General features: G+C 40.6%; 1 protein-coding gene and 1 non-coding gene across 3 annotated transcripts; one reads left to right on the forward strand and one right to left on the reverse strand.

Moving 5' to 3' along the window:
• Positions 1-5,532: 5,532 nt before the first annotated feature.
• ALG14 (ALG14 UDP-N-acetylglucosaminyltransferase subunit) lies at positions 5,533-108,349 on the reverse strand. Of its 2 annotated transcripts, XM_042952956.1 has the most exons (5): positions 108,143-108,349; positions 102,212-102,363; positions 70,626-70,757; positions 28,561-28,698; positions 6,385-6,462 (listed from the first exon to the last, which is right to left on the reverse strand). In XM_042952956.1, exons 1-4 carry the CDS (start codon positions 108,279-108,281, stop codon positions 28,573-28,575), a joined length of 549 nt encoding a protein of 182 aa, XP_042808890.1. In that variant the 5' UTR covers positions 108,282-108,349; the 3' UTR covers positions 6,385-6,462; positions 28,561-28,572. The 2 variants fall into 2 exon arrangements, with proteins under 2 accessions (XP_042808889.1, XP_042808890.1); XM_042952955.1 differs by lacking the exon at positions 28,561-28,698 and having other exon boundaries at positions 5,533-6,462; positions 108,143-108,341.
• Positions 38,344-38,447, forward strand: LOC122228964. The gene has a single exon (XR_006206846.1). It is a non-coding gene; the product is annotated as a U6 spliceosomal RNA (small nuclear RNA).
• Positions 108,350-114,817: the final 6,468 nt, after the last annotated feature.

Raw genomic sequence — 114,817 nt, forward strand, 5'->3', positions numbered from 1 at the left:
TCAGGCTCTGCGCCAGAGCCTGGAGCCTGCTTTAGATTCTGTCTCCCTCTCTCTCTGTCCCTCCCTCCCCCACTTGCATTCTGTCTCTCTCTCAAAATAATAAACATTAAAAAAAATACTTAAAAAAAAAAAACTAGTAACAGAGATGGATCATTGACTAAAGGCTGGTAGAGGAGATAGAAGTTATTGATGTGCCATTGTGTAGAGCAACCGTTCTTAAAATGTAGCCCAGAGACCCCCAGGGGGTCCTCAAGACCTTTTCAGGGGCCTGTGAGGTCAAAACTATTTTCATAATAATACAAAGATGTCATTTTCCTTTTTCCTGCTCATTCTCTCCTGATTTTAGTTTTCTAGATGCTACATGATGTGTGAGGATATCATTGCTCTGGTGGCTAACAGAATGTGTCCTTGTGTATTCTTGTGTTTAAAAAGTTTCCCTGTCTTAATTTCTAATGCAGTAAATGGTGACAAATATATCCCCCATAAACAAAAGTTTGTTGGGGTCTTTAATAGTTTTCAAGGGTGTAATGATGTCCTGAGACCAAAAAGTTTGAGAATACTGGTCTAGAAGAGCTGTACTAAGTAGGTCTAGACCAAGTCTGTAGGTATGAGAATTTATGTTTGGTCAGTGCCTACATTTTGTCCAAAACTGTGGCAGGTGTGACCAAGAGTGGAGCACGTTTCTAAGTGCAAGGTATTGCAATATGATGGTATGTAGCTCAGGGCTAATCTTCGGCATGGGTGGCTATGTCACAGAGGTGTTTAGAGAACAAGTTGCTAAAACAAGGCTGTGGGAGGTGGGGAAAAATTTGTGGGGAGTAAATTGGGAGGGGAAGTGGAAGGAGGACAAGTATTCAAGGCTTATCCTTCAGATCTCAGCTAAAATGTGCTTCTTAGAGAGGCCTTCCCCGATATCCCTTGCTAGAGCACCCAATACCTTCTCCTCCATCACAGCACCCTATTCCTTTCCTTTCTAGCCTTTTTATTATTATTTTTAAGTTTATTTATTTTGAGAGGGCATGTGGGTGTGAGTGGGGGAGGGGCAGAGAGAGAGAGAGAGAGAGAGAGAGAGAGAGAGAGAAACCCAGGTGGGCTCCACACTCTCAGTGCAGAGCGTGATGCAGGACTCAAACTCACAAACCTTCTGTGAAATCATGACCTGAGGTGAAATCAAGAGTCAGATGGCTTAACTGACTGAGCCACCCAGGCACTCCTAGCAATTTTTTTTTTTTTTTAAACCTAACCTAGCTGTTAAGGTAAGTTTGGCTGGAGCTAGAGTGCCTTGGTTCAAATCCCAGCTCTGCAACTTTCTAGTTATAAAATCTTGGATAAGGTATTTAATCTCTCTATGCCTCAGTTCCTCAACAAATGTGCTAATAAAATGAGGAATTTATGTTGAAGAGTTAGCTTAGGTTGTGACCATGGGACTGAAGAGGAAAGGGTGGATGTGAACTAGTCCAAAGGCAGATTAAATAGGTGAATTCAGATGACAAGGAGCCAAGAGGACAGAAAGACAAGGGAAAATTCTGGGGACATTAATAGAAAGCGGCGGGAGGTGGGGAGGGCAACCAGTTACATATAGATTAAGGAAAGAGAGTAGAAAACAAAAATGATTCCAAAGTTTGTTGCTTGAGAGATAGGGTGGAGGCTAGGATCTGTTAACCACTCTGGAGGGAAAAGGGAGAGCTATATCTAATCCACGTTGAAAGTGAGCTGGCAGCAAGGGGCACCTGGGTGGCTCAGCTGGTTCTGGCTCAGATCATCTCATGAGATTGAGCCCCACCTCGGGCTCTGCACACAGTGCAGAATCTGCTTGGGATTCTCTCTCTCCCTCTCTCTGCCCCTCCCCCGCTCATACTCCCACATGCACACACACACGCTCTCTCTCAAAATAAATAAACGTTAAAAAAAATAAAGTGAGTTGGGAGCAAGAATGTAAGTGTAGATAATTTGTCTTTAGAGTGCTAGAGTGACAGGCTGAACAGAAGAAAGTTCAGGGCAGACAAGAAAATCTGGGTGTCTGCTCACTGCTGGACAGAGCTGAAAATCACGGGGAAGAAACTCCACGTGGCCCCAAATAAGGAACTGTATGGACGAGGACAATATTCTTTAACACTCACAAAGATGTTCTTATTGTGGATAAAAGAGGCTTAATACATTGCTGTCAAACTCCTTTTGGTGAGATGGGGCTTTTCAGAAGAAATAAAGCACTGATTCAATCTAAGGAACTGCACAGTAAGGGGGTAGTACATTTCTCAGTTTGAATCTATCTTTGGAAGGCCAAATAAACACCATGTTTTAAGTTGCTTTTATGAGGGAAAGCGAGGGTCATCTCCTTCTTAGCAGTCTTGCTCTTCAGTCTAAAATGGCACAACATTCCTCTTGTTGACACGGTTTCACAGCACTCTAAGTTCCTGGCTAAAGCTTCCTGTGATGACTTTTGGATGTCCTATTTGAAACAGTCAGACTTTCTGCCCTGGCAAACTGCTGAGACCCTTTAGGACAACTGAACTGTAGATAAAAATCTTCCAGGGAAGTAGGTGTGGGCAGGATGTGTGGTTTCCTTGTCTCTCATTTAAAGACTGATGCAATTAATTTTTCATGAACAGTCTCTTCCAGTAAGAGGTACATTCCAGAGTGTTTCAAGAGAAATCAGAAAAGACAAGCTAGTTCCTGATCCTCAGTTTGAGTCGAGACTACAGCACTGTTTTTTAATGTCACAGAAAGACACAGCAAGGAAGCTGTGCCCCCACTATCATCTCAAACCAGCCCCCTTTGCAAATGTGACCTTGAGGACCTGAGTTAGCCATAACACCAACACAACACACACCAGACCATGTATTCGTTTACCAAATAATCTGGAGCTGAGCCAACCTCACTCTGAATGTGTGCACAGTAGTCAGAACCCAGGAAGATTTTCCTAAATTTTTAGTGATAACACACACACACGAGATTCTTTCTCTGACATTCCAGGCTAACCACGGTCTAGGTTAAGGCTCTGCAAAACATCTGGGACATACATTGCTGGAAAAACTTATGGCATCTTTTCTACAACTCTCCATGGCCTGACGGGATTCTCTGTGGCAGGATTACCTGTGGGGACCCGGGGGAAGCTGCACTGGCACACTGACAGGCATTAACTGACCTGAACACGGTCCAATTTCACTTATTTACCTAGTGCCACTTAAACAAAGTGCAGAAAAAAAATTGAAAGGTGAAGAAATATACATGCTATTATCCCTAAAAAGATCACTTTCTGTCTAGAAAAGTAGAGGCTTATTTCATCTGACATTCTAGGCCTTTCCATCAATGGAAGCAGGGACAGCACCTGAGATTTGATGATTAAAGTCAAGGCACACAATGAACTATCACTAGGCTGACCTGTGGCAAAATACCATCCTTATTCTGAGAGTTTTCTCAGCCAAACACCTAGGAAAATGTCCTGACGACAGACGCTCCTACTTTAGCCAGAGATGTTCCGAGAGAACAATAAAGGCTGAATCAGCCTCAGCATTTTAATTTCACGGCATCTCAGGTACTCTGACAGTCAGTCTCTAGTTATTTTCACTGACAGTGATCTCTTCATTAAGCAGATTTAGAAGGGAAAAATAAAAACTCAAACACTACAAGAGCTCTTCTCACTGTCTGTTGCCTTGTTAAAGGCGAGAGCTTGGAGAAGGGGGAATGGAATGTCTGTTCGCTGAGGAGCCACCAGGCCAGGCTCTGCACTGCGTGTTGTCACAGATTCTCAAGCAGGACCAACTAAATAATTGGTGGTGTCCAGTGCAAAATAAAACGTGGGTCCTTTGTCCCATATGTATTAAGAAATTTGAGAGTGACAGCAGAGTACTAACCCAAGTGCAGGGCCCTCCTGAGTGTGGGTCCCTATGTGGCTGCACAGGCCACATGCCCATGAAACTGGCTTTGCTCTCAAGCTAGGCTGCCCTAGGCTTGAATCTGGTCATGTGATTTTACTTTATTTTATTTTATTTTTTTTAATGTTGATTCATTTTTGAGACAGAGAGAGACAGAGCATGAACGGGGGAGGGTCAGAGAGAGGGAGACACAGAATCCGAAGCAGGCTCCAGGCTCTGAGCTGTCAGCACAGAGCCCGACGCGGGGCTCGAACTCACGGACCGCGAGATCATGACCTGAGCCGAAGTCGGACACCCAACCGACAGAGCCACCCAGGCGCCCCTCTGGTCATGTGATTTAAAATTTTTTTTTTTTTCAACGTTTTTTATTTATTTTTGGGACAGAGAGAGACAGAGCATGAACGGGGGAGGGGCAGAGAGAGAGGGAGACACAGAATCGGAAACAGGCTCCAGGCTCCGAGCCATCAGCCCAGAGCCTGACGCGGGGCTCGAACTCACAGACCGCGAGATCGTGACCTGGCTGAAGTCAGACGCTTAACCGACTGCGCCACCCAGGCGCCCCAAGGTCATGTGATTTTAGACAAGTCACCTGTAAAAGGGGGATAGTAATAGTCCCTACCTCATTGAGTTGTTATTAGGATTAAATGAGTTAATATTTGACAAGTCCTTAGAAGAATACCTGGCCAGCGAGAACTTACCTAAATGCTTAGTAAAACTACACTCTGCCAAGGGGTGCCTGGGTGGCTTAGTCGGTTAAGCGTCCGACTTCAGCTCAGGTCATGGATTTGCGGTTTGTGAGTTTGAGCCCCATGTCGGGCTCTGCAACAGCTCAGAGCCTGGAGCCTGCTTCAGATTCTGTGTCTCTCCATCTCTCGACCCCTCCCCTGCTCATGTTCTGTGTCTCTCAATAATAAATAAACGTTAAATAAAAAAAATTTTTTTTAAATATACTCTGCCAAGCCTAAACATCCCAAAATGCTAGGGACAGTTACAGCCATGACAATGTGAATTTACTAAAGCATTTTTTTTTTTTTAAAGTAGGCTCTATGCCCAGCATGTAGCCCAATGTGGGGCTTGAACTCACAACCCTGAAATTAAGACCTGAGCTGAGATCAAGAGTCAGACACTTAACTAAGTGAGCCACCCAGGGGTCCCAATTGAACATTTAAAAAAAAATTTTTTTTTTTTTACATTTATTTATTTTTGATAGAGACAGAGCACAAGTGGGGGAGGGGCCGAGAGAGAGGGAGACACAGAATCCAAAGCAGGCTCCAAGCTCTGAGCTGTCAGCAAAGAGCCCAACATGGGGCTCGAACTCACAGACCATGAGATCATGACCTGAGCCTAAGTCAGACGCTTAACCAACTGAGCCACCCAGGCACCCCTCCACTTGAACATCTGTAAAAATGGTTTTGAGTTTCAGGGGTTGGGTGGTTCAGTTTAGTGTCCGACTCTTGATTTTGGCTACGGTCATGATCTCACAGTTCGTGAGTTCAAAACCCTTACTGGGCTCTGGGATGACGGCATAGAGCTTGCTTTGGATTCTCTCATTCTCTACCCCCACCCCGCCCCTACCCTAGTCATGTGCTTGCACACACATTCTAAATAGATAAATAAACTTAACATAAACAAATACAAAATGTAAAGGAAAAAAATGTTTTGAGTTTGGATTCCGGAAACACAGAATCATGTTTTTATTACTATGACAGTAGTCACCTTTTAATTTATTTTAACAATTAAACAAGACATTTCAAAAGATATTCTGGATTCAGGGCAACTACTCACAAAGCAAAACCAAAGAATAAAAAAAGATACTGGTGTATGCTCACGGTTCTGGAAGCCTGTGGAATGCAAATTGTCATGAAGCCCATTTAATATAACTGCTTCCTTTATACTGAAAGGATTCACTAGGGACTTTACTGCTTCCATACAGGAAATAAAGCCTGTTGTAGCTGAACAAAAACTAAGAAATATCTTTCTCTGCTACAATGCAGAATATTGTAAACAAAACAAAACAAAACAAAGAGCTGCAGAACAGGAAATGTTACTAATCATACTAATTCTATATTTAGTTGTAGGAAAAATATTACTAAGTCAAGTCAACAGATAACTTGCAGGTAGTGACAGAAAAGAAAAGAAATTTGGTGCACAGAAGCATAAATACTTAATGATTTATAAACGTTTGTTTTATAAGAGCACCCTCAGTTTCTTTACTGAGTTACACATTTTTTACTCCTCACCACCAATAATTCTCAGGACCTTCAGAAACCTTTATAATAAACATGTAGTTTTTCTCTCCCCCAATTGTGATAAATATGTTTGACTGCAAAATTCTAGAGAAGAAAGTTGTCATTTGTCAGACAATTCGCCCGAGGTACACAGACTTGGGATACTTCTCCTTAAGAGCCGGCCACTGAACAATGAAGTAATCGGAGAGGTGAAACAGAATCTTTCCGGACAGGGATAAATGTTCTACTCGGCAGATGCTTTCAACATAGACAATGATCACTTTCTTTATTCCTAGTATCCCAAGGAGAAGGGCAGATACGCAGACAGGAACACACGTTCCTGGTCCATTACACAACACCTTAAAAAAAAAAAAAAGTTGAAGGTCAAATTAACATACAGAATACTAATCTAAATGAGGCATTTAAAGTTAAAAACAGTCACATCTTAGAGGAGACTTTTTATTATCCTAAGCCTTGAATTATTCCTTATCAAGATCTAGTGTGCAGCAAACCCCATGCACATAGGAGTAGACAGGGCTCCGTGCTGGCTCTCCTGCTTACCAGCTGTGTGGCTCGAGGCAAACAACTTAACTTCTCTGGGCCAGTGGCTCCAGGCAAACAACTTAACTTCTCTGCTACCAGAGGGTGTCTAGCACAGTGCCTGATGCTCAGCCAGGATCCACTGTGTTGTGTTGCTCTTCTCCAATTGCTTGCGGGTCACACAAATACACAGAAGACAGATAAAGTCAGCTATGAGTCACTATTTTCTCACGTACCAACTTGTTCTTGTTGATTTTCTAAAATAATCTTTATAACGGTTGGAGCATTGACATGTAAGATGTAGAAGAAAATGTCTTTAAATGACTATGTAGGGTATTTTTGTGGGGTATGTATAATCATTTTAGGAGTCCAGGCCAACAAATGGGATATTTGAGAGAAGGCTACTAAATGAATGAGGTTTTTTTTCCCCTCACGAGAATTTAATCTGTGTTTGTGGTCCAGGGATTTTGATGCTTTTGAATTTTGCTAATTTTTATAAAAAGCCACCGGTTAAAAACAATTTAGAAATAACAATTGTTATTTGGCAAAAGTAACAAGAGAAACAGAAATCCAACTCCTAGAGCAACTGCAAAGACTTTTTAGAAGACTTTTAAGAAAATGAGAGGAAGCCTATTTCATGGAATTGTCGGTAAGATAATTTATTATTATTTTCTGAGAAAAATTGTTTTGCACAACATTGTAATCATGTGCCCGTATTTACTTAGCAAAGCCTAATAAAGCATTTTTTTTTTTTACTCCACAAATCAAAAAACAGGAGATTTGTGGCTGTCTACACGTGCCTGCTGGGCATTATCTACAATGTCACATGATCTTTCCAGCACATAGTCCACAAAACTTATCAGACATCAGAGAATCTTAGAGTTGAAAGGGGCTCCAGATATACTGTCTGACCATCTCGGCATTTCAGAGACTGTCCTGATAGACGATGGACTGGACGGACATTCTGCCAGGGCTGTAAGACTCGGTCAGGGCTCTCAGGGTTTGATAAGTTATCTGATCTAGGCTCCGCCCTTCCTGGAGACAAGCCCACCTGACACACCATCCACAGGACTTTGGGAAGAGAGAAGGTAGCCTGTTTCAGGTGGGAACCAATCTTTTTTATGCCTTCCTTAAAGTGGCTACCTACCTACCCCCTGTCTTTATGAAGAGTTTTTGTTTAGTTTTTCTTAAATTACCAGCTACTAAGCTGCTCTCCAGACCAATCTTCTTTGATCCCTATTGAGTTGCCCTTATAACTTTTTCTTCACAGACCCTGAAGACACTGTAATGGAAAGAACATGGGACTGAGAGTCGGGAACAGGGTACAATCCTGTTCAACAGTGTTGAACTGAACAGGGTTCAATTACTGTCTCTTTACTGTTGGGACAGTAACGAGAATCACCACCTAGGCTCTCACTGCCACTCTTTATCAACAACTCACTGTGGCCAGGTACTGTACTAAACAGTCCACACACATTATTTTAATTACTCCTCACAGCAATCATTTGAGGCAAGTTTTATTGTCCCTTTTTGCAGAATAGGAAACTGAGGCACAGAGAGATTTGGTAAGTTGCCTGATCGCATGTTTAGGAGTGGAGGACGTCTATTGCTTCAGTCACTTTTTACCTGGGACTCGGTTACCATATGTACAGGGAGAGTGGACTCAATGACTTTCCCTGTCAGCTCCAGGATTCTTCTAATTCTATGACTCTAATTCGCCTCTAGTTTTGTCTTATGCCTAAATTACAAGATTGTTCTGAATCCTTTCAGAGTTCAGAATTCTAAAAATCCTATTGATGCAAGGTTTCTCAACAGTGGCATTACTGACATTTTGGACAGGATAATTTTTCATTGTGGTGGCCTGTCCTGCACATTGTAGGATGTTTAACAGCACCCCTGGCCTCTACCCACAAGATTCCAGTAGGCAAGACAATTAAGAATGTCTCCAGGCATTGCCAAATGTCTCTAGTTGAGAACCACTGCATTAATGTATTCCCTGATCCTTGGCTTATTTGTGTTGCATTTCTCAATCTTTTTTACATGGAACTGAACAAAATAAAACCTACAGCTAAAAAATAATGTAAAGATTGCTTGTTGGGTCTTCAATGTCACAAAAATATTTTCATGTTCGTTGCCTTTGAAACAAATGTACATATCCATGTGTGTTCATTTCACTACCTGAACATACAAACTGTGAATGTTCTGATGGAAATGTCTGTATACAGGCAGGGAAATGACTGGCCATTGGTGGGAGATGCATTAACAACCTGCTACAGATCAGAAATAGAGATTGTTAAGCTAAAAGTGGAAATTAAAGGTATTCATTTGTTTATCTCTGTCCTCTATTTCTATTTTGAGGCACCTTACTATCAAAGTCCTCGATACGATAAAACCACAAAACCATAAATCAAGTATTTAAAAAAAAATGGCATGGGGCACCTGGGTGGCTCAGTTGGTTAAGCGTCCGACTTCAGCTCAGGTCATGAACTTGCAGTCTGTGAGTTCGAGCCCCGCATCAGGCTCTGTGCTGACAGCTCGGAGCCTGGAACCTACTTTGGATTCTGTGTCTCCCTCTCTCTCTGCCCCTCCCCCACTCATGCTCTGTCTCTCTGTCTCAGAAATAAATAAACATTAAAAAAAATTTTTAAAAATGGCAAATTCATCTTGAGGAAAACTTTGGCGAAGGAAAGCTACTTTTAATTAAGCACAGGTTTTGATCCTGCATTTTACAGAAGCCTAGGCAAGACAATTAAAAAATTGTGGACTGTGGAGTTTCCACTGTTTAATGAAGCATATCAGAAAGACTTATTCCAAGCATTGAACAAAACAGAATTTTAAGTAAAAAAGATGTTAAACGATACAATGGTTGATCTTGTCTTTTTAAAAAAACACAGAAATACTCTTCATATTTCTATTTCTTAAAATGGACATTCTCAAGAAATATGGGGGCATTGCTTTTATTGTCTTTCCTCCTTTCTACTTTGTAAGCTCCTTATGGGCAACTTCTAGGACCATCTATGTTCTACACCTGGAACAACAAAAGGCACTCACTAAATTTTGCTCAAAGGAGTGAAGGGGTAAAGGAGGGGTGGGGAATCTTTTGCCCATTGTATATAGAGTGGAATGCTCCATTTGCTACACTCAACTCCATTTGTAACTCTATCATACACACTTAGCATAAACATAAAAGCTGTAACTGACAGCTTTTTTTATATTAAATATAATTTATTGTCAAGTTGGTTTCCATACAACACTCAGTGCTCATCCCAACAGGTGCCCTCCTCAATGCCCATCACCCACTTTCCCCTCTCCCCCATCTCCCATCAACCCTCAGTTTGTTCTCAGTATTTAAGAGTCTCTTAAGGTTTGCCTCCTTCTCTCTCTGTAACTTTTTTTCCTCTCTTCCCCTCCCCCATTGTCTTCTGTTAAGTTTCTCAGGATGTACATATGAGTGAAAACATATGGTATCTGTCTTTCTCTGCTTGACTTATTTCACTTAGCATAATACCCTCCAGTTCCATCACGGTGCTGCAAATGGCCAGATTTCATTCTTTCTCATTGCCAAGTAGTATTCCATTGTATATATAAACCACACCTTCTTTATCCATTCATCTGTAACTGACAGGTTTTTAGAAAATCATCCCACATCCACTTGCCTTTTCTTCAGGGAACCATTGTACTGTATTTCTCTCTCTCTCTCTCAACTTAAGTGCTTGGGTAGACTCCATAACCAACTATAAGGAGAGGACATATGACTCCAGTCTGACCAGTCCTGGCATCAAATTCCCCTGACAGAAGTCACTTGTTCAGGGAAGAGCACCTAATCCAGTGAGAAAACCACAAGATGGAGCGGGACATTTGTTGGGGCTGCTGAGAGAGCAGTGACTTTTCTGCTATACGAAAACCTTGGAGGATGTAGGCCTGGCACTGTTAACACTTCTCTTGCTACCCTGAGAATGAAGCCATCACAAAGCAGAAGAGAACAGAACTGAGAGATGAAGACAGGCCAGGTCCCAAAGGTAGCATTTATGATCCATGAATCCAGCTGTGCCTGAAGGAAACCAGATCTATCTCTAGACTTGCCAGGTATGTGAGGGAATACATTCCATTTTTACTTAAGACAGCATGAATCGGGACTTCTGTCACTAGTAATAAAAAGTGTACTAATTGACGTAGCCCTTGATTTTGTCTAACTCCCTGACTAGCCTCTGACTAGTTGTAGTGCCAACTGTTAAGTGTTCAATATGTGCCTGCTAGATGAATTAACGAGCCAATAAATAAACTTTCTCTGAGAGCAGAAAATCCAAGAGATGTACTAAGGATAATACAAGTTATAGGTCAAGAAAACAGAAAGAGGTCAGGGCTAATATAAAGTCATGAGGGTAGATGAGCTGGATCAAGGATCAATGGTTACAAAAGGATTGTTGCTCTGTAGATGTGGGTCACCACAGGCCCAAGTCCTGTTGGCTGAAACATAACACTGGCATGTATGAAGAAATATAGTTAATTTGGGGAGTCTGAACTCAACTTCTGGCCTAGTGGGAACTCCATACACACAATGTGGGCCAAGACCTTTGGGGTCTGGATTGTTTTGAAGGTAAGAAACCATGAAGCTGAGAGCGATCCAACAGGGGGCACGTGAAGGAGAGATTAAAAGCCAGATGGGGAGCCCAACTAGGGCTGCAAGTGCAGGGAATGGGCAGAAAAGCAGAGTCTGACTCTGAGGTACCTGCCTGAAAGCTAGGCTTTCAAACAGCTTCTTGCTGGTGGAGGTGGAGGCTGGAGACAGCTCGTGAACGGCAGGGACAGAGCTGCAGGGAAGGTTCTGCAGAGCTTCCAGGGTCATGGATAAAGCTGGAGAACTAGAGGCCACTGTCAAAGCTGAGCTGGCTTAAGCAGGTAGTCTCTGTGGAGGTCACAGGTTTCAAAATCAACAGTCCTGTTTATTAGGATACTGGTTTCACTTTGTAGACAGGTAAATGGGGAAGATGCGGGAGGGAGCAAACACTGAGGTGGAGGAATAGTCCGGAGACACAGGGAGAAAAACGTCATAGATATAAGGCTTAACAGGAAGCAAAGTCAGATAAAGTGCTTAAGAGCGCATCTTCTTATTTTAGAAAAATAAGAAACCCACAAGGTCACCTGACTTAGCCTATGACCCAAAGTGTGTCAAAGATAACGAATCAATATTTCTTATAGCCAAGAAAGCTACAAAGATAGAGATCATCAGATTTGGCCAAGAGAAGAGTAATGGACACCTCAGGGATAGCTATTCCAGTGAATCTTTGGGCTAAAATACAGGGCAGGAGAAGAGTGAGCCCAAAGGGGAAGAGAGCTCCAGGAGGAGCTGGGTGAGTGAAGCAGGCTGGGGAAAAGGTTTATAGGATGGAATGAATGATCTATATGTGAACATAAAGATCAGTGGAACTGGTGGTGAGGGAGGAACTTACTCTACAGAAAAGAGTGAATTCTTTCAACACCAGGAGAAAAGAGTTAGAATTCTGAGTATTTTTGAGGTTGGTTTGGGAAAAATTGTATTTTTTGAGAACACGACAAAGGATAAGAATGATGCCACTGGAAGTTTGCTCCCAGTGGATTTTCTTTTAAATGCTAATAATTTTCAGCTCATTGTGTAAACCACAAAAAGCATAAAGAAAAAAAGTAACCTTTCCAATCTCATCAATCTGTTAAATTTTGGTGTATTCTCTTTCAGTGAATGTCTTTATATAAACATTTATATTTTACTAGAAAACAGGATCACATATGCACATACATAATTGTGAGAGCTTATATATAAATATTGTAGAATTCTGGTTAGCTATAGTTTTGTGTGTTATAAAAAGTTTTTAAAATTCCATGATTTTTAATGACTGCCTATATTTAATTCTATGGCTAGCTCATAATTCAATTAACTCTTCTCTGTTAGAAATTTAGATTGACTCCTTTTCTTTCTGTTCTAAATCATGCTGTTTGATGTCTTTGTATAGATATCTGTGACCCCTAATGTTTTAATTTTGGATTGAACTACGTTCCAGAGTTCTTGCTGAGGGAGAGGTTAGAAGAAACAGCTTCAAGGACTTAAGGAAGTTGCAGAAAGTTTATTAAAACAACTGTCATGAATTGGGAATGGGCCATGTGGTGTTTTGGGTTTTGTTCCTGCCTAGAATCTGTTTGAGCAATTTCTTACCGTATGAACTGTGGCAGCAAGCAGAGCCCAGCTCTCATGGCCTAAGTGAGACTCCTTTCTAGGTCCCCTCAGCAGCTCGTGGACAGGCCAGTGACTTGGCCAGATGTTTCTGCCTAGATCTGACCAAGAGCCAGGGGTGTAGAAAAGCAACTCTGGAGAAGAAACGGTTTCTGTGACAAAGGTGCCATTGAAGAGACTCCTGTCCAGTACTCGCAGTGGCAGGTACAGTGTTCGCTCTCCAGTAGCAGTGGCAGAAGTGTCTTCCCAAACCAGGTCTGTGGCCATGGAATTTTGGCCATGGCCCTAACTGTTCTGCTCCCATCTTGTCCCTCCATGTTTTCTAGTCCAACCTCACTGGCTTTCTCAGTAATTCTGAGAGCTCTTCTTTTAAGGTTCCCAGACCCAATTCCAAAGTGTGTGTGTGTGTGTGTGTGTGTGTGTGTGTGTGTGTGTGTGGAGGGGGGAGGAGTGTGGATGGTGTCCCTACACACAGTACCAAGCAATTCTCAGATATCAGCAGCATGACTGAGAATTTAACTCAATTTTGACGTTATCTGGGGATAGTACCAGCATCCACAAGTTTAAGGACCAGTCCTATGAGAATGCTCCTCACTCCCTACTTCAGACATCAGTCACAAGCCTCAGGCTATTAAACCTGTATTTCTGATTGACAGGCTATAGCCTGGAAGTTAGAATGACTTCCTCGGTAGGTTCTTTTAATTTCCTAGAGCAGCTCACAGAACTCAGGGAAACATTTATGTTTACCAATTTATTAAAGGACGTGAATAGTCAGAGGAAGGGGGAGGTATAGCACACCACTGTCCCTAATCTCCAAGTGTCCACCAACCCAGAAGTTCTCTGAACCCAGTCCTTTTGGGTGTTTATGGGGACTTTACTATATAGTAATGACTAAGTCACTGGCCATTGGCTGATTCAACCTCCAGACCTTCTTCCCTCCCCCGAGATGGGGTTTGGGGGGAACTTGAAAGTTCCAACCTTCTAATCACAGGGTTGGTCCTCCTGGCAACTAGGACCCGAAAGTCACCTTCGTTACTGTAACACAAGACTCATTCATTGCCCTATCACAGGAAATTCCAAGGGTTTTAGGAGCCTTGAGCTGGAAATCTTGGACCAAGACTAAATACATATGAGAAATGTATTCATTTCATTCATTCATTCAAATGACCAAATAATATATTTCTTATAAATCACATAATTTTAGCTTTCAATAGCCTTTCACTAAATTCTTTTCCTATTTCAAGTAACCAGAGTGGATTCAAAAAAAAATTTTTTTTAAGTTTATTTATTTTGACAGAGAGAGAGGCAGAAAGAGAGGAGACAGAAAATCCCAAGCAGGCTCTGCACCATCAGTGCAGAGCCTGATGTGCGGCTCGAACCCCTGAACTGTGAAATCATGACCTGAGCCGAAACCAAGTTTCAGATGCTTAACCGACTTAGCCACCCAGGTGCCCCAGCCAGAGTGTATTTACCAAGAATCTGTACTGGTATGGGAAGAACAAAGACACAGAATAGCAAATGCAGAGTCAGACGAGGAATGGATCACGTCAGGGCAGAAACAACATTTGCGCTGGCAGGGCTAAGAGCACCGAAGCACAGGGAGCAGACACAGTGAGACATGGATGAGGGCAATGCCACAGGAAGGGCCAGGTGAGCAATTACTCCAGAATGGGAAGGGGAGGTGAAAGACCTCAGCCACAGAGGAGGAGGGCAAGAGCAGTGAGGAAACAGCTCTGAAAACTGGAGGGAGAAGCATCTGTGAATAATCAAGGGAGGGAGGAAGAAAATGCAGTTGGAGAGCAGGTGGTCTGTAACATGTAGAGGTTAGTCAGGGGACCAGAAAGCTCGGGTGAAGCCGGAGGAAAGGCAGTGCTGAGTGTCCACGACCAGTGGAAGTGGACGGCAGAAAGGAAAAGGATGAGTAGCAGATGGGATGACGTATTCCTTGGCTCACAATGTGGTACATTGCATTTCTTCTTTTTTATGGATATTTGATCATCTGAGTATTAACAGTTAAACAGAAACATCTAAATATCAAAAATAATGTGAAATAACCAAATGAATCCTAAACACTAGAATCAACAGCTATTTATGAACTTAAGGTCTCTTACAATTCCACTGCTAACACACAGAATTTTCAGAGTTGTCATCATTGTGTATGTAGCATTCTGAGGTCTACTTTTCCAATTCCATCACTGCTTCCATTCCATGTGCTACATAGGCATTCGCTGCTTTGCAGCATGAACGTGCAATAGTCTACCTGGATACTTTCTAGCTTCTCTTGACACAGGTATAGCTTTCATTTTCTTCTTTTTTTTTTGTGAGTGAAGAATGAAACTGAACTTATTAATGTAATGACATCATTTGTAATGATGCTTTAAGCAGTGTTCATAGAAAAACAGACCGCCAATTTACACATGCTGAACAAGAGGTAATTGTGTTTACCACCAAAATACTTAGGTTAGATAAAGAATTGACACCTTTGAGAGAGAGATACCGGCTTCCAGCTACGGAATGAGTAAGTCCTAGGGATACAAGGTACAGCCAATGGACTAGAGTCAATCCTTTAGTAATACTGTTGTGTGCTTTCACATGATAGCTACACTTGTGGTTAAGTACAACTTAATTTATAGACATATGGAATGACTACGATGTATGCCTAAAACTGATACAACAAATGTATGAACAGTATTTCAATTAAAAATTGACATCCTTTACACTATCTTTAATTTCTCCTTCTTTGCCATTAAAAAATCATTCCTGGGGCACCTGGGTGGCTTAGTCGGCTAAGCGTCTGACTTCGACTCAGGTCATGATCTTGCTTTCATCTTCTTTTAAAAAGGTAAATTTAGGGGCGCCTGGGTGGCTCAGTCGGTTGAGCGGCCGACTTCGGCTCAGGTCATGATCTTGCGGTCTGTGAGTTCGAGCCCCGCGTCGGGCTCTGTGCTGACAGCTCAGAGCCTGGAGCCTGTTTCGGATTCTGTGTCTCCCTCTCTCTGACCCTCCCCCATTCATGCTCTATCTCTCTCTGTCTCAAAAGTAAATAAACATTAAAAAAAAATTTTAAAAAAAGGTAAATTTAATAAATTGCTTTTTATCTAGTCTAATGTGCTCATGTTGTAAGGATACTGATTTTATTGCTGGCTCCTCAAATTATCAATTACTTGTACTTTGCTTGGTGACAACTCAAAAAAACTGTTCCTAATGTAAATGAGGTTCCTGGACCAAATTCCAACGTGTGTGTGTGTGTGTGTGTGTGTGTGTGTGTGTGTGTAGGCTTCCCCACACCAACAGTGATCTAGATACCAGCCGGGTGTCTTACAATTTGACTCAATTCTGACACTACCTACACAGAGACAGAATCAGATTCCAAAGGTAAAGGGCTCAGTCCTATAAGTCCACCCTTCACTTCAGATACCAGTCACACACCCAGGATGGTACCTGTGCTTCTGGCTGACAGGCTACAAACTGGAGGCTCCAGCTACCTGCTCGAACTCAGGATACCGCAAGCCCATGCTGTTACTGGTACTTCTGCCTAAATGGCTCTAAATCAGAGGTTCCCACAATCCCTTGCTTGAGTTCAATTAATTTGCTAGAATAGCTCACAGAACCCAGAAAAAGACATTTACTCGCTAGATTACTGATTTATTACAAAGGATGTTAAGGGATATGAATCAACAGCCAGATGAGGAGATACACAGGGCAAGTTATGGGCACGTGGAGCTTCCATGCCCTCTTGGAACTTGCCATTCTCCCCAAATCACCTTGTGTTCACTAACCTAGAAGCTCTCCGAACCCTGTCTTCTCGGGTTTTTGTGGAGGCTTCCTTACACAGTCATGATTGACTAAATCATTGGCCACTGGTGACTGAATGTACCTCCAGCCTCTCTCCCCTCCCTGAAGGTTGGGAGGGGGGTTGGCACTTAAAGTGCTAACCCTCTAATCACACGGTTGGCTACGCTGGCAACCAGCCCCCATCTTAAGGGCTCTCCAAATAAAACCTTTACTGCTCTCATTACTTAGGAAATTCTAACAGTTTTAGAGGAGCTTTGAGTCAGGAACTGTGGATTAAGACCAGATATATACGAGAAATATATTTTGGGTCACCTGAATGGCCATAAACATGCTTTTCTTCTAAATCACAATATCGCACATTGCAATAAAAAAACAACAGTAAGTTTTCATCCTGTAGGATCTTCTCCAGTTAAGTTCCCTATATTGACACTGATTACTCCAGTTCAGTCAGAATATTCTTGTTTATGTTGCATTCACACAATCCATCAAGAGGCTGGACAACATGGTGCTTATGGGCCAGGGATTTACGATCACACAGACATGGGTTGGCTGTTTCACAGCAGTGTGACCAGGGACAAACTGCTTATCCATTCCATGGCTCAGTTTCCTCACTTATGGATTACTTCATTCAAGAAGTATTTATTGAGCAAAGATAACATGCCAGGTACTATTCTGGGTATTAGGAATGTACTGATGAACAAAAGTCCCTGACTTCACAAAGTGTACGTTGCAGTGGGTAGACAGAAAATAACAGATGCATGTGTGAACATACAACACAGAGCAGGCTAAGGAAAGAGGAGATACGGAGGTCAAGTAAGAGCTGGGAGGAGGTGACTTGTAAGCAAATATGTGATGAAGTGGTGTGGTCTTCTCAGGAAAAGAGACACCAGAGCAAGAGGCAGGAAAGAAGAGGCAGATTTTGTGGACTGACTGTAAGTTACTGAGGGCTAATGAAAGGGTTTGGGGGGTTAGGGAGGGGCAGGAGCTTGAGACAGATCATAATCTCACAGAGCTGTTATGTCCAGGTGAAACTCTATCTTCGGGGTTTGGCTTCTCGTGGTAAATACTGGAAACAAAGACACACAGGGCCAGATGACACTGGCCTGATGGTGCCGTGGGGAGGCAGATAATAAGCTTTAATGCATTCTTCTTCTTGGGAGCTTGTAGTAGGTAGGGAGAGAATGTGAGGGGTGGGGAAGAGTCATTAACCAGAAACAAACCAGAACATGAGGAAAACGGCATCTACTTAATAGTGTTACTGTGGAGATTAAATAAGCTAATACGTGTAAAAGCATCTGATGTAGTGCTTGGCCCATTTTAAAAATTCAATAAGTGGCAGTTATTATGATCCACCCAAAAGTCAAGGAGTGTAATTATGGCATTTTTCAAACTCTTGAGAGTGTTCACAAGGCTCTTCCTTCACTCTGTCACAGGCATAGTGCTGACCTGGCGCGATTCATCTTATCCATCAGAGGACACCTCAGAAGAGTAACCCAACCATCCATTTTGTCTTTACCTTCCAGTCATGTTTTTTTTGCCCTGCCTGCTCCCCTACAAGTGACGCCGGTGCAAGAAAATGATGGAAGGAGCCTGATTACCAGCAGTGGTATTTTCCGGATTTCCACAGACAGTAGACAACTGAAGGATTCTTGAGCATCCCTGTTTTGGGCCTGCGGAGCCCCAGTAGTGTATCTCTCAGCCTGTGGCCAAATGGCCGTGAAAGTTGGCGGCTGCAACACGGTCAGCAAGCCTGATAACGTGATGAATAAGCCTCATCTTGTTCATTTCAAAACAGGAGATGGCTATTTTATCCTTGCATGGGAAACTAGACTCCCAACCTTCTGGCGACCTTCCTGATTTGTCAGGTTTGGGTTCAGCAACAGGGGTGGCAGGTAAACAGGGAGCAGAGACATGCAGACATTGGGCTCCAGTGTCCCCTCCATAACTCAGGGATGGTCAACTGTAGTTTCAGTACGTGTTAGCAGGATAGTACAGACCAAGGCTCCACAAAGCTGGGCACTCTATACATGTTGACGGCCAATCCTCCCACTCTGAGTGCAGAGTAGGCGAAGGAACTCAGAGCTTGTTGGGGACACACTGGGTTGGCGTTTCATTTCCTTGCCCTGATCTTCCATCATGAAAAAGTAAATACGTATGTAAAATTAACACTTAAATTTTTTTTTTGGTCTGGTTAAGCCATGCTTGCTCTGCATCAATATTAAAGATCATTGTCAGGCTAATCAAACGTTGTTCTCCTAACCCTTCCTGGAAGCAGCTGAGGAAACTGAATTTTTTAGTTTTCCGGTTCTCAGGACCAAACAGTCAAGGTGACGTTCATTTCCTGCCTTCTTGGTGTTTGTTTGTTTTCACTGTATTTTCCATGGTCTGAAATGATTTCACAGAGATCTTTGAATCGTAGTAGGTCAGTATTTTTTCCTTTGTTTTCCCTGCACCCTATACTCACTTGCTCTCCCAGAAGCAGATGGCTAGCGCTAGATGCGGCCTCTGGGAGTCATTTAGCTCAATCCTCTCCCTATTGCCTGAGAAAGAAGGGCAAGACCTCGACCTTTACAGGCACCTACTATTGCCAGGCACGGGACCTGTGTGACATTTTGCATAATTACCTCACTTAAACCTCACAATTGTTCTCTGGAGTGGATGCTGTTGCTCTCATGTTCTGGACAAGAAAACTAAAGCACAGAGAAATGAAATGACCTATGTAAGATCATACAGCTGAAGACTCCAACCCAACTTCTAGAAGACGAGTCTCTCCTGTCCACCATCCCAGTCTGGCTCTGCCCTGCACCTGTTAACCAGATCTGACATTAGCTGGAAGTAGGCTTAAAGGCAAGGAGGGCTCCAGGGCAGACAGGACTCAGGGAGTTTAACTGAAGGTGAAATTCTGACAACTGTTACTAATATTTTATAGCTTTAATAGAGACATAAGTGGCAGACCAGAACATGGCACTGGACTCGGATGGATTAGGAAAGGCTTTCAGCAGATTAAATAGAAAAAAATGGTTAACATTTTTATAAGAAAAGGGAGTACCCTTTCTAAACAGGAAGAACTGGCTTGATCAGAGCAGTTATATAATTCCTGACTTCTGTCAAGGCCCTCTCTTAACTAGATAAGTGATAGTCTTCATGATCTAGTCAGCAGTTCTCCTTAGATAATTTATGCACAGATTATTTTTGCACTACAGGCATATCTTGTTTTACTGCACTTTGCTTTATTATGTTCCGCAGATACAGTGGTTTTTGTTTTTGCTTTTGTTTTTAACAAACTGAAGGTCTGTGGCAGCCCTGCGTCGAGCCAAGTCCAACAGTGCTGTTTTTGCAACAGCATTTGCTCACTTCAGGTCTCCGGGTCACATCGTGGTAATTCTTGCACTATTTCAAATGTTTTCATTATTATTAGATTTATTATGGCAATCTGTGACAAATGATATTTGATGTTACTATTGTAATTGTTGTAAGGTGCCGCAAACTGTACCCATATAAAACAGCAAACGTGACTGATAAATGTGTTATGTTCTGACTGCTCCACCAACCAGCGGTTCCCCTCATCTCTCTCCCTCTCCTCAGGCCTCTCTGGTTCCCTGAGACACAATGTGTTGAAATTAGGCCAATTAATAACCCTACCAGAGCCTCCAAGTGTTCAAGTGACAGGAAGAGGCACATGTCTCTCACTTTAAATCAAAAGCTAGAAATGACCTAAACTTAGTGAGGAAGGCATGATGAAAGCCGAGATAGGCCAAAAGTTGCCGAACAGTTAGCCAAGTTGTGAATGCAACGGAAAAGTTCTTGAAGGAAATTAAAGGTGCTACTCCAGGGAACACACCAATGATAAGAAAGCAAAACAATCCTATTGCTGATATGAATAAAGTTTTAGTGGTCTGGATAGAAGATCAAACCAGCCACAACATTCTCTTAATGCAAGGCCGGATCCAGAGCCAGACCCCAACTCTCTTCGATTCTAAGAAGGCTGAAGGCGACACTAATGACTCTTTCCTAAAATAGGAACACTGGTAGGAAATGAGAGAAGCAATTAATTCTAGCAGGAGTTGTTTCAAGGGATTTAAGGGAAGAAGCCATTTCAGTAAATAAAAGTGCAAGGTAATGCAGCAAGTGCTGATGTAGAAGCTGCAGCAGGGTATCTAGAAGACCTACCTAAGTCAAGTCATGAAGGGGGCTCCACTATATGAGATTTTCAATGTAGACAAAGCATCCTTCTATTGGATGAAGATGCCATCTAAGACTTTCACTGCTAGAGATACCTGGCTTCAAATACCGGGCTTCAAAGCTTCAAAGGACAGGAGGACTCTCTAGGAGCTGATCCAGCTGGTGACTTTAAGCTGAAGCCAATGCGCACTTACTATTTTTTTTTTAAATATGTTTTTTAGTGTTTACTTATTTATTTTGAGAGAGAGAAAGAAAGAGAGAGAGTGCACAAGTGGAGAAGAGGCAGAGAGAGAGGGAGAGAGACAGAATCCCAAGTAGGCTCAGCACTGTCAACACAGAGCCAAACGTGGGGCTTGAGCTCATGAACCATGAGATCATGACCTGAGCTGAAATCAAGAGTCAGATACTTCACTGATGAGCCGCCCAGGCACCCTGCTCACTTATCATTCTGAAAGCCCTAGGCCTCTTAAGAATTTTGCTAAACCCACTCTGCTTGTGCTCTAGAAATGGAACCACAAAGCGTGGATTACAGCACATCTGTTCATAACATAATTTACTGAATATTTTAAGCCCACTGTTGAGAATTCCTGCTCAGAAAAAAGATTCTTTTCAAAATATTACTACTCACTGACATTGAGTTACTACTCACTCCACCCAAGAGCCTGGAAGATGTAGAACAAGATTAATGTTGTTTCATGCCTAACACAACACATAAAGATATAGATATATGGTTCCTCTGGTGGACCTGGGCAAAGTCCATTAAAAACCTTCTGGAAAGGATTCACCATTCTAGATGACATTAAGAACATTCATGATTCGTGGTCAAATTGTCAACATGATTTGGAGTTTGGAAGAAGTTGATTCCCACCCTCGTGGATGGCTTGGAGGGGCTCAGGACTTCAGTGAGAGAAGTAACAGCAGGTGTGGTAGAAATAGCAAGAGAACTAGAATGGGAAGTGGAGCCTGAACATGTGAGTGAATGGCTGTAATCATGATAAAACTTTCACGGATGAGGAATTGTTTATGAATGAGCATAGACGGTGGTTTCTTGAGATGAAATCTACTCCTGGTGAAGATGCTGTGAAGACTGTTGAAATGACAGCAAAGGATTGAGAATATGGCATCAACTTACATGATAAAGCAGTGTCAGGATTTGAGACGATTGATTCCAACATTAAAAGAAGTTCTACTGTGGGTAAAATGCTTGCAAACAGCCTCATATGCTGCAGAAAAATCATTCATGAAAAGAAGATTCAATCAATGTGTCAAACTTCATTGTTGTCTTGTTTTAAGAAATTGCCTCCACAGCTATCACCCTGATCAGTGAGCAGCAGGCAACATCAAAGCAAAACCCCCCACCAGCAAAAAAATTACAACTCACTAAGAGCTCTGATGACGTAGCATCTTTTAGCAATAAAGTGTATTTATTTTTTTAAATGCTTGTTTTTCAGAGAGAGAGAGAGAGAGAGAGAGAGAGAGAGAAAGAGAGAAAGCGTGGAGGAGGGGCAGAGAGAGAGAGGAACAGAGGATACCAAGAAGGCTCCACGCTACCAGCAGAGGGCCGATGTTGGGTTTGAACTCATAAACCGCAAGATCATGACCTGAGCCGAAGTTGGACGCTCAACCAACTGAACCACCCAGGCGCCCTGACAATAAAGTATATTTAAATAAAGGCATTTGTACTGTTTGTTTTTTAGATATAATGCTATCACACACTTAGCAGAATATTAGTAGAGTGTAAACAGAACTTTTATATGCACTGGGAAACCAACAAAATTCATTTGACTTGCTTTATTGTGGTATTTGCTTTACTGCTGTGGCCTGGAACTAAACCCGCAATATCTTTAACCTATGTATAAAGAAATGTTTATGAATTTTTATAGGGGATTATCTGGTTCTTTAATTCTGAGTCAAAAGGATACATAAAAGCACTTGTTTCCGATATTCTCCTTGTGTGTTCGTGCATGTGTGTGTGTGTGTGTGTGTGTGTGTGTGTGTGTAAAAGAGAGAGAGACACTAAGACAATGAAACAGAGGCAAAATGATAATATTCAACAAACTTAGATGCATTAAGTAGTTGTACTTTGTTGTGGATAAACACGGTACTCTGTAGCCAAGCCTGGACTCTACATCTTGAATAAGCTGTAAAGGTTTTCCAAAGAACATGTGCTTCACTCTGTTTTCAGGTATTCAAAAGTTATTTTCCTTTCATTGTCCATCACACATTTATCAAGATCAGGGTGTTTTTTGAGGTTTTCATTGACTTGAATCTTTAGCTGAGTTTTGTTAATAAGTATGTTTCACTGCACTAATGACTCTCTCGTATTATAGACTCAGAAGACAAGTACCTTAGCAGGGGCTGAGAGAAGCAATGAGTTTATCCCAGTTCCATTCAGAGAGGGCCCCTTTAAACCAGAAAGTAGAGGAAAAAAGACAGTCTCTTTAGCAAATGGTGCTGGGAGAACTGGACAGCAACATATAGAAGAATGAAACTAGATCACTTACACCATACACAAAAATAAATGTCAAAATGGATGAAAGACCTAAACGTGAGACAGGAAACCATCAAAAACCTAGAGGAAAGAGCAGGCAACAACCTCTTTGACCTCAGCCACAGCAATTCCTTGCTCGACACATCTCCAAAGGCAAGGGAACTAAAAGCAAAACTGAACTACTGGGACCTCATCAAGATTAAAAACTTCTGCACTGCAAAGGAAACAATCAACAAAACTAAAAGGCAACCGACAGAATGAGAAAAGATATTTGCAAATGACCTATCGGATAAAGGGTTAGTATCCAAAATCTATAAAGAACTTACCAAACTCAACACCAGAAAAACAAATAATCCAGTGAAGAAATGGGCAGAAGACATGAATACATACTTTTCCAAAGAAGACATCCAGATGGCCAACAGACACATGAAAAGATATTCAATGTCACTTATCATCAAGGAAATACAAATCAAAGCCACACTGAGATACCACCTCATGCTGGTCAGAGTGGCTAAAATGAACAACTCAGGAAACTACAGATGCTGGTGAGGATGTGGAGAAATGGGAACCCTCTTGCACTGCTGGTGGGAATGCAAACTGGTGCAGCCACTCTGGAAAACAGTGTGGAGGTTCCTCAAAAAGTTAAAAATAGAACTACCCCTATGACCCGGCAATAGCACTATGAGGAATTTATCCAAGGGATACAGGAGTGCTGATGCATAGGGGCACGTGTACCCCAATGTTTATAGCAGCACTTTCAACAATAGCTAAACTATGGAAAGAGCCTAAATGTCCATCATCAACTGATGAATGGATAAAGAAGATGTGATTTATATATACGATGGAATACTACTTGGCAATGAGAAAGAATGAAATCATGCCATTTGCAGCAATATGGATGGAACTGGAAGGTATTATGCTGAGTGAAATAAGTCAGTCAGAGAAGGACAGATATATGTTTTCACTCATATGTGGATCTTGAGAAACTTAACAGAAGACCATGGGGGAAGGGAAGGGGAAAAAATAGTTACAAACAGAGAGGGAGGGAGGCAAACCACAAGGGACTCTTAAATACAGAGAAGAAACTGAGGGTGGATGGGGGTAGGGGAGAGGGGAAAACGGGTGATGGCCATTGAGGAGGGCACTTGTTGGTATGAGCACTGGTGTTGCATGTAAGCCAATGTGACAATAAATTATATTTAAAAAAATAAACCAGCAAGTAGAGAGATGACTCTATGCTAGTATTTCTCAGGCCTCCATATCACATTCACCCAGGGGCACTTGCCCAAAATGTATTCTTTCTAAAGCAGAATCTCTGGGTCCAGAATCCTGGAATATGCATTTTAAACAAGCTCCCATGTGATTCTGGTGCAAGCTATAGCTTATAAACCTCTGTTCTATACTATAAGAAGGGGTTGGCACCCCATCTACATTTATTCCTGCAAAAGGGGTCTGTGTGTGCTAAGGGAAAAGGAGATGTGGCTACCTGTGATCCATCAAAGGCCATCCTCTCTCTCATCCTGCAAGACCACTTTGGGGGCAGGAGTGCAGCTGAACTCATCTGGAGGAGTTTTTTAGTGAGTCCAAGCTTCCTACTAGCAGAGAGAACTGCCAGAACTCTGTTGGCTAGACTCTTCAAAATCAAGTAGCCTAAGATAGGGAGGAGACCTATCTCAAAGGACTTGAAGTTAGCTCCTTAATTATCAGTTAATGCTTTACAAAGGATTAGTTAACAGCATTCTGAGAGTAAGGACAGGAGACAGAGAAGGCACCTGAGGACAGAAAGGGACATTAAATAGGGAGGTAGCAGGTGGCCAGGCAGCATCTCTTCTGTCACTCAAAGTCATCTTAGCTGCCAAGGGGCCCCATTTCACCTGGGCTAAAAGAGCATCTGTGCAGACGTGGGGAATGGTTTGCTGCTTGCTTTTTGGCATAACAACCTGGGTTGTTGGGAAGGAGGACCCGCTGGACAAGCGGGACCTCAGTAGCGGGGCTGTGCCAGAGTCATCTCAAGGGCAGGGGTGACAGGTTTTAATCTAGCAGGTAATCTGAGAAATATCCTGCCTGACCCAAAGCCAAATCTTGTTAAAGAAGAGATTCTCAACCACTCTGGAGAGAATACCAAACCTCTGGGTTTGCTAATTCAAATATGGAGCCCCTGTTTTTTGAAACAATAGTTTCTGTCTAATTGCGAACAAGATGGTGTCTCCGAGCAGTTGACAGTCCAAGGAAAGGGCATGACTCGAGGTGAGAGCATGGATTCTGGAGCCACACTGCCTGGGAGTGAATCCTGGCTCTGCCACTTCCTACCTGTGTGAACTGGTGGGAACTATTTCACCTCTCTGTGCCTCAGTTTCATCATCTATAAAAGGGGGATTCAAGCAGTGCTTTCGACATAAGGACTAAGTGGGGTAAGGCCTACAAAGCACTTAGAACTCAGCAAGTCCCTTATGCATATTTGCTATTTTTTTTTCCTTAGTCTCTCTGCCTAGGGTTGCCTCACAACAAATACCAAAAGATGGGTCTCAGAGCTGACGGGGGAAAAGAATCCTTGTGTCATCGGTACGGCTGATGTTCTTTCAAGATCAACAGTGGCTCTTTTGATTTCATTACAGTCTTCCCTCCTCCCCCAAACCCTGCGGAGGGCACTGCTGGGCCACGGTCCAGGCATCTTCTGTCGGGGCAGCAGGTTCTCAGGTCCCCTCTGAAGAGCCTTTTAAGGGAACAGGACGTAGGCTGGCAGAAGAACAAACCCCTATTTTGTGTAGTTCAGCTACCAGGGCAAATATAATGCCCTCCAAATTATTTACTGGTAAAGCTTCCCAGGGCGAGACTGAAAATAAAATTCTGTTAGAAATCCACTCTAGGGTATGAAATAGAATTATCTCCACCAGGATTAAATCACACTTCCTGAGTCTGACAGAGCGTTTCCAGGGAGAGTGAGTGCCATGCAGCCTTTCAAGCCACATTGTCATTCCTGACTCCTGCCCCCACTGACTGTCAGCCCATTCAGCCTCGCCTGCCAGCTCCTTGCGGCTTGAGTCTTTGAAACAAGGAGCTGGGTCCAAAGACAAAACCGGGGTACTTTTGGTTGGGGGAAATGTTGGCAAGGGGAATTCTGGAGAAGAGCTGGAGCAAGGCACTCATTCACACACCTGACAGACGCGAAGTTTAAATTTGATGTGAATTATAATCAAGTGTGTTAAAACCCACGTTGCAGTTCTAATAGCTTACCACCAGCCAATCACTCTGGGCTTCTCAACCTGTTATGACTTTATTAAGAAATTTCTTCACGAATTCAACAGTTATGGCCTGAGCAGAATGGGAAGCACAGTGTAATGATTACAGTATGGATGCTGCAGTTTCAGACTATTTCGGTTTGAATACTATCTCAGCCATTTAGTAGTCATCAAACTTTGGGCAAGTCAATTTTTTTCCTTATGCCCCTATTTTCTTAGCCACAGAATGGGGCTAAAAAACAAAAAACAAACAAACAAAAAAAACGGCAGGTAACTAACTCATAGGGTCGTTCTAAGGATTAAGTGAATTAACATGTATATGGAATTAGAATGATGCCTGGCATTTTTCTTGGCACAGGGGCCTGGGAAGATGAGTGAACCACCAGGGAGTCTATAATCCATAAACACGGTACTGTATTCAGCTCCTATCATGTACTTTGCACAAAATGGGTGCACAGAAAAAGTCTTTGAGGGGTGGGGCACCTGGGTGGCTCAGTTGGTAAAGTCCTACTCTTGGTTTCGGCTCAGGTCATGATTTCATGGTTTGTGGGATCAAGCCCTGCATCGGGCTCTGTGCCGACAACACGGAGCCTGCTTGGGATTCTGTCTCTATCCCCCCCTCACTTGCTCATGTATGCGCATGTGACATATTTCTCTCTGTGTCAAAATAAATAAACATTAAAAAAAGTCTCAGGGGGAGCTGGCAGAAATTGCTGATTCACTATTGGATCTCTAGTGGTGCTGGGCAGTTTAGCATCACAAAATACCTCAAACAACAACAACAACAACAACAATGCTTTGTACACTGCTTCTACAAATAAGAACAAAAGCTTTGTAACATGTCATTAGTTAAAAACTATCCACTCCAATACTGAGTGTCTTTAAAAACTATGAAATGAACAGAAAAGTTTTAGTCTTTCAACAGAGGAAATAGTTTTTCACTGCCTTATATAATCACTTCTAAAATTTAAAGCATATGTTCACCACTGATATGCCAATAATGCTCTGCTACGAGGGACCAGAGTACTATGTTCAATCAAGAAAATCCTTTAGACACTATATAGATATAAAAGGGTGAGAAGAACATCATGGACTGTTCTAAAGCTATAAAATCATTCCCCTCTCCTTCCCCTTCCACTTTGCAAGAATATTCACTGATCTTTTCTTATTCACAGTTTTTAGATCTTTGTTTTTAAAATCTAAGAGTTCTTGTAGCATCCTATAAAAACAGACTACAAGGAGAGAGCCTGTCGAGGGACTGAATTCTTTCTAACCCAGGCAATTTAAGGCAAAAGAAGAATCCAATTAAAAAACCCCAGAGATAAAGATACAGTCCACAATACAAATAACATCTAGCAACGTATCTAATGAAGTACTTTTGCTAGATCTGTGTTTGAAAAAAAACAAAACAAAACTGGGTAGACATAATTATGCAAGAGTGAGGAGAGTTTATAACATCCTCACATTCTCGAAAGCATGTGGCCCCCAAATGTCCCTAACAGAGTGACTTCTTTTTCTGCCTTCCTTTCTCCTCTTCTCTCTTTGCAGTCAGTGCAGGCAATCACTGTGTTATGCCAGACCCTGCAGCTCTGGCTGGGCAGGGGGTTCCTTCTCCAGCTCCCTCCTGGGGGAGTGGTCCACCCCTTTTATTGGCCAACTCCATCTTTCTTTTGGCTCCAACTGTCTTCCTAGGCTGGATTCCCCATTTTAACCTTCTAATCCTGCTGGGAAAGGGCCTCTGGCAGGACTACCATTTGAAATCCTGTAATTTTAAAAAACAGTCTTTTTATCTGATACAACTCTCTTTCCCCCTCTCACCCAAACCCTGCCAATTCTGTTCCTAAACCCTCTTCAATGTGGCCCTGCCCTTGATCTCCACTACCTGAGGTGAGCCTGTCACCTGACTCACTCAGAGCCTCCCACCTGTTTTCCCGGGCTCGCTTCCTCCTGCTCCTCCACTCCACTCTCCAAGTGCTGCTGCATGACTTCTTCCTAAAATACAAACCTGATCGTGTTGTCAGTTATCGTCAACAGACTCCTGCTTTATGTTCCTGCTGAACATAAAGTCCAAATGCCCTGAAAGATCTTTCCCAAAACTCCTTAGCTTCATCATTGTGGTTTCAAGGCTCACCTCAATTATTTTCTATGGTAAAAGAGAAACACACGAGTATCATTGAAGTTAATATAATAACAATAAATGTGAGGAATCAAGACATATATTTCACAAATAATAATACCTGTTTGTGACTACATATTGTACTTTAGTGACCCTTCAGGTACAACCGGTTTTGTAGTTCTAAAGTAGACTTAATTGTTCTAAATGCTTTCTTTGTCCAAATTAATGAGTTTTTCTAAAACACATAAGCCAGGATTAGAAAAGATTTGGCCAGTGTGTGTATTGGAAATCAAAACTTTAGGACCGGTATTCCCACTTCCTATTTTTTTTTTTTAACGGGGATGAGGAGGGGAGAAATGACCAAATTAGGGCTCAGAAAGAGAAGAGAGAGAGGGCAACAAAGACGTATCAGATTCCTGAATGACCATTTGTACTTCAGGCTGGTCCTGACCAAAGCAGGACAGTTTACAGGGACTCATATTCTTTGTAAATAGTATCTCATGTCATTCTAGTCCCCACAGCCACAGTAAGAGATAGGTATGATTGTCTGTATTCTACAGGTGAAGAAACACAGCAGCAATATTAATTTTGCTTACTATGGCAATCACTGATTAAGTGTAATGCTTACAATTAAGAGGGAAAACTCACCCCTCCTGTTTCCCTGGATGGGAGAGTAAAGTGCCTTTTTCTCAGCCTTCTCACTCAACCCTTCCCTGGGGAGGAGGACTGCCAGGCTTGCCTGAGCAGTGAGTTTAGGAGAACAGACTAAGAATGCTCAGCCCTGCCAAGCCCATGGGCCTTTCCACTCTCTTCCCGCTAGCCCTTCTTCCACACCCACCCTCTACACTGGCTTGTGTGCTGGGTAGAGAAGAGAGGCAGGCCTGCAGTCTAATTCAGGGGAGAAGATTAGTAAACCTAGGGTGGCTGCACATCAAAGCCACACCCTCCAATCTGGCTTTCATCACTCGATAAAGCTAATATTTTCCTCTCTAGGTCTTATTTCTCAATTGGTTATGAACATAAAAGGGGAAGACAGAGGGCTATTAACTGGCTCCCTAAAAACTAAACAAGGCACATCATAGGTGCTCAATAAGTATCTGTTGAATGAATGAATGAATTTGCCCAAAGCCACAAAGCTAATAAGCAAAAGAACAGAAACTTCAATCTATGTCTGACAGAAAAGCCCATGGTTCCTTAAAATTCCACTTTAGTGCTTCTCATCGAATGTTCTATTTCCACGTTCCAATTCATGCTTCTGCATGGCGGCCAGGAAACTGGAAGCCCTGGCATCCGCTGCCGTAAAAACACATGTATGCCTAACAATTTGGCGGGTAATCCATTCGTCTACAAGAGTGGTTACGGGTGGGTTCAGCATGTCTGCTTGTTCTCAGCTGTATCGTGGGCCACTGCTGAGGGAGCCCTGTAGGTACATGAGATGGACCCAGAAGACACGGAGAAGTAGAGCAGTGTGTGGAACAGACAGGGACGGGAGAGACAGGCAGCCGGGCAAGAAGCAGCAAGTGCAAAAAAGGGGCAGGGCAAGGAACTGGGGACCAAGAGAGAACGAAGGCCCAACAGGGCTCTGGGGGTTTGCGGGAACGGGGAGGAGGCAGGCGAAGGAAGAAGGATCATGAAAATCCCAGCAGAACAAAAGGCCACAGACACAGGAGATAAAACTATGTCCAAACAAAGAACACGAAGGGGAGATGGATACAAGAACAGGAGTAAATCACAGGCTATGAAAATAGCCACAAACTGATTTTCCATTTCATGTCAAGATGATGAAAAGTGAGAGCTAATCTGTGTGCCAGTAGCCTTCAGGAACTAAGAAATAAAACACCCAGGTTGAAAATAGTTTGGGGAGCCAGAAGATGACAAGATTCCTCCTGCAGGCAAAAGTGAAATTAATGACAGCATCCCCTACCCCTTTCCCCTACCTTCCCGTCCCCCTCCAGTCACAAAAGAGTGGGGAGCTGTCTGGCCGGCAACCATGTATGATCTCAGCGGGGACCCTGTTCAGGCTGAGCTAATATAGTTGCTTTTTAAGAGTATCTGGTAGAATTCAGGATTGTGTGTTCACAAACACCATATAAAAACAGGGTCGTCTTTGCCTTCCAAGCAGTTTTTTTTGCTCCATTTAAAGGCCGGGCTGAGTCTTTTTTTCCCCTGGCTGGAGTGGCACACAAAGAATTCTCTGACACGCTGCACCCACTACAGATGAAAGCGCTTAAGTGTGAGTGAAAGCAACAATGTTTAGAGTGACATTTACTAGCTGCAAACAGTGAAATCAGAGAGCTTCAGTTCTCGGAGATTAAATGTCAGGCTTTAAACATTTAGCAGAGTATTAGCTAAGGAAGTTTTTAAAATTTAGGATTTAGCTTTAGACTGCAAGCAGGACTTGAGACAGAGAAAAGAAAGTCTTCTTAAAGCAAGGAAACAATTGAGCCATAAGCTGAATACGACTATGTATTTTTAACTGAAGGTGAGACAGCCGCAGGGCAGTTACTGAGTTCAGCTCACCAAACCAGTGGTGCTGGCTGTTCTTTACTGTTCCAGATTAGTATGAGGAAGTGGACGTTCCCTGAACTTCACATTTCGGAAGACATAAGCCAAAGGTCTAAAACACGGGAGTTTGTAGGCATATAGTTTTTCCACAGCAGATATGGACTTTACAAGCCCAGGAGTTTTCACATTACTGTTTCAGAATGAATGCTTTTTAATGCATCTAAAGAGGTTAGGAAAATAGATCACTTAAAAATATTTTTTTCCAAGGTTAACTTTATTGATGACAAAATTGGCTATAACTGCCAAATAGAACATCTGCTTTTGTGACTAATAAAATCTCAAATTCAACAATAGTAGCAATTCTTTCTTTCTTTCATTCAAAATGGCTGATAAGCAATTTCTCTACGATGCTTATTTTGGGGTGCTGGCCAGACACAAAGCCCATGATAATGGTTAACATTTCAAGCTTTATTTTAAACACTTTATAAGCGTTACATTATCCCCATTTTACAGATAAGAAAACTGGGGCTTCAAGAGATTAACGACTTTGCCCAAGACCACAGGACTGCTAAATCAGGTGGCATTCAAACTCTAGCCACTGTCTCCCAAGCCTGAGCACTTAGCTTCTGCCCCAGGAACTCTCAGTCTGGCAGAGACCACAGGCATGTGGACAAATAAAGTTTAATGCAAGAAAGCCACAACAAGATACGAACAGAGACACAGATTCTGTCTCAGGTCTGAGAGCTGAGGAGACATTGAAGGCAGGTCTTGACAGAGGACGTAGAGTTTTTCTAGGTGAAAAAGGTAACATTGTTTCAGGCATAGGAAGCTACGCTCCCAAAGCATGGAGGGCTTGGCATGTGTGTGGAGGCTCCAGAGTTCACCGTGTATTTGACGGGGCAAGTATGGGAATGGGAAACAAGGAGATTACAAGAGGCCGAGTGGAGACATAGAGGGAGGCTGGAGTGGGGGAAATAGAGGCCACCAGAGTTAGGAAGGGCAGAAGCAAAATGATCTGGCAACTGGCTGGATGTGCACAGGGAGGGAGAGGAATCTATAGTGGCTAGCGTTTTAGACTGCTGCAAAGACTGACAACGATGGAGGTAAGACAGGTTGGGAGTGGGGGTAGAGAAGAGGAAGAGGACACTTCAGTTCAGTTTTAGAAAAGCTGAGTTACAGACACTTGAGGGATACCTGGGTATCTGCTCTACTGCAACTTTACAAACACTGAGCGCCTTTTGTACCAAGTACTAAGGAGGCCACAAGAGAACAAAACTGGGTCTTGCCTTCCCGGAGTTTACGTACCATGTGGTCTTATTCTTAATGGTGGCAATGTGTCGGGCAACTAATGGGATAATTTCTGGTTGTGATGGTGACCTGGGGGTGGTGGTGATACTATTTGTGCTTAGCAGACAAGTGCCACAGATACAGACATTCTGTGATATTTGGGACAAATATCTGGGATATTTGTTTAATAAAACAAAGCACTATCTTATATCCCACTGGATGTCCATATAGGTGATAAGTATTTGAGCTCATACCCTAATCGTCTTTCACATAGAAGGACAAAAAAAAATTTTTTTGCAAGTTTCATATACACATTGAATTTTCCCAACTAGAAGTACCATGAGAATTGAGCAAAGACTATACATTGCTTTGTTTCCCAAGAGCTAGCTGTTCACTATTTAAGAAAATTACATCAAGAATTGGAGGAGTTGAAAAAGTTCTGGAGATGGAGAGCGGTGATAGTTGCACAATAACATGCATGTACTTAATTCCACAGAATTGTCTACTTGAAAATGGTTAAAATGGCCAATTTTATGTTATATATATTTTAAAAGAAAAAAGTTACAAGTTAAGAAAGAGAAAAAAGATAATTACACACAGGCAGCAAACCCACTGTTTTCGAGCTACCGTATGATACATTGCATCGGTCTGCACTGCAGCTGCCCTAATCATGCAGACTCCACATTCTCATCTACCTCCTTGACTGCATCTCCTGGTGTGGTCATGCCTGGAGATACTATAAAACATGTAATGTGATGACAAATCGCTTGCTTTTTATTTCTCCTTTTTATTACAGCTAGGGCATTACATTGCATTTTCGGAATTCTGTGATACAGGAGAGGGTTATATTAACTATGAATTTCAGTTCAGCATAGGAAGGGGCATGTTACGGAATATGTGTTAGGTAAAGGATACATTATGTCGAAAGGTTGAGAACCCTATTGAGAGACAGACATAGGTAAGTGCAACTAAAACACAAGGCAACCACGGAAATACCTCAGAGAGGAAAAAGTATAAAGGGAGAACAAGGGAAAGAGATGTTATTGGCCATGGGGGATCTGGAAAGATCTGTGGAGTAAGGAAAATGTGAGCAGGCACCGACTGATGTCCTCTGTTAGAAGAACTACACAGATGTGGGGCTTGGGACCTGATGCCTCCAATGATGACCATTCCTTTTGGCATGACTTTGATTTTTATCAAGTTCTTTTTGATGTTCTTCCTGTTTCTCCCCTGCAGTGGCCCTTGTTCTGGGAAGTTCTAGTAGGTAGAGAATGATAAATCTCTAGCCCACGTAGTATCTTTTCCAGAATCTAAAAACTGTGGTCTCTTTAATAGTCTCTGGTTAATCTCTTCTTCAAGCTAATCTCCTTACTTCCTCCAACTGTTTCTCTTATAACTTGGTTTCATATTCCCTCGCCATCTGGGTCATTTTCCTCTGAACATGTTCCCATTTGTCAGCGGCCCTTTAAAAGTGTGGTACCTAGCATTAAATGTGATTTCCAGAGCTGAAATATGGAACTGTATTTCCTAATATCCCAAAAAGGGGGAAATGTTATCGCTCCACACAGTGAGATCAGGATGGAGAAGGGAGCAGGGGAGGACCTATCTTAATCATCACTGTACTGCCAATATTGAAAACTTTTTCTTTTTTGTTTAAGCAAGTTAAATCTGAATTTAAAAAAAAAAAAATTTATTTAGTTTTGAGAGGCAGAGAGAGACAGAGCATAAGTGGGGAAGGGGCAGAAAGAGAGGGAGACAAGGAATCTGAAGCAGGCTCCAGGCTCTGAGCTGTCAACACAGAGCCCGACGCGGGGCTCGAACTCACAAACTGTGAGATCATGACCCGAGCTGAAGTTGGACGCTTAACTGACTGAGCCACCCAGGTGCCCCTAAACCTGCAACTATAGTTCTGATTTCTGTGTCTTTTATTCATAGTTTTTGTTTTGAGGATTAAATGAAAACGTGGGTCTTATTAAAAGACACTAACAATTATTTTTTTTTAATGCTTATTTATTTTGAGAGGGAGGGAGGGAGAGTCCGAGTGTGCATGCGCAGGGGAGCGGCAGAGAGAGAGGGAGAGAGAAAATCCCAAGCAGGTTCTGTGATGTCAGTGCTGAGCCTCACACAGGGCTCGATCCCACAAACCATGAGATCATGACCTGAGCCAACATCAAGTCACGTGCCTAACCAACTGAGCCACCCAGGTGCCCCAACACTAACAATTATTTTTATTTGCTGATAGCATGTGCATACTGCCATTGTATAGTAATTTCTTATCTGAAGCCTTAACAGATTGGGCCCTGCCCACGTCCCAAGTCAATCTAACCAAGACTGGCAGGTACACCACCTTTTCTAGGGGGTTGGTCCATAAAGTGGAGTTATTATTTCTGCCTTAAGGATGGATCTAATGTGTGTGTGGAACGCCCCTGAATTCCTGTGTGTCCAGTGAACCTCTGCTTGAGCCCCACCATATGGATAATTTCACCTAGGCTCCTGATTTTTTCATCTCATTTTGGTCTGAGACTGAAACCCTGCAGTAACCTCACTGGCTCCTGACAACAGGCTGTCCCCTGGGGCTGAAACAGTCCCAGTTCATCTCCCCATTCTGATGCTACAGACACTTGAACCACAGTGACACCATCCAGTGGTCTGAAACTTTGGAAGCCACAGAGAACCTCTACAAAGACATCACTGAGGCATAAATACTAGCTTGCTATGCACCATGAATTCAATGCCCTCGAATGACTGACCAAGGAATAGGGGACAGATTAGCCTCAGAAGTCTAAGCACTCTATGTCACTTCTACTGGCCACCCAAGTTCCAACATGCTTTTGCAGCTGAACAAGACCAGCTTGAAGGTAAACCAGGAGAGCAGGGATATCTGTCTGTTAGCTGATGTATCCCACCCCCTTAGAACAGTGCTTAGCACGTAACAGATGCTTAGATATGGCAGACATCTATCTTTGTTTTGCCCAGCATTCCTTTTTTTGAGGACTGCTTTTTCCCTACTCCACATTATTCTGATGGGGCTCCCAATCACAAGACTGAACAAGCTAGGAAATCATGTCATAAATCTGGAGCTCACTAATCTCCATGTCCCTAGTCCCTAGATTCCCTGCAGTTAAGCAGATATCTGCACTCCTTACTTCTGGAGAATCTGAGTCATGATGTCAAGAGGGCTGATGAATGTAGGTGGGTACATTCTGCAAGTACATCATTCAGAGACTAAACTTTATATGAATGTTCATCATGAAACCCAAGCCAACAAGGTAATACCAATACCAGAATTTATCTTATTCACATTCAAATAAATTGGAGATAAAACGTTTTCAAAGTTCTGATAGATGGAATACAGTTTTTATAATGTCAGCTTTACTGTTTCCTCAGAAAAAATTTTAATCTGTGAAATATGAAAAAGATAGATATTGGATTAAAATAATCCAACAAATTGGGGGGGGGGACAGGAAAAGTTATGGTTTGCTTAAGGCTTGTTAAAAACTGTGGTAAAAATATATAACCTAAAATTTACCCTCTTACCCATTTTTAAGTGCACAGTTCATTGGTGTTAAGTATATTTACAATGCTGTGCAACTATCACCACTAACTACCTCCAGAACTTTTTTATCATACCAAACGAAAACTCTGTCAAAAATTCACCTTTCCGCCGCTCTTCCCAGCTCCAGGTAACTGCTATTCTTTCTGTCTCTATGAATTTGCCTATTCTAGGCAAATTAACTAGAATTATGACTGCATTACATTAGAATTATAAGTTATACAATATTTTCTCCTTTTGTCTGGCTTATGTCATTTAGCACACATTTTCAAGGTTTATCGACATTGTGGCATGTATTAGAATTTCATTCCTCTTTAGGGCTAAATAATACTCCATTATTTGTATATACCACATTTTATTATCCACTTATCTGTTGACAGACACTTGGGTTGTTTTCATCTTTTGGCTATTGTGCTATGAACACTGGGGTACAAGTATCTGGTTGAGTCCCTGCTTTCAATGATCTTGGGTATACCTAGAAGTGAAATTGGGTGGATCATGCAGTAATTCTATGCTTAACATTTTGAGGAACCTGTATAAAGCTTTTCAAAATGACTTATGAAGTAAAAATTTATTAACTTAGGAACTATATAAGCAATAAGTTATTCTTCACCTAATAATTCACGTATCATTACTGGAGACAGAAAGAGTGCTGTATTAAATAGAACAGAAGATGCATCATTTCCTTGTAGTAAAGGAAGGAACAGGAATTTCCAAGTAGCTACAAGTCCCCACAAAAGTAAGAAGTCACAATAACTGCAACTTGCTAAAATGTAAACACCAGGATCTTTACACACATGAAATAGTCTTAATAAAACTTAAAACTTTTTTCCTAAATTGTGTAAGAATAAATCCCAGGATGTGATCACACAACTGGTCTCTTTTGTATGCAAAATAATCGATCAGTACCTATCTAAAGTGCAAAGGTTATGAAAGATAATGAAAGACTGAAGAAAGCAGGGAACTAAGGAGCTCTGATATTGGATCTGGAACAGAAAAAGGACAATGGTGAAAAAACTAGTAAAATCCAAATAAAGACTGTTAGCTAACAGTACTGTATACCAGTGTTAATATCGTCATTGTGATAACTATACTATGGTTACATAAGGTGCTAACCCTAGTGGAAGCTGGATGAATGATATATAGGAATTCTCTACCATTTCTGCAACTTTTGTGTGCATTTTAAGTGATTCCAAAATAAACGCTAAAAATAATTATAATCTCTGGACTTCAGTGGGCACCTGCAATTGTTAAGCCAAATAATCAGAAATAGCAATAATAAATTTGAAGTTGTAAGTCTCTTCCTTGAAAAGAGGCTTCAACTGCTTCTGATTCTGTGCCTCCCTCTCTCTCTGCTCCTCCCCTGTTCATGGTCTGTCTCTCTCTCTGTCTCAAAAATAAATAAACGTTAAAAAAAAAAAAAATTAAAAAATAAAAAATAAAAAATAAAAAAAAAAAAGAAAAGAGGCTTCAACATTCACGAAGAGGAGAAAAGACAGTAATTTTATAGTTAGTGCCTCCCATAACCAATTTTCTCTTGCACCCTATTGCCATCTTGGCCTTACATTTCTTCCTTCTAGATCCATCCTCCCAACACTTTTAACTCAGACTTTATAGAAGAAGGCTCTCCCAACATTTATATCTTCTTTAAAAAAATTTTTTTAACGTTTATTTATTATTGAGAGACAGAGACAGGGCATAAGCATGGGGGGGGGGGGGCGCAGAGAGAGAGGAGGAGACACAGAATCCGAAACAGGCTCCAGGCTCTGAGCTGTCGGCACAGAGCCTGATGCGGGGCTCAAACCCACAAACCGCAAGATCATGACCTGAGCCGAAGTCAGATGCTTAACTGACTGAGCCACCCAGGCACCCCGAACATTTATATCTTCTTAACCATCCCTTTCAACTGTTGCCAAATCAATGTTTACAGTCCAGATTGTTCTCTGAGCTTTTACAGTACACCCACTGGCCTACTGGACATCCCCACTTCCAAAGGCCGCTGAAATTCAGCATGTATCTAAAGCTAATCCTTCATTTCACTCACTTACCCAAGTCAGAAATGTAGGACTCAGCTTAGACTTGTCCCCAATCCTCCCCATCCCTACTCCTATGAGCAGACAGACCATCCTACCATGGTCTATACTGTAGTATGACATTCAATATCTTCCATTCGCTAAAGTATAAAGTTGAAATCCAGCCATCTTTATCATTGATAGACACAGTGAATTTGTACCCAAAAAAGCCAAAAGAGATTGTAGAAAGCAGTACTTATAAACTCAGAACATTTTCAATGTTGAAAACACATTTTTTTTTCCTTGAAGGAGAAAGTACTTGCTTTGAAAGCACATATGACAGAATTGGAATGATACAGAGATTAGCATGGCCCTTGTGTAAGGGTGACATGCAAATTTATGAAGTACACTTTTTTTTTTAATAAAAGAGAGAGCGAGCGCAAGTGATAGAGAGAGAGAGAGAGAGAGAGAGAGAGAGAGAGACTCTTAAGCAGGTTCCACGCTCAGAGCAGAGCCCAATGTGGGGCTCGATCCCATGACCCTGAGCCGAAATCAAGAGTTGGACACTTAACTGAGACACCCAGATGTCCCTGAAGTATACCATATTTTAAAGAAATTATACTAATTTTCCACAATCTCTGTCAGAGGACAGAAATAGAAGGAATACTTCCTAACTTATTCTAGGATACCATAATTACCCTAATACTAAAACCAGACTACAACATTACAGGAAAAGAAAACTACAGACCAGTATCTCTCATGAAGATAGATGCAAAAATCCTCAATAAAAATATTAGCAAATCAAATCCAACAATGTCTAAAAATAATCATATACCATAATCGAGTGGGATTTATCCCATGTATGTAAGGTGGTTTCAACATTTGAAAATCAACTGATGTAATGTATCACATCAACAGGCTAAAGAAGAAATATCACATGATAATATCAATAGATGGAGAAAAAGCATTTGACAAAATCCAATACCCATTTGTGATAAAAGCTCTTAGTAAAGTAGGAAGAGATGAAAACTTCCTCAATTTGATAAAGAATATTTCTAGAAAACCTACAGCTAACATACTTAATGGTGAGAAGCTTTCCCACTAAGATTAGGAACAAAGCAGGGATGTCCCCTTTCATCACTCTATTTCAACATTGTACTAGAAGTCCTAGCCAACGTAATAAGATAAAGAAATAAAAGATGTACTGATTAAGAAGGAAGGAATAAAATTGTCTTTGTTTGTAGATGGCATGATCATCTATGTAGAATATCTGAAAGAACTGACCAAAAAATTCCCAGAGTAAGTGATTATAGCAAGGTTATAGAATGTAAGGTTAATACATAAAAAGTTAATCACTTTCCTACTAAACACTGACTTTAGAAGTTAAAAACATATTACCATTTACATTAGCACCCTAAACAATGAAATACTTAGGTAAAAATCTAACAAAATATGTTCAGATCTGTCTATATGAAGAAAACTATGAAACTCAGATGAAAAAAATCAAAGAACTAAATAAATAGAGAGATACTCTACGTTTGTGTATAGGAAAACTCAATATTGTCAAGATGTCAGTTCTTCTCAATTTGATCTACAGATTCAAAGTAATCCCACTCAAAATCTCAGCAAGTTATCTTATGGATTTCAACAAACTGATTTTAAAGTTTGAATAGAGAGGCAAAAGACAGAGACTAGCCAACACAACACTGAAGAAGAACAAAGTTGGAGGACTAACACTATTCAACTGCAAGACTAACTATAAAGCTACACAATCAAGACAGTGTGGTATTGGTGAAAGAAGAGCTACATAGATTAAAAGAATAGAACAGAGAGGGGTGCCTGGGTGGCTCAGTCAGTTGGGCAGCCAACTTCAGTTCAGGTCATGATCTCATGGTTCGTGGGTTCGAGCTCCACGTTGGGCTCTGTGCTGACAGCTCAGAGCCTGGAGCCTGCTTCGGATTCTGTGTCTCCCTCTCTCTGACCCTCCCCCGCTAACGCTCTGTGTGTGTGTCTCTCTCTCTAAAAAATAAATAAACATAAAAAAAAAAAAAGAATAGAACAGAGAGCCAGAATACGATTAATTGACATTTGACAAAAGAGCAAAGGCAACACAATGGAGCAAAGACAGCCTTTTCAACAACTGGATATCCACGTGCAAAAAAGAACTTCGACACAGACCCTACACCTTTCACAAAAACTAACTCAAAATGTATTACAGACCTAAATGTAAAATGCAAAACTATGAAATTCCTAGAAGATAACATAGGAGAAAATCTAGATGACCTTGTTTTCAGAGATAACACCAAAGGCATGATCCATGAGAAAAATAATTGATATGCTGGCCTTCAATAAAATAAAAAATTTCTCTCCTTCAAAAGACATTGTCAAGAGAATGAAAGAACAAGCCACAGACTGGGAGAAAATATTTATAAAGATGCGTCTAGTAAAGGACTGGTACCCAAAATATACCAAAAAAAAAAAAAGTTTTAAAACTTAACAGTAAGAAAATGAGCAACCCAATTAAGAAATGGACCAAAGAGGGGCGCCTGGGTGGCGCAGTCGGTTAAGCGTCCGACTTCAGCCAGGTCACGATCTCGCGCTCCGTGAGTTCGAGCCCCGCGTCAGGCTCTGGGCTGATGGCTCAGAGCCTGGAGCCTGTTTCCGGTTCTGTGTCTCCCTCTCTCTCTGACCCTCCCCCGTTCATGCTCTGTCTCTCTCTGTCCCAAAAATAAATAAAAAACGTTGAAAAAAATTAAAAAAAAAAAAAAAAAAAAAAAAAAAAAAAGAAATGGACCAAAGATCTTAACAGGTACTTCATCAAAGAAGATAGACAGATGGCAAACCAGCATATGACAAGATGCTCCACATCATATGTCATTATGGAAATGCAAACTAAAACAACAAAATACCCATAAGAATGGGTACACACCCATAAGAAGTATAAATAAGCAGAGCACAAAAGATGTTTAAGGCAGTAAAACGATCTTGTATGAAATTGCAATGCTAAATACATGCCATTATACATTTGTCAACACCTACAGAATATACAACACCAAGAGTGAAAGATAGTGTTAACTATGGACTGTGGGTGATAATGATGTGCCAGTGTAGGTTCATCGGTTGTAATAAATGTACCACTCTGGTGCGGGATGCTGACAATGGAAGAGGCTATGCGTATACAGTGGCAGAGGGCATATGGGAAATTTCTGTGCCTCCTGCTGAATTTTGCTGTAAACTTAAAATTGCTCTAAAAAATAAATTTAAAAAGTGAGAGAAACAAACGAGTATACGAACACTTCTATTAGCCATGTGATTATCTATTTGTGTATTATGGATTAGAAAATACCACAAGGATGAGTTAGTTCTTTTTGCTATTCCTAAGTTCTACAAAGAAAAGAAATTTATTGTTGACTGGAAGGCAAAAAAAAATATCAGAATATCATTCCACATTTAGTGAAAGGTTGTACAAATTTGGAAGATAGAATTCCAATTCCAACCAGGCCTAGCAGAAATAAAAACAAGCAAAGTTCTTCATTGTATAAACAATGAAATTGAATAAAGTCAGAGGAATTGTTCTGACCATATATTTAGAATACTTTGTGTTGATCTGGCCAGGGATGGTGGGGGCATCTGAATTAGCCTAGAAACCTAAATACCCTAATTACTTCCATATAAAACAGGATTAAGATTCTTTACCATTCCTTATTATTGAAATTCACAAACTAAATTTGACTATTGCTTCAGTCATCACTTTTAATGAATCAAAGTGATAGAAAGTAAAAATAATGAAAACATTTAACCAAACTTCATTTAATTATTGTTTTATCATATGAACTTTCATGTAAACATGATTTAGATCTTTTGGTGAATGTCACTGTAATCCCAAATCTCTAGTTTAGGGAATTAATAACATCCAACTCAATCAGAAGTGGAGTTGGAACTAAACTTTTATGAACTATCTTACAGTCATTTTCTCTTATTAGAGTAAGCTACCATGTTGTTGTAGTAGAGCTCAGTAAGGTTTTGCTGCTCATTAAGTTAATAATTAGTTCTCCATATTGGTTACTAAGACATACAAATGCCAGATATGGTGGTCCCCAAGGGTGTGTTAGTAGAGTTAGGGAAAGTTCTGAGGTACCTCTAATCAGACAATATTCTACAAGTTAGTCACATACCACATCTTCACATACTGGCTTCCCCTCTTGAGAACATCTATGCATCAGAGCCAACTGGGCCTGTTCCAAATAGCCCTGCTTTGGTGGACTTTCCTAGTACATCATTTTAGAATCAAGAATCAAAGACTCTTAAAGCTGGGAGGAAACTTATTTATTTATTTTTTTTAACGTTTATTTATTTTTGAGACAGAGAGACAGAGCATGAACGGGGTAGGGTCAGAGAGAGAGGGAGACACAGAATCTGAAACAGGCTCCAGGCTCTGAGCAGTCAGCACAGAGCCCTACGCGGGGCTCGAACTCACAGACCGCGAGATCATGACCTGAGCTGAAGCCGCTTAACCGACTGAGCCACCCAGGCGCCCCATGCTGGGAGGAAACTTAAAGATCAAAAATGATATCACAGGAAAAAGCATAATCTGGTAAGATGCTGTTCAACCCTTTCTTGTGTCTACCCTGTTGATTAAACAAGAAAACAAAACAAAACAAAACAAAACAAAACAATCCAGAAGAATCTTCCCCTTTTATTACAGATATCAGGATTGCTTTATGTGTAAATATAGAATTGTCTCATTTTTCCAGTGCAGGATCAAAAGCAGCCTGTATCGGAACTTGACCAAAACCTATTGTTTATTCACAATTTATCCTAACCCTTCATTTCTTCTGATGGAAGTAATTTTCCTGTGCTTTATAATAAAAACACAGCAACCAGAACCTGGATGTTTACAGTGTTTTGCCAACAACTAAAGCAAACAATACCCCAAATCTGAACTGGCTATGTAGACAAAAGAAATCAAATAATTACTTCAGAGTTCCAAAACCAATTTATTGGTCTAATGAGGGCTAGACTCCAACTTGGACACTCAACTGTTTTCAGGTCCCTAGTGAGATAAATGTTTTAGCATGTATTTTTAGCCAGGAGTTATTTTTATTTTAATAGCACTGCTTTTAAATAACTTTTCCTTAAAAAAACCCCCAAAACCCAAAAACCAAATAAAAGACCCTCCAGCATTTCTAACTTTATGATTCTCTAATTGAATTATGCGATTCAATTATGAAGCAATGGTTAGTTTACTTTACCCAACTTTTATCTTTTTGTGTTTAAAATCATTCTCAGAAATCCAAATTGGCTGATTACTGAACAAGTTCTAATTACTCCCCAAAGTCCAGGGAGCCTGGACTTTTAGGATTGTTCACTGTTTGGCTGGGAAACAGGCTTCTTCTTGTAGTGCCCGATCTGCTATGGATTTAAAAACTGTCTTAAATGGCTATTTGTTCTAGTTCTTTGAAGTACATTTGCTGCTCCTGCCTTCTGGAACTATTCTGACAGACATGCTGAAGCCTCATGCCATATTCTTCACTATGTAGTTTGCGCAGTCGGGAAAAATGGGATAATGGCTCATAAACCCGCTCTCACCTCCAAAAGAGGGCTTGGGATTTAAAACACCTCCGAATAATCGCAATGATGTTTCTGTCTAGAACCCTGACGAAGTCAGCCAGTTCAGTCCCTAGTCCGCATGATCCCTCCTTCCTAGCCTTGCTCTTGGGGCCATGCCTGCCTCCTACATTCTATACCCCTCTGAGTATAAATGCCCTCCATGTCTCGTTGTCATCTCGGTCATCCACAGTGCCCAGCTCACAGCAGTTATTTGATGAAAAATAGTAACACATTTGTGAATAATTTATTTGCAAATAATTATAACCTGCTGTAAATAATAGCAAGCTTATAAAATAGTAATTCAGAAATAAAGAACTTCAAAGGATAGACGTTCAGATTATAATCAGTAAAATCTTGCTCTGATACCTAGGTCTTAACAATGGCATCAGAAAGCAATTCTACATCAGGGTGCCTGGGCTCAGTTGTTTAAGTGTCCAAGTCTTAATGTTGGCTCAGGTCGTGATCTCATAGTTTGTGAGACTGAGCCCTCACAGAGCAGAACCTGCTTGGAATTTTCTCTCTCACACTCTCTCAAAATAAATAAATAAGCATTAAAAAAAAAAAAGAAAAAAGAAAAAGAAAACAAGTCTACATTGATAGTTGCAGGTCCTTTTCAAAAATAAAAAATAATTCAATGAATAACATTTTCCTTAAGAATCAAGCAGCATTTTGGCAGAATGGCAATAAAGGAAGACCTGAGTTCCTCAGGCTTGGTTATGTTTCCTAACCCTTTTCAATATGAAGAGAGCTCAGCCATTTTAAACTTGCCGTGGCACTCTGAGGAGAGGTGAGGTCCAAGATCCCACGCTTTTTGGTAAGTAGGAGGACACGGCACACCTGGCTAGTGGGGACGGAGAGAGTCCCAGTAATAAAGATGTCCCAGGAAGCAGTGGATCACAATTCACTTCTCAGTGGAATCAAGAGGGACAAAAGGGGGGTAGTAGAAGCGGAGATATTTAGCTGACCGACCAAGAAGGAAGACAGTGCTTTGGTGGGAGCTGAGATCAGGAGTGGCTAATTTCTATCACAGTGTGTTCCAGTTCCCTCCATGTGAGTTATTAATGAAAGACCTCTCTAAGCACCTGACACATCACTAAACTCCGTAGGGGATAACGACAAACCCAGAAGACTTAGTTTTTGAACCTTGAAGTGCTCACAATCTAATCTAGGGAAGGAGAAAATTAACGGAGGTTAAGATGACTAGAAAACAATTACATGCTAACTTATAAGTTCAAGAGGAGTTCACAGAAGGGACAGATCTGGATAGAATGACAGCATAAGGCAAAGCTCAGAAGAAGCTTCCAGAAATGAGGGAATGAATTATGTAACTGAGAATCGGTCATGTTGATGAGCTCCTCCTTGATTCAGAAAGATGTCCTTGAATGGTGGCCCAGCAGAAGAAAGCTGAGATTCACTGGTAAATCCTGACAGACTGCTTTTGGAAGGGCTGGAGACTGTGATGAAAATACAACAAGAGAGCCAAAAAAGAAAGAACAGAGAAGCAAATAATCCTTGGTTGTTTTCATGCCTGAAGGGGCTCACTGTGGCATGAAAATCAACATGAAAACAGTTAGGCATACCACATCATCCAAGCTGGGCACTGTGCAGACATTCCTTGGCTTAAGTTAAAAAAAAAAAAAATTAACTCCTTGTTAGCCTCTCGGTTTTTGGAAGAAAACATTTAACCTAGTGACCAAGGGGGCGGAGGAGGACCTAGGAATTATCACGGAGGACCCTTATGTACATACTAGTTTTGTTCACATAAGACTGTGAAGTAGGTGTTATGGTCCCTGTTGTAAAGATGAAGAAAAGGAAGTTTATGGACATTAAACAGGTCACTTAAGCTTGCCTAAATATCAGAATGGCAGACCTAGATTCTGAACCCCAGTATGTGTGTTGCCCAAGCCCATTTCCTCTTTTCCATGTAAAGAATATATATATTTGGTTACCCTTAGAGAGGAGAGAAATCTATGTTTCATTTGTAGTGTAGCCTAGAGCTGAACCTGGAGCTGGGAGTGAGAAGAACTGGTTTTTCTTATTCATGCTTTGCTATTAGTCCTAAGACTCTGGACAAGGCATCCCCCCCTCTTAACTCTATTATCTAAGCTTTAAAAAGAGAGTGTGAGATTAAATCATTGCTAAGGTATTATCTGTATAAGTTTATGATTCTATGTGTACAAGTATCCCCACCAGGGAATAACTTACTGTGACTATTCTAACAAAAAGAAGAAGGGAAATATGAAGAAACACATTGATCTTTGTATCTAGAAATCCACCAAGATAATAATAATAAGCAATCTTACAAGTATTAACTCTTCTGTCACAGGCTCTAGGACTCTAAAGAGGAAGGGTTCAGGGACAGCAGATTTGTCTTGATACTATGCATAATAAGCCTACTGCCCTCACTAACATGACCTGCATCTAGTCCTTCATGATGTGTATGAGACCTACCAGTCACCCCTTTATACTGCTACCACCCTTTATGGTCCTCAAGACAGAGTGTGAAGGCTAGAAAGCAACACGGTCCACTCAGGGAGCCCACACGTAAGTGAAATAGAGGTAAGAGACCACACAGACCACATATCCTGCATGGGGAAGTCACTAGTGAGCTCTGGCTAATTTTTGCACTGCGGTCACGTGCCCTTCCAATTTTTCAAAAAGAGCCAGAAATGTGGGTTTTGTGCAATGTGAAATACGCTGATCAACTACATGGTCCAACTACTGACCAACTATATGAATAAGACAAAACATGTCTGTATCTGTATGTGGCCCAAAGAGCATCAGTCTGCTTTAGAATTAGCTGATAAAAAAGAAGAGTCAGGAGGCCTGAGGAGTGCTTATCTTAGAAATGAAAAAAAAAGAGCTTACTGAAGTAGACGAAGAATAGGCACTGGGAAAAACCTTATCCAATTCACATCTGGATGAAGTCCATCAGTGACCCATAAGCTGTTACACATCTATCTCATAATGCTTCGAGTTTTTGTCAACACCTATCTGCTTCCTACAGCCAACAGCAACAAAACCTTTCAAACAAAGGTGAGTGCGCTGGGTTCAGGGACAGAAAAAAGGGACAGAACTGTTAAAAATTAAAACTAAGTTCTAATTCTCAATAGACCTGAGGTAACAGTATAATTTCTGTAGCAGAAACTGATCAAGGCAGCTGACCAAGATTGGAGGTTAACAGGCTAAACCCCAGGGTCTTTGTAAAGAAAGTAAGGTAGGAGAGGATGTCAAGGGGAAGATGAAAACTGGGGCTTCAACGTGGATCCCTCTGGGAGGTCAGAGGTGTGAATGAGAGAGAGGCAGAAAGAAAGAATGGTCAAAGCATGAAAAGAGACACGAGAGAAGGCTATTGGATAGGCAAGACGGCAGGCGCATAACCAAGCTTTTGAATGCATGTATGTGAGTGACAGGTGTTCTTTGAATAAACCGTGAGGAACCCCAGAAAGAATCTAAGAGCTAAGTCACCATCACAATTTCAAGAACACATTTTGGGCTTCCACTCTATCTATGACACTATGAGGTCCAGTACGTTCAAGGAGCATGAAGTCATTCCAGCAGGAGGTGAGGAGTTAGCAGTTTTGAGTGGTAGGCAGTCACCTTCTCAGCAGAGAGAGTGGCCTGTTTAAAAGCAAGTGGATCTGACATTTGTGCTTCTTCGACTGTGGCCTTTTATCATTCCCATTTGATAGGGACGAGAAACTAAGCTCAGAGAGGCCAGATGATTAGTTTCAAGTCACACACCTAATTATCGACAAAGCTGATAGTAAAACCCAAACCTCCTGATTCCCAGTATGGCACTTTTTCTCCTGTACCACAACTAAGATATAGCACATGGATGCAAACCAGAGCAAACAATACTATGGAAATTTAAAGAAAAAATGTGAAGCAAATACTCAGGGGAATTTTTCATGAAGACTGTAAAATAAAAAGGGGGAATTCTCCTATGACCCGAAGATTGGAAGTGTGCCACACAGAAGCCTCACCCAGTTCCCAGAGAGAGAAGGGAAATCCACACCTCCACAGACTCCCAGCCCCCACCCTGCCCCACTTCTGGCCTCCTTTGGCAGTGAACAGTGAGGAACTTTTTTCTCCCCATGTGACTGCACACAGGTGAATCACAGCTCCTTGAAAAGCTGAAACAGGACAGTTGGCTTAGGAATAATAAAAACAGCAACAGATCAAGTCCCTTGAGCTTCGGGTGCTGCCTCCACTAACAAGACTTATCTGCAAAATCCGGTATCGTGTAAGCAAATCTTTAGAAAAACAGCATCTGGAGCTTTGAAGATGTGGACACAATTGATCTGAGCATGTGACACCTGTCTTTAGAGAAAAGCAATTATTTAGCCCATAAGAGCAAATGTGTTTTCACAAACTGTCAGCTATAAACACTTGTAAAAAATTGCTTTGTGAAAGATCTGTATAAATGGCTTAAAGGTGAGATCAGGAAGACCAAGAATGCAAAACGGTATTCTGGTAACAAATGGAATTTGCTGCCCTTTGCAACTCTACAGCTGATCCTGCCACAGATTTCATTCTTTATGATAGAATATGGAATTTGTGACATCATGACATATGAAACTTATAAACCTAGTATTCACACTTCTCAAAAGGAATGATCCACATGTTCTTCCTATAATTCAAAGGTCTTCTCAGCAAGGAACTTCTTGCTGTTTGTTAAGTTTATTAATTTGTTTTGAGAGAGAGAGAAAGAAAGTGCAAGCAGGGAAGGGACAGAGAGAAGGAGAGACAGAATCCCAAGTAGGCCCTGCACTGACAGTGCCCAATGTGGGGCTCAAACTCACGAACTGTGAGATCATGACCTGATCAAGGTCGGATGCTTAACCAATTGAGCCACCCAGGCACCCGACTTCCTACTGTTTTTAAGAGTGTGCAATACCAGCTCAAGTTCTCTGGCCTATTTCTAATCCAACCCTTCCACTCCTTTAAACAAGAATGCTAAAGTATCTTTTTGTGTAAGCCACAATAGTGTTTGAAATTTGCAAGGTGTTTACTCGTTCCCCTTAGTAAACCAAGGATAATCATAGTTATCAACACTGACTGGAAAGTCTTTTTGAAGAATATTTTTATAATTATTTGCCAATGTGCCTTAGAGAAAATCAGAGTTTGTCCTTTTGACCCTGTGGAAATGGCTCCATGGAAGGTGAGAAGCATGTGGCTGACATCTAATAAAATGCTGCCCTGGTGTAAGAGAATCTTAACACCCATACTCCATGTAGAGAAGTAGTAACTTTTCCACAGCTGATTTAACTTCATACATGTCTAACACTAGAAAAAGAAATTCATGACCAGGAAGCTTCACTGTATTCATGCTACAAAAAATAAGGATTATACCAGGAGACCAGGAGAAAAATCACCAAAAAGCAGCTACCAAAGAGGAAATGCTAGCCTAAAAAGGTATGGTTTCACCCAATGACTTGTGGGGAGGGAAATAAGAAATCCAAAAGACAGACTATGAAGAAGATGGCATTTAGTCCTCAGAGACTGTTACAAAACACTGACTAGTGTTTGCATGTATACACTGTATGCATGTATACTTAGGGTGTGTGTGTGTGTGTGTGTGTGTGTGTGTGTGTGTGTATCTCTATCTCTATAGATATATATCTAGATAAATCTCTATCGATATACACACATATCTATACATGGACATCTATATATCTGTATCTATGTATTTTTTAAAATAAGGTAAAGCCCTAAGTTGTTCCAGGACACTTGGAGCCTAATACAGGCGGTGGCTGTACAACACTGTGCATGCACTCACTGCCACTGAATCGTACACTTTAAAATGGTTAATTTTATGCTGTGTGAATTTCACCTCAATGAAGAAAATAAAGTAAAACAACAGTATTCTGCTTAAGATGAATGTGAAACTTGCCACTTCCTTTTGCTTTCTTTGACAAAGGCAATATTTAAATGTTATCAAAAAATCCTTAGATGAATTCCAGGGATTAATTTAGTGGGGGCAAAAGTTAACCAAGGAGCAGTTATGCAGTGCTTTGACTCTTTCCTTCCTATATCCTTCCCTCCCCAACTTCTCTTTAACAGGTGCTGGGATTGCCAAGATGAGTAACACATCCCACCTTTCCTCAAGTTCAGAGACTGCATTTAATTTCTCAACTCTCCAGGCTGCTTCCATAGGAGCTCTGGTTCTAGACATCTCCAAATCTTTTTTTTTTTTAATTTTTTTTTTTTCAACGTTTTTTATTTATTTTTGGGACAGAGAGAGACAGAGCATGAACGGGGGAGGGGCAGAGAGAGAGGGAGACACAGAATCGGAAACAGGCTCCAGGCTCCGAGCCATCAGCCCAGAGCCTGACGCGGGGCTCGAACTCACGGACCGCGAGATCGTGACCTGGCCGAAGTCGGACGCTTAACCGACTGCGCCACCCAGGCGCCCCTCCAAATCTTTAATGAGGGCACTTGACTAGGACCGCTCCCATCCCATACTCAATTATTTGTGTTTTCTGCGTTCCCTTCTTATCCTTTTTCCCTCACACCAGATGGAGGTTTTTAAAATGCTAAGCTAAAACGGGCGTTTATTGATTTTCAGATGCTATAAAAATAGAGGTATCCCCATTCATTTGAAACTTTAAAGAAGGCCCTTCAGAGGCTGTGAAACTAAGACTGATTCTAGGAATCACATATTTAACTGAAGATTGTTTCAAAGATTTTCTTTCTCTTCATCCCACCACCCTCTGTTCTCGCTTAGCCAACCAGTGCCTCCCACCATTCTCTCCTGCAAGGCCAGAGCTCTCCCAGTTCCCTGCCTCTGACCACACGTGAGCCCTTTCTTTGGAAACAGCTTTGTTTTCATCGCGCTTCCCTTTCTCATCCTCTCGCCACTGAATTCCTTTTCCTTCGGCGTTCATTTTTGTTTTCACTGTAGCCACATTGTTATCCTTAGGAAAACATGCTAGCTTTCACCCTGAAAGGAAGAGGCCCCACCAGGCCCCGGAGCTCACAAGTGCCTGTGATGGACTGGCACAGTGACAAGTCAGAGAGTGACGCAGGCAGAGTGAAACGGGAGAGAAAACCGGTAGGCAAAGCCACGCTGGCTTCTGCAGAGAGGAAAAACGTCACGTTTGCCAAGTGGAAAAAGGATCAATTTAGAAAGGAAAGAAAAATCATTTTCAAGCTTTGGAGAGTCCCCCAAAATGAAGAAAAAGAAAAACAACTCAAAGCAATCTCTGATGATATACAGCCTAATTTTGACCCAGATTTTGTTCTGAGGTCACTCAAAATGTGAAACAGAAGTCATAACGTTTAAATTAAATACCTCATTTGTGGATGGAAGCAGCTACGGGTTGTCACCCAGCCAATGTGTCAGTGGCACAGCTGGTAATTTCACCATGCAGCTGGGAAAGGCAGTCTGTCAGTCATAAGAAACCAGATACGTGGGAGGATTTTCACATAAAATCACTTCTCACAGTGGACTCTGACCATTGTCAGACTTGCTAAATGCACGTATCACGATACTCAGTTTGTTCTTCCATACCTTTATGAAAGTTGTGAAGTTTACAATGCGTGTACTGAGGAGAAACACAAGCTGGGAAAAAGGAACACTGGCATCACTTTAAGGTGGTACAGAGGACTGGTTAACAGAGGTACAGGAACTGAATGAATTTAAACAAATGTCTCCCAAGTATGATTTCATTAATCGTAGACAATTGTGGTCTAATCGTTTCTTATTTGACTTGGCTGGAAAAGTCTTATTCTCACTTTACTCCATTTATAGATAGGCATCTTGGGTCAGCTGACCCTTTCTTTGTCTAGCTAAGTTTCCTTTGAACACGTTATAAAGGTTTTTGATCACCAAAAAATATAATACCAGATGAAGGTCATTATACAAAGAGAATGAAACTAACAGCAATCCAGCGGGAAAAGAAATTTACTGTAAGGATTCTGGCTTATCAACAAGAAGTTAATTGACTTCTTAATGTTTCAAACACATGTCAATCAACAGGCCAATAAAATTTTTATATACTATGCAAACAGTGGTAATTACAGTTTGTGGCTCACCACAGAAACTATCTAATGAAAAAAAAATCATGATATGGACAATAACCCACTCTCCATGTCATCAACTTGCTACTGAACTTAGAAATTTTAGGGGCGCCTGGGTGGCTCAGTCGGTTAAGCGGCCGACTTCGGCTCAGGCCATGATCTCACAGTCCATGAGTTCGAGCCCCACGTCAGGCTCTGTGCTGACAGCTCAGAGCCTGGAGCCTGTTTCAGATTCTGTGTCTCCCTCTCTCTCTCTGCCCCTCCCCTGTTCATGCTCTGTCTCTCTCTGTCTCAAAAATAAATAAACGTTAAAAAAAAAAAAAAAAAAAATTTAAAAAAAAAGAAATTTCACTCCTCCAACTGGGTATGGAACATGGGAAAAACTAACTAAGTAAAATAATGGCCTTCTTTCATACAAAGCATGATCGTACATGTAATAAATACATCTAAATTTGTCATGGTGAATTAAACCAGCTTCAGCTTCAGGCAAAGAGGCAGAGTATTAGGCTGAAATGGACCAATTCTTTCCAATTTGTTATACATGTAGAATCTGAAATTTATTGTTTACTTGATTTAAAAATTAAATCAGGTTTCATTTTTGTATGCAGAGTGCTTTCTTTGCATATTTCATTTAACAATAGCCAGGCTGGAATGAAGCCAGTAATCAAATACTGCAGACTTGGGAAACCCTCTGGTTTTCCAAACTCTCAATAAAGCCTGAGAAGAGTACCAGTTTAGGGAGTGGGCGTCTTTGTTTTTGTGATGACTCACATCATCCAGTATTCATTCATTTATTTTGAAGTCATTCCACAAATATGTGGAAGGCACTTTTCTAGGAAGGGACCATGGGAAACACAAAAACACACAGCCCTTGCCCTAAAGAACTGTACAGATTTTCCCCCCAACATAAGCAGTCCTTTTACTGTAGTTTAATGATTAGCAACCTCACAAATTCAACTTTCTCTTCTTCTCCTTGAAACAAACTAATTTTTCCTCAGGAGTATGTTTTCAAGAGAGTAGGAGATCAGTCTACTCACTCAAAGACTGACTCAAAGAGGCCTACCTTCAGGAGAAACTAAAGAAGACACAATAGTGAAGAAATATTTGGGTTTTAAGATGGAAACAATGAACTACAAGGAATACTGAAAATTCATATTACTGTGATATCAACATGTCTATTACACTAGGGGGGAAAGGGCTTAGAACAGATTATGAAGGGCCAAGATCAAAGGGACTATTTTAGCCATGGTTTTAGAAGGGCTAACAAAAACGTGTTCCATGTCTCTTGTGGCTATCAGTAGACCTGTTAAATAAAACATCAGCAAAGACACAGAAGAACTCAACAACACTGTCCAACGCCATTTAACAGGAAATTCCAGAACACTCCACACAACAGCAGAATACACATTCTTTTCAAGCACCTGTGGAATATTCACCAAGATAGATTGTATCCTGGCTCATAAAACAGACCTCCACATATTTAAAAACAAAGCATGAGGGGCGCCTGGGTGGCTCAGTCGGTTGAGTGTCTGACTTCGGCTCAGGTCATGATCTCGCAGTTTGTGAGTTCGAGCCCTGCGTCGGGCTCTAGCTCGGAGCCTGGAGCCTGCTTCAGATTCTATGTCTCCCTCTCTCTCTCTGCCCCTCCTCCGCTTGTGCTCTGTCTCTCTCTGTCTCTCAAAAATGAATAAATGTAAAAAATTAAAAAAAAAAAACAAAAAAAACCCAAAGCATGTTTCCTGATCACAATGGGATCAAACGTGAAATCAGTAACAGAAGTGTAATAGGAAAAAAAAACCCTAAATAGTCAAAAATTAAGCAAAGCACTCTAAATAATCCATCGGTCAAAGAGGAAGTCTCAAAAGACATAAAAAAATACTCAGAACCAAATAAAAATGCAACATATATACATTAGCAGGATGAAGCTAAAGCAGTGCTGAAAGAGAAATCTGTGGCACTAAATGCTTACATTAGAAAAGAGGAAAGGTCCTAAATCAATAACCTAAGCTTCTACCTTAAGAAACCAAAAAAAGTGATACCTGGGTGGTTCAGGCGGGTAAGTGTCTGACTCTTAATCTCATTTCAGGTCTTGATCTCAGGGTTCTGGGCTTAAGCCCCATGTTGGGCTCCGTGCTGTGCATGGAGCCTACTTAAAAAACAGAAAACAATCCCCCCAAAATGAAGAGCAAAATTATCCTAAAGCAAACAGGAGAAAAAAAATAATAAAGAACAGAGAAAAGAAATGAAACAAAAAGCTGATTCTTTACAAAGATCACTATTGTCAAGACTGACAAACATAAAAAGAGAAAAAAGGGAAGACAGACTTTGCCAATATCAAGAAACAGAGGGTATAATTACAGATCCTAAAGCTGTAAAAACAACAACAACAAGACAACAAAAGGACAATAAGGAAATAACACAAACAACTCTATGCATGTGAATGTGATAATACAGATGAAATGGAACAATTCCTTGAAAATCACAAACTACCAAAATTCACCCAAAATGAGACATAATCTGAATATTCTTATGACTGCTAAAAAGCTTCTGAAAAAGAAATCTTCAGGGCCCGATGGCTTAACTGGGGTATTTTACCAAACATTTAAAGGAAAATTAACATCAATTCTAAACAATCTCTTCCAGGAAACAAAGAGGGTGAAACACTTCCTAATCATTTTATAAGGCCAATATAATTTCATGACCAAAAGCAGACAAAGGCAGTTCAAAACACAAAGCTAAAGACCAACATCCCTCACAACTATCATCATAAAAATTCTCAACAAGTTACTGGCAAATCAAATCCATGTATATATAAAAAGAATTATATACCATGATCAGGTGAGATTTATTCCAGGAATGAAAGTATGTTTCAATATCTGAAAATCAATCAATGTAATGCACCATATTAATAGGCTAAAGAAAGATCACATGATCCCATGTATTAACTGATGCAACAAAAATAAATGACAAGGGGCACCTGGCTGGTTCAGTAGGTTAAGCGTCCAACTCTTGGTTTTGGCTCAGGTCATTATCTCAGGGTCGGGGGACTGAGCCCTGCATCAGGCTCCACAGTGATTAAAACTCTCTCTCTCTTTCCTTCTGCCTCTCTGTCCTGCTCTCTCAAAAAAAAAAAAAAAAAAAAAAAAAAAGTGACAAAACTCATTGTGTCATTAATGATATTATTTTTTTTTCATTTGCAGCAAATCATGAACAGAAGTTGTGATGATTAATATTATGTGTGAAGTTTGGCAATGGGGTGCCCAGACATTTGGTCAAACTTCATGCTGGGTATGTCTGTGAGGGTATTTTGGGGTGAAATTAGTAACTGAATTGGTAGAATGAGTAAAGCAGATTATTCTCCCTACTAATGTGGATGGTCCTCATCCAATCAATTGAAGACCTGACTAGAACAAAAAGCCTGAGTAATATCCTATCTTATTGGCTCTGGTTCAGTTTTTCTGGAGAACGCTAACTAATACATAATGGAAACTTTCCCAACTTGACAAAGAGCATCTATAAAAAACCCACAGCTGACATCATCCTTAGTGGTGAAAGACTGAATGCACTGCCCTAAAATTTGGAACAAGAGAAAGATACATGTTTATTCAATATAGTACTAGAAGTACTAGTCAGTGTAATAAGGCAAGAAAAGGAAATAAATGATATACTGGTCAGAAGGGAAAAAATAAAACTTTCCCTTTTTGCAGAATACATGATTATCTAGAAAGTCCCAGGAAATCTATTTTAAAACTCCTAGGATTTGTGCTGATTCATAGGGGCACATGTACCCCAATGTTTACAGCAGAGCTATCAATAATAGCCAAATTATGGAAAGAGCCCAAATGTCTATCAACTGATGAATGGATAAAGAAAATGTGGCTTATATATACAATGGAATACTACTTGGCAATGAAAAAATGAAATCTTGCCATTTGTAACAACGTGGATGGAACTGGAGGGTATTATGCTAAGTGAAATAAGTTAGTCAGAGAAAGACAGACATCACCTGTTTCATGCATATGTGGAAGTTGAGAAACTTAACAGAAGACCATGGGGGAAGGAAAGGGAAAAAAATAGTTTCAAACAGAGAGGGAGGCAAGTCATAAGAGACTCTTAAATACAGAGAACAAATTGAGGGTTGATGGGGGCGCAGAGGGGAGGAGAAAAAGGGTGATGGGCACTGAGGAGGGCACTTGTTGGGATGAACATTGGGTGTTGTATGTAAGCAATGAATCACGGGAATCTACTCCTGAAACCAAGAGCATACTGTATACACCATATGTTAGCTAACCTCACAAATTATGTTTAAAAAAATAGGAATAAATAGGGGCGCCTGGGTGGCTCAGTTGGTTAAGTGTCCAACTTTGGCCCAGGTCATGATCTCACAGCTCGTGAGTTTGAGCCCCACAATGGGCTCTGTGCTGAGAGCTCAGAGCCTGGAGCCTGCTTTGGATTCTGTGTCTCCCTCTCTCTGCCCCTCCCCCCACCTCAAAAATAAATGGGCATTAAAAAAATGGTTTTTTTTTTTAAATAAAAAATAAATACTCCTAGAATTTAATAAGTGAGTTCAGCAAGATCACAGGATATGAGATTTAAAAAAAAAAGGTCCATGGTATTTCTCTATGTTAGCAACAAACATACCAAAACCAAAATTAAAAATGCAATACCATTTAAAATTTACAATCATTCCAAAAAAAGTAAAATACCAACATATCAATTAAAAAAAAAAGCATGTATGTTGTGTGTGTGTATGCTGAAAATTACAAAATGATAATGAAAGAAATAAAAGAAGACCTAAATAAGTGCAGACACATCCATGGCCATGGATTGGAAGACTCAATATAGTAGAAATGCTGATTTCCCAAAAAATGATTTATACATATAATGTAATTCCTAACAAAATCCTGACAAAATTTTATTGTATATGTACACAAGCTTATTCTAAAATCTGATAGAAAGGCAAAGGAACTGGAATAGCTAAAACGATTTTGAAAAAGAATAAAGTGGGAGAAATCACACTGTTAACACTTCCTATACAGCTATAGCATTCATAATAGCGAACTGGCAGAGGGACAGACACAGAGATCAATGAAACAAAGAATCCAGGAATAGACAACACAAACACACCAACCAAACTGATTTTTTTAAAAAATTTCCATCAGATTTTTGACAAAGAGGCAAAAACAATTCCATGGAGAAATGACAGTTTAAAAAAAAATGTTTATTGGGGCGCCTGGGTGGCTCAGTCGGTTGAGCGACCGACTTTGGCTCAGGTCATGATCTCACGGTTTGTGAGTTCGAGCCCCACGTTGGGCTCTGTGCTGATGGCTTGGAGCCTGGAGCCTGCTTCGGATTCTGTGTCTCCCTCTCTCTCTGTCCCTCCCCTGCTCATGCTCTGTCTCAGAAATAAATAAATATAAAAAAAAATTTTTTTTAAACGTTCATTTAATTTGAGAGAGGGAGAGAGACAGTGTGCATGTGTGCACAAGTGGTGAAGGGGCAGAGAGAGAAAGAGGAAGAGAGAGATTCCCAAGCAGGTTCTGCGCTGTCAGTGTTATGTCAGTGTTGTGTCTCATGAACCATGAGATCATGACCTGAGCTGAGATCAAGAGTCAGACGCTTAACTGATTAAGCCACCCAGGCGCCCCAGGAAGGTTTAAAACAAATTGTACTCGACATCTATAGGAAAAATGAGGCTTAATCTAAACACTATATTTTACACAAAAAATTGATTCAAAATGATCTATGGATTCATGGGCACCCGGGTGACTCCATCAGTTAAGCATCTGACTTTGGCTCAGGTCATGATCTCACGGTTCATGGGTTTGAGCCCCGCATCTGGCTCTGTGCTGACAGCTCAGAGCCTGGAGCCTGCTTCGGATTCTGTGCCTCCCTGACTCTCCGCCCCTCCCCCACTCACACTCTGTCTCTCTCTCAAAAATAAATAAACACTAAAAAAATTTTTCAAAATGATCTATGGATTCAAAAGTAAAACAAAACTATAAAACTTTTAGAAGAAAACATGAGGAAGTCTTTGGAATCTAGGACTACCTGGAATCTAGAACTCTTCATCTGAGTTCTTAGATGCGACAACCAAAATAAACAATTGATAAATTAGATTTCATCAAAATAAAAAATTTTGCCTGTGAAAAAACCTGTTAGAGAGATGAAAAGAGAAGTTATGACCTGGAAGAAAATATTTGTAAACCATAATACTGGACAAAAGCCTCATATCTAGAATATATATAAGAACTCTCAAAACCCAAAAGTAAAACAAACAATTCAGTTAGAAAATGGGCAAAAAGACATCAAGAAACCCCTCAATGAAGAAGGGATACTATGACAAGCACACAAAAAGATACTTACCATCATTAGCAACTAAGGAAATACAAAATAAAATCATGATGGCATATCACTACACACCTAAGAAAGAGAGATAACATCAAATGCTGGAGAGAATGGAGAGAAACTGGATCTCGCATACATTGCTAGTAAGATGTAAAGTGATTTGGCCACTATGGAAAATAGTTGGCAGTTTCTTACCAAACTTAACTGGAATCTTCTATCAGACCCAGCAATCTCATTTGTAGGCATTTACCTACAGAAATGAAAACTTAACACCCATAGAAAAACCTGTACATAAATGTTCACAGTAGCTTTATTTATAGCAGCAAAAATCTGAAAACAATTCAAATGTCCTTCAATGCATGAATGGCTAAGCAAACTGTGGTACATCTATACAACAGAATTCTATTCATCAATAAAAAGGAATTACTGATACATGCAAAAAACTGAAGAGATCTCAAGGGCATTATACTCAGTAAAAAAAGGTCAATCTCAGAAGGTTTCCAACTCTTTGATTCTATTTACAGAACATTAAAAATTTTTTATTTAAATTCTAGTTAGGTAACATACTGTGCCATACTGGTTTCAGGAGTAGAATTCAGTGATTCATCATTTACATACAACACCCAGTGCTCATCACAAAAAGTGCCCTCCTTAATACCCATCTCCCATCTAGCCCATCTCCCACCCATCTCCCTCCATCAACCCTGTTTGTTCTCTATCATTAAGAATCTTATGGCTTATTTCCCTCTCTTTTTTCCATTCTTCCTGTATGTTCGTCTGTTTTGTTTCTTAAATTCCACATATGAGTGAAATCATATGATATTTGTCTTTCTCTGACTTATTTGGTTTAGCATAATACACTCTAGCTCCATCCACACCATTACAAATGGCAAGATCTCATTGTGTTTGATGGCTGAATAATATTCCATTGTATACATATGCCACCTCTTCTTTATTCATTGGTCAATGGACATTTGGGCTCCTCTCTACAGTTTGGCTATTGTTGATAATGCTGCTATAAACATACAGGTGCATGTGCTCCTTCGAGTCTGTATTTTTGTATCCTTTGGGTTAATACCTAGTAGTGCAACTGCTGGATTGTAAGGTAGTTCTATTTTTAACTTTTTGAGGAACCTCCATACTGTTCTCAAGAGAGACTGCACCAGTTTGCATTTCTACCAATAATGCAGCAATAATGCAAGAGGGTTCCCATTTCTCCACATCCTCCTCAACACCTCCTATTTCTTGTGTTGTTGATTTTAGCCATTCTGACAGGTGTGAGGTGATATCTCATTATAGTTTTTATTTGTATTTCCATGATGATGACTGATGTTGAGCATTTTTTCATGAGTGTTGGCCATCTGGATGTCTTCTTTGGAGAAATGTCTATTCATGTCTTCTGCCCATTTTTTAAACTGGATTATTTTTTTGGGTGTTGAGTTTTACAAGTTCTTTATATATTTTGGATAGTAACCCTTTATCACATATGTCATTTGCAAATATCTTCTCCCATTCCAAAGGCTGACTTTTAGTTTTGTTGACTGTTTCCTTTACTGTGCAGGTTTTTTATCTTGATCAAGTCCCAATAGTTCATTTTTTCTTTTGTTTCCTTTGTCTCTGGTGACATGTCTAGTAAAAAATTGCTATGGCCAAGGTCAAAGAGGTTGTTGCCTGTGTTCTCCTCTAGGATTTGGATGGTTTCCTGTCACACATTTATGTCTTTAATCTATTTTGATTTTATTTTTGTGTATGGTGTAAGAAAGTGGTCCACTTTCATTGTTCTGTGTGTTGCTATCCAGTTTTCCCACCGTTTGTTGAAGAGACTGTTTTTTATGCCAGTACATAAAACTGTCTTGATGACTACAGTTTTGTAATATAGCCTGAAATCCAGCATTGTGATGCCTCCAGCTTTGTTTTTCTTTTTCAGGATTGCTTTGGCTATTTGGGATCTTTTGAGGTTACACACAAATTTTAGGGTTGTTTCTTCTAGCTCTATGAAAGATGCTCGTGTTATTTTGGATGGGATTGCATTAAATGTATAGATTGCTTTGGGTAGTATAGACATTTTAACAATGCTTGTTTTTTTAATCCATGAGCATGGGATGCTTTTCCATTTCTTTGTGTTCTCTTCAATTTCTTTCATAAGTGTTATAAAGTTTCAGAGTACAGATCTTTTACATCTTTGGTTAGGTTTATTCCTAGGTATCATGGTTTTCAGTGCAATTATACATGGGACTGATTCTTTGATTTTTCTGCTGCTTCAATGCTGGTGTATAGAAATACAACAGACTTCTGTACATTGATTTTATATCTTATAGGTTGCTGAATTCATGAGTTAGTGCTAGCAGTTTTTTGTAGAGTGTTTTGGGTTTTCTACATAGTGTATCATGTTGTCTGCAAATAGTCCAACTTTGACTTCTTCCTTGCTGATCTGGATGCTTTTTACTTCTTTTTGTTGTCTGATTGTGGAGGCTAAGACTTCCAGTACTATGTTAAATAGTAATAGTGAGAGTGGACATCCTTGTCTTGTTGCTGACTATAGGGGAAAGGCTCTCAGTTTTTTTTCCAATAAGGATGATAGTAGTTGTGGGTTCTTTGTATACGGCCTTTATGATATTGAAGTATGTTCCATCTACCCCTACTTTGTTGAGGTTTTTTTTTTTTTTTTTTTTTTTTTAATCAACAATAGATGCTGTACTTTGTCAAATGCTTTTTCTGTATCTATTGGCAGGATCATATGGTTCTTATTCTTTCTTTTATTAATGTGGTATGTCATATTGATTGGTTTCTGAATACTGAACCAGCCCTGCAGTCCAGCAATTAATCCTGCTTGATCATGGTGAATAATTCTTTTAATGTACTGTTGAATTCGATTTGCTGGTATCTTGTTGAGAAGTTGTGCATCCCTGTTCATCAAGAATACTGACCTTTAATTCTCCTTTTTAGTGAGGTCTTTGTCTGCTTTTGGAATCAAGGTAATGTTGGCCTCATAGAATGAGTTTGGAAGTTTTCCTTCCATTTCTATTTTTTGGAATGGTTTGAAAAAATTGGTATTAATTCTTCTTTAAATGTCTGGTAAATTCCCCTGGGAAGCCTTCTGACCCTGAACTTTTGTTTGTTGGGAGATTTTCTATTACTGATTCAATTTCTTTGTTGGTCATGGTTCTGTTCAAATTTTCTATTTCTTCCTGTTTCAGTTTTGGTACTTTGTATGTTCCTAGGAATTTGCTAATTTCTTCCAGATTGTTCAGTGTGTCGGCATATAATTTTTCATAATATTTTCTTATAATTGTTTGCCTTTCTGTGGTGTTCATTGTGATCTCTCCTCTTTTGTTCATGATTTTATTTGGGTCCTTTCTCTTTGATTAGTCTAGATAGGAATTTATCACTTTTATTAGTTCTTTCAAAGTACCAGCTCTTACTTTGTTGATCTGTTCTACTGTTTTGTTGGTTTGTTTCTATATCATTTATATCTGCTCCAATCTCTATTATGTCCATTCTTATACTGGCTTTTGGCTTTATTTGATGTTCCTTTTCTAGCTCCTTTACGTGTAAGGTTAGGTTGTGTATTTGAGAGTTTTCTTGCTTCTTGAGGTAGGCCTGTATTGCAATATACTTCCCTCTTAGGACTGCCTTTGCTGCATCCCAAAGGTTTGGGACTGCTGTGTTTCATTTTCATTTGCTTCTATGTACTTTTTAATTTCCTCTTTAATTTCTTGGTTAACCCATTCATTTTTTAGTAGGATGTTCTGTTACCTCCATGTATTTTGGATCTTTCCAAATATTTTCTTGTGCTTGATTTCAAGTTTCATAGCATTATGGTATGAAAATACACATGGTATGATCTGAGTCTTTTGGTACCTGTTGAGGGCTGATTTGTGACCCAGTATGTGATCTATTCTGGAAAATGTTCCGTGTGCACTTGAAAGAATGTATATTCTGCTGCTTTCGGATGAAATGTTCTGAATATATGTTAAGTTCATCCAGACTGTGTTATAGCTACTGTTTCCTTATTGATTTTCTCTTATATGATCTCCCCAATGCTTAAGCAGGGGATTAAAGTTCCCTACTATTACTGTATTATTATCAATGAGATAGTTTGTATTTGTTATTGATTTATATATATGGGTACTTCCAAGTTGGGGGTATAAATATTTACAACTCTTAGATCTTCTTGGTGGACAGACCCCTTAATTTTGATATAATGCCCTTCTTCATCTCTTGATACAGTCTTTGTTTTAAAATCTAGTTTGTCTGATATAAGTATGGCTGCTCTGGCTTTCTTTTGATGTCCATCAGTATGATAGATGGTTCTCCATCCCTTCACTTTCAATCTGCAGGTGTCTTTAGGTTTAAAAAGAATCTCTTGTAGGCAGCATATAGATGGATCTTGTTTTTATTATCCATTCTAAAACCCTATATATGTCTTTGATTGGAGCAATTAGTCCATTTACATTCAGAGTGATTATTGAAAGATATGAATTTAGTGCCATTGTGTTACCTGTAGAGTTGGTATTTCTGGTGATGTTCTCTGGTCCTTTGTATTCTTTGTTGCTTTGGTCTTTTTTTTTTTTTCCCCTCCACTCAAAAGAGTCCCCCTTAAAATTTCTTGTGGGGCTAGTTTAGTGGTCACAAACTCCTTTAGTTTTTGTTTGTCTGGGAAACACTTTATCTCTCCTTCTATTCTGGTTGACAGCCTTGATGGATAAAGTATTGTTGGCTGCATATTCTTCCCATTCAGCATGTTGAATATATCCTGTCATTCCCTTATGGCCTGCCAAGTTTCTGTGGACAAATATGCTGTGAACCTGCTTTGTCTTCCCTTGTAGGTTAAGGACTTTTTTCCCTTGCTGCTTTCAGGATTCTTTCCTTGTCTGTGTATTTTGTGAATTTGAGTATGATATGCCTTGGTAATGGCTGGCTTTTGTTGAATTTAATGAGAGCTCTCTGTTCACCTTGGATTTTGATGTCTGTGTTCTCCCCTAAATTAGGTAACTTTTAGCTATAATTTGCTCAAATACACCTTCTGCTCCTTTCTCTCTCTTCATCTTCTAAGTCTCCTATGATATAAATGTTATTACATTTTAATAAGTCATTGAGTTCCATAAATCTACTTTTGTGATTCATTAGTTTTGCTTCTCTCTTCCTTTCAGCTTCATTATTTTCCATAATTTTATCTTCTTTATCAGTGATTTGTTCCTCTGCTTCATCTATCTTTGTTTTTATGGCATACATTTGGATTCGCATCTTGGTTATAGCATTTTTAATTTCGGCCTGACTAGATTTTAGTTCTTTTATCTCTGCTGTAAGGATTCTCTAATGTCTTTTATACTTTTGTCAAGCCCAGCTAGTATCTTTATAACTGTTGTTTTAAATTCTAGTTCAGATGTCTTATTATATCTGTATTGATTAAATCCCTGGCCAACATTTCTTCCTCTTTTTTTTGGGTTGGATTCTTCCATCTTGTCATTTTGGAGGTGAAAAATGAAGGAAGGAAGGAAGGAAGGAAGGAAGGAAGGTCCTAGATGTGTTTTGGGCTGATTGTTAAGAGAAGCTTGATAGAAAAAAATATATATAAAAACTTAAAAATAATTCAAAAAGTAAAGAAATTGCTCTTTCTGTATAAAAAAAACCCAAAAAAACAAAACCGAAACAAACAAACCCAAAGGAAGCTAGATCCTGTTTCCCCCAGAGCTGAAGCTTTGCAGCACTCTATGATCAGTAGACTTGGTGTGTGCAAGGGGGTTATGCTGGTCTGAGAGAGGGGTCTACTGCTCTGATTCTCAGGTGGACTTACTCTAGTGGAAATACACCTGTAGGGTACAGTGGGGGCAGGGCTAGGTGTAAGTTGCTCAGGTCTTCATTTGGTGGCACTCTTTTTCTCTCAATGAGGTCGGTCACTGCTGGTGGGCAAGGGGTAAAAATGGTTCCACCCTGCTCTCTCCTCTCTGGAACAGGGAGCTCATGCCCACCACTCCTCAGGAAGCCCTCACAGACAAACAATTGCCTCTCCAGGGGGTCCCTGTCTTTGAGCTGTCTGCCTGCCAGACAGCACAGAACACCTGTGTTTTATCTTAGGCACAGCTAGGTTTCAAACCCCACACATCAGAGACCCTTGTGGCAGAGACCCATGCTGATCCTCTGGGAGAGGGTCTCACTGCGCTGTGTTGGACACTGGCTTGTCCCAGAAAATAGTTACATGACTGCACAGAGGTTCAGAGTTTATGGTAAATTGTAATACATAGCCAGCACCAGGGTTGCTGTCCTCAGCTAGCATCTTTGTTCCTATGCTGGTGAATGGGGTACCTCAATGGTGCCCGCAGGATCCCTTGCCTATGGAGCTGCTGTATCACCTCTACCAAATGCTCTTCAAGCAGGGGAACCACTTCTCCCCGTGAACCACAGGGAATCCTCAGACTGCACTGCCCACTCCTGGGGCTCCTGCCTCGTCCCCCACTAAGCACAGCCATGCGCAATCCTGGTAATGCTCTTGACCTCCAAAACTTCAGACACTGCACTCTGCTGTTTATAAAAAACTAGCGGTATTGAAATCCTCTCCTTGAGACAAAGCATAAGAGACTCTTAAAAACTGAGAACAAACTGAGGGTTGATGGGGGGTGGGAGGGAGAGGAGGATAGGTGATGGGTATTGAAGAGGGCATCTTTTGGGATGAGCACTGGGTGTTGGATGGAAACCAATTTGACAATAAATTTCATATATTATAAAAAAAAAAAAGAAAAAAAAAAAGAAATCCTCTCCTTTTTCCAGTCAATGGTTTTGGGGAAAAATTTTTTTGTGCAGTCCCCCGTGAATGTTTTCACCCTTTTTTTCCCACTCTTACTCTCTTGTTCTCTCTCGCTCCTCTCTCTGTGATCAGGGCTCCTTCCCCACTGCTGCAATCGTGGCTCTTTTCTCCCCAAATCAACTCTCAGCATTTCCTCCCTTCCACGGGTCATTTTTTCTGCTTGTAGATGTGCAGCTTTGTTCTCCAAGACATCTGATCGATTTCTTGAGTGTTCAGAATGATTTGATATTTCTCTAGCTGTGCTTGAGGCAGGAGGCAAGCTTAGGGTTGCCCTACACTTCTGACATCTTAACCTTCTCCAGAACATTTTGAAATGACAAACTGTATAGAGGTAAAACTAAGTAGTGGCTGCCAGGAGACAGGGATGGGGGGAGCACAGGGAAGCTCCTTTGCAGTGATGGAACAGTTTTGTATCTTGATTTTCATGGTGGTTACACAAATACACGATTAAAATAGCATAGAACTATACATATGCACACATACAACTGCACACGAATACATATAGAAAAACAGTGAAAACTGAGTAAGGTCTGTAGTCTGGTTAACAGCACAGTATCATACTAATACAAATCTTCTGGCTTTGACACTGTACTACAGTTATATATGATGTCACCTTTAAGGAAAGCTGGGTGAAGAATATAGGAACATCTATGTATTATTTCTGCAACTTCTTGTGATAATTGTTTCAAATTTTTTAAAAAGCTAAAAAAATGATGTGTTCAAATGCTTTTTAAAAAGAATCTTGAGTAGCAGAACAAGCTGTTGCTGCAGAAATGGAAGAATAATTTCTGATTTCGTTTTTTTCCAACAGAATTACTCTCTATTGCATGTCTACCTATCATTTCTTTACTCTATTTTTCTTGAAGCTAACTAAATAAAAGCTTCTCAAGGACATAGGCTCTATTCTAGTAACCCCTTTCAGTGCCTACTGCAATACAGATGTTAAAAATAAAATACTAGTTTTGAATTGAGCAAGTTAGCTAATTCTGGCAGAATCTGATACATTTATAAAGAGAACTAGAGTTAAGGTACACTGACTAGTTTTGCGACCTTGGTTACTTACACCTCTCTGGACTTTGGGCTCCTCATCTATGGAATGAATATAATGAGTATTATGTGAGAAGACTGTCAGGAAAATTAAGTGAGTTAATGTATGTAAAGTACTTAGAAGAGTGCCAGACAAATCAGAATAGCTCAATGTTATTTTTCTAAAAGATTTTAAAAATATGACTTTTAGGTGGATCCATTCTGATGAATCAAAATGATAATAAAATGGTTAAGTGGTTATTTCCTTTAACTATTAGGTTTCAATGAAAAAAGTCTGTGGGGATTTTAAATTTTTTTAAGTTTATTTATTTTGAGAGAGAGAGTGAGCAATTGAGCACAAAGAGGAAAGAAGCAGAGAGAGGGGGCAGAGAATCCCAAGCAGGCTTTGCACTGTCAGCATGGAGCCCAACATGGGGCTCAAACTCACAAACCATGAGATCATGACCTGAGCCAAAACCAAGAGTTGGATGCTTAGCTGACTAAGCCACCCAGGCGTCCCTGTTTGTGGGGATTTTAAAGAAAAAAGCCCAATATACCATCTTAAAAGTACCTATGATATTTAGCCTTTTAAAAATGACTACTTATTACTTGTACTGAGTTAAGTTCCAGGTCCTAATAGTTTCTAATAACAATAAAATATTATATGTAAAATTTCAATTAATAAAGGTTTAGTCTAAAGATTTCGATTTTATGTACATTATGTGACTCTCTTACCTAGCTGACTTATTAATCTTCACTCTTTTTTTTTTTAATTTATTTTTGAGACAGAGAGAGAGAGAGCAGGGGAGATACAGAGAGGAAGGGGACAGAGGATCCAAAGTGGGCTCTGTGCTGACAGCAGTGAGCCTGATGCAGGGCTTGAACTCACAAACCGTGAAATCATGACCTGAGCCAAAGTTGGACTGCTTAACTGACTGAGCCACCCAAGTGCCCCTAATCTTGACTCTTCTTAAATGACAGTTTTGTATTCTCTCTTACCCACCTTTGCTTAAATGTCATCTCTACTCAGAAGCCTTACCCCACTTCCCAGAGAGGATGTATCACACTACAACCATCTAGCTATAGGCAAGACTGCTCTACTGTGCTAACTTTTATAATCTCTTGCACACAGTATAAATCCTGGCACAGAGTAGGTCCTCAACAAATATTTGTGAATGAACCAACCACTGACATATTCCCATGGCAATTTTTACTTGCTACCATTAAGGAACTTGGTATATTGAATTATAATTATTTTCCCATTTGTCTCCTCCATTAGAGTGTAACCTTTTTGAGGCCAGGGCCCATGTCTCACTCATGTTTGCACCCTCAGTAACTAGCACAGTGAGTGGAACATTTATCAAAGATATGTACTGAGAGGCTACCATGGGCCAGGTATTGTTTTCCAACAGTGGACAAGGCAGTCACAGTTTCTTATGGAATGACAACAAAGGATAATAAAAAGGATAATTTTTATTGGGACTAATACTATGAAGACAATAAAGCATAACAATGCGACAGAGGAATAAGGAGAAGTACTAGTAGTCAGGCCTTTGTAAGGAGATGATACTTGAGCTCAGAACAAAATGGAGCCGGTCATGTTTAGGTCAGGAGTAAAGAGTCCCAAGTACAGGGAACAGCAAGTACAAAGGCTCTGAGATAGGAATCAGTTGGGTTTGTTTAAAAAAAAAAAAGGCAGGTGTGGCTGGCACATAGTAAACTAAGGGAAGAGAGGAGAAAAGGTCAAAGAAGCAGGTCAGGGCTGGAGCATGCAGGCTATCCTAAGTTTAAACTCTATTCTAAGAGCACCACTGGAGGATTTTAAGCATGAAGTAACAGAATCTAGTTTACATTAAAAAAATTACATTGGTTGTTAAATGGTAAAGAAAAATTGCGGGGGATCATGAACTTCCTTCCACAGGCAGACAAGTTAGGAGACTATGCAGTGGGGTGGGGGGGCGGACAGCATGGAGGCAGTCAAGATGGACTGAAATAGACAGATGGGTGATAAATTTCAAAGACATGGCTGGCAGGACTTGCTACTGAACACGGGAAGTAGGGTGTGGGAAAGAAGAATCAAAGATGTCTCCTGGGGATCTGACTCGAGCAAATTTACTAAAACGGGGAAAGAAGAGGAAATATCTACTATGCTGGACTAAGAAAGTTTCAGATGTCTATTAGATAACCAACTGGAAAAGTAGCACACAGCAGGCACTTGCTGCATACTTTTAAAAATTACCACTTTCGGGATAGACTCATCTACAAATCAAACATATAATACAGCATTCCAAATTTGGCTAACTCTATTTGCTGCTTCCAAGATAACAAAGATAAACAGAAAAGAATAAGTGACTGAAAGGACCAGAGATCTCAGTTCATTTGATGAAATCTCATTTTTGCTATTATTGATGCTCCTTGACCCAGATTTTTAATATAAAGGTGCCATATAACCTCCTGCGGCTTAGTGCCTCAGTTTCCTCAGCCATTAAACAAGAATAACAGTACCACCTATCTTGTATGGCAATCACTTAGTACCACATCTGGCATATATAAGTGCTCAATAAACATTACCTATTATGTTCCAGACGGAATTTCCATTTAAAAAACATTAAAATGTTCTATTATTCCACACTCATTCTGGAACAACAAGGGAAGTGTCTGTGTTTATATTTTATAGATGGCAAAGTGAGGTACAGAGACAGTTGAATGGAGCAGTACACTCAGGTGCACACAGTTAAAGTAGAGCAGACAGGCACCTGGCCGTTCAGGCAACTCCAGTGATTTAAGGTATGATGCTGCTGTCCCTTCTAAGAGTGGGTTTTTCTTTCACTTTTTTTTTAAAGAAGTAAAAAAGGAATAGTGCTTTGTGACAAAAGTCATAAGAAAGTCAAGGATGAATGCAGAGAGATCTGCATGTTGTAAAAAAGGCCTCTTGACCCTTAACTTTTCTCTGTAAAGTGAAGGGAAATACATTAAGTGCAAATTCATCTCGTGAAGCCAACTGTATGGGAACAGCTGATCGGGTAACGCTCAGGTTTGAAATGATTTTCACTAACTCAGCTAAGAATGGAAATAAGTACTTCACATCCCCCGACCCCTTTTCACTCTTATTCCTTTAGAAACGTCATAATAGTTTTTTCCTTCCATTCTTTTACAAGCAAATTTATAGCATTCATAAAATTTTAGACTAAGTCAGAAGGAAACTGAGAGGATATCTAATATATTCTTTCATTTTAAGGTAAAGAATGAGGCCCAGAAGGGAACTGACGAAAATGAAATGAAAGCCAAAGTGGCCTGGGACCAAGTGTCCTAATGCCCCATGGATTACTCTTCTCACTACAAGGGTATCAAATGCCGGGCCAGGCAGTCACCAGAGCTCCTCTGTGTCTATGACAGCCATCATCCATCATGTCACTACTTCCTTCTGAGCCTTAACCCTTTGGAGTCCTAAACCACACTCAAGCTAGCTGCTGCCAGTGATGGTGGCCACGCCTCTAGTGATCTAGTAAATATAAACACCAGATTTCCTGCTTAAAATATCAAGACCTTTTTCTCCCTTCCACTCTGCCTTTTGAATTTTAGAAATAAATAAACTTTTCTGGGCAGTAATAATTTTTGTAGGGAAATATCTAAATTCTACACACTGAAAATGTGGCTGGAGACTGTGAAATAAACTCACTCTGTCTAAAATTTAAAAATAAATATAAGCAAAAGTAATCTATGGTGATAAAAATCAGAAAGTGGTTGCTCAGGGCCAGGGAATGACTGGGAAGAAGCAGGAGAAAACTTTCTGGGGTGATAGAGATGTCCTCTATCTTGAGAAGGACACAGTCAGACTATACACAAGATCTGTGCATCTCACTGTTTGTAAGCTGTATCTTTTAAAAACAATCTAAACTACTCATGCAGAAAATTCAGATTTTAAAATTCTCATCCAAAGAAGGGACTTGAACCGCAGTTCAGCTGATGAAAGGCAATGACCAAACTCAGAGATCGTTCAAAGTCAAGCTACACATTTCTGTTCCAACTACTCATGAGAATAATACCCACTAGACCAGAACTTGTGTATGTGGAGGGCAAGTGAAGAGCTTCCTTTCAGGATATGCTGATGAATGGATTCTGTCTTAAAATAGGAAAGAAAGTGTTATTTAAGAACTGTGTACACTCCTATGATAACATATCCACCACTCCCCATGGTCTACTAAAATGCATTTAGAATTTAATAACAGAACTTCATCCTAAAGACCACAGAGAACTTAAGATGATAAGGAAAGTAAGCTTGAACACAGCGCAGTAATTACGTTTTTAGATTTCTATTTTCTGTATTATTCTCCTATAAAAACTTGGGTGTGTGTAACATTCTGCCCACTGCATTCCATATCTGGTAACACAGTCTTGACAAAAAACAAGAAGAGTACTGAAAAGGAATAAAAAATTGGCTCTCCTCTGGCTGATAAGCACATGATGTTGGCTCAGGAACCATAGGTGAGTAGGAAGACAAATTGGTTAAAGACACTGCTCTGTTAGGGCTTATCACAAGAGGAGGGGGGAGAAGAGGGCAAATTTAGAGTTTAAGTTACAGCTAGAAAGGGAAGACAAATTTCTCACCTCTTTCAGCAAAGCGCATTGCATGATAAATTTTAGCATATGATCATAAAAAGGTCCAGTATAGAATCTGGCATACTGATAAAGGGTAGCTGTGTAAGAAAACACTATGTTCCATTACTAATGAAGGACCCACAGGAGACTGACTGTCCCTCTCCTTAGTGATGGTCATACATACCAAATCTGGCTTCACTCGGTGAGTCAGGGGAAAGGAGAGCCACATAGAGTACAAAGTGGTGAGCATTGTGGACAGCCAGGACTGCTGAACCTCACGGCTTCTGGGAATGCGGTGAATAAAGTATTCGGGAAACTAGAAGGAAAATAGTAACAATCCAAGTCAACCGGGCCATTGATAACCAAGGTAAACACAGCAACAGTTAATGCTTGTAGACACAGGTCATGCTTTGTTTAAAATTTTCATTCTAACTACTTGTAAATTAAGTTACAAAGCCCTTTCCATGCTTTATATGACACACATCATCAGGTTATGACAGAAAAGTTCCTAAATATGATTAAAAATGTTGGAAGTTGGTGTTGACAATAAGTTGGGATAAATTTTCTACAAAATATGTTTTAGGCAAAGAGGTTAACATGCTGATACACAAATTGTTCTTACAAACCAACATGTAAGGCAAATAATCTAATACCAAGATGGCCAAAGGAGATGGACAGAGAATCCCAAACAGAGGAAACTCAAACAGCCAATAAACACAAAACGATGGTTAATAATTAAACATAAAAGAAAGCAATAAGTCATTTTTTACTTACCCAATTGTCAAAGACCATGGTTACCCAGTGTTTTTTGAGGGTTCTGGGAAATAGACACTTACATTCCCTGGTACAACTTTTGCTTACAGCTTTTTGTGAGGGCAATCCAAAAATATCTCTCAGAATTTTAAGTGTATCTACTTTTGATCCACATTTCTGTTTCCAGAAATATATCCCACAGATTCACCTACATGCTTATTCACTGTATCATGCATTGTATTTGTGGAAATCAGGGACAGCCCAAATATCCTCCAATAGGAAATGGAGATGTTCACACAACAAAATATACGAAGATAAATTAACAAATGACAGATTTATATGAGCTTACATGGAAGATGTGCCAAGCTAAATTGTTAAAAAGAATATGCAAGTGGCAGGACAGTATGTTTAATACGGTCCAGGGTGTACTAACAAATCACAACACATGTGTGTTGGTATACACAGATATACACATATTAGTATCTGCTCAGAGACAATCTGGAACTATTCACCATAAACTGCAAAGAGGGGATATTTTTATTTTCCAGGTCATGTATGTCCACACTTAAAATTTGCAACAAGCATGTACTGTTACTTTCATAATAAAAGAAATGAACATTTCGCCTTGAATCAAAGTTCTTGGTATACTTGTTATCTTTTGCTATGTAACAGATTACTTCCAAACCCAGTAGCTTGAAACAACAAATATTTTTGTTTCTAACTTTCTGGGGGGTCAGGAATCCAGAAGCAGTTTAGCAGGGTTATTATGGTTTGGAATCTCTCATGAAATTGAAGTCAAGTTGTTGGCTGGGGCTGCAGTCATCTGACGGCTTGACTGGGGCTGGAGGATCCACTTCTAAGGGGCTCACTCACATGGCTGGCAATTTAGTGCTGGTTTTTAGCAGAAGATCTTACTTCTTTGCTACATGGACTTTTCCATAGGGCTACTTGGGTATTCTCATTACACAGCAACTAGCTTTCCAAAAGCAAGTGATTCGAGAGAGGGAAAGGCAGACACCACAATGTCTTTTATGACCTAACCTCAGAAGTCACACTTTGTCATTTGCACAAAGTCCTACTCGTTACAAAGGTCAACCCTATTTAATATGAAAGAGACTACACAGGGGGCTTGAAACCCTGGGGGTTTCTTGGAGCTTGGCTACCACACAGGTTAAGTCAGACAGTAAAGGACTAAGTATTTAATACACTCTTCTCCCCATCCCCCTATTGGCTTAGAGGTACAATATACTCCTTGAGAAAATAGAAAAGTCTTTTCCTAAACTAGTGGAAGACATACAATTATTGGTCCTGAGATTGTGTGTTTAGAAAAAGATATGAAATTGTGTCTGGAGGCTTTTGTTGAGCCTCCAGTATGAGCCTCCAGTATGAGCCTTCCTCATACTCCAGGAAGGCATGAGTATAGTTCTTATATATACTGCACAAGATGCAAATGTACTGCACATGTGACTACTTTGTTTCACATGTGACTGTAAAGACTATTTCCTCCTCCTTTCATGTTACACCAGTGGAGAAGGAGAGATCTGGATTCAATATATTATTCACTATTTCTATTTATTCATCATTTATTAAACCAACATTGTTTTTCTTTCCAAAGGATTAAAGTACTAAATGTTGAACTAGAAAATAATACCGAATAGTTCCCAAACTACAGAGCAAACAGGGAGCAGTAAATAACCAAGTGGGGACAAACCTGTGAGGTATTTTCTTTGAGGTCTGTGCTTGCCTAATTTATGATTATTAATTGGAAAACACATAACTGGCAAAACAGTACTATGAGCCAAAATCCCTTATCAGAAAACTTTTGGGTCAGAAGTATTTTTAACAGGTAATATGGGGCATCCTTGGAAGTTTGGGGGAAGTAACCAAACATATTAATATCTCTGCAGCAAAACATGAATATTCACACTAACAAGGATAAATAAAGACTATAAGCCTTAGGCCAATTCAAATCAGGTTTTGCTGCCAAAGGTGTGACAAACTTCAGATCCCCTCCATCCCCCAGTTTTCAGAACTTTTTGGTAATTTAGATATGGGATTGTGGAACTTGTACTGCAAAACACATTTGAATCCAATAAGATGTCATTGCTATTATTACAGCAAAAATAACCCAGTAGGGTCTCATTCTAAAGGTTTTTTGGATGTTACTTCCCAGTTTTGAGGCCTGATCTCCGTATCTATAAAAATTTCTTCGGGGCGCCTGCGTGGCGCAGTCGGTTAAGCGTCCGACTTCAGCCAGGTCACGATCTCGCGGTCCGTGAGTTCGAGCCCCGCGTCGGGCTCTGGGCTGATGGCTCGGAGCCTGGAGCCTGTTTCCGATTCTGTGTCTCCCTCTCTCTCTGCCCCTCCCCCGTTCATGCCCTGTCTCTCTCTGTCCCAAAAATAAATAAAAAACGTTGAAAAAAAAAATTTCTTCAAAAATGCATGGGTGTTTATAATGTCCCTTGAATCTCTTAAAGCTGCAAGCATATAACTTTATAAAGAAGCAATGCGCAATATTTCTGGATATTTTTAGTGTCTTGAGGGGCTGGAAGCAGTTTGACTAAGGCTCTAGTAGCCCAACTCCTCAGATTCCATCTGCGCTCCAGAGGGGCAAACACACAGGCCTGGTAGGGAGGGGTTTTTCAAGGGCGTCTGTCTGGGTCTGAAGACGGCAGTCTCAGACTAGGACATGGAAGAAGAGACTACATCTCATCCCAGGAAGCAGCTTGAAGAAGCAGAGAAGATGGGTTTAGGAAGTCTTGTCCATTCTCAGAGGAGGAACAGAAACTAGTAGTGGGATGTTCTGGGGTGGAGACTGAGGGACTTCCAAGACGGAAACTAGAAAACAGGCCTGAGGGTGAAAAACAAGGCTAGTCAGCGTGATGGCCTCTGCTTCTGGACGTGCATGCAAGAAGCCTGACCTCAGCCTCCAGATAAGATGCCAGGCTGAGGAGCGGAGTCCCAGTTCCACTTGTGGCTGGAGCTAACTGGGCCAATGATCACACACCTACAGTGGCCAATCACCCAGTTTGCAGAGGAGAATCCCAGTATAATTATTAACAGTGCCCCTTCTGCTCTCAGAAATGTCCCAGTTGAAATGATAAACTATATAGTGACCCACAGGGCAGGACAATGAGTAGGTTCTTCCAAGTCACAGGGAAAGAAATTTATTCAGAACAGCAGGAGGCAACATGATGGGAGAATCTGCATTACCATTAAGGATAAGAGTGTAAGTGGTAGCTGGGAAGAAAGCCAAGCTGAAAGTTCTGTCAATGAGATAAACAGGAAAACAGTCAGGTGATGATGAACTCGGGGAAGGGCAGTGATGAGGAGCTAGACAAGGGATCAGAACCATGACCCTGCCTGGCAGGGACAGGACAGTCCACAGAGTCCACAGCTCTATACTGGAGAGGCCCTCCAGCTCCAGATCCCATCCAAATCTTGCCTACATTATCATTTTTTTGATAAGAAGTTCAGATAATTGGAAATCCTACCCAAAAGATTTCTCTCTAAATCCAAGTCTCTCACCACCCATTCCCCCAATACAGCAGGTCAGTTCTCCTTAGACACACCTTCCCGACTAACCTTTCTAAGATACCCCCACCCCACGTGTACCCGTACTCTTCCTTCCCCCATCGACAGGCTTGCTCTACGTTTTTGTTTTTGTATTTTGGGCTTTTTTTGAGGGGGGGGGGGGAGGGGCAGGGAGGAGGAGAGAGAATCTTAAGCAGGCTCCACTATCAGCATGGAGCCTGACACAGGGCTCCATCTCATGAACCATGAGATCATGACCTGAGCCAAAATCAAGAGTCGGGTGCTTAACCAAATGAGTCACCCATGCCACTCTACTGGCATACTATATACTTATTTATTTACTACCTGTCTGCCCCATTAGAATATAACTTACCTGAGGATGCCAGGAAATTTAATCACTGCAATCTCAGTGCTTGTGAAGAGTACCTGGTTTACAGTTGATGCTCAGTATTTATTGAATGAGTGATTCAATGTTATTTATTGCATGTTAATAGATATTAATCCAATCTTCTTGTCACCTAGCTGAGGTGTATTTAGACGGACGATATAAAAGGGCACAAAGATAGTGATTTCAGAGTGCACCTTTAGGGCCTTATTTGTAGGGGCCACTCAGTAAACAGATTAAAATGAATGGAATTCTTGGGGCTAGAGAAAAAACCTGAGCAAAGCGGGGGACTGGAATAAAGAGCCAGAGCCAGGAGGCACCAAGTTCTAAGGGCTTGGGGAAATAGGAGGGAGAATGAGAATGAACCAAAGACCTATGCCCTCTTCCCTAACAATGTGTCCCAGGTAGAGAGCCTAGACTGCTCTCTATGAAACTGACCACTCACAAGGGCCTCAAGAAATGTCTCAACCTTTGTGGGTCCTCTCCCTAGAAAACAGATCCATGAGAGAAGAGTGTCCCCAAAGCTTTGAGGTCTGAGCATATAAGGGAAGGGAGCCTGTTAGGCTAGACAAGAACAGCAACCCATTCTGCACCTGACACTAGAAAAATTCTATGCCTTCAGTTTCGGTATTATGCCTTCTACACGGGTGTGTATTGAAGTGGATGGGAACCTGGGCCATTTTGGTAAGAACAGGGCTCTCAGATTAACTATGCTTGACACACAGAAACTGGTGCTAGGGTATCTGATGTCCCATATTGCCTAAAGGAAATACTAAGGGTCAGGCCATGGAAAAATCTTGAGAGGTTTGTTTTTTTTTTTTTTTTTTTTTTTACATATAAAATAATCAAATACATGAAGAAGTCAACAAGGAAAAATTATTAATAGAAAGATTGTATTTTGGTTTTAACAAAAGTTCCTTTGAAGACAAAAGAATGGGATGGAGTTTCAGAGAGCTACAGTTCAGGCCTGGCTATGACCTTTGGCCAGACATTCTCAGGGATTGGGGCATCTGGAGAAATCCAAATGAAGGCATCTTCACAGACATAACTATTTTTGTTAGTCTGTACCTTTGCCTTGAGGGAAATGTCCCTAACCCTCTTTTATGTCCTACTAATGGGATGCAGGACACAAAGGAAGCCTCATCCATCATTTTACCACCCCTACCCCTCACCCCTAGACCCAATATTTAGTTTAGGAGAGGCCACACAACCCAAGCAGGGTCAGTCTTCCCTGGATCCTGGACCCAAGAAAAGTAATTCCTTTGAAAGACACTGTTGGATGTTAAACTGGCTCTGAATCCATTCCACTGGGGCCATGAAATGCATACTTTAGTGTTCCTCTATTCACTAGGCTTTTCTATAATGACTCAAAAGTACTATCATATTTGCCACCAAAACATGCTATTCCGCATTCCCAAGCCAGGAATCGACAAACGAATGGCAGAATATATCATAAATAAATTTCCTGGTTATATATGAAGATCATGAAAATATACATTGGCATTGGCAGGGATGGAGGGTGGGGCACCTGCTCCTGTGGCTCCTTCTTCTAAAACCTCTACACACATTCCATATTTAGCTACTTATTCCCAACATCCCTGCTATTCTTGGTCCAAACTATGACCATCTCTCACCATGACTACAATAACCTCTCAACTCATCTCTAACTCTCCTCTGGCTCCCCTACACTTTATTCTCTACAGAATCACCAGAGATTATAATGTATAGCAGATCTTTCCTTTCATTCTCCTGCTTAAAACCCTCCAAAGGCTTACCAATGCACTTGGGATAAAATCCAAATTTCTGACAACTGTCTCTGAGGTCCTGTGTAACCTGGGCTGCCTTATCTCTCTAATGATTCCTTGTTCACTCACCAACCACATCAGCCTTCTTTCTGTTGTGTGAATACGTCAAATACATTCCTTCCTGAGGGCCTTTTCGATTCATTCTGAGTGGTCTACCGTGCTCCCTAGATTGGATCAATCCAGGTCTTGCTTGAACATTACCTCCTCAGAGAGGAGGCAGGCTCCCCACATGCCCCTCCCCCGATACATGGTCACCCTCCACCACACTGTCTTATTTTGCCATCTTCACAGCAATTACTCATACTTCCAATTAACTTGTTTGTTTGTGTGTTTGACTGGTGTCTGCCTCTCTCTTCAGAACACAAGCTCCATGAGAGGAAAGGATTTCATCTTGCTCACTGTGTAACCCCACTGTGCAGAACGGTGTTTCATACATCATGGGTGCTCAGTCAATACCTGCTGAACAGATAAATGACTGTCACTATAGTTTCTAGAAGTCCAGTCTGTGGTCTATGCTGGATAGGATGCTGACTCTTTACCTTGTAACATCTCAGGATTGTAAGAGACCAACTAATCCAACCTCTCCACTTCATGGATGAGAAATCTGAATTCTCCCAAGGTGATACCGCCAGCAAGTGGTAGAACAGGTCTTCCATGTGTCCTGAAATATGCTCCTGACTCACCCTTCTAAAGGCCCTTCTTTGATCTCTGCACCTCAGTTCTGAGGAATACATAAATGAGCTGAACCAATTTCCCATGGAGCCGTGTTCTCTGCCTTCTGTTGCTTCTATATATAGCCAGCTACCCATTCTGACCCATTTTCTTTTCCTTCTCTGTTCTTCAACTCACCTACCCTCTATATCTACAGCCTCCAACCCACAGAGCTTGCCTGCTTCCCTGGCTCTGTGGGGACTGAGCTCCCTGCGGCCTCCGGTCACCTTCTCCTTCATACCCTGTTCTGTGCTGTAGGTTTGGCATACCAGCCCCAACTACCACTGTTACCAAGGTGTCCTTCCCAGCCTCCAAGCCTTTTTGGTAAAAACAAACAAAAAAACCCCAAGGAAACAAACAAACAAACAAAAAAACAGAGTAAAAATACAGGGACTCAGAAATCCTCAGAGTTTTTGTTGAACCTTAGCAAGTCCTGTTGTTTTGCTATTGCTCCTGCCTGGTAGCCAACTGGGTTACATAGAAAGTATATTCTACTTGAGTCCTTTTTTTTTTTTTTTTTAATGTTTATTTATTTTGAGAGAGAGAGAGACAGAGAGAGAACGTGAGCAGGGGAGGGGCAGACAGAGACGGAGAGAGAGAATCCCAAACAGTCTTCAAGCACTGTCAAGCTCAGAGCCCAGTGTGGGGCGTGATCTCACAAACTGCTAGATCATGACCTGAGCCAAAATCCAGAATCGGATGCTTAACTGACCCAGGCACCCCCTGAGTCCTTTCTTTCTGTGCAGTTCTATGTGTATATCCTGCAGTGTGTGCATTTCTTGCATCATGATTCGGTCTCTTTCACGCAACTGGCAGTAATATAAAAGACAAAGAAGTGAGATTCTCTCTCTCCCTTATTCTCTCTGCACCATATCTTAGAAAAAGACACATACTAGTTAGTGAAACCTCCTTTTCATCCATCTATCTAAACGTCCTAATTAAGAAGGGGCAGAGGCCATGTGCTATAGTATTGTATGTATACCCACAGAGCATCCCAGTGTTTCCTACACAAGCTTGACTGATGCCTAACTAGACATAGAGTGGCAAGACAGCCAAGAAAGGGAGAATGTTTACTAAAAAAAAAATAATAATAATAAAGTAGAGATATGGATTTTTTTCCCTCAGTCTCTAGTTTGTCTGAAATTATGTGAAACACTGAGTTAAATGCTAATAGTATATGACAACTTGTAACTTTCAAAGTATCTTCCAGAATTACATCACTGCTAAAACCCACAAACATATCTGGCTTTAGATCTGTGACAACCTAAATAGAAGTTTATAGTGATTTAGATGGAAATAATTCCACCAAGGAATCCAGATGGCATCATAAACCACAACAGAGCAGATTAAGTGGTCTATGAAGTCATTCTCTGCTGTTACCACACATTGAAATGTACAATATGTTTATTATTTAATGAATGCCACACTGTTGCAGAATCTTGGAAACAAGACAAAACTAAAACGGTAAAATTTCATTCAACCAAAAAGGGTTTCAGCTTTCTTTTATAACTGTTTTCTTAATAATGCAAAATATAATGTACATACTAGAAGAAAACTATGTTGGATGGTTCTATCATTCTGAAATCAAGATGACCATAATTCACTGTACACACAAAAATGTCCTTATGTGCATGTCCTTTAAGTACTTGGTAGGTGCTCACTTCATGGTAGCTGATGAAGGAGTGAAGGGGCCAAGGGTCCCAGACTGGGTCTTGCTTATAACCAGTTCTGTCACCTTGGGTAAGTCAACTTCTCTAGACCTCAGTCTTTCATAAGGAGGCCTTGCAAGATCAGGATCCTCAACTAGCCACCATGATTCTACAACTGGCCCTCAAGTCTAACCCGTCAAAGACAAGCAAGGCTGATGCTCCCTGCTTGTCCCATGGCTTTCAAGCCACTCCTCACTTTACCTTTAGAAGCATTCCACTCCTGGAGGTCAGGGCAGCAGGGAAATAAAAAAGTCATTGGTTCTTAAAACAATTATGGGACTCTGGCCATGCAAATTTTTAATGTCCTTTGTAATGAATATTTAGTTGTCCTCTTCTCAGCCTCTTACTGCCCCCTTCTTTTGCCAACAATAACCAATTTTCTTTTGGGTAACTCACTCCTCTCACACTCTCAGGCACAGTTTTGGTGGGATGTTAGCCCCTGTCTCCTTCACTTCCAAACCTCTAGTACCATGAGGAGGCCTGGAATGGCTTAAGCAACATGGGAATAACCCTCATGCCTGGCCACAATGACTGGCTGAAAGACAGGGCTATAACTCAGCTGAAGACCATGAGACTGGAGACATTAGGAATTTGCTGGAGTTTCTGGGAAAAAGAAGTTTCTCTCTCTCTATCTTCTACACGTTGTAAGAGACCTTTTTCCCTGCACAGGCTAGTGCAAAGATAGAAAGCCAGGAGGTACTACTGGGTTTTGCCACCCTGAGGGGACAGCATAGCTGCTGGAGCCAGCACTGTGGGGAGCCTGATGGAGGTGACGCTGCAGAAGATAGAGCAGACAGCCATTGACCATCGCTAGTGAAACTGCTGGGCACCTGGACCAAGTCTCACCCAGAAATAAGACTGAATTTTTCCCCTTTGCAAGTAAACAAATTCCCCTTAGTGTTCAAGCCAATTTTGAGTTTAGTTTTATGTCACTTGCAACTTAAACACCCTTCCTTTTAGCTTTAAAATGATATGAATGTTTAAAAAATTTAAAAAAAGGGGGGGGGGCGCCTGGGTGGCTCAGTCAGTTAAGCATCCAACTTTGGCTCATGATTCATGATTCATCATCGGCTCATGATTCATCCGATCTCACAGTTCGTGAGTTCAAGCCCCGCATTGGGCTCTGTGCTAACAGCTCAGAGCCTGGAACCTGCTTCAGATTCTGTGTCTCTCTTGCTCTCTGCCCCTCCCCTGTTCACACTCTGTTTCTCTCTAAAAAATAAATAAACATTTAAAATAAATAAATAAATAAATAAATGTAAGACTATTTCCCTTTTTTACAAAAGAAAATATATCAATATCATAGATGAACACTGAATTGCAGTGCTGTGTTTTTCATTTCATTCATTAAATACCTACCAGGTGACAGGAACGGGGCTAGAAACACAACGGTGAGGAAGGCATTCATAAGGAATTCAGTAGAGAGTAGCAGAGCAACACAGAAAAACTAGCAATTGCAATCAAAGAGCGTAATACAAAAGGAGATATAAGTATTAAATATAATGTTAGCACCAAGTAAGAAATGATGCACTATACTTTGAGAAGCTAAATCGGGCTTTATGGAAGAGATACTTGATCTCACTTCTTGGCAGGATGTGAAATTTACCAGGCATAGCAGAGGGGGAAAAAGGGTCTTCCAGACATGTTCAGAGCAGTGACACATGAAATTGCAAGAAATTTGGGGGGAACTGTTTGGTATACAAGGAGCACAGGAGAGAACAGCAGAAAATGGAGCTAGGGAGGCAGGGCCTTCAAAGCCATGCTGAGGAGAATGTACATGAAGCTAAAGGCAATGAGGAATCCTTGGAGGATGATGAGAGCAATGTGACCACATCTGCATTCAGGAACCACTACTCTGGCAGAAGGGGTGGGGCTCCCCCAGAAGCAGATCCCTGAAATGTATCAGGAGAACGATGTCCAAGGCCTAAAGGATACTTGCAGCACTGAGATGAAGGAATGGAGAGGGCCAATGGTGGGAAGGAGGGACTTAGGGAGGCTGGAGAGTTTGGGGTGACTCAGGTTTTTAGGTGGGGTGAATGGTGAAAGGGGAAACAGGCTGAGAGCATATCATTATTCATTATGGTCTGGTTTTCAGCATAATTTTATGAGTCAGTAAAACAGTAAGTATAAAATATATCAATGTTAGAAGATATTACAGATAATTTTTAGGTTGAAATGGGGCAGATGGTTTGTACCTAAAATGGGGCAATGGGTTGACCTGGCAGGTACACAGAATAAGATAACCTAGGAATCCAGGAAAAGGGAGCGCTCAGAAATGCAGGTTCTAGGCAGGCACCAGAGGGCCCTACTGGAGCAGCAGCCTCATTTGTCTTTCGTAAGTCAGGCTTGAGAGCCAGTTGTGGGGATCACGGTGGCTTTCTGAGGACCCCCTGATCTCGTCCAGGCCTCTACTTCACAGTAAGAGAATGAGGTCTGGAGAAGCTACCTCCCCTGGTTATCAGCAGGACCCAGTCTGGAACCCATGGCTCCTCCACCCACAGGTCACTCGGTGGCACTTCCTCATCAGCTGCCATGAACTGAGCATCTATCAGGTCCTTGACAGACAAGTAGACATGCCTCTGCACTCACCACTTTCACTTCCCGACCATGATCTGCCCTTTGGTCAATCCTGAAACTGAAAGTACAATAGTCAACCTCATTAGTTGCGTGGCTTGGAATTATGTTATGCCTGGCATGATTCTAACTACCAGCTCCATAATTACTTCCTGGTGCCTAATGGCTAAAAGGCACGAAAGAACCTTCGTTTATGCAAAAGGAAGGACAAAGGGAAAGAGGCCACATCCTGATTTTATGACAACTACGATGACAAGTTACTGTATGCTCGGGACCATAATATAAGTATACATTAAAAAAATATGCTTTATGTAAATGTTTACATGTAAACATCGGTTATTAGAATGTCTCTAATTCACTTCAAAATGGAGAAGTAGCAGCACTGTATTCTACACTGCTACTGGCTCTGCATGTTGTAAGAACCCCACATATATTAAACTGGCACAGGCATTCTGGACACGTGATCAGAAAGTCCAACAACTGCAATGTTATTCATAGTTTCTTCAATTCCATCAATTCAGAATCTGATGCAGAGAAAGTTTAACCTGACTTGCCTTTGTTGTAGAGATGGAGAATGGGATAATTAAGATTTAGGAAAGAATTTAAGAGACTCAGCTATTTAAAATACTTCAGAACCATGTATACATCTACCTGATAACAGCGTTTTGAAAATACTCATCTATTCACTGAAACAGCCACACCAGGATCTCTGTTTGCAATAAACTACCAACATTTTAGTTTGGTATTTCACTCATTTATAATGGCCTTCACCAAATTAGACGTATTCTTTATACCTATAATTGAATGCAGTCAAGATCCACTATAAAGAGGAAAAGTGTTTATATAGACTAATCACACTAAAAATGAATGCCACGAGTTTAACAGAATTCACAAACTGAAACGAAACCCACGATTGCAACTATATAATTTACAAAAGTATTTCTTTCAGGATTGCTTGGGAATTGTGAAAGAGAATGAGCAGATGCATTAGATTTAGAAGTTTCAGTAAGTTATAGCCAACTTCAGCCCACTCTGTGAAGTTAGCACCCCACCTTGTGGAAAATAGTAGGTGTTGTTGAATGGAAGCACGCCATGTTAATTTCAGAGGCCATGCTTGATAAATCCTGCAACCACCAAATTGCCACTGAGTTATACACATACGTAGAATAAAAGATACAAACCAAAATATTTCTATTTGTTAAAGTAGCAGAAAAGTAATGTGTTTCCAAGATACAAGTATACCCGTCCCAAAAGACTGGTCCTTATGATATGTGTTTGGGTTATTTAGAAAATAAATATTTCCTATGCATAGATTACTATTTCCACAGGTGCTTTTACCACTTCTTAGTTTGTTTCAAAACAGAACTTTAATTGTTTTCTAATTGTAACTTAGAAAATACAGAAAAATGTTCAAAGACAAAAGCAAACATCAACCATTATTCACAACCAAGAGATGATCCCTCTACCCTCTGCACAAACTTAAAAAAATATTGGGTCACTTAAATCCTTTCTGTAACTGAAAGCATTCTAAGATGACCTCAGGTTTCTAAAACTGAAATAATTTTTTATCTTTTAATTTCACCAACTTCTTTCCCAATCTCCTGTCATGGTTCAAAAACACCCACCATTTGTCCAAATGTGTCCTGTGTTTTCCAATTTCCTAGCCCTGAGATCTCTCCTTCCCCTGTATTCAAAGCACTTACTTTTTTTTTTTTTTTAATCAAAGCTATATAAATAAATATATGTACACACACACACACACACACACACATACACACACACATATATTTGTATGTATGCATGCGTGCACACACACACGGTTTTGAAGTTTCCTATGAGACTCTCAGTTTGGTTAGACACCTGAGGTAATTCATCATCGTTACTGGCTTCTTGGAAGCATCCTTTTTGGAGTTCTCTGTCCCCCTGCTCAACTTCCAACTCCCAACCAGTTGTTCTCTAGGCCTGTTGTATGTGGTGGTCTTCATATGGAAACTCCCTTCACTGCCATCCTGAAAATTTCCTTCACTTCTCTTCTGGGCTGGAACCTAGATTCCAGGACCACAGTCTTCCTCCTTCTTAGGTCCTCCTTGTTTTGGTGAAGCACATCCTCTATGAAACGTCGTATGGGAACTGGTGTGAGGATTGCTCTAATCATTATTCTGAAAGCCACTTGGACTCCAAACGTGACTCATTTTCCTTTGCTTTTTGGAAATTTTATCATTAGTTCTGAAATTGCATGATGATATATCTTCAGTGACTATAGTTTTACTGGGCTGGGGATACTCCTTTAGTTTGAAGGTCACATCCTTTAGTTGTAGGCATTTTTCTTGGGTGATTTTTTTTTTTTAATGACACCTGCCTGTGTTCTTATTCTTTCTGAATAGTAGCCTTCCAACATCCAGTTTGATTATCTAATTTTATTATCTTTTCTCTGTTGGTTTTATCTTTTTGTTCCGCTTTATACCAGAATCCTTCAACATGATCTTCCAATATTTTCATTTTTTTTATTCCTACATCAAAATTTTAATAGGCAAGGACCTTTCTAGCTATATGAGTTTTTTTAAAAAAAATGGATATCATTCTTTATTTAAAGACACAATGTCCTTTCATTTCCCCGAAGATACTGTTTTCCTTTAAGCCCTTCCCCTATGCCCTGGCTCATGATTTGCCCTTTCCTCTGATTCCTTTTCTCAAAGTTGCTTCCTCAAATAGTTTTGCTTTTTCTTATGTTGAGGCTTCCCTCCAATGTCTGTAACTGTGGATGTCGGTTCAAGCCAGTGATTCTCAGGATGGGGGTGGATTTCTCCCCCAGGGACATTGAAGCAAGGTCTGGTCTTCAAGACTGGTGGGGGCAGGGTTGGGGGGGGGGTGGTGGTGAAGGGCTAGGAAGGCAGGGATTCTACTGGCATCTAGTGGTGGAGGCCAGAGATGCTGCTTAATTAACATCCCACAATGCCTCCTCACACGATTTACCTGACCTCAAATGTCAATAGTGTCGAGGCTTGGAAACCCTGGTTCATACTAAAGAATGAGGCATTAAAAGGCAGACTCGAGGGGCGCCTGGGTGGCTCAGTCGGTTGAGCGCCGACTTCGGCTCAGGTCACGATCTCGCGGTCCGTGAGTTCGAGCCCCGCATCGGGCCCCTGTGCTGACAGCTCAGAGCCCGGAGCCTGTTTCAATTCTGTGTCTCCCTCTCTCTGACCCTCCCCCTTTCATGCTCTGTCTCTCCCTGTCTCAAAAATAAATAAACATTAAAAAAAAAAATTTTTTTTTAAAAAAGGCAGACTCGAAGCTCTATGCCCTGAGTAGGGTTGTCAAGGGGAAGATAAAAATAGTCATAGTGAAATAGCCATTTCACTGGGGGAAATCCTAAATATCAGAATCTATACTTCTATTCTCCTGAGCAAATCAGTTTTCTGAAAGCTAATCTTCAATCTTGTGCCTGGGGGAAATAAATGTAGCATTCTGGGAGCTTATTGGAAAGGAGATCTAAGGGGCGCGTATTGGGGGGACAAGGAGTAGTCAGCTGTTCACTCTCCTTACATCTTCTGTTCACAGGGCAGTGTCTATCCAAAATATGGCTGGGTGTTCCCAGAGCCAAAACCTTTTTAGTTCAACCTCTCCAGGGGTAAATGTTGGGTTTTCTACCATGATAGGGTAGAGGGTCTACCTGGTCTATAGGCAGATTTCAACCAAGAGGCCTCGTTTCAGCCCCAATTTGTACTCCGGCCTCCAGAGGTAGCACTGCCCAGTGGTACTTTGATTAATTGACTAGCACTACCCAATGACACTTCACTTGTTAATTAATTCTGAAGGTTGCCAGTATTTGTGCTTACGCCTCTCCAACTGCACAAAACATTTCTTGAGGCAAAAGGGCACTTCCTTTCCTTATTTGAGTTCTTTGTAAAACTTGGTCCAAATTTTGCACATAGAAGCTAATCAACAAACATCCACTTTCGATTTTCAAGAGGGATTTTACCTTGGGGAAGCCGCAACTTCTAGGAGCTGTTCTGCCCATCTCAAACAAAGAAGAGTCTATTACACAAATGCCAGTACTGCAGCCTCAGCAAGGTGCTTGGTGAATCAAATCTTTAAATAAAAATACTCTCCAGGTGGAAACACTGCTCTCAAGCCATATTAAAGCCTTCTCAAGTCAGGAGAGGAAAATTATCCTTAGCAAGGATCTATGTTTCTAAACAAGAAATGAGATCGCTTCTCGTCACCCTCCCCACACGGATTAGTCTGTAACATATACTAGAAATGTCCCCTCTGGCAGCCATTCTGAAGATCGGCCCTCTGGCCTCCAAGGAGCGGTGATGCAGGGTGCCACCACTCCATGTTCAGCGGTGCACTGCCACCTGGTGGGAGCAGGAGGGGATAACAGCGACACGGCTGAGGAGGCCGCACAGTACAAGGATGCAAGTCTTTCAACACCTGGAAGGGCTCTCGGGGACCATTTCTAAAGCCTGAAGGACCTTTTCGGTTGGGAGAGAGGGAGAGGAAAGAGAAAAAAAGGGACAGAGCGCAAGGGCGCAGGACTCAGGAAATGGTTTTGAATCAGTGCAAGGAGGGGCCGTGCAGTCCCTCTGACTCCCAGGGTGCTTGTAAGTTCCTCAAGGCAGAGGCTGTTGACTCTTTTAGGTGGTGCGAAATGTTGTTTACAAAGACACTGACACTCAGGGACGCTCCACCTACAGAGTTCCCCAGGTCAGTGATGACAACTTCATTCTTAAAATTGCTCAGACCCAAAGCTTTGTAGTTCTGCTTGATTTCTCTCTTTTCTTCACATTTCTCTCTTTTCTTCATATCCAATCTGTCAGGAAATTGTATTAACTCTATTTTAAAAAAAATATCCAGAGTCCAACCATTTCCCCCATTCCTACCCCTTTCGGTGCAAGCCACACCACGTCTTTTGTGCACTGATTCAACCGCCTCCTCAGTGGTCTCCTTGCTTCCATCCTTTGCCCTTAGTCTATCTGTACAGAGTTATCTGTTTAAAACCGCTCCCCATTTCCCTCAAAGTAAGACAGGGAGTCCTTACGGTGGCTGATGAGGCCCTATATCCTCTGGCCCCTGCACCAACCCCTCCCATCTCCTCTCTAGAGCCTCCCTCCTCTGACTCCTCTCCAGCTACCAGGATTCTCTGCTGTTTCCCCAACATCCAGGAATGCCCCACTCTATGGCTTTTCCAGAGACTATCCCTTCTGCCCAAAACACTTTTTTCCCAGGCATCCCCATCGTCTTTAAGGACCTACAAGCAACTGCAATTTTTTTCTTCCCTGTCAGAATTCCCAATCCCACTACCCCTGTGCAATCTTCCCACAGCACTGACCGCCTTCTAACAAGCTTTAAGATTTTTTTATTTACTATGTCCAGTGTTACTGTCTTTCTGATCCAGCTCACGTTCAGTAAGCTCCATGATGGCAGGAATTTTTTTGGTATGTTTTGTTCATGGGTGTATCCCAACTGCCTATAATAATGCCTGGTCAATGGAAAGCAAATATTTATTGTTGAATAAACAAAGTTTAAAAAAAGAAGGAAAACATTAGAATTCTGACTACTACTGCATTATGAATTTGGTAAAACTGAAAATCTTTCCTTAAAAAAAAAGATTTTAAGTAATCTCTACACCCAAATTGGGGCTCAAACCCACAACCCCGAGATCAAGAGTCGCATGCTGTACCTGCTGAGCCAACCAAGGGACCTGGAAAAGTGAACATCTTTGTAAAAGATTAAACATCAGAAACCCATTTCTGTATTTATTCCTGTCATATTTAATATCTATGAATATGAATAGAGGGCATAACAGGTTTTACTTAGTGACCAGAACAACAACTGTTTGGGATATCTCTTCTATTTGTCTCTGCCCCACATGATATTTATACTCTTTAATATGTTTATTACATTTACTCTAAAACAAGAGTTCAATCAACAACCTAGCAGAATGCGAAGTGCGAAAGGGTTGACATGCCCTTCAATGTCAGCAAGTTACTTAATTTGGGCTTTTTTAACTTTTTCCCTAATCAAGGTAAAACCCACATTTAGAATACTATAGAAACACACATTTACATACTAAAGACAATTTGGAAAGTTAAAAGAATACTTGTGTGTGTAAGTACAAAAATGTTTACTGCAGTATTCAGTGAAAACTTGAAAAACTGCTGAAAACTGCAACAGGGAAATGGTACATCAATACTACAAACCACTATGCAATCATTAAAAAGTGTAAGGTAGACCTATATGTACCAACATGGACAGCCATCAAGGTATAGAGTTAAATGTAAAAACACTGAAAACAATAGATAGGTTTGATTTACGAACTAGCCATCCCCTGCCCCCAACCCATTTATATAGTTATGTGTGTATGTGTGCATGTAATTCATAGTATTTTCTTAGAGTAAATGTACAAGAGGGAAAAAGTCATACCAGCAGGTATAACTCGAGCTTGCAGTGTTTATTTCTAGAGAGTGGGACTGGGGCAGGAACAGGGAGCTCCTACTTTTTATTTTACATAAAGTTAAGTAAAGAAGTTCTTTACCATCCAAAGTTTTTAAATTAAGAAATTAAAAAATGGGGGGGGGGACGGTGCCTGGGTGGCTCAGTGGGTTAAGCATCCGACTTCGGCTCAGGTCATTATCTCGCCATTGGTGAGCTCGAGCCCTGCATCAGGCTCTGTGCTGACAGCTCAGAGCCTGGAGCCTACATCAGATTGTGGATTGTGTGTCTCCCTCTCTCTCTGCCCCTCCCCTGCTCGCACTCTCTCCCCCTTCTCTCTGTCTCAAAAATAAATAAACATTAAAAAAAAACTATAGGAAAGAAAATTTGGAGAGAAAAGAGTAAAGAAACAGAAAATAATCACTTACAATCCTGCCTCGGTTGATTGTGGGGCAAATTTAATAAGGATTTGCTGAAATATACACATAAGTATAGTGTCTTATACAGAATGGGCACTCATTTAATATTTTTTGAATAAATGAACAAATAATCTTTCTTGGTAAAACAGTATAAGCTTATTTATAGAGCAGTGGGAAATCTTGTTAAATGACCCCAAAGTAAAGCTGGCTTCAAATCAGTTTTCAGCACCTTCTGTTATTTTATGTAAGAAAAATGCCTACTCTGTAATTTTTACATGTAGTTTTGAAAATGTTTTATTCAAGTGTTGCTGAGCTTTTTTCTTTAATGATATGATCTAAAAGGGCTAACTCATGCTCTAATAGAAGTTGCTCCGAGTAATGGTTGTCAAGAAAGGCAGTTAACAGATAAGGCTCAGACATAGAAGCAAACGGAAGGATGAACCAAAATCCACCGTGCAATGCCCTGAGCCTCGTTTCCTTCCACATCTCCCAGGGGTGGGCGTCCCTGGTGAAACAAAGGCCAGTGTGGGGACACTGTTGCTCTCCAGGAGGAAAGCTCTGGTTTGATTTTTCACCTCCCTTCATATAACACAGCTCTAGTAATTGGTTCTACTTGGGAAAGTTACCATCCAATCTTTCTGAAAGATATTACTTTAGCTACACTTTACTTTAGAACTAATCCCAGTGGAAATTACATTTCCTTTAGAAGGCTTTTTGAGATATTTTTTTCATAGAAGTCATTTCACAGCTAAACATTTGTTTCCTTGTTTGTTTTGGCTTAGCTTTTGCTCATCTTTCTAATCTCAGTTGCTTCATTCCAGTAGGATTGAGATGTTTCTCCCAAGGAAACCCCGTTTCTCTTTAAATGCCAACCATGCAGAGAAACATAAGCTACGAGTAGAGTTAAAAAGTACACCACAAGGGGCGCCTGGGTGGCGCAGTCGGTTAAGCGTCCGACTTCAGCCAGGTCACGATCTCGCGGTCTGTGAGTTCGAGCCCCGCGTCAGGCTCTGGGCTGATGGCTCGGAGCCTGGAGCCTGTTTCTGATTCTGTGTCTCCCTCTCTCTCTGCCCCTCCCCCGTTCATGCTCTGTCTCTCTCTGTCCCAAAAATAAATAAAAAACGTTGAAAAAAAAATTTTTTTTTAAAAAAGTACACAAGTAATTATTTCTCTTTACTCCTGTGTAATTATAAATACGGTGAATTGCACGCCTTAAGATTTTAAATACCATTTTAAAAATTACACTCAATCAAAGGAATCAGGAGAAATTTGAATGAAGTTTCTGCAACAAAAATAGGTCATCCCTACCATTTCATTAGCAAAATTACATTAATTTAAAATTTAGCTTAAAAATTTGCTGGATGATTAACAACTGGTAATCTGTATCTCCTGATATCTGAGAAGGAAGGTCTATCTGTTTTTGGAAGAGCAGTCTTGTGTTGCAAATGTGGGCTTTGGCTTCTCACCAGAACCAAGTGTGAATCGATGCACTTTTATTCCTAAAGAGCTCTGAGCGATGTGAATGAGACACCTTGCCCAGGCACAGAGTGCAATTACTGTTAATGCTTTCAAATGGTGCAGATTTTCTGCTTCACTTAAAAAGGCTGAAAATCAAACTATAAAGGGAGAGTCAAAGTCTTTAACCACAAGAATATTATCTGTAGCTAGGAAATTGCAGTTGGTACAGTTATATCAGAAAAAAAAAAAAGGCAAATTGAGTGAGCGGGGGTTGCTATTTATACAAACAGCCCAGAGCAGACATCAACACAGAGAACACAATAAAACTCCAACTTTGATTAGAAAATTAATGTGGCTTTGGTTCTGGCAAGACGGCAATATAAACTAACCTGAAAACCCTCCTTCTGTAAGCAGATTAAAATGCTATAATAAATGTAACAAAATATGGTTTTATCTGAAGTAGAAAGAAGGGAAATCCCTACCTGCCAGACATAAGAAAAAAATGAGAAAGGAGAGGCAGCCTTTGACACAGAGGCCTGGGAGGAAGACATAACTATGCCAGTGACCCTGGGTTGGGTTCTGAGGACCCCTGTCCTGTGTGTTTGGGGGGAGAGGCCACAAAGGAACAACAAACGGAGAGCTGATACTTGTATGATAATAACAGCTTCCTATATTTGAAAGTTAGAGTACCCTGGGACTCAGTTCTTAGTCTTCCACTAATTTCTAACTATACTCAATCCCTTGGTGATCTCATCCAGTTTCTTCTTTTAAGTACCATCATGTAAACACCGAAGAGTCCAAAATTCACATTCAGTCAGACCGGAGCTCTCTCCTGAACTTTGCGTTCACAGATCAAACTGCATAGTCAACATCTTTGCATGTATACTTAAAGACATAGCACACTTGGTCCTCCTGCTCCCTCATGTAATCCTCTTTGCTTTTTTCTGATAGCTTGGGCCAATAATCTAGATGTCATCCTCTACTCATCTCTTTCCCACACCCACACACATCGTATCTGCCTATAGACAAAATTTATCTCTACCTTCAAAATTCATCCAGAATCTGACCACTTCGCATCACATCCATTTTTGCCATTCTTGCCCAAACCACACTGCTCTCTCACAGGATCGCTGCTAAGGCCTCCAAACTCCTTTCCTTGCTTCTGCCCTTCTCCTCTTTAGTTTAGTCAGCAGCCAAAATGATCCTACTAAAATATAAATCAGGGGCGCCTAAACAACATGCTACAAACCACCAATGAGTCAACAAAGAAATCAAAGAAATAAATGAATCAATACATGGAGACAAATGAAACTGGAAACATAATGGTCCAGAAATCTTTGGGACACAGCAAAAGCAGCTCTGTGAGAAAAACTCATAGCAATACAGGCCTACCACAAGAAACAAGAAAAATCTCAAGCAAGCAAACCTTACACCTAAAGGAATTAGAAAAAAAAACAAACAAAACCCAAAGTTAATAAAAAGGTAGGAAATAATAAAGATCTGAGTGGACATAAGTGAAACAGAGACTTTAAAAAAGCAATAGAAAAGATCAATGAAACCAAGAGCTGGTTCTTGGCAAAGAGAAGCAAAATTGATAAAATTGTAGCCAGACTCATCAAGAAAAAAAAGAGAAAGGACCCAAGTAAATAAATCAGAAATGAAAGAGAAATAACAACCAACACCACAGAAATATAAAGGATTGTAAGAGACTTCTCTGAAAAATTATATACCAACAAATTAGACAACCTAGAAGAAATGGTTAAATTCTTAAAAAAAGATAATCTTCCAAAATTGAATCAGGACAAGATCTGAACAGAATGATTACTAGTAACAAAATTAAGTCAGTAATCCAAAAAACTCCCCCAAAGCAAAAGTCCAGGACCAGACAGATATACAGAATTCCTCTTAAACTATTCCAAAATATAGAAGAGGAAGGAAAGCTTTCACATACATTCTATAAGGCCAGCATTACCCTGATACCAAAACAAGACAAAGACACCACAAGAAAATAAAAAACCCACAAGCCAATATCCCTGATGAACATAGATGAGAAAATCCTCAACAAAATATCAGCAAACCACACTCAACAATATGTTAAAAGGATTATTCACCACCACCAAGTGGGATTTATTCCAGGGGTGCAAGAATGGTTCAATATTCACAAATCAATCAATGTAATACACTATATCAAACAAAATGAAGGATAAAAATCATGATCATTTCAGAGGCAGAGAAAGCATTTGACAAAATTCAACATCCATTCGTGATAAAAACTCTCAACAAAGTGAGGTTAGAGAAAACATATCTCAATATAATAAAGGCCATATATGAAAACACACAGCTGACACCATACTCAATGGTAAAAAACTGAGAGCTTTTCCCCTTATATCAGGAGCAAGACAAGCATATCCACTCTTACCACTTCTTATAACATAGTACTGGAAGACCTAGTCACAGCAATCAGACAAGAAAAAGAAATAAAAGGCATACAAATTGGTCAGAAAGAAGTTAAACTGTCATTATTTACAGATGACATGATACTATATGCATAGAAGACTTTATAGACTCCACCAAAAAACTATCATAATAATTGGATTCAGTAAAGTTGCAGGGGATAGAATTAATATACAGAGATTGGTTGCATTCCTATACACTTAACAAAGTAGTAGAAAGAGAAATTAAGAAAACAATTCATTTACAACTGCACCAAAGGAAATAAAATGCCTATGAATAAACTTAGCCAAACAGGTGAAAGATCTGATCTCTGAAAATTATAAAACACTGATAAAATAAACTGAAGACAACACAAACAAATGGAAAGACATGCCACAATCATGGATTGGAATAACATTCAAAGTAATCTATACATTCACTGCAACTCCTATCAAAATACCAAGCACTGTTGACAGAACTGTAACAAATGATCCTAAAATTTGTACGAAACCACAGAAGACCCTGAACAGTCAAAGCAATCTTGAGAAAGAAGAACAAAGCTGTAAACATCACCGTTTCAGATTTCAAGATATACTACAAAGCTATAGTATAAAAAAAGTATGCTACTGGCACAAAAACAGACTCATAGATTAATGTAATGGAATAGAGAATCCAGAAATAAACTTATGCTTATACGGTCAGTTAATCTATTGACAAGGGAGGAAAGAATATACAGTGAGGTGCTGGAAAATGGTGCTGGAAAAATTGAACAGCTATATGCAAAACAACGAAACTAGACCACTTTCTAACACCATACCTTAAAAAAAAAAACAAAACCAAAAAACTTAAAATGAATTAAAGGTGAGACAGGAAACCATAATACTCTTAGAATAAAGCACCGGCAATAATTTCTTGGATATCTGCCATAGAAACATTTTTCTAGATATGCTTCCTAAGGCAAGGGAAACAAAAGCAAAAATAAAATATTGGGATTGCATAAAAATAACAAGTTTTTGCACAGCAAAGGAAACCATCAACAAAACAAAAGGCAACCAAATGAATGGGAGAAGATATATGTAAATGATATATTCAATGGAAGGTTAATATTCCCCATATATAAAGAGCTTATACAACTCAACACCAAAAAAACAAATAACCTGATTAAAAATGGACAAAAGACCTGAACAGACGTTTTTCCAAATAAGACATGCAGATAGCCAATATATACATGAAAAGATGTTCAACATCACTAATTATCAGAGAAATGCAAATCAAAGCCACAATGAAATATCTCCTTATCCCTGTCAGAATGCCTTGAATCAAAAAGGTAAGGAATAACAATGGTTGGTGAAGATGTGGAGAAAAAGGAACTCTTGTGCACTGTTGGTGGGAATGTAAATTGGCGCAGCAACTGTGGAAAACTATATGACGATTCCTCAAAATATTATAAATAGAAATACCATATGATTCAATGATTCCACTTTTGGGAATTTGCCCAAAGAAAACAAAAACACTAATTCAAAAAGATATATGCACCCCTATGTTTATCGCAGCATTATTTACAATAACCAAGATATGGAAGTAACCCAGTGTCCACTGACAGATTAATGGGTAAAGAAGATTTATACACATGGATTATCAACTATAAAAAGGAGGAGATCTTGCCATTTGTGGCAACATGCACAGACCTAGAGAGTATTATGCTAAGTGAAATGAGTTTCTTTTTCTTTTTCTTTTTTTTTTTTTTTGAAGAGAGTCAATCTTTTATATATTTGTTTAATTTTAAGTGAGCAAAGATCTTTATAGCATTGGACAAAAAGGAAATTCAGTTCTTTACTAGAATGGCACTACAAACTCCCTTTTGCATCATAATAATCAAAGAACAGTTGCTTTTTTTTAATTTTAATGTTTATTTATTTTTGACAGAGAGAGAGACAGAGCATGAGCGGCGGAGGGGCAGAGAAAGAGGGAGACACAGAATCCGAAGCAGGCTCTAGGCTCCGAGCTGTCAGCACAGAGCCTGACGCGGGGCTCGAACTCACAGACCGTGAGATCATGACCCGAGATGAAGTCGGACACTCAACCGACTGAGCCACCCAGGCACCCCAAAGTGCGGTTGCTTTTTAAATTTTGTAGAACATGGGGCGCCTGGGTGGCTCAGTCGGTTAAGCGGCCGACTTCGGCTCAGGTCATGATGTCACGGTCCGTGAGTTCGAGCCCCACGTCGGGCTCTGTGCTGACAGCTCAGAGCCTGGAGCCTGTTTCAGATTCTGTGTCTCCCTCTCTCTAACCCTCCCCCGTTCATTCTCTGTCTCTCTCTGTCTCAAAAATAAATAAACGTTAAAAAAAAAATTAAATTTTGTAGAACTTGTCTATAAAAATACCTAGCCCTGGTGTGTGGGGCTATGATTTCCCTTACATGTGGAATCTAAAAACAAACGAATAAACAAAAACAGAAACAGACCCATAAACAGAGAACAAACTGACGGTTGCCAGAGGGAGGGAACACAGCTGGGAGGATGGGCAAAATAGGTGAAAGCCAGTGGGAGATACAGGCTTTCAGTTATGGAATGAATAAGTCACAGGAATAAAAGGTACAGTACAGGGAATATAGTCAATAGTACTATAAAAACGTTTTATTGTAACAGATGGCAGCTACACTTGTGGTGAATGCAGCATAACATACAACCTTGTCAAATAACTATGCTGTACACCTGAAAGTAATGTAACATTGTGTGTCAACTACACTTCAATTAAAGAAAAAGTAAAAATAATAACAATAAAAATAAAATTAAAAGATCACATCGCTCCTCTACCTAAAGCTTCCCAATTGCTCCCCATTTCACACACAGGGAAAAAAATTCTAAGACTAAAAACAGACAACATGGCCTTAAAACAATCTGATCCCAACATGCCCACCTTGATGTCTATGGGCTCATAATCTGTTCAGCTCTTCCTCACTTACTTTGCTTTGGCCAATTTGACCTCTTCGTTATTTCAAGAACATGCCAGGCATAACCCCACCTCAAGATCTTCTTTGCAGTTATTGTTTTCTCCAAGAATTCTCTTTCCCCAGATGGCTTTATACTTCACCTCCCTCAGGTCTTTGTTCAAATGCCACCTTTCATGGCCACTCTAACCTAAAATTGCAACCTCCCTTTAACCCCCCAATATTCCCTATTTCTTTGCCTTGCTTTATTTTTCTCCTTAGCATTTATCACTAACACATTACAAATTTTACTTGATTATCTTGTTTATTGTTTCCCCATTGGAATGCAGCCACCATGAGGGCAGAGATTCTTGCATGTTTTATTTACTACTATATCACTAGCACGCAGTAGGTGTTCAATAAGAATCTGTTAAATAAATGAATGAATGCTAAATATATATTTATGAAGGAAAAAAATTCAACCTAGAATTCCAAATGCAGTATGCAATCAAAGGAAGATCAAAACCAAAACATATTCTCAGGAAAACAAAAAACATGGAAAGAATAAATCACTTAACAGACCTTCCATGAAAGAACTAATAAAAGACATACTCTGGAAAAAAGACATTTGATCCAAAAGGAAGGCGTAGAAAGAATAAGCAAAGAAAATGCTATATAAATCTAAATAAGCACTGACTATATAAAATAATGGTAATAAGTAATTTGGGCGGTATAAAAACAAGGTAGAACCAAAACACTAAACAATAATATGTAAGATGGGAAGGGGTGCTCACACTTAAAACATTCTAGGGGCGCCTCAGTCAGTTAAGCGTCTGATTTCGGCTCAGGTCATCATCTTGCTATCTGTGAGTTCGAGACCCACGTCAGGCTCTGTGCTGACAGCTCAGAGCCTGGGGCCTGCTTTGGATTCTGTGTCTCCCTCTCTCTCTCTCTGCAACTCCCCCGCTCACACTCTGTCTCTCTCTCTCTCTCTCTCTCAAAAATAAACATTAAAAAAAATTTGTTTTAATTCTAAAAGCCTTGTTTTTCAGGAGGAGGATGGAGATATTAAGTTTTTGACTTTGAGTTAGGTATCCATGTAGACATTTAAGAATAATGTCTTGGGAGAATAGAATAATTTCCATTCTAGGGGAAGGAAAAAAGGGAATATAAAGAAAGCTAATTAATCCAAACAGAAGATAGGAAGGGAGGATGAAAAGAGTCAAAAATCTTTCGGTAAGTAGAAAGAATCAAATAAAATAGTAGAAATAAATTTAATACATTAATAATCACAATAAATGTACAGGTACCAAACAAGCTACTTCAAAACCAAAAATCATTGTCTTTTACTTTTAAAAAGTGTTATATGTCTTTTATAAAAGACACACCTAAAACACAACATATCAAAAAGTAAAAATAAAGAGATGGATAAAGATATACCATGTGAACACTGTAGCACAGATTACAAAAGTGGCAGGAGAATATTATGAAAATAATTATGTTAACACATTTGTAAACTCATAAAAAATGGACATATTCCTAGAAAAATATCTTAGCAACATTGTCTTAAGAACAAACAGAAAGTGTGAAGAGTCTATAACTACAACAAAAAGAACACATCAGGGCTAGGTATTTTTATAGACAAGTTCTACAAAATTTAAAAAGCAACTGCGCTTTGATTATTATGATGCAAAAATGAGTTTGTAGTGCCATTCTAGTAAAGAACTGAATTTCTTTTTTTGTTCAATGCTATAAAGATCTTTACTCGGGGCGCCTGGGTGGCTCAGTTGGTTAAGCATCCGACTTCAGCTCAGGTCATGATCTTACAGTCTGTGAGTTCGAGCCCCGCGTCGGGCTCTGTGCTGACAGCTCAGAGCCTGGAGCCTGCTTCAGATTCTGTGTCTCCCTCTCTCTCTGCCCCTTCCCCACTCATGCTCTGTCTCTGTCTCAAAAATAAATAAAAACATTTAAAAAAAAAAAAGATCTTTGCTCACTTAAAATAAGCAAATATATAAAAGATTGACTCTGTTCAAAAAAAAAAAAAGAGTAACTGATATTTACCCAAATTTCTCCACAGAACAAAAAGCTGTATACTCACATAATGAGATTAGTTTAACCTTGATACTTAGGAACAGCACAAGAAAGGACAAGTACAGGGGAATCCTATTCATGAACATTAATGAAAAAACCCTACAAATATATTTGTAAACAAAATCCAGCAATGTGTTAAAATATAACTCGCGGGGCGCCTGGGTGGCGCAGTCGGTTAAGCGTCCGACTTCAGCCAGGTCACGATCTCACGGTCCGTGAGTTCGAGCCCCGCGTCAGGCTCTGGGCTGATGGCTCGGAGCCTGGAGCCTGTTTCCGATTCTGTGTCTCCCTCTCTCTCTGTCCCTCCCCCGTTCATGCTCTGTCTCTCTCTGTCCCAAAAATAAATAAACGTTGAAAAAAAAAAAAATAAAATAAAAATAAAATAAAATAAAATATAACTCGCTATGAACAAACTGGGTTTATTCCAAGAATACCACAATAGTTTACACCATGTAACTGCCCATGAAAACAGATAAAACGGGAAAAACAATATGATTATCTGAGACGAAGAAAAGACATTTGATAAAAATCAACTAAATATGATTTAAAAGTAAACTCTTGGAAAATTTTTAAAATCAGAAAGAATATAAGGATGACCAGTACATTGCTTCTATTAGTTATTGTTCTGGAGAGTCTGACAACAAAATGAGAAAAAGAAAGAAAAGGTGTAAAGATTAGAAAGAATCACAATTGTTACTATTTGCAGATGATATTATTTTGATAACATAAAAGTGTACATAACATAATATGATATCTTGATAACATAAAAGTGTACAAATTATTGGAATTAATTAGAGTGTAGCAAGGTGGTTCTTACAAGATCACTATACTCCAATCAATTATATTTCTATATACTGAAACACAGGAAAGATCATTAAAAGGTATATCACTTACAATGATAATGAGACAATACAAGGTACGTAGAAATAAAAACAACAAAAAATATGCAAAACTCTTGTGACGAAAATTAAAAACGTTACTGAAAAGCATTAAAGGAAACCTAAATAATGGAGAGATGGATGATGTCCTGGGACAGGAAGACACCATCACGTAGATTTAAGTTCTCTTCAAACTGATGCATGGATTCAATTCAATTCATACAAAACTTTTAGTATGTTTCTTTGTGAACTTGCCAAAGCTAACTCAAAAACCCATGTGAAAAAGAAAGAACCCCTAAAATACTCCTGAAGAGTAAGACTATGGGAGCTTGATATTAGCAGCAGACAAACCTGTTAACAAAGAAGAAAACTCATACACAGATCTATACATACGCAGAAACTTGATATAACAGGGGTAGCACTGCACATTAGTGAAAAAAGGAGCATTCAGTAAATGGTGCTGAGCCAGTACTCACAACTACTGTACTAGACAGTGCAGATCTAGACTGTTCAATATTCTTGGCTAATAAGGGCTCTGTCAGCAAATGTATTGATCACTACTGATTTCTTCACCAAGACTCCCTCTTCCCAGTCTTGTGAGCCCCATGGAAGATACACAATGGATAGCTGTCTGTGGGGGAGGTGGGGGTTGCAGGTACATCCCCCCCTTAATCTGTAGTGAAAACAAGAGAAGAGGAAGTGGATTCCTCCCCTTATCAAGTCTTGGTGGGAAGGTGTCTCTCCACCTGCCCTCTCCTCTAAGTGTGGCACATGGGGTGGCCAGCAGAAAGGACAACAGGCATGTTCATGCTATCAACCTCAGTGGCTCTCCTCTGCATTTTTGCAGAAACTCTTCCCAGCTTCAGATTCATAAGTATAAAACCTTTTAGGAATGAGACAGTATTTCTTTTCTAAGGAGACTTCCATTGCCCCAGCAGTAAATTAACTGATGGAAGGAAGTAGTCTAACAGAAATGCTTAGTCCTACAGTGGTGGTACCACTTTGATAGTAAGAAAAAATAACGGCACTTAAAAATTCAAAATCTTTGGCTTTTGTATTAAGGTGAATCAAATCTTGTTTGGACCTAGATGATATTATGTTAAGTAAAATAAGTCAGACAGAGAAAGACAAGTGCCATACGATTTCACTTAGAATGGAATCTAAAAAGCAAAAGAAACAAAGCAGAAACAGACCCATATAAACAGAGAACAAACTGGTGGCTGCCAGAGGTGAAAGGGCGAGGGAATGGGCAAAATGCATGAAGGAGAATGGGAAGTACAGGCTTCCAGTTATGGAATGAGTAAGTCACAGGGATGAAAGGCGCAGCATAGGGAATAGAGTCAGTGGTACTGTGACAGTTTTGCATGGTGACAGATGGTAGCTATACTTGTGGTGAGCACAGCATAACATGTAGAGTTATCAAATCACTATGTTTACACCTGAAACTAACGTTAACACTGTGTGCCAACTAGACTTCAATTAAAAAATAAATAAAGTGAATGACACCCAACTTATTGGGCTCTAAAGTGTCTACAACAACGTTCCAAATGTTTCATTAAACCATGAAATTCAGCAAATAAACAATCCATATGCTGATGGACCTGGAGGGAAATATTCAGTATATATACTGAATTAAAACTGGAGCCTCCGATTGGATGCAACTTTAGAAAGAAGAAAATAATACATACGCTAATAATTGAGTAAAAAGCTACCTGTTCTTTATGTTGAAAACAAGAATTTGTAATTTTTTAAATTTTATATTTTTAAGTAAACTTTATCACTGCTGTAACATAATACTATATTCCTCTTGTGCAAAAAATCACCATCATATTCTCCAAATTCTCTACCAATTCTAACATACACTATGATTCAATGACATTTTTAAGTCTCTGATGCCGCGAATAAACCCTGAAACATTCTTTTCTAACTTAGTTTTTTGGGTTGGAAAAGAGTACACAAAAGAGGCCTATGAAGAAAAAGTTTCAGAGAAGACACGTTTAAGTAAGCGACACGTATTAGGCAGGACCTTACTTATACTTCTCGGTCTCAATTTTCTCAATTGTGAAATAAGGATATCGTTATCTGCCTCACACATTATTAAGAGGGCCAATAACTAGCACACAGGGATGAGTAGTGTCCCCCCTCAAATTCCTGTCCAGCTGGGATCTGTCAACGTGACCTTATTTGGAAACAGGTCTTGTAGATGGATCAAGTTAAGATGAGGTCATAGCGAATTAGGGTGGGCCATACATCCCATGACTGGTGTCTTTATGAGAAGGGAATGTGAAGACAGAGACACAGAAATGGCCCTATGACAATGGAGGCAGAGATTAAAATGATGCTGCTACAAGCCAAGGAACACCAAGGACTGCTGGCAACCATGAGAAGTGAGGAAGATTCTCTCCCCTTCAGAGAGAACACGGCCCAGCAGACTCCTTGACTGCAGACTTGTAGCCTGAACACTCAGAATGTGGTACTCTGTTACAGAAGACCACAAGAAACAAATACAGCATTGATGCCTAAAACAGAAATGAAGCATTTGGCTCATCTCCCACATAGAAAAAACATACCATACATTTTGTTAGGGCTCAATTCACGGCAGGCAGATTCTAATGTTGTTTGACATGGACTCTCCAAGAACACATTTCCATAGTGTTTTAGTTAGGGATCATGTTTACAAGTGACTAAAACTCAGCTGGAGTTTAAAAGGCCTGGGAATGGAGTGGAGTGGGGTGGGGAGGTGAGAGAGGGAATTGAGGGGGAGTGACAGAGGGGTGATATTAGTGGATCCTGATTTTCCCATGCAGATGCAGCTGGGCGTCTGGAGTTACTAAAGGCAGGACTCACCATCTGGTTTCTTATTTTATTCTTCCTGTGCATTAATTTCCTTCTTTTCTCCAACTGTAGTCTGTCTTTACCCACCACATGAAAACATGACTGCCAGCAGCTCCCAAGTCTTAGCTTTCACAGAGTTTGCCCCCAAAGAAAGACTGTCTCCATTTTCTGGGTCCCCAAGTCCAAAATGCCCAGTGAAACACTTTGAGGGGCCTGAGCGGGGTCAGCTTCCACTCCTGACCCACCTGCTGCCACCCCATGGCTGGGAAGGCACCAGAGGAGGGATGGATGGAGACAATCTACACAAGCACTAGCTCCGGTTCCCTTCATGATAAAGCACAGTTTCACATGGGTTCTTTTACACCAAATTCTCACTAAAATGCTAAAGCGAGCAGCGAGAGGTACAGAAGTAATTATAAAGGCAGATACAAAGACAATTTGAAGACAAAGAAGTTGTCATAGATAAATCATCGAGAAATGCAGGACCTTGATAAAGAACTTTTAGTGAAGAGCCAATAAGCACATCAACTGGATGTCTTATGTAAGTTTAAATAAAACAATTTTCACAGTTGGACTTAACTGAAAAATAATTTCCTTCCTTTACAAGAATAAAAAAGAATGTAACAAATTAAGCTACCACTCGAAGATACACTTTAAAGGAAGTCTTATCTTTCGGTAGTAGAGGAAATACATTTCATCAGCAATAAACATTTGACTGCCCTGTAAGGGCAGGGCACTGAGGTGCCACAAGATTGTTTCTAGAGATAATTAAACTCAATATATGACTTTTAACTTTCTTAGACATAGAAATGATCACTTACCATAGTACTGGGGTCTCTATCAGCTCGATTTCGTTCAAAAGAATTTATTTTATGGGCACTCATTTCATCAGTATCAGCAATGATATAATGTCTGGGAGAGTAAGCATTGGACAGGTGCTCAAGCAGCCTCAGGATCTCAGTGGTGTGCCCACCTGGAAAAAATATTGAAAGGCCTAAGATTAAAAATCCCACAATGTGGGGGCACCTGGGTGGCTCAGTTAGTTAAGCGTCCGACTTTGGCTCAGGTCATGATCTCCCCGTTCATGGGTTCCAGCCCTGCATCGGGCTCTGTGTTGACAGCTCAGAGCCTGGAGCCTACTTCAGATTCTGTGTCTCCCCTTCTCTCTACCCCTCCCCTGCTTGCACTCTGTCTCTCTGTGTCTCTCTTTCAAAAATAAATTTAAAAAATTTTTTTAAAAATTAAAAATGCCACAATGTGGTTATTAGAGGGGAGGCAGGTGGGGGGATGAATTAATTAGGTGATGGGGATTAAGCAGTGTACTTGTTGTGATGAGCACTGGATGAGCACTGGAAGTGTTGAATGTACATTGTACTTTACACCTGAAACTGATATTACGCTGTGTTAACTAACTGGAATTGAAATAAACATTGAAAAGAAAAAAGAAATGCCCAACGGACATATCCATTTGGCTCTGCTATACTAATGGTATGCTTTATGTATTCCTCAAAAGACAAAAGCAACATCTGGAAACAATAATCGATGCCCTTGTATAAATACTACTTTTATATGGGGGAAGAGGATAATAAAACAATAAAATTGGCACTAGCAGTAGGTGCTAAGGAGGCACAAAGAAGTAGAAGACACAATTCCTGTTACCAAGAAGCCTGGTACGAGGGGAAAGAATGCACACAGACATGTAAAGAGTGATGCAAGACAGCATAAAAAATTTAAATGAGGGCAGAGGGGAGGCAAGCAAATGGTTATGAAAACAACCTTGTAAGAGTAGGGGAGATCCCTGATAAAGCTGAAGCCGAAGCTAATGGACACAGAGCAGTAGGGAGGCCACTGGGTGGGATTATTAGGACATGAGATGGCAAAATCTGAGATGTGGGCTCAAGGAATGGGGGAAATACTGGGAAGAAGGACGAGAGTGAAAGCAGATCAGGAAAGTAGGTTGAAAAATGGAAAAACTGTCACTGAAGGTTTCTGGGCTGCGAAGTAATGTCAGGGGGGCATGAGCACTGACCCGCAGGGCTTGGGGATTCTTAAGGAAGACTTTTGTTCATCACTGTAACCCCAGCTCCTAAGAGAAGTCTCAGCACACTGCAGGCCATCAAATATTTACCAGTTTCACCAAACAATGGTTCAAAGTTTGAAACTGTACAATCTCCAACATTTTAATGCTTTAATTTCAAAACCATGAATTCAAAAATCGACTGTGTACATTGAGGTTTCCTTCATGGAAAAAAAAACACAAAAGCACATCAATCTATCGCATTAACTATGCAGCATTTTTAAGCAAAGCAATCAAACTGCTTCTCAACGAGCCCTATCATACCCATTTAGTTTCATTTCACAATCTCTCAGCCTCAGCCAGGTTGATGTCCTTAACATTCTCTCTATTCATCTTGTTATCTCCTCCTTGTCTCTGGTCACACTGTTCCCCCCACCTACTAAACTCTCCTCCACTGCTACTGTTGCAAGAAAGTGCTTTCGATAGTGAAACAGTGAACATATAGAACAAATTAAGCATGTGGTTTCTCCCCATACACATATTTTATTATAGTAGAAAGGGAAGGATTACTCTCTACATTGCAGAAGGGACTAGATGTAGAAATAAAATTGGCATAGATTATGTGTGAGTTTCAGGAATTAGAATCATACTTTAGCTTTGTAACTTGTCACCCATCTTTGTGTCTGGGGCATGTAATTTACACATCTGATTTATGCTCATTTTTGTATTTTTGTTTTTAGCCTTGAGAAAGTGTGGTGGTTTGCAAAGTAGGTACTTGCTTTCACAGCTGGACCAATTAAGGATAAAAAGGATAATTTCCACATTTTCCACTGCAATTAAAACTTCATTATACCTGCTTTAACAGTCTTTTCTTTTCTTAAAAGGAAACACTTACTGAATACATTCTTTGAAGATTTAACCTTGCCACCAACTGAAGTCGTTACCATGATGGGTCTTGTCTTCCATTTTACTCTTTTATTAAGATATATTCTTTGGGAACAAAATCTTCTCAGTTCTACCTTACATAATGCTCAATGTCACTCATCATCAGGGAAATAAAAATCAAAGCCACACTGAGATACCAGCTCACACTGGTCAGAATGGCTAAAATGAACAAATCAGGAAACTACAGATGCTGGCAAGGATGTGGAGAAACGGGAACCCCCTTGCAGTGTTGGTGGGAATGCAAACTGGTGAAGCCACTCTGGAAAACAGTGTGGAGGTTCCTCAAAAAAATTAAAAATAGATCTACCCTGTGACCCAGCAATAGCACTACTAGGAATTTACCCAAAGGGTACAGGAGTGCTGATGCATAGGGGCACATGTACTCCAATGTTTATAGCAGCACTTTCAACAATAGCCAAATTATGGAAAGAGCCCAAATGTCCATCAATTGACGAATGGATAAAGAAGATGTGGTTTATATATATAATGGAATACTACCTGGCAATGAGAAAGAATGAAATCTGGCCATTTGCAGCAATGTGGATGACACTAGAAGGTATTATGCTGAGTGAAATAAGTCAGAGAAGGACAGGTATCATATGTTTTCACTCATATGTGGATCTTAAGAAACTTAACAGAAGGCCATGGGGGAAGGGAAGGGGAGAAAATAGTTACAGAGAGGGAGGGAGGCAAACCACAAGAGACTCTGAAATACAGAGAACAAACTGAGGGTGGACACGGGGGTGGGAGAGAGGGGAAAATGAGTGACGGGCATTGAGGAGGGCACTCGTTGGGATGAGCACTGGGTGTTGTATGTCAGCCAATTTGACAATAAATTGTATTTAAAAAAATACACCCAGAATCCAATCTCTTCTCTCCATCTCCTTTGCTCCTACCCAGCTCCAAGCCATATTACTCACATTGATTATGACCATAGCTTCCTGGTCTGCTCCCCCAGCTCCATTTGTCTATTCAAGTGTCTACGTCCATCTATTCTCAACACAGCATCCACTGTGACCCTATTAGAAAGAGTTGATCAAATGATTTACCTCTGCTCAAAACCCTCCTGTGGCTTCCCTTCTCACATGGAATAAAAGTCATCTTGTAATCTAACCCCTTAATTTGTTACCTTATGGGCCTCATCTGCTTCTACCCAGTTTTAAGTCTACTCCAGCCACTGTGGCCTCCCTGCTGTTGGACATCCTGTCATTCCCCCAAGGAGGCTTTCCCTTACAATTCTAAAACGCAATCCCCCTCCCTACCCCCTAGTATTTATCACCATATAATTTAATATGAAATCTATTTATTTCTTTTGTTTTTGTCTCCCCCTACCCTTGCTCAACCATGACATGACGGCAGGGACTTCTGTTCATTTTATTACTACTGTATCTCCAGTGCTTAGAAAACAGTAGGCACTCCTATTATCGATGAATGGGTAGATGAGCATTTGATATTAAATCTAAAATTTGGAGATCATATGTTGTTTCAAGGAAAAGTAGTAATTTCGATTGATGTTCTTTGAATGTAAGTGGTTGATTAATATCGTTTTATGGTATCTAAAGACTACTTTTTTGGTAGTCAAGGTAAACACTGAAAATGCCTTCCCCCTCCTCCAACATTTTGGGCATGTAGTGTTAAACTGTTCATCTGAATATAAGTCTTTCTTTGACTTGGATGATTCTTTGAGGGCCTTGACCTCTCCCTACCCTGAATGGTTTGAATGACAAGGAGCATTTGCCAGAGTAATTATCAGTCTTAATTCTGGTTCTCAGTCCACCAAATCTAATACTGTCAAATGAATGGCTGTAACATCCATTCATTCAAGACAGACACCTGGACATCATTCCTGAACCTTTCCTTTCCTTACTTCCTACTTTCAAACCACAAGATCTGTGATTTTTTTATCTCCTAAATCTTATTTAAATGCATATACTTCTCTCCATCCCCAAACCCATCACCCTAGTTAGGCTGTCATCATTTGTCATCTGAATTATTCAAAATGTTCCTACTTGTCTCCCTACTTCAATCTTTGTCAAAACATTCCCTTGACAATGCAGGCTGAATGATCTACGTAAAAGCTTAGATTTAATTGGGTCACTCTCCACTCAAAAGTGTTTTAAAAGATCCTTTGCTACCAGGATTAACAACAGTCACCATTTACTAAATGGGGTGCCTAGGTGGCTCAGTCGGTTAAGCATCTGACTCTTGATTTGGGCTCAGGTCATGATCTCACAGTCCTGAGATTGAGCTCTGACTTGGGCCCTGCGCTGAGCATGGAGGCTGCTTGAGATTCTCTTTCTCCCTCTGCCCTGCCCTGACATGCACACTTGCTCTCTCTCTCTCTAAATTTTTTTTTAAATGCTTATTATATGCCAAGCACTTTGCTAAACCCTTCTAATACTTCCATACTTAATCTCTCTTCACCTCTTCTCATCCCATATTTTTTAAGGTGGAAACAGAAGGCTCAGTGAGGTTAAATAATTTGCCCAAGATCACCAAGTCAGTAAGTGGCAAAGATGTGACTCCACCCCAGGATTATGTCAATCTAGAACCTGTGTTCCTAACCCCTACATGGAAGGAAGCAGTGGAGTAGTGCCAATAGCTTTATAGAGCATGGTTTACAATGCTCTTAAGGATCTGTGCCTCGTTTACCTCTCCATGTTGAACTCAAAGCAACAGTGCCCTCCCACCGCCAGCCCTTGCAAGTGCTATCAACTTCTTTTGACACCCTTCCAGTTCTCAAAGCCCCAGCTCCCCTTTCCTGGTCATCTTTCAAGTCTCAGTTTAGACAGCACTTCTTCCCAGAATTTTCCGGTCTCACATTCAGATAAAGCGGTGCCCTTCCTGAAGACTTCCATAGCAGTCTGTACATCCCAGATTACAGCAATTACCTTTTTTGTTTTTTTGTTTTAGTTTTATCTAATCTCCATTCCCTTCACTGCCGTACCCTTGCACCTTTCACACTGCTTGGGACACAGTCACTACTCCACTGTAAGTAGTAGTATTAGTTCTGTTATTTCCAGAGTTTAGCATAATGCCTGGTCTCTCCTAAATCTCCACATGATTAAGTGAATAAAGTAATGAATTATACTTGAACATAAGTTTACAACATTTGCTCATACTAAAATTATTATTGTATCTGGATGCAATCTCCTAGCATTTCTAAATATACACAATATATGTGTCTCTGTCAGAACTAGACCATCAAATTGTAAGCGCCTACAGAGCTGGTAATCTCTGTTTTGACTGTATTACCCGATAGGACAGCTTGTTGTTCATACCGTGACACAATATTCTGAAACGTGTATTGTTCTATGGTCAGGAGATAGTTGTTTCTATCCTCATGGATTTTGTGTATTTATAAATGTGGCAATTCACTTTGCTTCATTTATCATGCAGTGTTCGTGATTTCTAAACTAAACACAACATGCCTAGATTAACAACGCAAAACAGCTTTTACTGCTCAGGAAAATTGCAAGCTGGCATCATAAAGCTGCTGCGTCCCCTCCGTTCAATATACATAATATAGTAATATAATAATTTGTTAGAAAAATATACGCTACAGGGAAGCTCAATTATAGACAAGCGTAAGTTACTCATTTGTCATTAAAAGATGCCTGGGCCGCGTCAGCAAACCAGCATTTCGCCCTGGCTGGGCTGACCGGTTCCGGTAACGCAGGGAAACTACAAACTGCAGCATGCAATGCTCCAAAAGTGCTAAGGAGACCAGAGAAGAGCGTCGCGGTGCACTCTGGGGTTTGTAGTCACCGACCCACGCCCCACTACTTACCGGACCCAGCCACCACCAAGAGACTGAGAGACTGACGGGGCACAAGGACCCGAGAATGGAGCACTACCCACAGCCGCAGGGCCAGAAGAAGCACGGCCACCGCAGCTCCCGCCGCGGCTAGAATAAGGACGCTAACCATGCGTAGCTACGACACATGCGTACAGCCCCCACCCGTGCGGCCTCTGAGACAAGGTCAAAGTTCAACAAGTACGGGCGCTGTGGAGACTCAACCGGGGCGTGGAGACCCTCTTGATGGGCGGGGCTTGTCTACGCTGGGAGGAGTTCGGGGCGAGACGCGGAAGCCCCAGCCCCGAGGACTTTGATGGCTTGCCTCCCGGATTCTGGGCTGCTGCCGTCCAAGCACAAAGTGAAATTCGGCAAGTAAAGCGCAAAAGTGTGATTTCCCCCCGTGACGAAGTCAGGCCGCCTGTGCGCCCTAAAGGCCCCAGAGCTCCCAAGTTAGGAGGTGTTCCAGCGCCACTAACTGTGAATTCCACCTGAGGCCAATAGCACATACAGCCTTTTTTTCTTCTCTTTTCTCTCCTCTCCCCTTTCCTTCTTCCTCTTTTTTTTTTTTTTTTTTGTCTTCCTTGCTCTCTCTCTCTCTCTCTCTCTCTCTCTCTGCCAAGGAAAATGTTTCTGTTGCACATGCAGACATTACTGTGCTTGCCTATAAAAGGTACCTTGGTACAAAAAGTTGAATTGAGGGCCCTCATCTGAATCTCTTTCCGAACACTCGTGTATTTAACTTTTTCTAGGCATTTTCTCAGATCTCAGTGTGATCAGAGTGGCAGAGGGTGATCACCTCCAGTTATGCCATGGTCCTGAGAGGAGTGGAAGCTCAGTGGCTCAAGGTAGCAGGATAGAGAAGGCAGCGTCCTACAATTAGTATTCAGTTACTACAAAGCCAAAACCTCCCCCAGCTCCAATTTTGCTCATTTTTGTTGTCTATTTAATCCACATGGCAGCAATATAAAAATATGGAGATTACAGAAGTCCCTTCACCCCAAGTGTAATTTGCCTTCAGTCCAGTACAGACCTATAGGTTAGATAGGACAAGTGTACAGATAAACAGGTCCTGAAAGATGAAACAGACTGCTCAAGTGAAATAGTGGCAAATCTAGGTTTAGAAACCAGAAATCCTAACTCCTGCTTCATAGGAGTGTTACATTGTGTATTCCTTTGCTAAGCTCAGACTTGCTCGATTATCACATTTGCCTAGAGCCTAGCATGTGTCTTCCCTTTTTAAAAATTTTTAAAAAATGTTTATTTACTTATTTTGAGAGCGAGAGCAAATGAGCAAATGGGGGAAGGGCAGAGAGAGAGAATCCTTAGCAGCCTCCGTGCTGTCGGCACTCGATCATAGGAACCATGAGATCATAACGTGAGCCAAAATCAAGAGTCGGATGCATAACCAACTGAGCCACTCAGGCACCCCTAAAATGTGTCTTTTAATGTTTAGTTATTTTTGAGACAGAGGGAGATGGAGCATGAGCAGAGAAGGGGCAGAGAGAGAGGGAGACACAGAATCTGAAGCAGGCTCCAGGCTCTGAACTCTCAGCACAGAGCCTCATGTGGGGCTTGAACTCGTCAACCATGAGATCATGATCTGAGCTGAAGTCAGACACTCAACCAACTGAGCCGCTCAGGTGCCCCTAGAATGTGTCTTCTAAAATGCAGTCTTTTAAGAGAGGCCTGGGATCAGGTTATTTAACCAGTGTGTCAATTTCCCTTAGGCAAGTGTGGAAAACATTTAGGGATGTGAAAGCATCATTTTCTGGCTAATGGACCTCACAGCACGGAATATTCAGTCTTCCATCAAATCGTCTTAACCCTACATCCTTACAATAAGACCAAAAAGTGATTATTATTTCCCTCTTTACAGATAAAGACGCGCATTCTATAACAATTAAATAGTTTGGGGCACGTGGGTGGCTCAGTCGGCCAAGTGTCTTGCTTTTGATTTCGGCTCAGGTCATGATCTCATGATTCCTGACATTGAGACCTGCGTCAGGCTCTGTGCTCTTGGGATTCTCTCTCTCCCTCTCTCTCTTCCCCTCCCCAACTCGTGCTTTCTCTCTCTCAAAGTAAATTAATAAATAAACATTAAAAAAAAGTTAAATAGTTTGCCTAAGATTTCTCAGCTAGTAATAATTGTGGGCTTAGAATTCAGTGCATCAAATTTTGATGAATTCAGAATCCCTTGGGCTTATAAATACATAGTTCAAAGTCCAGAGGTAGGACCTCTGGCACGGTATAAAAAACAACTTAAGTATATTACAAAGGATATAGTTTTCTTTCATCTGCCCACTCTACTATTCCCAACAAGCGTTTCAACCTAAGACTCTCCCCTCATACTTAAAAGAAGATGTTAAGGTCTTAGAAATTACATCCAGATGGGGAAATCTCTGGAGCCAAAAAAAAAAAAAGAGGTTATCTTGTCATTGGGTCTCTTTTTTAAGGGCGAGGAAACCTTTTCTGGAACCCCTCACAGCAGACTTTCTTTCACTCTGTCTGGCCGTGTTTATATCACTTGATTATTCATAAAAGGAATGACACCTCAGAGCTGGCTGGGGTCGGGTGGAGGATGGCGTACAGTTACCTGTTGTATCTGGCTATTTGATGGAGGGTGGGTACTGAACACAATGGTCATTCTCTTGGAGAGAAGAAGTTGGAAGAGGGTAGAGGAGAGATGATTGTTGGTTAGGCAAATAATAGTGTTTGGATTGCTGTGAGACTGTTGTGTCCCAGACAGCTTTGTAACCCGACACAGGCAACGTAGATGTCAAGCATATTAATAATTACTAGACTGCAGGTCTCAGAAGACATCCATGCATTCTCCTTTACCCCATCTCCTCACTTGTGTAGTTACCTGTATCTGTAGGAAATATCAGCTTGACCACATTGGCATGCAGCTGGAATGAATGGAGATGATCAAGCATTTAGGGGCTGCCAATAAATGGAGCGAATGGAGGTAGAGTAGCAGACATTGTTTAGAGTTATTGGTTGAGTTATTCTGAATTAAGGCTAGGGTCAAACTGTTCAGTGTTCCTGACAAGAAAGCTGAGGAATGCAGAGAGGAGCTAGGTGGCAGGCAGGGACAGGAACAAAGTTGGGAACTCCTGAGCAAAATCAATGTCTATTGGGCTGTGACAGGCACAAAATGTATAGATAATCACAAGGTCAAGGAGCTGTCCTGGATTAATCAGGAAAGGCAAGGCTTAGTGGCAAGAGGCAGTAACTAAAATTTCTCTTGGGCAGGTAAGTTGCACTGACAATGCAAATTACAGATAGATGAAAGTAAATTGTATGCTGTGAAAGCACGAAAAATGTATTAATAATTGACGAAATGAATAATAATTTTGAGCCGTAACTAATTTTAAGTAAAGTCTGTGGGAAGTGATTTTTATTATCTTCTTAACTCTATTTTCTTAAGTTTCTTTGGCAAATATCTATAATTCATGAATATTTTAAAAGTTAGGATTATTTTGCACTATTCAGTAGGATTATACTGAATACTCAGAACCTGCTATGTGCCAGATTTAGTTACAGAGGATCTCATATGAATAGGACAGGACAATAGCCCAGACAAGAAACTTAGATTAGAAAGATGACAGCGGAAATAGAAGAGGATAGATTTGAGATATATTTTATGGATAGAGTCATTAAGACTTGTTGATGGATTAGATATTGGGGATCAAGATGGCTTCTAGAGTTTTCACCTCAAAACTGGTTGGATGGTGTCATTTGCTAAGAATAGATAGACAGGAAGAGAAACAAGCTTTTGTGGGTAGAGAAAGGGGAGGAGAGGATGAAAATGAAGTGTTCTGGTTTGGATGTTACTTTGAATAACCTGTTAGGCATCCAAGTGGTTATGTCAAATAGGTAGTTTCATGTACAAATCTGAAGCTTGGGTCAGAGCTAGAGGTATAAATTTAGAACTCAGCATAAACATGGTGCTGAAAGCCATGGGAATGAGTGAGATCACCTAGGGAGGGAGTATAGGTCAGACCTGTGCAATAGAACTTTCTGCTTTCATGGAAAGGTTTTACGTCCATGTTGTCCACTATCTACATGCACCTACTGAGCACTTGAAATGTGGTTAGTACAATTGAGGAACTGGATTTTAATTTTATTTCATTTAAATTATTTTAATTTTAAATAGACACATGTGGCTAGGTGCTACTATATTGGACAGCTCAGGATTGAGAAGAGTATGGGGTCATCAACATTTTGAGGTCTAATAAAGGAGATTTAGCCAGCAAGGAAGATAGAGAAGGGAAATCCAGGGAGAGAGAGAAAATCAGGAAAGGGTGGTGTCCACAAAAACCAAGAGAGGAAAATGATTCAAGAATGGGAATGCAGGGGCACCTGGATGGCTCAGTTGGTTAAGCGTCTGACTTTCACTCAGGTCATGATCTCACAGTTTGTGAGTTTGAGCCCCACTTTGGGCTCTGTGCTGACAGCTTGGAGCCTGGAGCCTGCTTTGGATTCTGTGTCTCCTTCTCTCTCTGTTCCTCCCCCACTTGTTTTCTGTCTCTCCCTGTTTCTCAAAAATAAATAAATTTTTAAAAATTTTATAAAAAAAAGAATGGGAATGCAGTCAGCTATGTCACATGCTGTTCATAGGTAGGACACAATGACTTGAAAACAAGCTAGTCACTGAGGATCTAAACAGGAGTAGCATTTCCATGAAATGGTGGTTATAGAAAGCAGTTGGAAATGGGCAGAAGAGTCAATGGAAGATGAAGAAAATCAATGTCTGTAGACAATTACTTCAAGTTTTTCTTCGAAAGGTAATGGATAAATTGGATGGGAAATGAAAGAGAATTTGGAATTGAGGAAACTTATTTTTTAAGATGGGAGTTACTGGACATACTCATTTGCTTTTTAAAATGTCCAGTGGAGGGGCACCTGGGTGGCTCAGTAGGTTAAGCATCCAACTTCGGCTCAGGTCATGATCTCACAGTTCGTGAGTTCAAGCCCTGAGTTGGGCTCTTACTGACAGCCTGGAGCCTGCTGCTGATTCTGTGTCTCCCTCTCTCTCTGTTCCTCCCCCACTTGCACTCTATCTCTGTCTCTCTCAAAAATAAATAAAGATTAAAAAAAAATGATCCAGTGGAGGAAAGTTGATGCAGGAGAGAAAGGGAATGAGAATAGGAACAAAATTCTTCAAAAGATGAAAAGCGTTGGAATGTACAGCACAAGTGCAGGTGGTTGGGCTTTGATAGAAGGAGGGACCCTTGTCATATCCTGCAGGGACATAATGCAGGTACTGAGAGGTTTATAGAATTGGTGGTGAATAGATGAGGGTGCTGAGATGGGTACAGAGTATGAGAGGCTTGAGGAGAAAGAAGATATGAAATAATTGTCTTGAAAAGTAATTGGCATATTCATTAGGATCAGCGTAGGATTTCTGGGCAGATTGGAATGTCCATTTGAAGCTTGTGATAACAAATTTAAAGAGAAACCAGTCAGCCTAATTTTATGTCTTTTTCCCCCTACTGGAAAAGGCAGATTGTTGGCTTTAACCAAAGTTAGATTTTTGGCAGGTGAATATTTTAGCGAGATAAGGTTCTTCTCAAGGGGGTGAGGTCCATGGAACTTTCTCTGCAAGTAGTGGGAAGTGAAGACAGGAGAATAAAGGGACGAGAGTGGAGTAATAGTGGCAGACTGTAAGATCAGGGGGTTGGAGTCCAAAAGAAGGTTGAAAATTGCAATGAAAGAACTAGAGCCAGTGAACTGTAGAGACAAGTGGTGGTGGTCAGAGAGTGGGATGCTTGAAGTCACTGTTGTGTTATTATTGGTAGTAGTTTTTAGGGTATGACTATAAAAATGGATGAAAAAGATATGGGGGGCCACACACATGGATGCTGAAGTCACTAAGGGGTGGAGAGGACGATAATGAGCTCAAGTCATCAAAAAGTAAGAGTTTGGAAGATGAGAGCAACCAAAAAGAACTTTGGGTATAAGCTGGATTATCTTCCATTTGTCCCTCAAGATTCACGCTTCTCCACCCCACTCAGAGCCATGGGAGCTGAAACCTATGGATTCAATCAACAGTTTTCCTTGCTCTCTGGTTCTAGTTGGGTTTGGCCAATGGAGAGCCTCAGCAGATCTGATGCAGGGAGGCTGTGTCCCTGAATGGGAGATTTTCTGCTCTTCAACATGACTTCTACACACCTCTCTCCTTCTGGGCCCCAGATCTTCCTTTCCTTGTTCCTTCAGGCCAAGGGGTGGTAAGAGTTCCACTGTTACCAGCCCTGAATCCCTGCACTATTCCTCGTGCTTTCTTTACCTCATTCACACCTCTGTAAATAGTCCCTTTGTTAAATCATCTTCAGCTTAATACAAATGTACCATCTCTGTCCTGTTGGGGAAGTACAACTGCATGAGAAGAACTTCAGAGGAGCTAGAGCTTTTGAAGGAAAGAGACCAGTGGCTTGGAGGCAGCGATGTGAATTGAGTTTCCCCGCCTTCTGTGGAGGTGTGAGAAACAAATGGCCTCTATTTGAGAGACATATTGAAGAAATGTGGGAGAGCAAGTCTTCATCTTCTGCCGGGAAGTGGAGAAGTCATTCAGAAAGAAGTTGAAGGTGTAGGAGGGGTTTGCAGGTTACAGATTAGGAGGTTTCAAAGAATTCGGTGAAAGGGTTTGAAGGGTGGTGAGGAATG

The sequence above is a fragment of the Panthera leo genome, chromosome C1, assembly GCF_018350215.1.
Source record: "Panthera leo isolate Ple1 chromosome C1, P.leo_Ple1_pat1.1, whole genome shotgun sequence".
Taxonomy (NCBI): Eukaryota; Metazoa; Chordata; class Mammalia; order Carnivora; family Felidae; genus Panthera; species Panthera leo.

Bases quoted from the DNA above. Each gene is read 5' to 3' on its own strand.
- ALG14 (XM_042952955.1), bottom strand. From the start codon at position 108,281: ATGGTTAGCGTCCTTATTCTAGCCGCGGCGGGAGCTGCGGTGGCCGTG. The intron at 102,364-108,142 runs GTAAGTAGTGGG...TATTTTTTCCAG, and splicing joins CTTGGTGGTGGCTGGGTCCG to GTGGGCACACCACTGAGATC. The intron at 6,463-70,625 runs GTATGTATGACC...TTTTTTTTTAAG, and splicing joins ACCGAGTGAAGCCAGATTTG to GTGTTGTGTAATGGACCAGG.